The sequence below is a fragment of the Pristis pectinata genome, chromosome 3, assembly GCF_009764475.1.
Source record: "Pristis pectinata isolate sPriPec2 chromosome 3, sPriPec2.1.pri, whole genome shotgun sequence".
Classification (NCBI taxonomy): domain Eukaryota; kingdom Metazoa; phylum Chordata; class Chondrichthyes; order Rhinopristiformes; family Pristidae; genus Pristis; species Pristis pectinata.
The window spans coordinates 106,043,815-106,187,993 of NC_067407.1; the positions used below are offsets into that span (position 1 = coordinate 106,043,815).

General features: G+C 40.8%; 1 protein-coding gene and 1 long non-coding RNA gene across 4 annotated transcripts; one reads left to right on the forward strand and one right to left on the reverse strand.

Moving 5' to 3' along the window:
* Nucleotides 1-37,445: 37,445 nt before the first annotated feature.
* On the reverse strand, nt 37,446-69,103 carry LOC127568870 (uncharacterized). 2 transcript variants are annotated; one of them, XR_007956092.1, is made up of 3 exons: nt 68,970-69,103; nt 39,152-39,442; nt 37,446-38,085 (listed from the first exon to the last, which is right to left on the reverse strand). It is a non-coding gene; the product is annotated as an uncharacterized LOC127568870 (long non-coding RNA). The 2 variants fall into 2 exon arrangements; XR_007956093.1 differs by lacking the exon at nt 68,970-69,103 and adding an exon at nt 68,535-68,695.
* A 202-nt stretch (nt 69,104-69,305) lies between these two features.
* Nucleotides 69,306-104,752, forward strand: dusp10 (dual specificity phosphatase 10). Of its 2 annotated transcripts, XM_052013097.1 has the most exons (4): nt 69,306-69,426; nt 69,833-70,789; nt 99,107-99,475; nt 103,440-104,752. In XM_052013097.1, exons 2-4 carry the CDS (start codon nt 69,880-69,882, stop codon nt 103,703-103,705), a joined length of 1,545 nt encoding a protein of 514 aa, XP_051869057.1. In that variant the 5' UTR covers nt 69,306-69,426; nt 69,833-69,879; the 3' UTR covers nt 103,706-104,752. The 2 variants fall into 2 exon arrangements, with proteins under 2 accessions (XP_051869057.1, XP_051869058.1); XM_052013098.1 differs by lacking the exon at nt 69,306-69,426 and having other exon boundaries at nt 69,804-70,789.
* The last annotated feature ends 39,427 nt before the right edge of the window (nt 104,753-144,179 follow it).

A 144,179-nucleotide genomic window follows, 5' to 3' on the forward strand; every position in this document is an offset into this window, starting at 1 on the left:
GTCTATATTAAGTCAATGTGGACATTTTACTTGTGCCAGCTCAGTGAGCAGATTTCCCAGCCTACATGGAAGGCCACTGGCACAGTGAGGGGTAGCTGGCAGAAAGTGCTGGACTTCAGGGACCCAACATGAAATGAAGCTAAGTCCAGCCAAAGCACTGATCTGCCTAGTATTCCAGGACTACCGTTGAAATAGCTCTGAAAATATGTCATTGATGTGAAATGCTATCTCGCTTTCTTGCTCCACAGGTTCTGCCTGAGTGCTGTACATTTCCATTATTTCTGTCTGTATTTCAATATTTTGCTTCCTTTGCCTAAGTTTCAATCATCTACATAGACAAAGAGGTGGCAGTGCATATGCAGCAACTGAAGAGAGGGTGAGCTGGGGCTAAGTGAGTTTCTGGCGAAGGGCCCACAGGTCACTACCTTAAAGGTGTTCCAAAACATATTCATTACAAGAGCTTTGTGTATGGTCTTGCAAGTCTTAGGAGTTCCCTGCATGAAGTATTGCAAAGCATTTACCATCAGAGCTTCAGCATCTGTGCAACCTGCAGTCTAGCTTGGAGCAATATCAAGATCTTCTGCAGGGGGCTCACAGATAGATCAAACAACCATCTGAGCAGTTTTGCTGGCTAATACTGTGAACATCAATACTGAAACCTGAGAATGCACTTTACAAGAGGCCTTGAGTTCTGACCTCGAAAGCAAGGAAATCAGTTTAAGAGAATGCCAGTGGCAGGCTTCATACAACTTAATGATGAAGAATAATGGTTTGTGCCACACAGACCGTTGATTGTCTATGGTGAACCATCCAGCTGTTAGCACATCTCTCAGAATGATACTATTGAACCTAGCCTAGTTAGGCTATGAACCAAGCCTTATCCTTTTAATGAAGATGTAGTGGCCTAGAGCAACAAACTAACATGGAGGGCAATGTGATGGCAATTCCAATAACATCTCATGAACCAACCAGACAGGAGAGTGAACCCTGCAGTTGAGTAACAGACTCTAGAATACAGCTTCATCAAAGTTCACAGCAACAAGCAGGTCTGTCCCGGCGCTAGGAGTTTGTGTAGATCAGACTTCAGCTTGCATCATGAAATAAAGACAGTGATGGCAAGTCTATTTGAGTAATCCCATATTGGTATTCCTACAGCTCAATATTTTTGGTCTCTTAACTGTTTTTCTTTTCTATGCTGGAATATTTCTTCCATTTTTCACATCCATGACAGTTCCACCATTGACAGAATCAAAACCCCTCACAGCAACAATACCGGATACTAGCTTGTGTGATAGAAGCAATGCAGAAATCCAATCTGCCAAGAACAGAGAAAGGCAATTCAAGATTAATAATAAGGAATCACTTCCACATTTTCAAACAATGCAGTCAAACTTAAACAGATATGGGAAGCCCCAGCTTTAAGAATCCAGGTTCCCAAGTAAGCAAAATGATAGCCAGTAAATGTCTACTTTTTACAGCAAGCAGGTTTATATTGAGACCTGACAGGAAGATTACACAGTAGAGGGGTTGATGTGGCAATGCACACTCACAATATGCATTTATTGTTACTGGCTCTTTACTTTAATTAACAATGTGGGTTAATGGTGCAAGTGATCTCTGGATGAAAAGCAGGTAGAAAGAAATCTATTTTAATGTGCCAACATCCTTTAGTGCTTCAGTGACTCATGTTATGGCAATGCTTAAGATAGGCATTTGGCTCCTTAGAAACGCAAACAAGAAGTCTAACACCTCTGCTGGGAACCAAACTGGAAACACTCAAATGGGCAGGCTTAGGAACACTGCTGCAGAATAAGCATGTAGTCAAACCAATGGAGGCTGCCTCCAACACAAAGAATTTTTAAATAATATGAGTAAGTGAATGCAGAGCCAAAGGAATGAGTCTGCTGTTCCTGCAAGAACAGCAGTACCCATTTATATGGTTCCTTTTAACATAGCAAAACTCTCAAGCCAGTTCTTGGAAGTATCATCAAACAAAAATTGACATCAAGTTGAATTGATGGTAAATAACCAAAATTTGAGCAATTGAGCAAGTTGTAAACAGCATCAAAGAGAGAAGTAAAGGCGGAAAAGTTTAGAGATGGAATTTCTGAACTTAGGACAACTTCGGCAACTTAAAGTATGTCCTCCAAAGAAAGGGTGATTAATTTCAGGGATGATCAAGGGGTTAGAATTACAGAGAGCAATTATCTCCCAAATCTATGGAGCAGAAGGAGATGACAGAGATGGGGAAAAGTGAGACCATTAAGGGATGAAAACAAAGCTAAAAATGTTAAAATCAAGTACTTAACTGGCAATCAACATAGGTCAGCAAGCACAAGATTAATAGATGTACAGGACTTGGTGCAAGCAATGTTTTGGATGATCTGAAGTTTATGGAGATTGGAATGAAGTAAGTCAGCTGAGTGTTATTGGAATTGTATGACAGCAGTGATGACACTTCAAAAGTATTCCATTTGATCTAATATACTTTGGGATATCTGGAAGTCAAAGATGTTATATAAATGTAAAATGAAAACGGAAAATGCTAGAAATACTCAGTTGGTCAGGCAGCAACTGTGAAAAGAAATAAAGTTAATGTTTTAGGTAAAACCTTCATCAGAAGCAGGAAATAGAGAAAACAAGTTAATATTACTTTGCAGAGAGGGTGAGGCAGGAATGGATAAGGCGAATATCTCTGATAGGCTGAGACCAATGTTGTCATGATAAACTGTTGATGAAGGATCTGGTTGATGGGTTAATGAGGAAGTTGGAGAGAGCAAGCACAAACATGTAAAAGCTGTGAAATGCAGAGCTTTAAGAACTGCCCAGCAGGTTAGGCCAAACTAGTGAACAGAAAAAGATGAAGTCAATATAACAGATGGATGGCCTACAGCATAACTGAAAGTTCTGATACAAACAGAGAAAGCTAATTACCTGAAATTGTCAAATTCAATATTAAGTCCTAGAGGCTGTAATGTGCTCAGACAGAAGATGAGTTGTTGTTCCTCAAACTTATGTTGAGCCTCATTATAACAGTGCAGAAAGCATCAGACAGAGAGGTCAGACAGCGATGGAGATTTAACACAACTGGAAGCTCAGGGTCACCACTGCAGACTGAATACAAAAATTCTGCAAAGCAGTTATCTTTTTTTAATTTCAAAAATAAACTTCATTCATAAAAGACATATACAAGAAATACTAAACAGTGTATGGCATTCTTTACATTCATCATGCCATCCAGTACATACATTCATAGTGTTGTCAAGTCAATACATTCGTAATGTCATCAAGTTAATGCAATCTATTGCAAAGGAGCAGAGTTTAAATATAGAAAAGTTTTATAACACTTCTTCAGGGTGCTGATAAGGGCACATCTGGAATACTGATACCCAGTTTTGGACCCTCCTACCTAAAAAACAGATATAGTAGCTTTGGAGGCAGTCTCAAGGAGATTCACCAGGCTAATTCCTGGAATGAGAGGGTTGTCTTATCAAGAAAGGTTAGATCATTTGGGTCCGCATTTCTTGGAGTTCAGAGGAATTAGTGATGACCCTTTTCAAACATATAAGACTGTAAGAGGGCTTGACTGCCTAGATAAGATGCTTCCACCATTCAGAGAGTCACAAACAAAGGGACATAACTACAAAATAAGGGGCCAGTCATTTAAAACTGAAGTACATAGAAATTTCTTCTCACAGAAGGCAGTGAATTCTCTGCCCCTGAAGGTGGTGAAAGCCAGATCATTAGATATACTTAAGGTGGACATAGATAAATACTTGAAAGAGTGAGGAATTAAGGGTTATGGGGAAATGGCACAGAAGAGGCCAGCATAGGTCAGCCATGATGTCAAGACTGAGTACAGGAAGGAGATAGAGAATCCAGTGGCATGGTGCAAAACAACAACCTTTCCCTCAAGGTCAGTAAAATGAAGGAGCTGGTCATTGGCTACAGGAACTGGGGTGGAATACACACCCCTGACTGTATTAATGATGCTGAGGTGGAGATAGTTGAGAGCTTAAAGTTCCTTGGTGTAAATATCACCAACAACTTGTCCTGGTCCAGCCACGTTGACACTATTGCCAAGAATGCACACTAACACCTCCACTTCCTCAACAGGCTAAGGAAATTCAGCATGTCCCCAATGACCCTTACCAATTATTATAGATGCACCATATAAAGCATCCTATCTGGATGCATCATGGCTTGGTATGGCAACTGCTCTGCCCAAGACCGCAAGAAATTGCAGAGAGTTGTGAGTGCAGCCCAGTCCATCACGCAAACTACCCTCCCTCCCATTGAAATGGTCTACATTTTCTCCTGCCTTGGGAAAGCAGCTAATAATAATTAAAGACCCCTCCCACACCAGTCATTTTCTCTTCTCCCCTCTCCTGTCAGGCAGAAGATACAAAAGCTTGAAAGCATGTATCAGCAGCTTCAACCCTGCTGTGATTAGGCTCTTGAATGGACAAATGCTGAAAGATGAACTCTTGAAGTCTTCATCTCCCAATCTACCTCATCATGGCTCTTACATTTTATTTGTTAACATGCACCTTCTCTGTAATTGCAACTCTATATTCTGCATTCTGTTTATTTCTTGTAATATCTTTTTACCCCATTAGCAATATCTTTTTCCCATTATTGAGCAATCCAATACCAGTGGACATGCAGTTAAGGTGAGAGGGGGTAGGTTCAGAAGAGACATGAGGGGTATGTTTTTTTACTGAGAGAGTGGTGGATGCCTGGAATGTGTTGCCTGATAGGGTGGTGGAGGCAAATTCATTGGGGCTTGGATGGACACATGAATGAGAGGAAAATGGAGGGATATGAGCATTCTGTCGGTAGGAAGGATTAACTACGCTACCACAACACTGTGGGCCAAAGGTCCTGTTCTGTGCTGTACTGTTCTATGTTCTATGTTCTAAATAAAGAGTGGTGGTGCCATGGTGAGTGGTAAACTAAGATATAGGGCAAAAATCAACATCAGCCACCTGAATGATCCTGAAGTGAGGACATTGAGAGTTGCCATGACCATAACCATCAAGTTTCGGGCAGAAGAATGTCCATCTTTTGCTGAGTTGATGATATTCCAGTAGCACTGGTATGCATCCCTGGGAACAGCCCATAGATCAGAGAGTTCTCTGTTATGCAGCTGCTTGGGATGAACCTCATCTTCCATCCTTTTCCAGACCTACTTTACAAACGCGCAGGACACAAAGGGGTTCACAATTGTCTTATCTTCATCAGAGCCGTCCAGAGAGCAGTGCGAGTTGGGGTGAGACTTTAACCATGCAGGAAAGATCTGAAGAGGAGGGTCTCCTTACTGCCAACCAACTGAGGTCTTGTGTTGTGGGCAAGTTCTTGTGCTGAGGCATTCTGCCAAATTGTATCTCTGTCAATTGTGGGAACCCCCAAACACTACTGCAACCCAACAGGCCAATTCAGTGCCTGCCCATGATCAATGAACTGCCTCTCAGGCCATACCTGGTGCCTGCAGCTCAGCAGTAATAAACATATAAATCAGTTGGGTGTGGTCCTCCTGCTGGAATTTTTGAGGGTAGGGTTGGAGGGTAATGATGCTGTCTGAGACGTGTGCATGCCTACAACATTTATTGGACCAATCTGATGGCAATCCAATTCTTGACTTTGTAAAGATGTGTAAACTATATCCAAGTGTAATTCAATTTACCAAGGCATATTTTTCAAGGATGTCCCCATGTATTTAGTTGCATTTATTTGTCGACTCATATCAGGAATCTATATCCAGAATTTAGTGGTCCCTTAGGAGTTTCTCTAAATATAAAGCTTTGAGTCATGACTGAGGCAAGTTGTTGCTCTTATTAAAACTTGGAGTTTGGAGAATGAAACATTTGCATGCTGCAATGCCATGGAACTCAGAATTAATCTCTGAGATGGTCCATAATTATCCACTGAGCCCCTATATCAGTAAGTCACTGGATAATATTTTTAGAAAATCCATAATTAAGGTTACTTATCCCAAAATCTGAAGATTACTAAATGAAATATGGGTGGGAAATTAAAAATCAAATAGCCTAACATTTACAGTGGAAAATTTGGTAAAGTGTCAATAATGTGGTTGACTCTTAACTGTCACTCATTTCAAGGGCCATTTAGAGAAAGCAATAAATGTTGGTCTTGCCAGCTTTGCCCATATCTTGTGAATTCATTCACAAAAAGTGCACATGAAAAAATACGATCAATATCCTACGAAGAGTGTAAAGGCTACAAATAGTCAGTATCGTGTTAGAATACACTATTCCATTGATTTTTAAGTGAATAAATAAATTTCAATTTCATTATCTAACCATTTCAGTAATTAAAACAAGGAAACAACAAACACAATTAATTTTTCTATTGATCCTAAATCAGTGATCTTTATTGCCTCTAGAGACTTAACTTTATTAGGTAGTTATTTTCCCCACTATACTGGGCATGTAATTTGTGTTAATACACATCTTTCAGCCTTTTAACTCTGTATGGCTATTATTAAAAGAAACCAAACTAAAAATTGTGGTCATTATCCCCTTCTTTGGTTAATTGCTACAATGATTAATGCTGTGTGAGGTTAAGACTATCACAAATTCTTTACTGGTTTCAACCTAGTCTATTTCTCAGAAAACCAACAACCCACACTGGCCAAGACATTTGAATTGTAAAATTCTCCAACTGACCTGAATCACATTTTCCATTATATTTCAATTACTAAATGGATGTTTTTATCTACAGCTTACATGACAATACATTGGGGAAATTTTTTAGTCAAAAATTAAGCAACTCTATAAACTGATTGAGCAATCCCCTGGCAGTTGTTTCACTGTCCTGTGACAGCAGCTCTGCCATCATGCAGAGATAAACCTCAGAGCCTTTCAGATGGCTCATGTGAGCAATCTATATAGTCCATGGCTGAAACTGCTTTAAAACAAGACTTAATTAATGTAAGATAATAATCCAGCTCCTTGGCATAATGAAATCCACAGCTTTTAATTGCATCAATACACAAGTTTGAAGAAGAGTTATCTACCTTAATATCTTAAAGAAGAAATTTGACAGCATATTCCATGCACACTCAAGGCTGAAAAAAGGGTTGAAGGCAATTCACCTCAATTCGCTCTGCTGCCCAGCAATGACATTGGCAGTGGAAACTACCCCACCTCTCCTTCACATTGCCCTTGCCGATTATTCTTCCCAAGGGTCCGTGATATTCTTGGACTGCAGTCAAAATTTCTACTCCTGCCACCAGCCTTTAACATCACTCCCATTTGTTTTGGGTAGGAGACAATTATTGAGTACTTAATAAGGCTGAGCTGGAGACTTCATATGGGCTTTATGCCTCACTTGCCCTGAGCTAATAACAATTATAATGCGTGTGATGACTCCACCTGAATTCCAACAAGAAAAGGATTGGAATAATAAAACATTACTTTGGAATCAGACTTTTCAGTTGAAACTGTTCCAAACCTCATCCCTGAATATCCTGATGATATCCATTGTAATCTATAGGCACTCTACCATTGTAATAGCAAATACCTATTTTCTATCCTTCTTATATGTTGTACTCAGCACTGGAGTTAAAATCAGGTCAAAACACTGAGCATATCTGACATAAAACAGAAAATGCAGGAAATACTCAATGGGTCAGACAGTGTCGTATGAGGAATTGGGGAAGTAATAGGTTTTAAGCAAGTATGAAGGCAGGGAATAGGGGAAGGGATCAGAGAAGAAAGGTGTATTAGGTGGTCGATTAATTAGCAATAGCTTTGATAGTGCAAGGTGAAACAATGTGGAAATGGATGTAAGGAAAGAAACTAAAGGTGGAATAAGTGTAGATTTAAAGAGAATGTAAAATCATCATCCAAAACCTTTGAACTCAATGTTGAGCTGAAGCGTACTGTCATCCTCAGCCAGTGAGTGCTGTTCTTCAAGATCAATCTTAATTAAATGTGTAGCAGGCTGAAGGTTGCAGCAGGATTGGAAGGAAGAATTAAATGAATAACCACCCAGAAGCTCATGGCTGTGATTATGAAAGGAACTTTGATGGTCACCCAATCACCAAAGTTAAAAAAATGCTCCTTCTGTCCCAAAACATTAATTCTTAAACGTTTCAAAAATGATAAAGTTACTGCATGAATTGATGTGTACTTACCCAGTGCTAGTAGTTAATGCAGTTTCTTCTAATGTAGCCCTGTCAATACTGCCAGCACTTCTGCATGTCTATGTTTTTTCTATTCTCCCCTCCTTCTGCAGTCCTCCTGTGGGATCAGCTGGGAGGGATAAACAGATCATCACCACAAAAAGCCCAATTCTCATCAGTCATCTATTTTTCATAATCATCTATCCAAACACAGAGACCAGATAGGTTGGGGCTTTTATCCTTGGAGCGAGAGACTGGACAGACTGAGACATTTCTCCCTGGGGCATAGGAGGCTGAGGGGTGACCTTATAGATGTATAAAAAATCAGGGGCATAGATAAGATGAATTTTCACAGTCCTTTTCTCAGGGTAGGTAAGTCTAAAACAAGAGGGCATAGGTTTAGAGTGAGCGGGGTAAGATTTAAAGGGGACCAGAGGGGCAACTTTTTCACACAGAAGGTGGTGGGTATGTGGAAGTGGTAGAAGCAGGTACAATTACAATGGTTAAAAGGCATTTAGACTGGTTCATGGATGAGATAGGCTGAAGGGGCGGTTTCCATCCTGTATAACTCCATGACCTATTGAAAGCCCTTTAAGATTTAGCAGGAATCCATATGGAACAGATTTTTGGTAACAACCTTAAAGCATTAAGCCAATGTTCAAAGTCATTTCAATCTGAACATTTGTAAATTGAAGTCCAATCACCAAAAATTTGTCTGTTTACATTTGTGATCTCCCCATAAGGTACCCTAAGGTCCCTTTTCCTGCTTGATGCTCTGCTCTATGTCCAGTGATGTTGGAGGAACAATTGTTTCCCAATCCTACATATTATCTCCCAATCCTTTTGTGAATCACTGAAGATTGTCAGCTTTTCACAGAGCACTTCTATTGATCGGTGCAGCAAACCACATAGCCCCAAGAATCTAAAGAGTCTCATCTGGTCTTGTCCTTTTTCTCTCTCATTGCTGATTTGCTGCCACCTCCACTTGCTACTTCTCTGTGGTACTTTGTACGTCATCAGCTGCTCCTTCCTGATGCCCTGACAGTGGGCCATGGCTTTCCCCACAGCTGGGGGAAAATGATGGAACAAGGCTAGCCAATGCAAGGGATCAGGCAGAATTGGAAACATCAGGCCTTTCTCCTCAATAACAACACAGGTTGATTCACTCCGTGACTAAGAATGGGCCAAGCCTACATTCACATTCATGACAAGATAACAGGGAAAAAAGAACAAAACACTCTTGCTTGTATTTAGGACTTATTAAAACTGAAGAACTTTACTGCCAATGAAGTACTTCTAAGGCATTGTCACTAGTGTAATGTGAGAAACAAGAGAGTCAATCAGAGTCAGATTTATTATCACTGACGTAGATGATGTGAAAATTGTTGTTTCACAGCAGCAGTACAGTGCAGACATAAAATTACTATCAATTACAAAAATAAATAAGTAGTGTGATAAAAAGGAATAATGAGGTAGTGTTCATGGGTTCATGGACTGTTCAGAAATCTGATGGTGGAGGGAAAGAAGCTGTTCCTGAATCTTTGAGTATGGGTCTTCAGGCTCCTATACCTCTGCCCTGATGGTAGTAACAAGAAGAGGGCATATCCCGGATGGTGAGAGTGATGGATGCCTCCTTCTTGAGGCACTGCCTCTTTAAGATGTCCTCGATGGTGGGGAGGGTTGTGCCCGTGATGGAGCTGGCTGAGTCTACAACCCTCTGCAGGCTCTTGCAATCCTCTGTATTGGAGCCTCCATACCAGGCCTACTAAGTATGTCTCACCATACCCCTCCCTACCATAGTCCTGGCTGATGTAGTTTCTGGAAAATAACATTGAAGTCAATATCTGCTTGGCAAGGGCACACACACAACAATGTGGTAATAGCCAGATAATTTTGGCAAGGATCGGGAATACTTTCCCTGTGTTCTTCTGTTTACAGTCATATTGGAGAACTGGTAAACCCCTTTGTTTAACACCTCAACTGAAATACTGCATCTCCAACAATGGAATGTTCTCTCAGGGCTGCACTGGAATGTCACTTTTGATTTTGGTGCTCAAGTCTCTGGAGTGGAATTTGAACCCACTGTGTAAGAGGCAGGGTTGCTACCCACCACACCATGCCTGATAGTCATCGAGGAAAGTTGAAACTGGCAGGAGTGCTCATTGTTCCTGCACTTTCTTTTAAGTAACCTGGATCCTGATTATTGGAACTGCAGAAATGAAGACAACCAATGTTTTCAAGTCTGTCTTTTAAATTTTCTCCACTACAGGCACTTTCTGAGTAATGAAAGAGATACCAATGTCAAAGTGACAAAGATTAAAGTCTTCAAGATCTCATAACTAGTTAATCCTAGCAGATATAAAGCAATTCCAATACTATCAGTTCCTTTCAATATTATCAGTTCTTTGATCAAAGTACTGTACACAATTGCTGATTTTCTCCATACTAGTGTGTATGTGTAACACAAGACATACCTTTTTTTGTATTCCTTGCTACAAGCAAAGCCACTTGCCTGGAAGTAATGAACTTCAGGGGTTTTTCAATAATAGTTCAATAATAGTACTAGACCCCATGTTGCCACTGCCAAGTGCTTACTTCATAGCCACCTCCACTAAAATTAAACAACGGAAACATTCACCAATGTTCATTTCAAAACTGAAAGCAATTTGCATAACATAACATTTAAAGTTAAATGGAGGTGGTAAGGATTACTTATTTTAATCAAAACACAATGTGGCGTAAACAGAAAAGAATGATTTCCGAAAATAGGTCTCTGAGGGTATCCACCTGGTAATTCTTCTTTCTCTTCCTTAGCAGTCCTGTGGTCAAAAGCCTTATTTTAATTTACTTGCCCCTTTCTCAATCAGAATTGTTTATTTTCTAATTAGTGCTTACAAGACAACTGCTATTACTGCATTCATAAAATGTGTATGGAGGCAGTTTCATACCACTTCATTTGGCTTAATTAGGGAGGTAAGATCGTGCTAGGCAATGGTTCTATGAAGTCCAAGTCTCCCACGAACCCTTCAAATGCTAACTGATGGCTCACAGTGCCTCTAGAATGTCCAACTATGAGCTACCAGCTATGCTCTGCACTATCCCACTTAGCATGGTAGTAGTGCCACAATCAAATTCAAATTTAACTTCACAAGGTCGACACTGCAGTCAGTGCATGTTAAGACTAGACTTCATTCTGCAGCGGTCACTCATACTGAAACTGTCATGAGCTGATAAGTCTGTGACAGGTAGATTGGTGAGGATAAGTATATGTTCCACTCACTTTTGTTCTGTCGGCTTGCCTCAGGACGAGTTCTGCTATCTATATCCATCATAACTCAGCCAGTGTGATCTGTGGTGGTATTTTTGCTGATGGACATTGAAGTCCTCACGTGTGCTGCTTTTGAGTTGTACTTAACATGGAGTATTCATTCATTAGCTGGGGAGTGGGAAGGAGAGAGGGGGGTGTTGGGGGTCATTTTGTTAATTAGCAGGAGCTCCCCTTGTCCATGCTTGACCTGGTATCATGAGACTTCATGAATTGCTGTTGAGGACTCCCAGGGGTACTACATCCCAACAGTATACCTCTGATTGGAGTGTGTAGTCAGTAGACCAGGACAAACCATCAGAAGATGTGTTCTTTCTAATTAAAAGACACTTACTTTCAGATACAGGCAGGCACGTCAGGCACCAAGCAGTAGGGCCCCTTTAAGATAGTACTTATTGGGTGGGAAGACTTCTAGCCCAATGTTTCACTCATTAATTCCATCAAAGCCAATCTAAAGCATCCCCACACACTTTTTCCAGCCAAGGTAACCAGAATATAAATCTGTAGCAGATGCGTTGGCTAACATTCACCTCATCCATCTGGGAATACTGAGACTAAGTGTAGCACCAAATCAAAACTTTACCCTTAACTCCTGGTTATGTTACCTTGTAATGTAATTTCTTATAAATGCATTAAGGTACAACTTGTACATCTCCAAATGGTTGAAGTTTATTCACATTCAGCAATGTTAAAATTATTTGCATGCTGAAACTTTAAACTTCTGCTGCAAACTGACTGTTAAACTATAATATTGTTTGAGAAGCAGGCACACCATGTGACCATAAGACAACAACGTAAACACACGCACTGATACAGACAGATCGGCATGTTCCATATATTATGCACACCAAGGGCTTAGAACTTCCTGTTGCTGCATTGAGGAGTCCAGTCATTCATTAGTCCACAGAAATACTAAAACATTTTCATATAATTCATTTGGATCCAGGCCCAGTCCCAACCCAACAATCCCCCCAAGGAGGCTCCAATCTTCACCTTTCAGATCCTTAGATTTCTACCCCATCCTCAGATCCTTACAAGCCCTTTCCCAATCCTCAGGTCCGATCTTTGATCCATCCTCGATGAAGATAACAGCACCCATTCACCTTTACTCAGTTATCTGACATTCCCAAATAATTTTTAAATAATATGTTCAAATTTCTCCATACATTTATCTTTAAATGACAGTTTTAAATGACAATTGCAACTGGACACAGGCTCTGTGTCTACATTCTACTTTCTTCTGGTTTTTTTTCTGCTTATATTTTAAATAAAATAATGAATGTCTAAACAGGTGTTGCAAAAATGAATCCAAATCAGAAATCAATTTGAAAAGCACCATATTAGATAGGGAGGTTCAATTATTAAGTAGCTGAATAAAATAAACAGGTTATTTCTATCATAGCAAATAGTGAAGCTTGGAATCTTGCAGACCTGACAGAATCTGGGATATACTTGGAAAAGCCAGGATATGTGTTAAGTGGTACAATGATTGGGCTTGGGAGCTTTGCTTTATTTGATGGTGAATATGATCAGAAGCGGGATGGCTATATGCCGCCTGCCTTGGGCCTTCTGTTGTTGTATGGCTGCTATGGGTCTGTGAGCTCAGACTTCTGTGAATGAGACAGTTTTAGTGATGCAGGCTTCAAAATAAAAAACCTACCATTCAGCCTATTAGAAACATTTTGTTGAATTGGTGCCTGTCTTTGAAAGGTGTTACCTCTAGTGTTGAGAATCTTAGCCAAGAAATTCTAGCACATCCAAACGGGTGCGTCGATGTGTCCCACAACAGTGCGTTAATGGCCACTTCAGTGTGGGTGTAGTGTTGCAAATTTCAGGACTGACAAAGGTCCCAAGTGGAGTGGTTACTGAATGGTTGCTGAGTAGGGGAGAGTGGGGATGGTATCTTCATGTTGGATGAGCCAAGGATCTGAGAATGAGGACTGTTAGAGTCAGGGACAGGGTTCTGACTGGAGATACTTCGGTCTCCATTGAGGCATTGGCAGATTGTTCAAATGAACTGAGCCTCAGAGAGTAGGGTATCAAAGAGCCCTTGGGGCTTGGGTTCATCAAAAGACTGTATGAGACAGGCGGATGTGAAAATTGTATAGGTGTGTGAGGGTAGGAGGATTGGAAGGATAAGAGGTCCTCAAAGGATTCAGAACATCAGAGGTTCAGTGTGAGGGACTGGGGCCCAGGCCTTAGTAAGAACAGAGATGAGTGCAATGTGGGGCAGAGGGGTGAAAGCCGAAGGATGGAATGTAAGCAGGGTCTTACCTTATCTCAATACATCATTGAGTTACTGAAACTTAATTGTCCCTGGAGTAACCAATGATAGTCAATCACCTGTTCACAACAGGCAAAGGAACAATATCACAGGGACACGTATGACTTAAGTCAAAAGTGCCCTCTTGAATTTTCAAGTGAAGCAAAATAACTTCAAAACAGTTAACTTTTCACTCCAGAAAAAGTTCATTTTCAGTGGCCTAAGCTGAAAAAATTGTATTATGCAATTGAATTACTAAGCAATTGTATCTCGTGCTTCCAAATATGCAAGAATAATGCCAGGAGATATAAAGAAAATTATTTACTACTTTGGGTTTTGTTCATTACCTCCAGTAGTTTATGATAATTTGTGGCACACTTGATAAAATTCCAGTAATCCAAATAAAAGTTGCTTTTAATCACATTTGGTTGAATTTCATAACTAATTCAGATACAGACAGATGAAATCCAGAAATTAAAACAATTAAATTTTTTGATACAAACACACAATCTGGTTAATCTAATAGTGCTAGTCAGTCAAAGTAGCTTTTACCCCCCATGTTATTCTCTTCTTAAAACTATCTGCTTTGCTTTATCTAATCCAACATGCAAAGATCTCCAACTTTCTCTTCAACCATCCCTGCAGTCATCTGCTCTGACTCACCTTCCAATATTTATTTTGTGTTCAATTCCTGCCCTTCTCCCGAAACCATGCAGGGCTTCACCACTTTAAAGGTGATATAAATATATGTTATTTTGATTCAGATAAACTTAACTAAAACCAGTGGTGAACAGTAAGAGATGTAATAGTGGTAGGTGAAAAGTCATTAATAAAACAATGTCAGTATGTTTACTTATTTTGATGAAACTGTGAGATTTTTTTTAAGAAAAACCTTTGAACCAGTAACTTACCAAGATTTCAGGTGTCACAGTGATCTTAAAAAGATCATTTCACAGATTATGACATTATTTTCATGAAGCATTCTGTTTTATTGTTTTCTGTTTATCGGTAAATCAATTACCTCACATTATTTACATTATCAATACATCCTTGAAGATGTTTGTCTTGTAAAATGTTATGCATCATTTTAAGGGCTCTGACAGTACAATTCATGAAATAATTTTGGTGGAATTTATATTTATGTAAAATTAATGTTAACCTGTCTGCTTGTTTTTCACTATGTTATGCTGAGGTTTATTGCTGATAGTCACCTAATGGAAAATTTCAATGCAAGCCAATTACTTCTAAAGGTCTAGATTTTTCTGAGAAAGCCCAACAGTTCCTGATAGGTGGTTTCCAGAATTGTGCTTCTCATGAGGTCTAGTGGCAGAACAGCAAATTTCTACCCAGAGGAAACCCAAGTGGCTACAGGGAGAACGTGCAAACTCCACACAGACAGTGCCAGAAGTCAGGTTTGAACCAGTTCGCTGGAGCAGCGAGGCAGCAGCTTTACTAGCTGTGCCAGTCTGCTGCGCTGCCCACCACCACCACCCCAACACTCACCTCCCCCACACACAAACAAACACACACACACACACACACACACACACACACACACACACACACACACACACACACACACACACACACACACACACACACACTCAGGATTCTGCACACATTTCAGCCTGTCAATGTACAATGGCAGTACAGCCCTGAACTATGGCCTTTACCAGTCTTTGTGGCAGCGGCATCAAGTTTCAGTGCTTCTCTTACTACATGATTGACCTTAGGATGTGCAAGACAAAAGTACATCGTTCACCATGTGTTCACGATTTTCCAGTGGCAGCTCTTGGTTGTCTTATTGTGCCACCATGGGAACAGCCCACAGAGCACGGAGTCCAGTGTTACTTCACTAGACGGGATCAACTTTAATAATGTCCTCTGCATTTCTTTCCAGACCTCTTTGGCAATTTCACACTTCAAAAGGAAATGGATAATAGTCTCATCTCCATTACAGCTGTCTCAAAGGCAGCCTAAGTGCTGAGACTATGGCTGTGCATGGTGGATTGGACAGAGAGGGCTCTTCTCACTACCAAGCAAGCAAGGTCTTCACAACCAACAAGCTTCCACTGCACATTGAACCCTAGGGGTAACACAGTGGTACAGCTAGAAGAGCTACAGCCTCACGATGCCAGAGACCTGTGTTCAATCCTGACCTCTGTCTGTGTGTTGGGGGGGGGGGGGGGGTTGGAATTTCCTTCTCAGAGATATGGGTTGTTAGGTTAATTAGCCCCTGTAACTTGACCCTGGTGAGTAGGTGAATTGGTGAGAATATGGGGAGAAGAAAAAGAAAATTGGTAAATTGTTTAACTATTGTCACATGTACCGAGCTAAAATGAAAAACTTGTCTTGCATACCATTCATACAGATCAATTCATTACAGCAGTGCATTGAGGTATTACAAGCTAAAATAATAACAGAATGCAGAATAAAGTGTTACAGTTACAAAGAAAGTGTAGTGCAGGCAGACAATAAGGTGCAAGGTCACAACAGGGAAGATTGTGAGGGCAAGAGTCCTTCTTGTCATTATTAGGGAATAGTCTTGTGACAGCAGGATAGAAGCTGTTCTTGAGCCTGGTGGTATGTTCTTCAGGCTTTTGTATCTTCTGCCCAATGGGAGCAAGGAAAAGAGAGAATGTCCAGGGTGGGTGGGGTCTTTGATTATGCTGGCTGCTTTACTGAGGCAGTGAGAAGTGTAGACAAAGTCCATGGAGGGGAGGCTGGTTTCCATGATGTGCTGAGCTATGTCCACAACTTTGCAGTTCCTTGCGGTTACAGGCAGAGCAGTTACCATACCGAGTCGTGATGCATCCAGATAGGATGCTTTCTATGGTGCATCGGCAAAAGTTGGTGAGGGTCGAAGGGACGTGCCAAATTTCTTCAGCCTCCTGAGGAAGTAGAGGCGCTGGTGAGGTTTCTTGGCCGTGGCATCAATGTGGTTGGACCAAGACAGGCTATTGGTGATGTTCACTCCTAGGAACTTGAAGCTCTCAACCTTCTTGATCTCAGCACCATTGACGTAGATAGGAGCATGTGCACCACCACCCCTTCCTGAAATCAATTACCAGTTCTTTTGTTTTGCTGACATTTAGGGAAAAGTTGTTTTCATGACACCATGTCACTAGGCTCTCTAATGTAGGATTAGTGTAAATGACTGGTTGATGGTTGGCCTGAACACAAGGGCCTATTTCTGTGCTGTATATCTCTGTGACACTCTGGAGCCACCAGCTTCTTTCAGCTAATTGTGTCTAAACAATCCTTCCTGGGAAGTTGCGGACTTGGCTGTGAGTCTTAGAATCTGAGAAGATGTCATGCCACTTTGTGGTGAGCTCAGGTGGCCCTGCAGTGCCAGGAAATTCCAGACCAACATGCCTTAATTCATTGATTGCTTGGAATTGGCCTTTAATTCCTCACTTTATTTCCTTGCATAACAGTCCAAGTTGAATATTTAAATAGGGCTAAATTTTTATTCCCTTCACATTGTATGGTAAAGCTCTATCACGTTGTTTGAAAAGATGAACGTATTTTGATAAAGTATTCTGCCTGGCATGTCATAGAGTCATACAGCACAGAAACAGACCCTTCAGCCCAACTTTTCCGTGCCAACAAAGATATTTATCCGCACTGGTCCCATTTGCCTGTGTTTGAAACATATCCCTCTAAACCTTTTTGATCCATGTACCTGTCTTTTAAACATTGAAATCATCCCTGCCTCTACAGCTTCCTCTGGCAGCACACTCTAAATACCCATCACCCTCTGTGTGAAAAATTGCCCATCAGGTCCCTTTTAAATCTTTCCCCTCTCACCTTAAACCTATGCCTTCTAGTTTTAGACTCCCATACCCTGGGAAAAAGACCGTGACCATCCACCTTACCTACACCCCTCATGACTTTATATACCTCTAATGTGAGAGGATTTGGTCCAGGTCTAGCCCACAAGCGCAATCAGTTTGGAAAGTCAATTTTCACAGCAACATATGCATGTCAGGTAGAAACAATCATTGCAGATTTCTCCTGGGCTTAATCAGCAGCATGCAGCATTCACTCAAAGAAAATGTCAATCTAAGAAGGAGACAAACAATAAGTTCAGCAGCTTGATCAACTAAACATTTCAGTTTGCAGAGAAGAATGATTTTCATGTACCTTTTTCAATTGTGCTCATGGCCATGTCTAATGCTGTCCTCAAGCTTCTTTACTTTATACCTCAGTATTTATCAAATTTTACAACTTTTAAACTGAATTTGTTTAATTTGAAGTCAAGTGGGTAATATTGTATCACCTCTACTTTCTCAGTTAATTAACAAGTCATTGTCCTTAAGCTAGATCCTGTTCTGATTTTAATGAGAAGAAAATGTTACATAGAACATAGAACAGTACAGCACAATACATGCCCTTTGGCCCACAATGTTGTGCCGAACTTTAAACCTCACCAAAGACTATCTAACCCCTTCCTGCCACATATTTTAAATTCCTCCATATGCTTATCTAGTAATCTCTTGAATTTGACCAATGTACCTGCCTCCACCACTGCCCCAGGCAGCACATTCCATGCGCCAACCACTCTCTGGGCAAAAAACTTTCCCCTGATATCTCTCCTGAACTTCCCACCCCTTACTTTAAAGCCATGCCCTCTTGTATTAAGCGTTGGTGCCCTGGAAAAGAGGCACTGGCTGTCCACTCTATCTATTCCTCTTAATATTTTGTACACCTCTGCAATGTCTCCTCTCATCCTCCTTCTCTCCAAAGAGTAAAGCCCAAGCTCCCTTAGTCTCTCCTCATAATGCATACTCTCTAATCCAGGCAGCATCCTGGTAAATCTCCTCTGCACCCTTTCCAACGCTTCCACATCCTTCCTATAATGAGACAACTAGAACTGGACACAGTACTCTACGTGTGGTCTAACCAGAGTTTTATAGAGCTGCATCATTACCTCACGGCTCTTAAACTCGATCCCTCGACTTATGAAAGCTAAAACCTCATAAGCTTTCTTAACTGCCCTATCCACCTGTGAGGCAACTTTCAGTGATCTGTGGATATGAACCCCCAGATCCCTCTGCTCCTCCACCCTGCCAAGAATCCTGCCATTAACTTTGTACTCCGCCTTGGAGTTTGTCCTTCCAAAGTGTACCACCTCACACTTCTCCGGATTGAACTCCATCTGCCACTTCTCAGCCCAGCTCTGCATCCTATCAATGTCCCTCTCCAACTTTCAACAACCTTCTACACTATCCACAACACCACCAACCTTTGTGTCATCTGCAAACTTGCCAATCCACCCTTCTACCCCCTCATCCAAGTCATTAATAAAAATCACGAAAAGCGGAGGTCCCAGAACTGATCCTTGTGGGACACCGCTAGTCACAGCCCTCCAAACTGAATGCACTCCCTCCACCACAACCCTCTGCTTTCTACAGGCAAGCCAATTATGAATCCACATGGCCAAGCCTCCCTGGATCCCATGCCCTCTGACCTTCTGAAGAAGCCTACTATGTGGAACCTTGTCAAATGCCTTACTAAAATCCATGTAGACCACAGCTACTGCACTACCCTCATCAATCTGTCTGGTGACCTCCTCAAAGAACACTATCAGGCTTGTGAGACATGATCTGCCCTTCACAAGGCCATGCTGGCTGTCCCTGATCAGAACATGATTCTCTAAATGCCCAAAGATCCTATCTCTAAGAATCCTTTCCAATAGCTTGCCCATCACAGACGTAAGGCTCACTGGTCTATAATTCCCTGGACTATCCCTCCTACCTTTTTTGAATAAGGGGACAACATTTGCCACCCTCCAATCCTCCAGTACCATTCCCGTGGACAACAAGGACTCAAAGATCCCAGCCAAAGGCTCAGCAATCTCTTCCCTCACCTCGCAGAGCAGCCTGAGGAATATTCCGTCAGGCCCCAGGGACTTATCTGTCCTAATACTTTATAACAGCTCCAACACATCCTCTCTCTTGATATCAACATGCTCAAGAACATTAACATTACCAACACTGTCCTCAGTGTCATCAAGGCCCCTCTCCTTGGTGAATACTGAAAAGAAGTATTCATTGAGAACCTCACCCACTTCCACAGCCTCCAGGCACATCTTCCCACCTTCATCCCTAATCGGTCCTACCTTTACTCACGTCATCCTTCTGCTCTTCACATAAGTGAAAAATGCCTTGGGGCTTTCCTTAACCCTACTCACCAAGGCCTTTTCATGTCCCCTTCTTGCTCTCCTCAGCCCCTTCTTAAGTTCCTTCCTTGCTACCCTATATTCCTCAAGAGACCTATCTGATCCTTGCTGCCTAAACCTTATGTATGCTGCCTCCTTTCTCCTAACTAGATGTTCCACCTCTCTTATCAACCATGGCTCCTTCACCTTGCCATTCTTTTTCTGCCTCACCGGGACAAATTTATCCCTAACATCCTGCAAGAGATCCCTGAAAAATGACACATCTCTGTAGTACATTTCCCTTCAAAAACGTCATCCCAATTCATACTCGCAAGTTCTAGCCTTATAGCCTCATCATTTGCCCTTCCCCAATTAAATATTTTCCTGTCCTCTTTGCTCCTAACCTTGTCCATCACAATGCTAAATGTTAGAGAGCTGTGGTCACTGTCCCCCAAATGCTCACCCACCGAGAGATCTGTCACCTGACCCGGTTCATTACCTAATACTAGATCTAATATGGCATTCCTCTAGTCGGCCTGTCAACATACTGTGACAGGAATCCGTCCTGGACACACTTAACAAATTCTACCCAATATAAACCTTTGGTACTAAGCAGGTGCCAATCAATATTTGGGAAATTGAAGTCTCCCATGATAACAACCCTGTTATTTTTGCACCTTTCCAAAATCTGCCTCCCGATCTGCTCCTCAGTATCCTTGCTGCTACTGGGGGGCCTATAGAATACTCCCAGTAGAGTAACTGCTCCTTTCTTGTTCCTAACTTCCACCCATACTGACTCTAGCGAGGATCCTGCTACATTATCCACCCTTTCTGCAGCTGTAATAGTATCCCTGACCAGTAATGCCACCCCTCCTCCTCTTCTCCCCCCCTCCCTATCCCTTTTAAAACACTGAAATCCAGGAATACTCAGTATCCATTTCTGCCCTGGTGACAGACAAGTCTCTGCAAGAGCCACAATATCATAGTTCCATGTATTTATCCAAGCTCTCAGTTCATCACACTTATTTCTGATGCTTCTTGCATTTAAGTAAGTGCACTTTAGCCCATCCACCTTACTACTTTTATACCCTATACTCTGCTTCTCCTTCCTCAAAGCCTCTCTATATGTTAGATCTGGTTTTACTCCATGCACTTCTTCCACTGACCTATCCCTCCAGTTCCCACCCCCCTTGAAAACTAGTTTAAACCCTCCCGAACCACTGCCTGCAAGGATATTGGTCCCCCTCGAGTTCAGGTGTAACCTACCCAATCTGTACAGGTCCCACCTTCCCCAGAAGAGATCCCAATGATTCAAAAATCTAAAACCTTGCCCCCTGAACCAACTCCTCAGCCACACATTCATCTGCCATCTCCTCCTATTCTTACCTTCACTATCAAGTGGCACTGGCAGCAATCCTGAAATTGCTACCCTTGAGGTCCTGTTCTTCAGCCTTCTGCCTAGCTCCCTAAACTCACTTTTCAGGACCTCATCCCCCTTTCTACCTATGTCGTTGGTACCAACATGTACCACGACTTCTGGCTGCTTTCCCTCCCACACAAGAATGCTGTGGACCTGATCAGAGATATCTTGGACCCTGGCACTTGGGAGGCAACGTACCATCCGGAATTCTCGCTCTTGACCACAGAACCTCCTGTCTGTTCCCCTGATTATCGAGTCCCCTATCACTATTGCCCTCCTCTTCTCCTCCGTTCCCTTCTGAGCAGCACGACCAGTCCCAGTGCCAGAGACCTGGCTACTGCCGCTTGATCCCTGTAGGTCATCCCCCTCAACAGCATCCAAAGCAGAATACTTGTTTTTGAGGGGAACAGCCTTCGGGGTCCTCTGCTCTGTCTGCCTGTTCCCTTTCTCTTTCCCTCCCCTGACAGTCACCCATCTATCTGCCTCCTGGACCCTAGAAGTACCTGCTCTAAGGGCGGATTGGGGGTGGTGGGGGGTGACTATCTCCTGATGCACAGCATCTACATATCTCTCTCCCTCCCTGATGCTCCGCAGTGTTTGAAGCTGCAACTCCAGCTCATCAATTCTGAGCCGAAGTTCCTCCAGCCTCAAGCACTTACTGTAGATGTGGTCACCGTGCACCACAGCAGGGTCCACTAGCTCCCACATCATGCAGCTGCAGCACATCACCTTGCCCTCCATCTGAACTATCTTTTTTCTTTTTTTTCTTACCTAGCTGTAGTCTACTTAAAAGTTATAACAATAACAGTAAACCTTACCTTTACTTACCAGCTACTCACCAGTGTTCCTACAGATGGCCTCTGCCTCTTGATGCCGAAGCATGTTGTGCCAAAGCCACTCACTCTGACTCTGTCCACTCCAACAATGGCCACTCCTAAATGGCCGCTCCACTTGACATGACCTCCTTTTTATCGGCCCTGCTAAATTAGCCCGGACCTGTGAGGGACCGGCTGCTCCTTGGTCTCTCAGCTCCTGTTCCTCTCCTCAGTAAAAAGTCCACGAAAAAAACAATCTTTTTAAAGGGTTTGAGAACATACCTGTGAAGGGCCCCCTGCTCCTTGGTCTTTCAGCTCCTGTTCCTCTCAGTAAAAAGCCCACGAAAAAATGATCTTTTTAAAGGGTTTGAGACCGTACCTGTGAGGGACCCACTGCTCCTTGGTCTCTCAGCTCCTGTTTCTCTCCTTAGTCTGTTCTGTTGCCTTTTGGCATTTGACTAGTTTGCAGAAAGTTATCTTCGTGTCCTACAAACTTAATTAAATTCTCTATTTCTGTTGAGCCTTCTAAACCTCACTTAACAATGTCTATAGCATATATGTACTTGTATTCTGTAAGTGAGAGTAAAGTATTTGAACTGAGATGTCTGTGTGTGATGCAGAATGCTACTGTGTACCCTGGGAATTGTGGAGAACAGCAAAATTATATTGATACACAATTATGTCATTGCATTAATTGCTCTATTGAAATAACAGAAATAGTTCTGTATTAATTCTTGAAATGGACCACCAAACGTGACATTGTGTTGGATGCAAGAGAGTGGCACCAGGCTAATTTTTGGATATATGATTGTGTAATTCCACTCATAAGCATTAAAAATGGCAGCTAATTTAGACCATAAGACATAGGAGCAGAATTAGGCCATTCGGCCCTTTGAGTCTGCTCCGCCGTTCAATCATAGCTGATTTATTTTCCCTCTCAACCCCATTCTCCTGCCTTCTCCCCGTAACCTTTGACACCCTTACTAATCATGAACCTATCAACCTCCACTTTAAATATACCCAATGACTTGGCCTCCACAGCCATCTGTGGTAATGAATTCCACAGATTCACCACCCTCCAGCTGAAGAAATTCCTCCTAAATAAAGGAACATCCTTCTATTCTGAGGCTCTACCCTCTGGACCTAGACTCTCCACAACAAGAAACATCCTCTCCACGTCCACTTTATCCAGGCCTTTCAATATTTGGTAGGTTTCAATAAGATTCCCCCCTCATCCTTCCGAGTTCCAGCAAGTACAGGCCCAGAGCCATCAAAAGCTCCTCAAACATTAACCATTTCATTCCCAGGATCATTCTTGTAAACCTCCTCTGGACCCAAAGCTGTTCACAATACTCCAAATGTAGTCTGACAAATGCCTATAAAGCCTCAGCATTAAATCCTTGCTTTTATATTTTAGTCCTCTCAAAATGAATGCTAACATTGCATTTGCCTTCCTTACTACTGATTCAACCTGCAAGTTAACCTTTAGAGAATCCTGCACTAGGACTCCCAAGTCCCTTTGCACCTCCAATTTCTGAATTTGTTCCCCATTTTGAAGATAGTCTATGCTTTTATTCCTTCTACGAAAGTGCATAACCATATACTTCCCTATATTGTATTCCATCTGCCACTTTTTTGCCCATTCTCCCAACCTGTCCAAGTCCTTCTGCAGACTCCCTGCTTCCTCAACACTACCTGCCCCTCCACCTATCTTTGTATCATCCACAAACTTGGCCACAAAGCCATCAATTCCATCATCTAGATCATTAACATATAACGTGAAAAGTAACGAACCCAACTCCAACCCCCTGGGGAACACCACTCGTTACCAGTAGCCAACCAGAAAAGGCCCCCTTTATTCCCACTTTTTGCCTTCTGCCAATCAGCCAATCTTCTATCCATGCTAGTACCTTTCCTGTAATACCATGGGCTCCTATCTTGTTTAGAAGCCTCATGTGCGGCACCTTATCAAAGGCCTTCTGAAAATCCAAGTAAACAACATCCACTGATTCTCCTTTGTCTATCCTGCCTGTTACTTCCTCAAAGAATTCCAACAGATTTGTCAGGCAAGATTTTCCCTTAAGGAAACCATACTGACTTCGGCCTATTTTATTGCGTGCTTCCAAGTACCCCAAAACTTCATCCTTAATAATGGATTCTAACATCTTCCCAACCACTGAAGTCTGGCTAACTAGCCTGTTTTTCCCCGTCTTTTGCCTCCCTCCCTTCTTAAAGGGTGGCGTGACAGTTGAGATTTTCCAGTACTCTGGAACCATTCCTGAATCTACTGCTCCTTGAAAGATCACGTCTAATGCCCCCACAATCTCTTCAGCTACCTCCTTCAGAACCCTGGGGTATAGTTCATCTGGTCTATGTGACTTATCCACCTTCAGACCTTTCAGCTTCCCAAGAACCTCCTCCATAGTAATAGCGACTACACTCACTTCTGCCTCCTGACTCACGAATTTCTGGCATGTTGTCGGTGTCTTCCACAGTGAAGACTGACGCAAAATACTTATTCAATTCGTCTGCCATTTCTTTATTCCCCATTTTCCAGTGGTCCAATGTCCACTCTTGTCTCTCTTTTGCTCTTTATATACCTGAAAAAATATCTGGTATCCTCTTTTATATTATTGACTAACTTCTGGCTAATCGATGATTTTTGCTTTAGCATTTTACCCTCGTAATCGTGGTACCTGCAAACCAGTTATTTGCTCGATGATGCCTCACATTCCCTTTTTTTGTCAAAGGATCCTTCCTCAGAAACTGTTGTCCTCCATGTCAAACCCAGCATTATCACCCCCACCCACCCACAAAAAAAACAGCCTCGTCTTCAACTATCTCCCCTACTGAATGTGTCACACAGAATTAAATAACATTTATGGCCATTTCAACCAACCGCTGCATGCTGGCATTTCTGCTCCAGTTGAGCCTGCAATCTTTCTTCCTCAGGTAACTTTATCACCATGTCTTATGTTCTCTTCTGCTTCTTCTATTTATCTCGCTTCTATGGGAGCGAGTTCCACATTCCTGCTACTCTGGAGGTAAAGAAGTTCCTTCTGAATTGTTCATTTGATTTCTTGCTAACTATTTTTATATTAATGGCTTCTGATTCTGCTCTTCCCCATGACAACTCTATCAAAAAACTGTATTAAGGTACTGATGGAGGGACTGGATTTAAGAATGATAAACAGGCCCGAATTGAAGGATCTCAAATATAGCTGAGGGCTGTAGAGTTAGGGACTAACTGCTGCAGGTTTCGAACTGAAATGTCAACAATCCCTTTCCTTCAACAAATGCTTCTTGACCCGCTGAGTTCCTCCAGCAGACTGATAGTCATAGCAGTGATGTGGGTATGATTCTGGGCTGTGTATGGCACCACATCTGCCAGGGAGAGGAGAGTACAGAAAAATGAGTCTGTACAATACTCAAAAATTGTTCATTTTTTAAAGAGGTTTTTTAGATGGTGAACCTCATTTTTTAAAATCCATATTAGTTGCTGATTCTGTGCAATAACATTTGGTGTCTAGACTCTGTGAAGTGAACTGATAATCAATCATTCACTGCCCTATTTTGATGTTATAATACAGTGCAAAATCTGAAATATTTTGAACAATGAGCAGTGTCATGGGAGTGTTTCAGTGCAGGTTTGCTGTTTTGAGTAAAAATGAAAGTGAAAGAAAGCACATTACTAAAGGGCTTGACAAGATCTCATTATTTAATGTCCCTCTAATCATAACAGTTACATTTTCAAAATTATTTAGTTCACATCTTACAATCCTAGCAATCATAAGTATGTCATTCTTCACTGTTTAAATTTGATCACAAATTTCAACAAAACATTTATAACAAAACGGCAAAATACCTGAAGTTCCACAAGGAAATCAGCCAAATTTTGTTAGATTAATTGAATCTGGGAACTTTAAGTTCAACATTGACAGGTTGGTTGAACTTGTTATTTTTTTTGCTAGGATTTGCTGTGAAATAGGTGCCTAATGAATTAACTGATTTTGCTAATGTTTTAGTTAAAATCCACCTGGCCCCTGACGTTTCTATGTAAACCAGACTTGTGAATTATGGGCAATGTTACAGTGAGATAGAGTAAACGAACAATGTCAATAAAGAGTTGAAGACTGGTCTACAATGTAAACTTCTCAGCCGGTTGTTGCAGACAGACCCTTTCAATCCAGTTTAAATTATTGCACAGTTGGAGGTGAAAGAGCAGCCAGGATGAAGGTGAGTTACATTTGACAAATAAAGTTGTTTGAGAAGGAGATAGAGAATGAAGTAAATTATATGGAGTTTCATGAAGCATTTGATAGGATGTCTCATGGAAAGTTTGGAGAAATGTAGGCAGCACAGAATTGAAATACTGAGTCAAATCTTAATGAAGTTGGAAATTGTACATCCCAGAAGAGTCCATTTGTTGTATACACAATTGGTACTTAGGTGTAGGAAGCAGTGATAAAAATAAGGGAATTTGATTGTAAGGTAAGCATTAAAAATGACATTAGAAATTTAACTATGTGGTTTATAAGATGTCATATATAGAAATGTCAGGCTTTGCTGTTCTTCCTCCCAAGATGCAATGGGAATAAAACTGAATTGAAAGATCTGGAAGGACTGTAAAGACCTACAAATGGAAATGCTTACGTGACTGAAAATGCAAAAGTAGCTAGGAAATCAATATTTTATTTGTTTGGAGAATTACTGATTGGGAAAGTCATCCACTTAAAGTTGTCAATTAAAGAGAAATTGAAGGGAGGTCACGGTCCAGTTTCTCTGCACAAAGTATGAGTCATTGAAACAGAGGCTGTTGCACTTTTCTAAGGAAAAAGTGGATGAGTATTTGAAACGTAGGAAATTACAGAGCCACAAAAGGAACACAGGGCCTTGGATTAGGCAAAGTGGAAAGTATTTAACCTCCGGATTTGGCAATGCCGATTATTTAACATTGTACAATGACCATTATAATATAGGAAACATGACAGCCAATTTGTGCACAGCAAACTCCTGCAAACAGTAATGAGAAAATGTCCAGATTTATTTTTGATACTATCGTCTGATGTTGTTAAATATTAAACAGAAAACCAGGAAAAACTTCTTTGAATTTTAACATGGGACCTTTTGCATTGTGAGAGGGAACATGGGGCCTTAGATAACACCTCATTTAAAAGGAAGCACCTTCAGCGTCAGTCTAATATTCCTACTCAGGTTGCGTAAAGTAAGAGTTAAACCCGCAACTTTCTGACTCAGAACTGGGATTGCTACCAACAGCCACCGCTGACACACCATATCCATCATAATAGGAAATAATGTGTGTTAAATGAACCTTGATAACTGTAGGTCCAGAGAGTCTGGAGAGGTGTATTACAAAAACTTTCCTGAAGGTTTATGGAAGGTTCATACTCTCTTTATAACACTCTATTATTTGCTGACAATTTAAAATAGACATGTTTCCTTGTTGCCCTCTCACTGATTTCCCTAGTTGTACCAAATTCTTCCAGAATATCTTGTGACACAAATTTAAATAAATTTGATCCAAGCTTTCTGTCGCTTGGAAAGTTTTAGTAAGAAAGATAGAACTGTGTCAGGATGTACAATTGAAAGGTTTACGCAGAACGTGATGAGTCAATAGGACAAGATCCTAAGCACAGAGAGAAAGCAGACAGCAAAAAATGTTAGAATAACAGAATGTTAGCTAAATGAGTCAGAAAGAAAACTTTTTGAAGAAGGATATTGACGATGTGATGCAAACACATCTCACAAGGGGAGGCACAGTGGCGCAGCTGCTGCCTTGGAATTCCAACAACTAGTCTTCAATCCCCACCTCTAGTGCTGCCTTTGTGGAGTTTGCACATTCTCTCCGTGATCATCCAGATTTCCTGAGGGAACTCCAATTTCCTCCCATATCCAAAATTGATGTAGACAGGAGCATGTGCACCACCCCCCTTCCTGAAGCCAATGACCAGTTTTTTTGATTTGCTAACATTTAGGGAAAGGTTGTTGTCATGACACCATGTCACTAGGCTCTCTACCTCCTTCCTGTACTCTGATTCATCGTTATTTGAGATCCGGTCCACGATGGTGATCATCTGCAAACTTGTAGATGGAGTTAGTGCAGAATCTGGCCACACAGTCATGAGTGTATTGGGAGTAGAGTAGGGGGCTAAGGACCCAGCCTTCTGGGGCACCAGTGTTGAGAATAATCATGCTGGAGATGTTGCTGGCTATCCTCACTGATTGCAGTCTGTTGGTCAGGAAGTCAAGGATCCAGTTGCAAAGGAAGGCATTGTGTCCCAGTCTAGGAGTTTGGAGAAGAGTTTGCTTGGAATTATAGTATTGAAGGCAGAGCTATAGTCAATAATCAATAGTCGAGCATAGGTGCCTTTACTGTCCAGATGCTCCAAAGATGAGTGTAGGGCCAGGGAGATGGCATCCACCATAGACCTGTTTTGCCTGTAGGCAAATTGCAGTGGGTTGAGGTTGTCTGGGAGGCTGGAGTTAATGTGCACCATGACCAGCCTCTCAAAGCACTTCATGTTGGTGGATGTCAGAGCCACTGTTGCGATAGTCATTAAGGCACATTACCTTGTTTTTCTTAGGTACCAGGATGATAGTGGTCTTAGAACAGGTGGGAACCTCAGATTGAAGCAGGGAGAAGTTAAAAATGTCTGCAATACTCCCGCCAGCTGATCTGCATAGGATCCAAGGACACGGCCAGGGACACCAGTCGGGCCAGATGCTTTCTGAGGGTTCACTCTCCAGAAGACTGATCTTACGTCTGCAATGGTGACTGTGGATTCAGATACATTGGAGGCTGTTGGGGTGGGTGGTGACATTCCAATCCCCTTCTGTTCAAAACATGCATTGAATGCGTTAAGCTCATCGGGAAGGGATGTGCTGTTGTTGGCAATGCTGCCTGACTTCGTTTTGTAGCCCGTTATAGCATGTAAGCCCTGTCACAACTGACAGCTGGTCTGGGACTTGATTTTGGACTGGTATTGTCTCTAGGCATCCCTGATAGCTTTATGGAGGTCATATCTCAATTTGTTGTATAGGTCAGGGTCACCTGATTTGAACGCCACAGTCCTGGACTTCAGTAGGGAATAGGTCTCCTGTTTCATCCATGGTCTCCAGTTTGGGAACACCCGAATTGTCCTCTTTGGAACACAGTCCTCAACACACTTGCTGATAAAGTCTGTGATGGTGGTGACATACTCATCTTAGGCTGGCAGATGAGTCTTTGAACATGGACCAGTCCACTGACTCAAAACAGTCGCATAGAAGCTCATTTATTTCCTCAGACCAGCACTGTATGACTTTCTGTACTGGATCCTCCCATTTCAGCTTCTGCTTGTATGCAGAGAGAAGGAGCACAGCCTGGTGGTCTGATTTACCAAAGTGTGGGCAGGGGGTGGCTTGCAAGACATCTTTGATGGTTGTGTAGCAATGGTCAAGGGTGCTCCTGGACTGTCCTTTCCCATATCGATCACTAATCAGAAACCAATCGATGCTACGATATCGGGCTGTGGCCAAACAGTGTGGCCACTGTTTCTAAAGGGAAATGCCAACATTAAACCACTCCCAGGTAGCTATAAGAAGAGGTTGGACAAAGTTGGATTGTTTTCACTGGAGCTTCAGAGGCTGAGGGGCAACCTGATAGAAGTGTATCAAATTATGAGAGGCATAGATAGAGTAGATAGTCAGAGTCTTTTGGCCAGCGTGAAAATGTCAAATACCGGAGGGCATGGCTTTAAGGTGAGGGGGAAGCTTTAAAGGAAATTTGAGATAAGTTTTTCTTACACAGAATGGTAGGTGCCTGGAATGTACTGCCATGGGAGGTGATGGAAGCAAATGTTATAGTCATGTGTAAGAGATATTTAGACAGGCACATGAACAGGCAGGGAACAGAGGGATCGGATCTTGTGCAGGCAGATGGAATTACTTAGATTGGCATGGTTCGCACAGACATCATGGGCCAAAGAGCCTCTTCCTGTTCTATGTTTTATGTCCTCTGTAAGACCTGTGGCCCCACAAAAAGTTTCATCTCAGAACTCTGCATGGGATCCAAAGGCAGAACCCAATTATGCTGAGATTTCCCCAACATTACACCAGGGAATCCACCCCTCAAGTCTACCTCAGCTTAATCTGCTGTAGGACTGGAGTCGCCATTCACTTAAATGGGGATTTCTGACCTAGAGATTAGGAGGAAAAGGATACATTGATATTTATCTTTTACTTTTTTAATATTTGTAAATTTTTTTAGTGTTTTAATTATTTTTTCCTTTTTAAATTTTTAATATTTTATAAGAATTACTTGCACCATTGTCAATAGTTTTGAATGTCTGAACGTCGGAAACATTAAAAACTGTTTAAACAAAGAGTTGAGCCTCCACATCAGCTTTGCCTCTTGTCGAGGTCTGTCAAGGTACGTTGGGGCAGGGCTCAGGACTTCTTACCAATGATGCCTCCCAGGAGTTGTCACTTGATATGGTGGGTCTGCTCAATCAACCATCTGCACTTGAGCACAGATAAGTGTGAGTAGGTTAGGATTCTGGTGGCAGGCTGAATATAATTTGATTTGGCCTAATTCAAAAACTCACATTAAAATTATGTTTTTGTTATAAGATCAGAGATTTCAATATAAAAGACAACCATCTATAAAATAACCACCAAACCTTATTGCCATTACCACTACATATGTACTTAAACAGAATAGTCAATAATGTATCCCTAAGTCCGAGTTGTCAGTTATTGATGCCTCCAGCAAAATACAAAGTAAGTAACTCTTCACATTGTATTGAAATCGTGCTATTGGCTGATTTGATTTGGTCAGTGATCAATGGACCTATGATCCAGCTCCAATCCTTTAACTAGTGAATTGCTGGTGGAATGATAGGATGGAATATTCAGAGTTAGGGTTTCAATAAACCTGGCTATTGGGAATATCATTATTGCGGTGGCGTGGGCACTCAATAGATGAAACATAAAATACAACAGCAGAAAGCCAGAGGTAGTGGAAGATTAAGGAACCATCAACTATCTTCAAGTTTCACATGAATTAGTTGATATGATCCAGAACATATCTGAGCTCAGCTTCCTGCATGCACCCTCCTTTAATCATACTGAAAACTAAGTAAAAGTGCCAAAAACCACCTCCCTTTCAAAAATTGGAATCAAATTATATTAAACAATATCATGGGGAAAATATCTCCCTAATACACATATCAGACCTAACAGATTAGATTGCTTTCTCTCTCCTCAGCGGCTGCCTGACCTGCTGACAGCTTTCTCGTATTATTTACCATTTCCATGTAGATGTCTACCCTTGTGTGAGTAAAAAGGCTGTGAAACGTCTGCCATCAGCTGTGTGAAAGTACCTAAGAATGCTGCCCTTTCTCGAGCTTTGGAAAAGGTAATCTTGTCAGAATGACAATATGTTTGAGTTTGCACATGATGCTCCCATTGAATGGACAATTAACAGTTTAACTCATTACTGATAAAACAAATTTCAGATTGTTGGTTTAAAGCCGAGAAATATTTATGTCATGGTGTTGTACAACACAGAAACAGGCTCTTCGGCCCATCTACGCTAATCCCGTTTGCCCACATTAGGATCATATCCTTCAATGCCTTACCTATTTATGTGCCTGTCTAAATGCCTCTTAAACTTAGTGATTGTATGGATTCCACCACCTCCTCTGGCAATGCATTCCCAGATATGAACCACGCTCTGTGTTATAAAAATACTTACCCTTCAAATCCCCTTTAAAATTCCTTCCTCTCACTTTAAACCCATGCCCTCTTGTTTTTGATCCCCCCTACTATGGGAAATAAGATTCTGACTATCTACCCTATCTATGCCTCTCATAATCTTATACATTCCTATCAGGTCACCCCTCAGCTTCCAGGGAAAACAAGCCCAGGCTGTTCAATGTCTCCCCATAACTAAAGTCTTCCAAACCAGCCAACATCCTGATGAATCTCCTCTGCAGTCTCCCCAGAGCAATCACATTCTTTCTATAGTGTGGTGACTAGAACTGCACACAATGTGGCTTTGAGAGTTCTCTTCTTACAAGATGAAGTAAACATCATTGAAGTATTTTGCTTAGAAAGGTAAAATCGATATTAATGTACCAGATTTGTGCTGGGTTACCAGATTTCTGCATAGGGCCTGTTTCTGTGCTGTACAACTCCATGACATGAATGTTTCTCGACTTCAAACCAACAGTCTGAGATTAGTCTTATCAGTAATGGGTTAAACTGTTAATTAGTTATTCAATGGGAGCATCATGTGCAAACTCAAACATATTGTCATTCCGACAAGATTATCTTTTCCAAAGCTTGAGAAAGGGCAGCACTGTTGCACACTTTTCACAAAGCTGATGGCAATTTTATTCCCATCATAATCAAGTACAAGTATTGGGAGCACACATAGGTATATGCTGGTTGTGGACAAAGCCTAGTTTAGTTGTTACAGTCCTAGTTCAAAAGAAAGAAATCTCTTAGTTGAGCTGCAGAGAGCAGCCACTGCTGTTCAAAAGTAAGTCATGTTAAGGAGAGATCTGGTTAGAAGAGAAAATTGATGGTGGTGAGGTTCATCATGCAGAAACACGATTAAAAATAAATTGATTGAACAATGACAGAAAATGAGAGGGTTGCTTAAAAATCTTGGTAACAATCAACAAGATGGGAAATTGGACATTAATGTGACATTCTGATCAATATAACCGTTGAACAAGAACAAATGGAATACTGGTGTGTCAGCTTTCCCTTAACAATATCTGACATTTTCATCATCATGTATTTAAGAAATAATAAAGAGTGTGTCCTGATTAAAGGTTATTTGAATTATAGAAGCTATTCAGTTAATCTGTATTTTTCATTTCACCTAAAGAAGCCCTTGTTTCTTGCTAGAATGAAAAGGAAATGGCGAGGAGACAGACTGTATCAGATTTTTAGCCCCCCTGAACTGCTAAAGCTTTTTAAGCTTTCTTAAAGGGGCTGAATCAGCCCCTGCCCTTGCAGTGTGTGTTGGCTCAGCAAGGGAATTACAATAAGCCAGAGGGGAGGCCTAACACCTTATTTTCTCATGGGGTGCCCAAATGGAATTGCCTTAAGGTACACGGTGGTGGGCAAACACTGTCACAATCCATAGACAGGAGATTCTGCATGGGGCCAAAGGTTAGAGAGCATTTGCATCTTCAAATACTTCAGAACAATCTTCAGACCACAACCAGTTCAGGCTTCTTCAGCTGAAGCCAGAAGTTTCTGCTGGTGGTGACTAGGCACACCACTGCTGGTCTTATATTTCAATAGCTATTGTCCTGCTTCTGTTCTGCCCCCTCCCCCCCCCCTAGGAACCATCATCTATGAGTAAGCTGTATTATAACCGGAGCAGAATCAAAACCATATTAGACAAAGAAAGAAATAGGTTGACCAAGTGAGCGGACATTGATGTTCGTTTAAACAGAATAGGTTCAATCCCAGGCCAAAAACGTAAAATCAAAACATTCAGCAGGAGGTAATCCTCGAAATAACAGGTGGAAAATTATTTGAGTCAAGGGTTGATCATGTCACAGAGCTAGCTGGGGCAATGATTTGACATGCTTCTGGTATGTTCCAGAAGCTGTTTAATGATTGCCTTGTTCAAAATGCTATTTGCTGGATTTTTCATTTTTATTTTCTTATCACAGGAACAGCAATTGTGTTGGAATGTGAACCCAGTTTAAAGGTTGTATCTTCAACCCCTGCTAAGTCTCTCATCCTAACATAAAGCCTTGATTTTAACAGCGTGTGAGTGCTACTTGGGTGTGGTGCAGTGAGTGACAAGCTCAGGCTTGCCAGAGGTCAAGTACGTTTGGGCTTTATCATGATATTTCAAAATGGTCCCTCACCCAAAATAAAAGTAGGCAACAGAGAATTGGCTGGATATTGGGCATCAGGAAGTTGCCACCAGGGATCTAAGAGAAATGACTGCAGCACTAAATTAAGTCATAGGAGAGCATTGGGAGACATTCACAATTAGTGTTGGAGTGGGCAGCCTAAAGATGCCTATGGTCCTTTTGTTCTCCCTGGGCTCTGAGGAAACCATTACCTCGCCTGACCTTCTGTTGAAGGTTGCTTTTCCCAGAGTAATCGTCACCGTTTTCGGCCCATGTTATTCAAGGTCTCAGGCTTATGCTCTCTACTCAAAGCTGCTGCAAACTTTTCTTCCAGAGCTGGGGGCTCTTATGCATCATTTCCTTCCCATCAGATAGTTTATTAAGGGTTATTTAACTCATGGGAGTTATTCAGGCAGACTGTATTTTTCATTTTTCCCAAAGAAGCCTTTGTTCCTGCCATGGTGAAAAGGAACTGGGGTAGAGACCAATTGCATCAGATTTTACAGTTTGTACAAGTTCAACAAAGGAATTACAAAAATCGGAGGGGAGGCCTATCACTTTATTTCCTCAAGGGGTGCTCAAATCAAGATACCAAACTGGCTTCCAGTTTAAAAAAATACTTGTACTTTGGGAAGTCTGGACCATGGAAATACATCTTATCACCAGAACTCCTTCTCTACCCTACAAGGAAATCCTGAGGCCATGAAGTCTGGAACAAATTAAGGAGTCCTACAATGGATGATTGAAGGACTTGCTATTAACATGTGATGTGGGCCTACTTTGACCTATTTGAGGATGTGATTAGTGGAATAAATAGGGGGGAGCCAGTGATGGATGTGGTTACTTAGATTTTCAGAAGATTTGTAATGAGGTCCCATACCAGAAATTGGCCAACAAGGTTAGGGTATATGGAACTGGGGTTAATACAGTGGCATGGATTGAGAATTGGATCACAGATAGAATGCAAAGAGGAGAATGAACAGATCCTCCTCAGGTTGGTGGGCTGTGACTAGTGGGGTACCCCAGGGATAGAATATGGAACATTACAGGACAGGAACAGGCCCATGAGCCCATCATGCCTGCACTGACCATGACACCAATCTAAACTACTCCCACCTCCTAAACATGGTCCGTATCCCTCTATTCCCCACCTGTTCATTTGCTTGTCTAGGTGCCTCTAAAACTTTGCTACCATATCTACCACCTCCCCTGGCAGTGCATTCCAGGCACCTACAGCTCTCTGTGTAAAAAAAATTGCCTCGCAAATATCCTTTCAGCCTTTCCCCACCCCCCCTCTCTCCTTAAACCTATGCACTCCAGTATTTGACATTTCAAACCTGGGAAAAGATGACTGTATATACTCCATCTATGCCTTCAAGTTTATACAGGTGATTGTACCCCAGGTATTCTCGATGATTTGACTGCTGGGATGAAATGTCCTATTTCCAAGACTGCTGCTGATGAAAATTCTCGTTGGGATTGTGAGTAGGGAGGAGGAAGTAAAGAGGTTTCAAGAGGACATGGACGAGGTAAAGGAGTGGGTGAGAACATGGCAGATGGAATAAAATGTGGAAGAATACGAGGTCATCTGCTTTGGTGTGCAAAAGTAACTGGTGACAATTTGGGAAATGGTGATGCTCAAAGAGATGTACGTGTTCTTGTACAATTGCAATGAGGAAGGCAAACAATATGTTGGCCCTTAATATGAGAGAGTTTGAGTGCAGGAGTAAAATCTTACTGCCGTTATATCGTGCCTTGGTGAGACTGCACCTTAAATATTGTGTACAGTTTTGATCTCTTTACCCGAAAAAATATAGTTGTCATAGACGGAGTGCAACAAAGATTCACCAGACTGGCTCCTGGGATGGTGAGTTTGGTGTATTAAGAAAGATTGAGCAGATCATGCCTATATTCTCTAGAGTTTAGAAGAATGAGAAGCAACTGCATTGAAATTTACCAAATGGATGAAGGGGTCACGATAGACTATGGGGTAGCCACTTAGGGCTGAGATGTGGTTGAATCTCTTCAGTCAGATGGTGGTGAACTTGGTTCCCTTAATATCCAGATGGAATCAAGGTAGCCTACCCATTAGACCCATTCTTACCTTGAGCAGATCCCTTACAAAAACTTTCCACCCGATGGGTGAAGCCCAGCACAGTGCAGAGCCTTTCCACTCAAATTCTTTGATGGCTGGTAAAGCCTTTTCCTCAGGCTGTTTCTGACATTCACAAGGATTCAATAGCTACTAGAAATTAAATGCACTCCAAACAATTTTTAAAACTATTATAAAATTTTAAAAAGTCATCACATGTGGAAACATTTAACTCACGTAATTCAAAAGTATGTAAATTACATGAAAACTGCCTCTCTCCGTGTTGAAAGGACTGGAATCACTGATCCTGCCACAAGTCTGACATGCCACAGGTTCAGTTGGCCTGCTTTTCCAGTGTAACTGATGTGAAATGCAGGAATTTTTCACTTCTGCTGCTATATTTTACAAGATGTCCAATGTCAAAGTGCATTCAGGATGATACAGCTGTCAGTTGTGAGGTTAGTTAAGACTTCCCCCTACTTTTGCACATGCTTGCACACAGAGACCCCAAATTTTTACACGGTTATAGAGGTAAAAACTGACTGTTCCACACAGAACCTTTATTTTGCAGAAACATTGGGGCTATGGGCCTGGGCAGGTAGGCCACAACGTCTCTTCCACTCTGATTATTGAAGATTGATTTAAAGCTGACTCCCCTACCAAGCTGGTGAGCAGAGGTGACAGCAGATGACCTCACTGGAAGGAACAATTAAAGTGATTCTGCTGGTGATTCACTCGTTATGTGAGCACTTTGATACCAAAGTTCACAGAATGTCCACTTGAAAAAAATAAATTCAATAAAGGAGCTTTAGCTAATACAGTGGAGGCCATTTTCACTGTAATTATCTTGTCTGGTTGCTTATCCTTTCTCCTTATCTTCTATCACAACCATTGTCAGCCTGCTGCATAAAACACATCATTCTACAAATGACATCATCCATTGAAACAATTCAATTCAGGACATGCATAGGGGAAAGAAAGATATTTCAAATAAACAATGATGCTGTATAATATATACTAGGCCCTTAATTCCCTTCTAATTCTACTGAGGACAGCAAAATAATTCTTTTATTGTACCTTTCTAACAATCATCATTCTGCGGGAATAACACTGCAGTGTGTCTAATAGCTTTAATCAATGGTATTTCAGCAGTGTTTTCATTAAACTGAACTGTGATACAATTGCCAATGATGGTCAATTCATCTCATGACTCACAGACCGTCAATGAACTAACCCTGCTCTGCTGCACTGACTTACAAGGCTACCTGAACTTCCAAAATTAATATAGCTTCATGTCTTTCTGTCCTCATAAAAACCTGTGATGCCTGAACCCACCCGGAGACCCAGGGACTGGCCTGAGCACTTGGTATTGGTATTGGTTTATTATTGTCACTTGTACTGAGGTACAGTGAAAAACTTATCTTACAAACTGATCTTACAGGTCATTACACAGTGCAGTTACATCAAGTTAGTACAGAGTGCATTAATATAGTACAGGTAAAAGAAATAACAGTACAGAGTAAAGTGTCACAGCTACAGAGGAAGTGCAGTGCAATAAGGTGCAAGGTCACAACAAGGTAGATCGTGAGGTCATAGGTCATAGTCCATCTCATTTTATAAGGGAACTGTTCAATAGTCTTATCACTGTGGGGGTAGAAGCTGTCCTTAAGTCTGGTGGTACGTGCCCTCAGGCTCCTGTATCTTCTACCCGATGGAAGAGTACAGAAGAGAGAATGTCCCGGGTGGGTGGGGTCTTTGATTATGCTGGCTGCTACACCAAGACAATGAGGGGCAAAGACATAGTCCAAGGAGGGGAGACTGGTGTCCGTAATGCGCTGGGCTGAGTCCACAACTCTCTGCAGCTTCTTGCGATCTTGGGCAGAGCAGTTGCCATACCAAGCCGTGGTACATCCTGATAGGATGCTTTCTATGGTGCATCAGTTGTTCTCACTTTGAAGAAGTTTGAGCCGCTGGGTTGGAAAGGAACCATTAGTAACAGTGATGTAGAAGCATCGAACGTAGAACATTACAGCATAGTACAGGCCCTTCAGCCCCCGATGTTGTGCCGACATTTTATCCTGCTATAATATCTATTAAACCCTTCCCTCCAACATAGCCCTCCATTTCTCTATCATTCATGTGGTCTATGAAATATTTGCCTAACACTCAGTCTGCCTTTCAATTGTTGGTGCATCGTACAAAAAATGCTGGAGGAACTCAATAGGTCAGGCAGCATCTATGGAGGGAAATGAACAGTCTACGTTTTGGGCCGAGACCCTTCATCTGGACTGGGAAGAAAGAGGGCAGAAGCCAGAATAAAAGGGTGGGGGGGAGGGGGAGGTGGAGCGGTAGGAGCACAAGCTGGCAGGTGATAGGTGAATCCAGGTGAGGGGAGAAGATAGGTGTGTGGGGGGAGGGAGTGGGAATGACGTGACAAGCTGGGACTTGATAGGTGGAAGAGGGAAAGGGCTGAAGAAGATGGAATCTGATAAGAGAGGACAGTGGACCATGGAATAAAGGGAAGGAGATCTTTATCGAATAACGGGAAGGTCGAGCACCTTCACTCCATTAGCCATAACAGCCAGGATTTCCCGGTGGCCAGTCAGTTTAATTCCACTTCCCATTCCCACACTGACATGTCTGTCCACGGCCTCCTCTACTGCCAAGCTGAGGCTAGATTAGAGGAACAGCACCTCATATTCAGCCTTTATAGTCTCCAACCTGATGGCATCAACATCGATTTCTCTAACTCCCTGTAACCACTCCCCTCTGACCCTGCCTTCCCCCTCCCACCTCCCCCTTTGGTTTTCCCTTATCCCACTAGCCCCATCACCCCTTCTCTTTTCCCTCCCCCACCCCCACGACCTACCCACACTTTCCTCCCTCTGGTTCCCCACCTCCTTCCTTTTATTCCATGGTGCACTGTTCTCTCCCATCAGATTCCATCTTCTTCAGCCCTTTGCCTCTTCCATCTATCATCTCCCAGCTTCTCACACCTTTCCCACTCCCCTCCTCCCCCAGTCTTCCCCCTCTCACCTGGATTCACCTATCAGCCGCCAGTTCGGACTCGTCCCCCTCCCCCCACCTTTTTATTCTGGCTTCTGCCCTCTTTCGTTCCAGTCCTGATGAAGGGTCTCGGCCCAAAACGTCGACTGTCCATTTCCCTCCATAGGTGCTGCCTGACCTGCTGAGTTCCTCAGGCGTTTTTTGTGCGTTGCTCCAGATTTCCGGCACCTGCAGTCTCTCTTGTGTTTCAATTGCTGGTCTTTTATTTTGGTGACATTTGTATCCCTCGGAAATAAATGTGATGTTATCCTTAAATTAACCCTGAAACAAAAATAACCAGAATCTTTTTACTCATCCCAACATTGACAGGCTTGATACCAGTCCAAACATTTTCAAAATAGCTGTCCACAAGCTGCAGGGTTAAGGTTCCAGCACCTTGGATTCAAAAGTACAGATCTAATTGATGTATGGATGACTCCTTCTTGTTCAGTTAACTCGATATTTCCATCTAATCATTGATTTGAATTTATTATTAATAATATGTTGTTACTGTGGACTGCTTTAGAAATTAAGGGGCAGTTGCTAAATTGCAGCATCAACATGTGAAGCTGCAGGAAATTGACCAAGACCATAAAGATTCAATGATAGCTTGCTTTGGTTGACAACAGAGGTGGGTCCCAGGAAGATGTGATTCTTCGGTTTTTGTCCTTTTGGTAAAATGATGTAGCTATCTACAAATTCCTTCACCCCACAACACTCCATCAATCAGTCATAATGTTTATTGCTAATTGTTACATCATGGTGCTTGCTTTGAGCACAGTGTGAAGGCATGCTTCACTCTATACATCACTGGGAATTACAATTCCTAACACATTTCTAAACTCTGTAATTTGAATGGAAAAAAGTTCAGTTTGTTGTGGCAGGGCAAGGAGATGAATTGAGTCAGTGTCATTTGAGTAGGCATGTCTCATGTTAAGAGCTGGACTCACCTCTCATTAGGTATTGCTTCTGTGCAAGGAGCAGCTGTGATAGGTCAACTGCGAATAAACATTGTTCCACACGAAATCCATTTTAAGATTTTTGATTTAGTGATTAAGATTGGTAAGAGCACTGTTTATATACTCACTGCTCTAACCTTCATTCTCTGCTTTAATTACTGCCACTCACTCAAGCCACAACAAGAGAAACACAGCAATTAATAGATGCCCTTGTGCAATCACTCCAATGCCCAGCATACATTTCATTCCTTGGTTCTTGTTGCTTCTAATCCTGGTGATGGTAAGAAAAGTATCACAGCAATGTTTTTATTAGCTATTTTGTTAAATTGTTAATTATATTTTATTTATAAAATAGATTTTCTGATGGGTGTAAGAGATCTCCTGGTGAGGGGAAGAAAAAAGATTGCAGAGCATTCTGAGTGGTTTGTATGCATGTAATTTCTGTGAGTTTACTATGGGTTTTATGACAGGAGAAAGGGAAATTGCATTCCTATTCATTAATGCACTAAGGCAGCCGAGGCATATACATTTCAAAAATCAGTTTTTAACTTTGTGAATCTCAAAATTCTTGATTTTTCTGGGGGGATCCATACTGATCATCAATATTAAACAATGTGGCTGGTCTGCATGAGTGGTTCAATTGACATCTTATTTACAAAAATAATTCTGTCTAAGTTGACCAAATTCTCAAGCCATTCCTAACAACAATAAAACGGCAGCAAACAAGAGTCATCATTGGTGCCGGCTGCAGATAATGTTTTTTTTTCTTTGTTCTTCTTCATTTGTTTCTACCGTGAGGACAATTCTGGAAATATTCCAAAGGTGAGGTGACCATTCTGAACTGCTGCATAGCTTGTGCAACTTTCTGGTGCCAGGAGCATTTGCTTCTACCATCATAGAAATAAACTATTTTGTTAATATTGTTACCAGTAGTGGAGTCAAGAAAACTCCAATTGTACATTATTCTGAATCCTTGGGATTATACCAAATACTAATTCAGGCATCAAATATCTTCTACTTGGTCATTTTTTCTATTACTTTACAAAGATCAAACTTTAAATAGACTTTAACACCAAAACATTTCGGCAACTCTGTCTTTGCCTTATCAGAAATGTTTCCTTTTTCCTATCCACCGCCCCCCCCCCCCCCCCACTCCCTCTCTGCAACTTCAAGCAAACTTGTTTTCTCATTTTCCCAGTTCTGATGAAGGTTTCAATCCAAAATGCTAACTCTGCTCTTTTTCCAGTAATTCTGCCTGACAAGCATTTTCTATTTTATCTCAGACTTTATAATGTTATCTATCAGCTCTTAAGCTTTTAATTACTCTTTTAAAAATTGCATGTTTACTACAGTTGGTTAAAAAGGAGTGACTTTATTGGGTCTTTTAGCAATTGGTCCATGAATTTTGGCCATTTACCTGCCAAAATGTACCCTTCAGACAAGCTGGCACCCGACATTATATAAGCTACATTTCAGAAACAAACATTCAGAGTATCACTAAACCTGACTAGTTTATCCTAATGCTAGAATTGTAGACTATAAAAAACTGAACTGTGACTCTTTTAGTTGAAGGATTCAGATTTAATAATGGTAAATATCAGGAATAGTTTGAAACTAACTATCTCAAACAATCATTCATATTAAAGCAACTTTATCAATTCTGGTGTTCCCAAACCAGAAACCATAGATGAACCAGGAGATCCACTCCCTACTGAAGTCTAGGACTGCGGCGTTCAAATCAGGTGACCTGATCTTTACAAGAAATCGGGATACGACCTCCATAAAGCTATCAGGGAAAAACAAGGTAACGTGCCTTAATGACTACTGCCTGGTGGCTCTGACATCAACCATCATGAAGTGCTTCGAGAGGCTGGTCATGGCACACATTAACTCCAGCGTCCCAGACAACCTCAACCCAAAGCAATTCACCTACAGCCGAAACAGGTCTACGGTGGATGCCATCTCCCTGGCCCTACACTCATCTCTGGAGCATTTGGACAGTAAAGACACCAATGTTAGACTATTGTTTATTGACTATAGCTCTGCCTTCAATACTATAATTCCAAGTAAACTCATCTTCAAGCTCCTAGACCTGGGATTCAACACCTCCCTTTGCAAATGGGTCCTTGACTTCCTGACCAACAGACCGCAATCAGTAAGGATGGGCAGCAACACCTCTGCCATGATTATTCTCAACACTGGTGCCCCACAAGGTTGCATCCTCAACCCCCTACTCTATTCCCTACACACTCACGACTGTGTAACAAGATTCTGCTCTAACTCCATCTACAAATTTGCAGATGATACCACTGTAGTGGGCCATATCTCAAATAATGATAAGTTGGAGTACAGGAAGGAGACAGAGAGCCTATTGACATGGTGCCATGACACCAACCTTTCCCTCAATGTCAGCAAAACAAAAGAGCTGATTATTGACTTCGGGAGGCGGGGTGCACATGCTCCAGTTTACATCAATAGTGCTGAGGTCGTGAGGGTTGAGAGCTTCAAGTTCCTAGGAGTGAGCATCACCTATAGCCTGTCCTGGTCCAACCACATAGATGCCACGGCCAAGAAAGCTCACCAGTACCTCTACTCCTTCAGGAGGCTAATAAAATTTGGCATGTCCCCTTTAACCCTCACCAAATTTTATCAATGCACCATAGAAAGCATCATATCCGGATACATTATGTCTTGGTATGGCAACTGCTCTGCCTGTGACTGCAAGAAACTGCAGAAAGTTGTGATCTCAGCTCATCACATCACAGAAACCAGCCTCCCCTCCATGGACTCTAGTGACACTTCTCGCTGCCTCAGTGAAGCAGCCAGCATAGTCAAAGACTCCACCCACCCCGTACATTTTCTCTTCTCTCCCCTCCCATCAGGAGAAGGTACAAAAGCCTGAAAACAGATAACATCAGGCTCAAGGACAGCTTCTATCCCGCTGTTATAAGACTATTGAATGGTTTCCTAATACAATAAGATGGACTCTTGCCCTCACAATCTACCTTGTTATGACATTGCGCTTTCTCCATAAATGTAACATTTTATTCTGCACTCTATTATTGTTTGACCTTGTACTACTTCAATGCACTGTTGTAATGAACGGTATGCAAGACAAGTTTTTCACTGTACCTCAGTACACATGACAATAATAAACCAATTTACCAGCTTAGATACATTGTGACAAAGAATTTCATCAAATGCCTCTGATAGCTGCCAATGCCAGAATCCAAAATAATGAGCTGTTACCAGCAGCAGCTGGTGGTCAATTGAGCAACTTGTGTGAATTTCATCTGTTGTCAAATCAGCCCCCACAGCAGAGGCTGATAACTCTGCCAGTTTATGTCTGTAGTCTGATGAAAATAAGGATTAATTTCCCATATATGCCATTGGAACCCTGGAGAAAATCAGGGTATTTTTTTTCTGTTGCTTCACTTTGTCCAAACTCTCAATAAAAAGCTGGGCTACAATATACCCAGTGTGCAATTCAAATCTGGATTTCTACATTAAAGGTACTTTATAGATGTACACTGTTGCTGCACATGCACTCCTCAATGGTAAAATAGTACGATCTGAACCATATGATCAATAGGGCCAATTACTAACCAATTAACATAAGGATTGACATATCAGGTGACCAGTGGGAAAGTAGGCACAAGGCAAATGAAGTAAGCAGTCATATGAGGAAACCTCCTGGAATACCATCCGAGTTACTAGAACTGCCATGATATTATTGAATGGTGGCGTAGGCTTGGAAGTCCATACAGCCTACTCCTACTCTATTTGTTATGTTAAGTCTTGCACAACGTACCTTTTACAGGTCTATTTCAAATTGTAATATAGATAAGGCATCAAATTTTACCAGGACTGTAATAGTAAAATCCCTGTATTCCCTTTGTATGACAAACTAACATTTCTATTAGCAAGTCTAAGTGGCTAACTAGAATTTCCTGTCAATTTAAAATAAATTAGAATATTTAAAGTACCAATATTTTAGGAAGATAGACCCACAGCCTCATCTAGTCCTGTGTTCTCTGCATCATTGCAAAAAATAAATTTCTTCATTATGGCTCTGTTGTGTCATATTAATATCACTTCACTCTCTTAATTTCCTTTTGCCATTCACAGTGTTTTACAAGTCATTGTATTATTTTCTTGAGTATGTTTTTTTCCTTTTCCTCACATTCCCTTTTATCTGTACTTCTTAAAATTGTTCCCAAATAATAGCTTCTTCTGCTTCTCAGATGTTGTCTATCTGAGCATTGATTTATCTGTGCTTTCAGGAGGTCTTGTCTGGTCTTCCTGAATTTTCTGCTTTCACTTCAATTCTTCTATTACCATTCCATATCAAGAATTGTGTTTGCCTAGCCACAGTGAGGGCAGTGATGGAAAAATAGATTTTAAATTTCCAACATCTGCTGTATTTTAACTTTTGTGTATAATTCAATGCCACTGATAGCAAATTCTGTTTTTGGTCACTGGAACTAAATGCATGTGAGTATATTGCCCAACAGATATCCTCATGCATGAAGTTCAATTGAAATTAGCAAAGATGATAGACTTTAGCAAGGCCTCTGACAAGGTCCTGCATGGTAAGCTAGTCTTGAAGGTTAGATCACATGGGTTCCAGGGAAAACTGGCCAAGTGGATGCAAAAATAACTTGGTGGAAGGAGATAGAGGGTGGTAATGGAGGGTTGTTATTTAGCTTGGAGGCCTGTAACCAGTGGTGTGCCACAGGGATCAGTACTGGATCCACTGTTCTTTGTCATCTATATTAATGATTTGGATGACAATGTTGTTTACATGGTTAATAAGTTTGTAGTTGACACCAAAATTAGTCTTGCATACCTTTCATACAGATTTATTCATTACACAGTGCATTGAGGTAGTACAAGGTAAAACAATACAGAATGCAGAGTAAAGTGTCACAGCTACAGAAAAAGTGCAATGGAGGTAGACAATAAGGTGCAAGGTCATAACGAGGTAGGTTGTGAGGTCAAGAGTTCATCTTACCATACTAGGGAATCATTCAATAGTCTTATTACGGCAGGATAGAAGGCTTTTGTATCTTCTACCTGATGGGAGAAGGGAGGAGGGAATGTCCTGGGTGGGTGGAGACTTGGATTATGCTGGCTGCTGTCTTGGAGGGGACAGAGTCCATAGAGGGGAGGCTGGGTTCCATGATGTGCTGAGCTGTATCCACAACTCTATGCAGTTTCTCACGGTCCCATGCAGAGCAATTGCCATACCAAGCCATGATGCATCCAGATAGGATGCTTTCTATGGCGTATCGATAAAAATTGGTAAGTGTCAAGGGGGACAGGCCATATTTCTTTAGCCTCCTGAGGAAGTAGAAGTGCTGGTAAGCTTTCTTGGCTGTGGTGTCTATGTGGTTGGACCAGGACAGGCTATTGGTGAAGTTCATTCCAAGGAACTTGAAGCTCTTAACCCTATCGACCTCAGCACCACTGATGTAGACAGGAGAATGTGCACACCTCCCCCTTCCTGAAGTCAATGATGGGCTCTTTTGTTTTGCTGACATTGAGGGAAAGGTTGTTGTCATGACACCATGTCACCAAGCTCTCTATCTCCTTCCTGTACTCTGACTCATTGTTATTTGAGATATGGCCATGACGGTGTTATCATCTGCAAACTTGTAGATGGAGTTAGAGCAGGATCTGGCCACGCAGTCATGAGTGTCTATGGGGTAGAGTAGGGAGCTGAGGATGTAACTTTGTGGGGTACCAGTGTTGAGAATAAACGTGCCAGAGATATTGCTGCCTGTCCTTACTGACTGCAGTCTGTTGGTAGGAAGTCAAGGATCCAGTTACAGAGGGAGGTGTTGAGTCCCAGGTCTTGGAGGAAGTGGTAGAAGCAGGTATAATTACAACGTTCAAAAGACTCTCAAATCGGAACATGGACAGAAAGGATTTAGAAGGATCTAGTTCCTGTTATTTCAATGTAGCTTAGTGTGAAAATTGTGTGATATCTATTTAGTTTACTCATATAAAAACACGATCCTCTCATTCACTTTCCCTTGGTTCTACATATGCAATATTTAATAATAAAATTACTAATCTTCTTTGCATATTTGATTAAAAAGTCATCAACCTGAAACATTAATTCCGTTACAGTCTCTATTGCTTCCCACATATTTTCAGACATTCTTCTTTATTGTTTCAAATTTCCTACATCCACAGCATTTTAGTTCAATTATAATAGTGTTTAGACTGTTCAAGTATTGATTAAAATTACTGTGGGTGAATAAACCAGAGTAAGATGTACAAAAGCTTCTGGTGTTATTTCAGTGTTATTATGGAAATGTCTTCAAATGCCTTATCCTTAAAAACCTGAAGGATTATATTTGTATATAGTAATTACCGATGACTGTGGATAGCTGCAAAGTAAACTCCAGAAGTATTGAAGGGTTTATGCTACAGATGAAAGTCAGCCCGCACCAGAGCCCACTGTTCATTCTCAATGAATATAGTCAAGTACCAGAGAAAAATACAATCAAAACTATTTCTGTTCAGAGATAATAAAGGAATAAATAGCACTAGATACGCAAGAGGTGTTCACAGTCTTGTGCCACATATATTTTTAAAATGGATATCTTCCCAGTGAGCAGAAGCACCTGACAAAGTTCCCTCTCAAGGTTAGGTTCAATGATTTTATCAACACTATTACTGTTAACATAATAATCACATATAAGCATGACCAGGGATTTCCCTACAAATAGTTCTTTAACAAGTTTTATTTCTAATACATACCCTTTAACTAGATTATCATTTTGTTTTGCAAGAACATTTGTAAACCCTTTGACATTAGTTTTATTTAAGGTGTCCAGAGGTTGGTGAATTCCTGCTTTCACTACAGGTATGAAATTGTCAGACTCAGGCAACAATGACATAATATAAACATGATGCGCACAATTTCCAGTGCTGTAACATAATCTTAGAGTTCAGGTAACATTCATAACCTGCTTGTGCCTTTGTGACATCACCATGAACCTCTCTGTTAAAATGCGCACATTGTATTTATGTGCATAGTTACCTGGAATTTTGTTTCATGCCACAATTTTCAATATATAATAGCAATAGCAGCACAAGATTGTGAACACACCTTGAGTATCTGGTGCCACCTATTCCTTTATCATTTCTGAACAGAAATTCAACTATCTTTTAAGTCTTTTTTCATCCAAAAAAATGCTAGCACATATTGTATACAAATAATGTTGACTTTATAACAATTGGGATGCAAATAAGTAAGCTTTGCTACAACTATATAGGGCAAAGGTGAGACCACATCTGGAGCACCATGAAGAGCTTTAAGGAGAGATCTTTTTGAAATATATCAGCTTCTGAAGAGGCTATAGAAAGTTCTTCAATTTTTATGAAATGTTTAAGATACTGAAATCCTAAGATACTGAAAGGAGGTGTGCAAATCCACATTTATTTGTCTTTTATTATTTCAAATGACCCATTTTATGATCAATCCTTTCATGTTTTGTCATCCTCCTACTCCAATACTTTATTCAGACAGGCTGTTAAACAACTGTCTCCTGGGCCTCTGCCAATTCTACATAATCAAGAACCTTTAGAAGGTGCATCGAAATGGCGCAGTGTCCAGATCAGGATGTATCACGGCTTGGTATGGCAACTGCTCTGCCCAAGACCGCAAGAAGCTGCAGAGAGTTGTGGACACAGCCCAGCGCATCACAGACACCAGCCTCCTCTCCTTGGACTCTGTCTTTACCTCTCGTTGTCTTGGTGAAGCAGCTACCATAATTAAAGACCCCACCCACCTGGGACATTCTCTCTTCTTTCCTCTTCCATCGGGTAGAAGATACAGGAGCCTGAGGGCACGTACCACCAGACTTAAGGACAGCTTCTACCCCACTGTGATAAGACTATTCAACAGTTCCCTTATACAATGAGATGGACTATGACTTATGACCTCACGACCTCACAATCTACCTTGTTGCGACCTTGCACCTTATTGCACTGCACTTTCTCTGTAGCTGTGACACTTTACTCTGTACTGTTATTTCTTTTACCTGTACTACATCAATGCACTCTGTACTAACTTGAAGTAACTGCACTGTGTAATGAATTGACCTGTATGATCAGCTTGTAAGACAAGTTTTTCACTGTAACTCGGTACAAGAGACAATAATAAACCAATACCAATACCAATGTTTGACTTTCTTTCCTTAGTCTTGCAAGGTATTTTATCTCCACTCATCTGCCCTACTTTCATGTTACTCTAAAATCGGCTGTGGTTCTGAATTCATACTTCTTAGGAAAAAGTGGCAAGCAATTTTCAGTCCATCCGTGCACCAAAGTAAGAGATATGTTCTCTGCCAAGACAAGAAAATTATCCCTTACCTTTCAAAGGGAATGAGAGAGAGATGGCTTAGGGATTCACAAGGGTTTGAAGCTTACAAATTCCACAGAAGAATCATAAATAATGCATTAACAGGAAAAGCTTCCATTCAATGATTATACAGTTGGTGTGCAACCACAGGAATCACATTTCTGTGCAGATTTGCATCCAGTGTCCAGGGAATAGTCCTGATGCCTTCATCCTGAGCCAATCTTCAATTCTCCACCAGACCACTGGGTATCATGCTTGCAGACTTTGAGAACTAGATACCTGAACATGAAGCTCCTCCTTCCATCTGACTGAGCAAATTATCATCATCCCGAAACAGAGGCCTCACTGTATAGGTAAGTCAAATGCTACTTGCAATGTAGCTCTGAGAGATTCTCCCCCTTGCAGTTTGCTGCAGGCTCCATAAAGTTACCTGTTATATTCTCCTGGATATGAGCATAGGCCACTGACATTTATTTCAATATTTCGAGCAATTGGTGATGCACAGCTGTTGTCTTCTTCTATGGGCTATGTGCTGGAAGTATTAGTTTGTGCCTCTGTAGCAGGGTTTAGAGTGACAGCCTGTCCTCTGGTGAAATGATTCCTTGATCTTCCCACTGCCCATTCCTCACACTGAAACTCTGAAATTCCCATCATGGATGCATCTTGAACTGCACAAGATACTGATATACAAGATAGCTGGTGTGTCTAATGGAAAGGTATCTTTAAGAAGGTTGTCCTCCTGTTCCACTGTTCCATCTTGGTCCCTAGCTTAAGATTGAACTGTAAACAGGACTAACTGGAAAGTTAGTACTCCAGTCTCATTAGCAATGGTTCTCCTCACCAATCCTCCGCTCGCTGCATCAAAAGTAGCCTCTTCCATAGTGATTCTCAATCTGTGTGCATTTTCTCTCTTAGATTGTGTGATAATCTATCCCATACCAATAAATTAAATACATTATTGCGTAGATCATTGAGGAAGTGTGAAGGCATGTCTGTCAGGAAAGAGTATAGTGGCTGTTGTCACAGGCACAGCATTATGAGGAATGCAACTGTGAGAAGAGTAGTGGTTCAGTGAGTGCAAATCGCAGTGGAAGAAAATGCAGTGCACTGTGCTACACTAATTGGGGGTTGATGAAGAGAAGCAGGAAATGAAAGGCCAGTGAATACTGGGGCTAACATGTAGTGTACGACAAAGCTGACAATAAGAGAGTACAAGTATTATGTTAGTAGCTCTGGTCAGATCACTGACCTTTTCTGTCTCCTATCCAAGCCATTTGCTCCCTGTGTTCACGTACTCAACCACTTCTGAAAAATTATCTGCCTTGAGTTCTTTGCCCACCAGCTAGAATCAGGACCTTGTCCCTCCTGCTGATCTTCACAGTGCTATTGAAGTCATCATTCAGACAATATTCTCAGCTTTCATGGCAGGAGGAGATTAATACAGAACAAGTCATTTTTTAAGTTTTATCCGTGCTACCAAAATTCTAAGTTGACTTTAAGGGGTAAGTTATCATTAACCAGTTTGATTAATACTGACAACTCACCCATCATAGACAAGAGGAATAAACATGAAACTGAATTGTCTTTGTGCCTCTTGCCCAAGTCATCACACATATGTCAAATCCATATGGGTGTAAATTTAATTTCTGCCTCACCAAGACTCAGATAAATGACAATTTCCTCCAAATAGTTGTTTTAGTTGTACCTCTTCTTCAAAGGATGACTTCGAATAATGACTAAAATGTGACTTGGAATCATTTTAACTTTGAGCAACAATGTACAATGGCAAATACCATATTAATTACTCACTACACATGACTAATTCTCTGTTCTGTTGAAATCAATTGAAGGGATGAATGGGTGGGAATATAATAGCTAATTTCCTAATGCTCATCACACACTATCATCCTAGGTGAAATTGCCCCCTGAGAATTTTAGGGGTTTTTCTGCTTTTCCTTGTAATTTTGATTCATAACTTTCTGTACTCCTCAAAATGTTAGATAAACTGTGGTTAGCAACCTATTCCGGTGGAAGAGTAGTGCAATTTAAAAGATGGAACAAAATATGTTTGAACAGGCACTGCTACTACCTACTTGATGCAAACACCTTAAATTGTATTGTGCAAAAATAGTAAAATATGTACCCTATAATTTGCAGTTCTGTAATAGAATAGCTTTCAGTGACACACTGTGTTTCAGAACTTCTCTAAAGTTACTTATTGAACTATGTGTTCCTAAGTAGCAGCAAAGCTGAAGGCAAATGATTAAATTGAAAGCAATTGCTTGGTCACCACCCAGCAAGAAAGAATTTTAAATGCACTGATGAAAACCTGTTACAATCAGATAGTAAGGACTAAAATAAACTGGCTTAAACAACAATCACCTGAACAAGTTTCTTTCCCCATTGTTCTAAGTTAAATGGTAGGGATACAATGGAGCTTTTAAATTTGAATGATATCATCTTCCTTAATGAATCAGTGGGGGAATGTATCACCCAGTGTGGTATCGAGCCTTTGAGACCAGGTAAGTCCCAGGTTTAATTTACTGATTGTTTATCTCAGTCAGGACAACACATCGACTGACATAACAGAAGAGGGAAAATAAATAACCTGGGTTCTTGCTCTAGATTGCAGCCAGAAAGTGCATGGGTGCTATATGAGGACAAAATAAGAACCAGACATCTTACAAAAATGCCTCGTGAAACTTCATGCATCCTATATCCACTGCAAAATATTTATCCATCTAGTTTTCCAAGTGCAACCACAGTGGCTGTCTTTGACTGACCCACACATTTCTAACTGTCAAGTATAATCTCAATGAATAGATTCTGAAAAGTAAACTTCAATGGAATTAACTCAGCTAGTCTACATTCACCCATTATCCTTCTCTGCATTTTTAAAGAAGAGCATGACATACATTGACCCCATGCTTGCTTCATAATAAGATTTTGTAAAGTTGTGGGCAGCCTTTTAGGAATCCTCTTGATGTATTTCAACAGTTTAAAGTGCATGCCATTTGGGACCCAGTGACTTATCCAGAGTAAGTTCTGTTTATTTGCCAGAATCAATAGCAAGTGTTTCCCTGCCTAATTGCCATCAAGTGTATTATTCCCATGCAAAGGCGGAAGTCACAAAACTGCTGGCCACTCTTCAAATTTACTGACTGTAATCCAATGTTGAAATTCTCATGGAAAAACAGATTGCAGCAATTCCCCAAAGCTTACACTGGGGAATCTACCCATCAAACCTGTGGCAGATGAGACTTAGCACAAGGACCACACCTCCATTCATTTGAATGAAGATGAGGAGCTGCCTTGCACCAAGGCAAGTGTGAAGAAAGTTACACATTTTCTTTCTTAATTGAGTTTCATCAAGTATTTTAATTTTTTTAAATGTTCTTATGTTTTAGATTCATGTGGCTTTAATTCTAAATGATTTAAGTTTTTGAATGACTTCCAATAAATATTTCCAACAGGTTTGACACAGCTAAGATCAAAGATTATCTGAATTGTTTTAGTGGATGGCATCCCCATCCCTATCCCCATCCCACCACCACACTCCCTCCTCTCACTATGCAGTATTTATGTATGTATTCAGCGCCACCAACCTGGTCTTCACCGATGAAAATAATGTCACTTTTAATAGTCGGATGGCAGCAGGAGATGTGCAAAAGGTAAGACCAGATTTTATTTGAAGGTTAACAACAAGCACAACAGACTTGTTCACAGGAAATTCTGGCCCATTTTTCTTCTGAGTTAATTCCATTGAAGTTTCATATCCTCCTCCATGTTCTCGATGCTACCACCAATATGTGAATTTTTTATGTTTCATATATCATACATTGCTACGATAAGCTTTATTTTAATCTTCAATCTCAATATCTAGTGCGTTGGTTTTACCTTGCAGGAATACATGTTTTGTACTTTCCCACCTTATAGTTGAAGATTTCTCACTCACCTGCTCATGGTGCAGGGGCAATATGAGTAGTCTGCAATAACCAATGAACAATGTGAATCAGTGCAGTATCACAGCTGTTTATTTTTACAAAGAAACAAAGCTTTATTGAATAGTTTGCATCTTAAGGCTGCTTCAGAGACCACACAAATATGAATTAATGCTCTTGTTTGGGATCGAGGTCTAAGGTGACTAATGTGACCAATATGTGAAACTGCAGACTCCGACACAGATGGAGTAGGTGTCCAACATGACGGGCGGGTGGGTCGTTTGTGAGGTAGTGTGCTCCTTCTGCTGTTTACACTGGACTTCTATCAGCATGGTAGTGTAGCGTTTAGCGTGATGCTATTACAGCACCAGCAACCCAGGTTCGATTCCAGCTGCTGTCTGTAAGGAGTTTGTACGTTCTCCCCTTGTCTGTGTGGGTTTCTTCCGGTTGCTCCGGTTTCCTCCCATATTCCAAAGGCGTACAGGTTAGGAAGTTGTGGGCATCTATGTTGGTGCCGGAAGCGTGGCGCCACTTGGGGGCTGCCCCCAGAACACTGTATGCAAAAGATGCATTTCACTGTGTGTTTCGATGTACATGTGACTAATAAAGATATCTTATCTTCTCTGTGCCATCTTGAATGCTCCTTCTCCACGTTAAATGGTAATCAGTTACAGATTCCTCTTGAGTAAATGAATAGGTTGATCTTTTTTAAGGAGGCTTTCAGATCATCCTTGAATCTTTTCCTCTGTCCATCTGGTAACTTATTCGCATGACAGAGCTTGGAATCAAGTTTCTGTTTCTAGAGTCTGAAGTACATGTGCACAATATGGCCTAGTCATTGGAGCTGATTGAGTATAATTAGGCCCTTAATGTTGGGGATATTGGACAGGATATTGATGTCGATTCTCTTAATTCTTCCAGTGGATAGGGAGGATTGTGCAGAGATAGTGTCTGAAGTATCTGTCCGATGCATTGTGGTATCTACTATAGTTAGTCCAAGCCTCAGGAGCATATAAGAGAACAGAGATCCACGGCTATCAGGTAGATTGAGCATTTTGTGCTGGATTTGAGGTCCTCGTATTTCCTGCACAATAAGTTCAAGAGAAATGCAGGTAGCAGCATCAATCACTAAACAAGGCCTTTTACCAACCTCTCTTTTGACTCCATCAATCAGCAGGGATTACTGAGCACCCTTCTTAAATTCAGCTGTTCACAGAAATTCATCAGTCTTCCATTCACTTCATTATCGTTACAAGCTATTATCCTAACCAACAGGTCCAAATCAGAGATGATCTCAATGCAGACCAATGTCATGTAAGGCTGTTTCATCACCCCAACACTTTTCTCAATCTTTCTCACTGTGGTGCTGGACCTCACCTCCAGCAAACTTCCCACTAGAATGGGGGAAATGTACAGGACTGTAACCACTGTTCAATCTGCACCACCTATTTTACAAAACCGAGATCACTCCGATCTCAGTAGTTGAACTGCAGTGCATAGAGGACACTTATGTTTGCACACCTTTGGAGGCCGAGCTCTTGATCACTGAGTTGATCACCAAAGCATACAAGAGGATGGATTTGTATTCAGCATCCACAGGATAAAAGCTCTCTGCCAATACGCTCTGCTATACAACACTGCTCTCCAATAATATAGGTTCACGTTGAGACTCTGAAAAATGTGGACTACTTCTTCTATATTGGGAGCCACCCCTCAGTAAAGATAGGCATTAATGATGAAAATTCACCAATGCCTCCAGTGCACCAGCATATGGATATCCATTTACAAGCAACTACTTGTTGCAAGATCTGATTGGCTTGGAGATTATTTGGGAAGAGTTTTTATGAACATTAGTGAAAATCCATGGATGGCTCTCAGGTAGGCTGAGGATCAGCATAATGCAATGCTTTGGGATTTATCAAGGTGATGACACAAGGTATCACCCCACCCTTTTTTTTTGAGGGGACTAAAGATATGTCAAAATATTAAGCAACACTAAATGGCACTGTCCAAAGAAACTTAAAGCCATGGCCATCCCGAAGAAGCAAAAAGTCTGCTATTGCAGCTGTTCTTTATTTTTGAAGAGGAAGTCATCATGGTCTTAGGCACGAAAGTACAATCAGCACACCTTACAGAAGCACCAAAACATAAGATTGAAAAATAAAACCAAGAATAAATTAATACCATACATGCTATTCAAATTAACTATATCTTTTTCCATTTTTTAGGACAAGGTCAAACCTCAAAAAGGAGTCAGTGCTGGGAGGGAACTGATGGAAAGAGGCCAGTTTGAGTTCAGAGAACTGACACTGCATATTTGGGGATGCAACAAATGGGTTTGCTTGCAGAAAACCAAAGTTGGTCAACAACATAATATGTGCACTGCTTTGAGAGCGGCTGTGAACACTTTCCTTGTCCAGGCACTCCTTCTGTTAATGTTACTCAGATCTTCCATCCTTTCCATTCATTTCAGGTCATAGAGTCATGGGCTACATCCTCATCCTTTACATGATTGCTCTTTTTCACATGACTCTGACTATATGGTCGAGAGCAACTGTCTGAGTGGCCTGAGAATTCCACAGTATCTAAAACGTTGGCAGAGGTTTCATGTCATCCATACACCAGTGCCATGTGATCGTTCCAAATTTCATATTTCCTTACAACATAAAAGGCCATTGAGTTAAAGCTGGTTTTCGGAGCAATCCTATTGCCCCAATTATTTCCCTGTTACCTATTCTCTCTCACATGCCTATTACCTACCTCCTGAGTTTCCTATCACCCATCTATACAAAGCACATGGGGGATGCTGTAAATCTCAAGGGAAACGTGTAGTCACAGGGAGCAAGCAGAAAGCGCCTGAGGTTGGGATTGAACCTGGGTCACTGAAGCTGTGAGGCAACTGTACTACCTGCTACATCACTGGCCACCACTCTAACTGTGATCATTAGCCAATAAAGAACCAACTTAAGGTTTGATCACAGAAACATATGCCAGATATCTGGGATCGAGGGAGTCTCTTGAGCAATATAGAGTTTGTAGAAGTGAATTTATGAAGGAAATTAGTAAGACAAAAAGGGGCCTTGAAACAGCCTTAGCAAGTAAGATTAAGGAGATACCCACAACATTCTCTCAGAAGCAAGAGGGCAGCCAGGGAAAGCGTGGGTCCCTTTAGGTACAAAAGGGGTAATCTATGTGTGGAGCTAGGTGATGTGGACAAGGTCCTAAATGAGTAATTTTTATCTGTGTTCACCAAGGATGAAATGAGATGAGATATCTTTATTAGTCACATGTACATCGAAACACACAGTGAAATGCACCTTTTGTGTAGAACGTTCTGGGGGCAGCCCACAACTTCCTAACCCGTACGTCTTTGGAATGTGGGAGGAAACCGGAGCACCCGGAGGAAACCCACGTAGACACGGGGGAGAATGTACAAACTCCTTACAGACAGTGGCCAGAATTGAACCCGGGTCGCTGGCGCTGTAAAGCGTTATGCTAACCACTACACTACCGTGCTGATAGACATTTCAAGGAGAGGTATGTGGATAATCTGGAACAGGTCAGTATTAAGCAGGAGGTGGTGTGAGATATCATGGGATGCAAAAGGGTTGATGAATCCCCAGGGCTAGATGAGATCTACCTCAGCTTGCTATGGCAAGCAAGGGAGGTGATAGCTGGGGCCGTGACAGAAATCTTTACAGATTTCGTTAGGCATGGATGAGGCGCCAGAAGGCTGGAGGATCTCGGAAGAGCATTATGGAAGAAGAGGTGCTTCCTGTCTTGAGGTGAATTAAGGTGGATAAATCCCCAGGGCCTGACGAGGTGTCCCCTCGGACCTTGTGGGAGGCTAGTGCAGAAATTGCAGGGGCTCGGGCAGAGATATTTAGAATGTCCTTAGCCATGGGTGAGGTCCTGGAGGACTGGAGGATAGCTAATGTTGTTCCGTTGTTTAAGAAAGGCTTAAGGGATAAGCTGGGAAATTATAGGACAGTGAGCCTGACGTTAGTCGAGGGTAAATTATTGGAAGCTATTCTGAGGGATGGGATATACAAGTTTTTGGATATACAGGGACTGACTAGGGATAGTCAATGTGGCTTTGTGCATGGCAGGTCATGTCAAATCAATCTTACAGGAGGTTACCAGGAAGGTTGATCAAGGGAAGGCGGTGGACGTTCTCTACATGGACTTTAGCAAGGCCTTTGACAAAGTCCCGCATGGGAGGTTGCTCCAGAAGGTTAAGTCACTTGGCATTCAGGATGAAGTAGTCAATTGGATTCAATGTTGGCTTAGAGAAGCCAGAGAGTGGTTGTCTCTCTGATGGAAGGCCTGTGACTAGTGGTGTGCCACAGGGATCAGTGCTGGGTCCATTGTTGTTTGTCATCTATATTAGTAATTTAGAGGATAATGTGGTAAACTGGATCAGCAAATTTGCGGATGACACCAAGATTGGGGGTGCAGTGGACAGCAAGAAAGGCTATCAAAGCTTGCAAAGTGATCTGGACCAGCTGGGAAAATGGGCTGGAAAATTGCAGATGGAATTTAATGCAGACAAGTGTGAGGTGATGCACTTTAGGAGGACATACTAGGATAAGACTTACACAGTGAATGGTAGAGCACTGAGGTGTACGTTAGAACAAAGGGACCTGGGAATACAGATCCATAATTCCTTGTAAGTGTCATCACAGATAGATAGGGTCGTAAAGAGAACTTTTAGCACATTGGCCTTTATAAATCAAGGCACTGAGTACAGGAGTTGGGATGTTATGTTGAAGTTGTATAAAATGTTGGTGAGGCCGAATTTAGAGTATTGTGTGGAGTTCTGGTCACCTACCTACAGGAAATATATCAATAAGCTTGTAAGAGTGCAGAGAAAATGTACAAGGACATTGCTGGGACTTGAGGACCTGAATTACAGGTTGAATAGGTTAGGACTTTATTCCCTGGAGTGCAGGAGAATGAGGGGAGATACACAAAATTATGAAGGGTTTAGACAGGGTGAATGCATGCAGGCTTTTCCCCCTAAGGTTGGGAGACTGGAACTAGAAGTCATAGGTTTAGGGTGAAAGGTGAAATATTTGAGGGGAATCTGAGGGGGAACTTCTTCACTCAGAGGGTGGTGTGAATGTGGAATGAGCTGTCAGTGGAAGTGGTAGGTGCGGGTTCAATTGTAACATTTAAGAGAAGTTTGGATAGATGCATGGATGGGAGGGGTTTGGAGGGATATGGTCCGGGTGCAGGTAGATAGGACTAGGCAGAAGATCAGACCAGCATGGACTAGATGGGCCGAAAGGCCTGTTTCTGTGCTGTAGTGCACTATAACTTTATGTCTCTATGATAGTTAATGTTGTCCCTTTATTTATTAAGGGGAGCAGGGTTGAGCAAGATAGCAACAGGCTGGTGAGTCTTACATCAGTTGTAGGGAAATTATTGGAGAAGATCCTGAGGGATATGATAAATGTAGATTTGGAAAGACAGGGGCTGATTGGAGATAGTCAGCATAGCCTTGTGCAGGGGAAATTCTACCTCACTAATTCGATTGAGTTTTTGAGGAAGGTAACTAAGAAGATTGACATAGGCAGGGTGGTAGACCATGTGGGCATTTAAAGCATTTGACAAGGACCTGCATGATAGGCTGGATCAGAAAGGTTAAGGCACATGGGATCCAAGACAAGCTGGCTGATTGAATCCAAAATTAGCCTGGTGATGGGAGGACAGAGAGTAGTTTGGTAGTGTGGGAACTTTGGTGCATGTGATATATATTAATGACTTGGATGAGAATGTAGGAGGTATGAAGATTAAGTATGTGAATGACATGAAAGTTGATGGTGTTGTGGAGAGTGAGGAAGTTTGTCTAAGCAGGATAGAAAGTTGGGTGGACTGTTGGCAGATAGAATCTAATCCCAGCAAGTGTGAGCTGATGCATTTTGGGATGTCCATAGGGGTAGGACATTTAAAGTAAATGGTAGATCCCTAAGTAAATAGCGGGACCTTGGGATTCAAGTACACAGTTCCCTGAAAGTAGTAACACGGGTAAATAGGGTGGTGAAAAAGGCATATGGAATGCTTGCCTTCATAGATCGGGGTGTAGACTATAAAAGTTGAGACATTATGTTGCAACCTTACGAGACACTGGTTAGATCGCCATTCTAGTGGCAACATCATAGAAAGGACATAGTTGTGCTGGAGAGAGTGCCGAGGATATTCACCAGGATGTTGCTTGGATTGGAGGGCTTTTGTTATGGGGAGAGATTGGATAAACTGTGTTTGGAGCATTCCCTGGAGCATAGGAGGTTGTGCGGTGACCTGACACAAAGTATATAAAGGGTAGATAGAATCTTTTTTCCCATATTAGGGGTATCAAAAACAAGAAAGCATTTAAGGTGACAGGAAGGAGTTTTAAAGGGGATTTGAGGAGACTTTTTTTTACACAGAGAGAGGTTGATATCTGGAATTCACTGTCAGAAGAGGTGATGGAATCAGATACAATCACTATGTTTAAGAGACATTTACACATGCAGTTAAACAGGCATTGCATAGAAGGTTAAGGGAAAATGGGATTAGGTTGATGGGCATTAGGGTTGGCATGAGCATTGTGGACCAAAGGACCCCTTTCTGTGCTGTACGACACTGTAAGTCTATGACTAAGACAGCACAGAATTTCCAAAGGCCATCCATTTGTTCCCTACCATTCATCAGATTATTTAGGCATGGTGAACAGCTGCAGACTGAAAGATCATGTTGCATTTTAGAAAAGGGGATTGTTGCAAAATCCCATCTGGTTCAAGATTAACAGGGAGAGAAGGAAAGCTGGCATCCTCACCCAGACTGGCCGATGTGTAGCTCGGCATGTTTACTGGCAACTACCTAGTGAAATGGCCAAAGAAGGCAATTAGGGATGATCAATTAACACTGCCCTCACCAGTGAAGTCCATGTCCTGTGGGAAAATAAATAAAGTAAAACAAAGACCAGCAAAAGATTGAAAATATGGTGAGAAAAATGATATTCAAATGTCTCCATCAGGAAAAGAGATTTCAAAAGTCATTCAAACAACAGAACCGGTTTTTTGAAAAGCACTCTGCAACCGCTCAGGGGTGTTTTGCTGTCATGTGCCCACAAAATCAGAGTCTCACTGACCTCTTAAAATTCAATTTTTATAAATAAACAGGATTACCTGGTGTGTGTTTCTTGCTCCAAGTCTTTTTTATTTTCACCAAAATTGCTGTAAACTTATTCCAATTATCACCCAGGCAGTCCCAGTTTGAATGCTGCGAAATGGCAAGTGAAGCATACAAAGGTGTTCTCAGCAGTTTTATGCTGAATCTCTCAGAGCCCTAGTAATAGGTCGACATAGTAATTTGTATACGTTCCTTTACATAAAGATTCCAAAAGCAGGTGCCATAATTAATTATGTATTTATATACGTTAAACATTGGTAAAATGGTGCATTGTATTAATCTAGCATTAATATTGATTTTTGGTAAACAACAGCTTAACAAAACAAATATGATCCTAAATGTAAACTGACCTAAATTTGCCTTGACACTGTGCACACAATACGCATCACTAAGATAAACAATGCTGCCTCTGTTGGAGCAAAGAAGGACAATGAACTTCAGCGAGTTCCTTCCCTACAGCGAGGGCACACAGATACTCCAACGTTCTGAGTATTTTCATCAAATTAAATTTGAGAAATTACTAAAGCAATACAGCTTAAAAATTTCAAGTCAGTCTTGCAACTCTTAGGGTTCAATACCAAAACAGTAGTTTTTTTTTTCCAGTTTAGTACTTGGAATAAGTTACCTAGTGAGGGAAAATCAATTACTGTACTGGAAGAGCCATGGTTGATTTCAGGATGGTTTCATTACTGGCGATGGGTGAAAGCAAGCCTACCACCCTCCAGACCAACTCTTAAGTCAGTGTATGTTAAAGATGCAGAACTTACTTTAATTACCATTTCCCTCCAAGCCCTCTCCTCACTATTACCCTGCAGTACCTCAAGAACTTTCCGCACCGTAACACACCACTGCTCACCATTGCCCTCTGTGACTTCTGGTCACCACTGCCCACCAAGTCTTCTGCTCACCATTACCCTCCAGGATCTCTGCTCTCCAATGCCCACTGGAAACTTCACTCATCATTATCTGTTGGGGTTCTGCTCACCAATGGTGGCCGGGACCTCTGCTCACCATTGCCCACCAGGACCTCCTGGCCCACTGGAATTGCTGCTCCCCGTTGCCTACTGGGAGATTTACCCAAGGTTGCCCAGAAGAACCTCTACTCATCATTGGACAACTCTGTTCACTATTTGTACTGGAGCCACTGTTCACCATTGCCCACTGAGTCCTCTGCTCTGTGTGACCTCTGCTCAGAATTGCCCTCCACAAACTCTTCTCTCAACTGCCCACCAGGACTCTTCTCACTATTGTAGAGTGGGGCCCCTGCTCACCATTATCCACCAGGACACCTGTTCACTGTTGTCTGCCAGGACATCTGCTCATTGTTGTCCTCCAGCATGTTTCAATTTTGGAGCATTGAGACCTGGGCTGTAGCACCAGGAGGAGAGAATGGTACTGTTTAAAGGGAGCAAGGTGTCAAAAAGATTTTTTCATACATACTAATACCTTTGGTTAAGTACTGAGGAAATTGGGCCATCACAGCACTGTTTCTGGAAAGAAGCAAAAATTATTGTCTTGTTTGGCCAGTTCTGCTGCCACACATTTTGATCTGGATGCAGCAAGTCAATTAATGATTAGTGACTAAAACCTGTTGTGTGTTGACATAGGAAAATTTTCAGTAGCGGGCTCAAGGATGAGTATTCACTTGTGACCTTACTGGTTCATTTTCCCTTCTTCTCTACCATATATGGACATGATAATTGAAGGAAATCAAACCATTAACATGCAGTAGGAATAAGCTTTGAAGGCTACCCTATAGCTTTTTCTTATTTATGTTTCTTTGCATTTGCAAAGTTATAAAGTTAGCTTCAGCATATGACAGAATGTCAGTTGGAGCTTCAAAAGAAAATTAAAATCCCAACGTGGATCACAATCTTATCAGCCTTATCTTTCAATCTGAACCAAATTTGAAAATTCATTAATTGCGTATCTAGATCCAAACTGAATTCAAAAGGCCATTACTCTATTTCAAAATTGCAACCATGATTTCAAAAGCTTGTGGCACAGAATTGTTAATCCCTACCTTCAATTTCAGGATATCAATACTTGAATTTCCTTACTAGCCAGAGATCTAAATTGCTTTCTCAGTTTTCGACGGTAGTGTTCAGGTTTAAACAGCTATATGCCACATTCAATTACATCCTAAAGCTACAATCGTCATGCTTAGATTCTGTCAAATCCAACAGAGATTGCAAAGGGTGAACTTAAAAAATAAAATTAAAACTGAATGAATTTCTTTTATATCAGATTAAATTCAAGATTTTTTTGCCATAAAATATATACTGAGATTGTTCAAATCGAGGCTTAAAAATAATACAATATTTCATCCTTATAGTATAATGAAAAGACAGAAAATATTTGTGGTTTTTTTTTCCAATAACTTCCATAAGTGTTTCTGTTGTACAAGTGTACACATAATTGGAAATTTAAATCATTAAATTGTTAAAGACTGGCTTAGGTTTCAGGTACATTGATTGGGAATGAAAGAGATCGAGAAAATTAGATTAGATTTCCTGCTGTAGTGCCTGTAACTAAGATGAGAGAGGCCTTTTCGTTATACTGATTATTGGATCTGCAATCTGGTTGGTGAATGTAAAAGAATTCCACAACAAAACATTCCATTCTCAAGATATGATTGCTTTCTTTTGTCTTCCTGGGGCTGTCATGGCACAGATGTTTAAACATTAATGGGTTCAAGGGATATGGGGTTAGTACAGGAAAGTCAGCTGTGGTGCCACTAAACAGTATGTAGGGCTGAATCGCCTACTCCTGCTTTAATTCTTATGCTCTGTTATGCTACTTAGGCCAGCATATGGCTTGTCATTGGTAGCAAGTTCAGATCTGTTATACCCTGAATGATAACCTTTATCAGATGATAAAAAAAATTCCTCTAAAGAAAAAGTACAAATTTACTCATAAACTTACCTTTTCTCTTTCATTCCATTATCTTTTTCCAACACACATGACACTTAGATTATTTTTAAGTTTTATTGATGTACAAAATATTGGGGGAAAGGAAGGTTTTTAATGAGTGTGCCAAGGAGTAAAATAAGGTGGGAAGTTTTGAGGAGGGAGTTCCAGATATTAGGTTTTAGACTCCTGATGGTGCAGTAATTCAGGAATGCTCTAAGGTCTGAATTGGAAAAACATCAATTTCTTGATTGGGTTTTATGGCTGGAGGAGACTACAGATATACGGAAGAGTAAAAATGTGGAGGTATTTGAAAACAAGGATGAGAATTAAGGAATCGAATAACCAGAAGCCAGTGAAAGTTAACCAGTATATAGGGTTGAGTTTTAGATGTTCTGAACTGTTGAGAATGATGTACAAGAGAGACCATCCAGGAAGGTATAGCCATGTCTAGAGGTTACAGAGGCATAGATGAGCATTTTAACAGCAGTTAAACTAAGGCAGAAACAGTGTCAAGCAATATTACAGAGATAAAAATAGGTAACCATAGAGATGACACAAATAGAGTGTCGAAAACACAGTGGTCAAATATGACCTCCAAGGTTGCAATCTGGTTCAGTTTTGGATGGTTGCCAGGAAGAGACATGGTGTTGGTTGTCAGGAACAGAGTTTGTTACTGGAACCAATGATGATGGCTGTAGTGGTCCCAATTTTTTGTAGAATATTTTTCCTTATTCAAGACAGAATGTCGGGAAAATAGTCTGACAATATAATAAACCAGGCCATTTCAGTCCCATCCAGCTGGATTTCAGTCCCATCTTTGATCAGACCTATCTTGCAACTTTCATGGGGGCAGAAACCCAATTGGCAGGGTCCAACCAAAGAGTTTTGGGTGAAAAGGGCAGGAATTTGGGAGGCTGGAACCAGAATAATGATCTAATGAACAAAGTGAAAAATCAGGCTAAAGGAATGCATGTAGTGATAATTCTGTCCTTGCTTTCCTCTTACCACTATCTCTAGCCAATCAATGACATACTGCTTACTTCCTTTCAAAGCATTCTTTGGTGCTATATTCTATTTTTGCTTTAGATAATTCTGGAATCAACTCATATCTCTAATTCACTCCCAGGCTCTTCTCAGCTCTCTATTTTTCCAGCCATTCCATTCAACCCATGGATTCCACAATCCTCATTTTCTGAAATTAAGCTGTATAAGAACCAGTTAAAGTATGTTAAAACCCCCCTCCCCAGAAAAAAAGAGTATTAAGAAAAGCACAAAATCCAGAAATAATAATAGCTTATTTTTATGACTTCTTGATAACAAGATTTTATTACTTATTTTGATTCTTGCAGTTAAAGAATTGGCTAAGGAATAGAAAAGTTTGGTCATTCCTACAGTCTTCAAAGGCAAGTTAAAAGCACTGTGACACAGTAATTAAAGGGGGAGACAGAAAAAGAAAGTACAGAATGGGAGACAGAGAACTGTTACACAAGTAGAAACAATTTTAAAAAGTGTGAGCAATTAATTCTTGACTTGAAGCAAAAAAAAACGTTGTTGTTCTATAAGGCTGAACATCAGTGATTAAGGCCTGAGAATGGTTGAGTAAAATTTAGATCAGCCTAAAATAGACCAAGTGAATGCACCAATATTAAGTACAAGTTGGCTGTGGAGGTGTCAATATTTTTATATCTATTTCATCCTGACGAAATGCTAAATGATATAGACTAAACAATAATATTAAATCTAAGTAGGTGATGTCTTTAAAAAAATAATTGGAGTATGACTTCTATTTAAAAGGTTGTGTCTGTTACCGAGTCATAGAATCATAGAGCAATACAGCACAGAAACAGGCCATTCGGCCCAACTGGTCCATGCCAACCAAGATGCCCATCTATGCTAGTCCCATTTGCCCACATCTGACCCGTATTCCTCCAAGCTTTTCCTATCTATGCACCTGTCCAAGAGTCTTTTATATGTTTTAATTATACCTACCTCAACCACTTCCTCTGGCAGCTCATTCCATATACACACCACCCTCTGCGTGAAGAAATTGCCCCTCAGGTCCCTTTTAAATTTTTCCCCTCTCACCTTAAACCTATGCCCTCTAGTTTTCAATTCCCTTTCCCTGGGAAAAAGACTGTGCATTCACCCCAACTATGCCCCTCATGATCTTATACATCTCTATAAGGTTACCCCTCAGTCTCCTACGCTCCAAGGAATAAAGTCCTAGCCTACCCAATCTCTCCCTATAACTCAGGTCCTCGAGTCCTGGCAACATTCCATTCTCATAAATCTTCTTTGCACCCTTTCCCGCTTAATGACTTCTTTCCTATAACTGTACACGTTACTCGAACTGCAGCCTCACCAATATCTTGTACAACAGTAGCAAAACATCACATGTCGTTTGTGGCAGGGATTTCAAACAATCACCAACTACAAGCTCCCCCCACCCCGCGGATATGTCATAATGATCCCTCTTTACCAGATAAACTTAATGTCTTTTATGCACGTTTTGAGGCAAATAACACCGTTCAGGCACAGATGCTTCCACCATCATCATCAAGAGACCAGGTACTTCAGCTGTCTACAGCTGGAGTGAAAAATGCCTTCACCAGCATCAACCCATGTAAAGCTGCGGGGCCGGACAACATTCCTGGACGTGTTTTAAAGGATTGTGCAGAGCAGCTGAAGGATGTCTTTGCAGACATCTTTAATATCTCACTCAGCCAGGCAGTAGTGCCACCTGCCTCAAAAGTGCCATCATTATTCCTGTCCCTAAAAAGTCAAACCCAGCCTGCCTGAATAACTTCTGTCCTGTGGCCCTTACACCAATAATAATGAAATGCTTCGAGCGATTGGTCATGCAGCATATTAAGACCTGTTTTCCTGAAAACTTAGATCCCCTACAGTTTGCATATAGAGTCAATCGATCCACAGATGCAATCTCCACTTTGCTCCACCTCACACTGTCACATCTGGAGGGGAAGAATACATATGCCAGGATCCTCTTCATCGACTTCAGCTCAGCATTTAACACGATCATTCCACAACAGCTGGTGGAAAAGCTGAGGCTGTTAGAGGTGGATACTGGCATTTGCAATTGAGTCCTCAATTTCCTGACGCAGCGGCAGCAGATAGTTAGAGTTGGCAGTCATACATCAGGAACCATCTCAGTGAGCACAGGCTCACCTCAAGGCTGCGTCCTGAGCCCTTTATTGTTTAGCCTGCTCACACACGACTGCATTGCTAGATTCAGCACCAACTACATCATTAAGTTCGCTGATGACACAACAGTGGTGGGTCTCGTCAGTGACAATGATGAGTCTGCATATAGGATGGAGGTGGAGCAGCTAACAGCGTAGTGTAGATTCCACAATCTCGCCCTCAATGTGGACAAAACAAAGGAGATGGTGATTGATTTTAGGAGGGCTGGCAAGCATGATCATACACTGCTGACTATTGATGGTGCTGCTGTGGAGAGGGTCAGCAACATTAAGTTCCTGGGGGTTCACTTAGTGGATGATCTGACCTCCACTATTAACACTGCAGCCATCGTTAAAAAAGCCCAGCAGCAGCTTTACCCCCTCCAGAGACTCAGAAAGGCAGGCCTCCCTATTCCCTATTTTGTGTATGTAAATACTCAGAGAAATGACAATAAAGCAAATCTTAATCTTAATCTCCTATACTCAATGGCCTGACTGATGAAGGTCAGCATGCCAAATGCCTTCTTCACCACCCTGTCTACCTGTGACTCCACTTTCAGGGCAAGCATGTACTTGTACTCTTAGGTCCCTCTGTTCTGCAACACTTGCCAGGGCCATACCATTCACTGTGTAAGTCTTACCCTGCTTTGACTTCCCAAAATGCAACACCTTGCACTTATCTACATTGAACGTCATTTGCCATTCCTCAGCCCACTTACCTAGCTGATCAGAATCCCCTTGTAATTTTTGATAATCTTCTTCATTATCTATGATACCACCTATTTTAGTGTCATCTGTAAACTTACTAACCATGCCTTGTACTTTCTCATCCAAATTGTTTATATAAATGACAAACAATTGTTGACTAAAATCCACAATAATATCATGGGAACCCTGGCTGTGACCGCCCAACACAGAAACAGAACACCTGGGAAACTCTAATTTCTTCTTCCAAAGCACTCGAATGCCTGATAAAAATAACAGATTAAGTGCAGCACCTCCATATTAGTAACCTACCTGGCCCCTCAAGCACCTTCTACCCCAACTACACCTGCATTTTACAGATCCCACATTAGTCTCACCAGCCCCTTCAGAACCCATGGATCTGGAGTAGATGACACAGCAGTTAACACTGCTGCCTCGTATCCACAGGTACCCACGTTTGATCCTGACCTCACTCTTTCTCTGCGGAGTTTGTGCATTCTCCCCATGACTGTGTGGGTGTCCTGCAGGTGTTCCAGTTTCCTCCCACATCTCAAAGATACGCTGGTAGGTAAATTGGATACCATAACTTGCCTCTAGTGGAGTTAAAATAGCAAAAGAATCAGCTAGTCCCATTTGCCTGCACTTAGCTTATATCCCTCTAAATCTTTCCTGTCCATGTACCTGTCCAAGAGTCTTTTAAATGTTGTAATTGTACCTCCCTCTACCACTTCCTCTGGCAGCTCGTTCCACATACCCACCACACTCTGTGTGGAAAAAGTTGCCCCTCAAGTCCCCTTTAAATCTTCCTCCTCTCACCGTAAATCTATGTCCTCTAATTTTAGGCTCTCCTACCCTGGGAAAAAGACTGTGACCATTCAGCTCATCTGTTCCCCTCATGATTTTATAAACCTCTATAAGGTCACCCCTCAGCCTTCTGCACTCCAGGGAGAAAATCCTCATCCTATTCCTATAGCTAGGTGACCAAAGCTACCCACAATATTCCAAGTGTAGTCTCACCAATGTCTTGTTCAGTTGTAACATGATGTCCCAACTCTTCTACTCAATGCCCTGACCAATGAAGGCAAGTGCGCCAAATGCCTTCTTCACCACACTATCTACCACTTTCAGGAAAATATGTTCTTGTACTCTGTTCTACAGCAGCTTCCAGGGCCCTCTATTCAACTGCATTTCCTGTAAAATATGGCAGCAAATTATGAACAACTTTGAGGAGATTTTTGACCATAATTTTCTCCAATTTTAATGTTTATAGTTTTTAATTTTTAAAAAAGAGAACTCCATGATGCAGGAGATTCAAGCTATTATCTGATTGTTTTTAAAGAACAGAAAACTTTCATTTCTATAGCGCTTTTCACAACTTAAAGATGTACAAAATTGTTTTTCGGTTAACACTTTTGAAGTGTTGTAACTGTTGGAATATAGGAAACATGGCAGCCAATTTGCAATTTCCACAGGCACATGTTACCGGCTAGATAATCGGATTCTGTAATATTGGTTAAAGCAAAAATAATGTCCAGAGTATCAGGGAGAATTACCATGCAGGGAATTTAAACAGTGCCTTGTAATATACAAGACCTCCGTTTAAAATCCCTTCTGAAAAAATACTACAGAAATTAATACCTGAATTTAAATTGTGCTTTAACATGTGCACCAAAGGACTTGGCATTACAGGGAATACAAGTGACGGTAATCTATGCCATTAGCAGCCTTGGGGGATATTTTCCTCTTCATTACATCCAGGCACTTGCATGATATAGAGGACAGTATGTCGGTTTTCCTGGGATAAAAGGCGATGCTCATGTCCGCAAGCGATACACCCACCCTTATTTTCCGCCAGGTACTGCCCCTCTCTGATCCTATACACTCAAGCGTAGTCACAGGATAATCTGCCCCCTAGTGAATCCACAGTTGGTGAATAAACAAATGCTCTTATGTGGAAGAAATGTTAACGATGTCAAAATAATCGCGCAAAGAAGTGATTTCGGAGATACAATTAACCTAGCTTTAGTACTGCTTGAGTTCTTCGTGCTAACTGGTCATTCATTACAAAAAAATCCTTTCAAAAGAAGTCGCCTGACCAATTACCTGGCCAGGAACACTGACATCAGCGCTCGACATCCGGAGATTATCCTTTTACCATGCTCCTCAAGTTAAATTCGTGCATTCGTGTCAGGTCCGGGTTACGTCCCAGCGCAACGTTAGCGGCCCTTTTTTTAATGCAGCACTGTATGCTCGGCTGTAACACTGCGGATCTCTGGTGAACCTTGTGATGTTACTACCGGATACACAAAAAAGTATCCATCCCGCCTCGGCACACGGGTCCCAGGAAATGCCAACATAATACTTCCATGTTCACTTTCACTTGTAGGTCTATCTCCCCCAAATAATGTGAAACACTGGGGTCTGCACTGAATGATTTAAACTTGTTTTTTTTATTTAAAAAAGCAGATCATGGACAAGCAATGATGTGAAGAAGAAAAGGAAAAATGAAATCCAAAACAATGCGTATGAAATGCATACCTCTGCCGTGCCTGCCTCGCAGCGGTCACTTTAATTGCCCCGTTGCTGCATGCGCTGTAAACACTGAGCACCTACTTCATTCCGGGTCTGGGCTCCGTTCTCCGCCCGCCCATTGGCTGCCAATGATGTCATGCTTTCGTCACCGCGTTCCCCCTCCCTCCGTCCGTCAGCTTAGCGCCCGCCTTCCACGGCCGCCGATTGGTGAACACGTCAGCAGGCGGGTCCATGCCCCCAAAGTTTGATCTGCCGTGGGCTAGCTGCGACGTCAATCATTAGAGAGGCCCCGCCTTCCCTACAGGTTAAATTAACGCGCTGTAGAAGTGCTGCCAAATTAAAGTGGCAATGTTCGTGCTTGTACGTCGAATGAGTAAAAGTCTTGAAATCGTAATAAACAACAGAAAGTAAATAATTAGAGTGAGACGCATGTCGACGAGGTTCAGCAGAAAAACTCTGTGATGTAAGTAGATTTTACCAATGTGCCCTGGAGCCTGGAGGGGACTGCTGCAGACTGGACGTGCCGCTCTCTCTCAGGCTGGGGACAAGAGTGCGCGCTGTGTGAGAGTGAGTGCGAATGTGAGTGAATGGGGGGGGGGGGGGGGGGGGGGGAGCTGATTCTGTCTGGATCTGCCATTAAACCAATCCATCTTGAAGCTTTATTAGGATAATAAATAGCGAGTTTATTTAAAGTCAAGACTACTGGTTGCCGACTGCATGCGTTCTTCATTCCAGTTTATTTTTAGTTGAGTTCCCCGTCTATTTGCAGCAGCGTGCCTTTTAATTTATAACCCCCCCCCCCCCAACATACACACATACACACCCTCCCCTCTGCTCTGATGCTGACAGTACATTTGATCCCGTTTCAGTCCATTTAGTCCTCGGATCGACAGCAGCGCCCAGCACCATTATCCTGATGCCTCCATCCCCTCTAGACGAACGGATTGTTGGTGTGGTGGCATTACCGAGGCCGGTCAGACCGCAGGAACTCCATCTCCGCTTGGATAACACCTACGTGGCTTCTACTCCAGCGACCACTGCCCCGACTTCTAGCAAGCCGAAAATCCAGAGCACGACCCTCAGCCCAGCGGCTAGGGTTTCGTTCCGAAGCGTCAACTTTACGTATATGCCATCATCCAACGGCTCGGTGCGCTCCCTGTCCTGCGGATGCAGCAGCGCTAGTTGCTGCACTGTGACCACCTACGAGAATAAGGGCAACGGGGGCGATCAGACCCAAGGATCAGTGGGCAGCGGCAACCTCGTCCCAGCCTCCGCTTCTAAACTCGGGACTTCTGCAAACTGTGTCTCCTGTGCGAGTAACCAGATGGTGAGCAACAGCAGCAGCAATGAGAACGGTGGCACTCTGACCCCCCCAGCTTCTGCTTCTGCCGGGGGACTTGGAGGACTCCTGTCTCCTCCATCAAGTGGAGCCGCCAAGCACATCGCCGGCGTCCGCACGATTTACCCCACCGAATTAGCCAAGAAATTGACCAAATGCAGCAAGGGCCCCCAGTCACAGAGCCAAGGTCCTGTGATCATAGACTGCCGCCCCTTCATGGAGTATAACAAAAGCCATATCCAGGGAGCCGTCCACATTAACTGTTCGGACAAGATAAGCAGACGGAGGCTGCAGCAGGGCAAAATCACGGTATTGGATCTCATCTCTTGCAGGGAAGGCAAGGACTCCTATAAAAGGATTTTCTCCAAGGAGATAATAGTTTACGATGAGAACACTAATGAACCCAACCGGGTAATGCCCTCCCAGCCACTGCATATAGTGCTGGAATCGTTGAAACGAGAAGGCAAGGATCCAATGGTTTTAAAAGGTATTTTAATATTTTTATTCAATATCTAGAGATAAGAGATGTTAACGACTGGAGGTTTCGGAAGTTAATAGATGTGTCGTTGCGATAGGATGCTGCATATTATAGAAATACAATTACTTCAAGGAAGTTACAGGAGTTGAGAGTAATTTGTAAACAAAACACTTATGAAACTAAATCAGTTCCTTCTAACATTTCACAGTGCTATGGCTTTTACTCACTTCAGTTAGAACATATTCATCCTATACATGAAGTTTTAATGTATAAAGCAATTACGTTTGAATTTAGGAATTTGGCTTGCATTGTTTTTGAATCTGGATTTTGAATGAAAACTATTGTTACAAAAAAAAGCCACTTCCAGGAAATAGAGGAAAGCCTGAAAATGGAATACAGTATGTGTGGCAGGTCCCCCTAACTATTGTACATTAGTGCATTTCCAGCAGTGAAAGTGAGAAAAATGTTCATTAAGGATGATTCATGCAGATATTAACAAGTTATGAAAGGTCCCAATTGTAAGGCAAACAAAATTTTTGATGCAGCATCATTAAGGACATTTGACTTAATGATATTGACTGTTTGGTTTTGAATGCAGTACCGTAAATGCAGTTTCTCAATCTCAATGCATTAATTATCATGGATGAAGTGAGCAGTAACAATATGAAATGCAGAGCAGGTTAGCTACTGCAGCATTGACCTTCCAAATAGATTGATGTAGGTTTGAGTCCTCTGGCATCTTGTCATTCAATCTTCTGGCAACATTTGGGATTGAATCTGCCAGATTTAGCCAGGCTGCCACTTTTGCAAACTGGGTTTCCTTCAAGGGAAATACAATGATTTTGCCCATCTAACCTCACAACAGTATGCTTTCTTTTGGTGATTAACTGCAGAGCAATCTGTGACCTTCACTGTCATTAGGCCTGCTTGGAAGAGAGTGGGCCTCCGATGGAAAATGTGTAAATATGGAAGGATGGAAGAGGATATATTAGAAAACACATGATGGATGAGTAGCTCAGTATTAAAGCAATTGCACCAAGACGTGCATGGTGAAGTATTAAGGACATACACAGAAATAAATTTTACTCAAAATGTCAAACCTGTACTAGTTATTGGTTTAGTCATAGACTAGATAGTTGTGTCAGTTTAAAATGCCCTTTGGGAACACTGAAGATCCAGAAAAGACGCTAGACTGGTGATTTGCAGCTTAAGTAATGAGAATGAAGAAAATGGGGCTTTTTAATTTTAGAGTTAACAAATGAGGGAGTATTAAGTTAAAAGAAGAGAATTGAGAAACGAGAAAATTAAGCGGACACTGTAATGCAAGATCTAAACCATGCAAATAAATCTGGCAAGAGATATCAGACATAATAGTAAAGATGTTTATAACTTTTTTTAGGTAAAATGAGTCATTAAAATTAATGCTTACCCATTGAAGATAAATGCACTCAAGACTGTGATAGATAATGAAATGGTAGACGTACTAAATTAGCACTTTGTATCCCTTTATATAATGCAGGAAGGGGAGAAATATGGTACAAAGGAACTAAGAAGTAAGAAAAGAGGATGAGTTAAGTACATCGAATATGTTTAAAAGTGTTAATTGAGAATATAATTGAACCTCTGATAAACAAGATTTCAGGGCCTTATAAGTGCCATTTAAGGATGTTAAAGAAATACGTGAAGAAATTGCAGCCACGTTAGCCATATTTTTCCAAAGCATTCTACACTCTGGGATTTTACTTTTGGATTGGAAAATTGCAAATGTAGTTGCTCCATTATTTAAGGAAGGAAGTGGAAAATGGGTGACTACAGATCTGTATATTTAACATCAGTCTTGGGGAAGTGACTGGAATATATTGTCAGACACCATAACTGAACACTTGGGCAGATAGTAGCAGACTAGAATTGGTTGGATTTGTGATGGGTAGGCAATGTATGATTAATTACATTCCTTGAGTATATCACATATATGGCATCTATGGGAAGAAGCTATTAGCTAAACAAATGCTAATGTAATTTGGAAGCAGAATACAAACATGGATAATACTTTCTCTAGTTAGAAGGATGACAAATGATGTTTCCTAGAAATCTGGGGCTTCACTTTTCACCTTGTATATGGATGACTTGGATAAAGGAAATGGACTTTGTATATTAAGCTAGATGCCACTAATTCAGGGGGCATGGTAAATTGTGTAGTTTGGGGCAGGAAGTTAGAATAGTTAGTTAAACGTTGACTGTGTAGGTGGGCGATATTTGGAAGATGAATTGTGAAATTTTGGACCAAAAAAATTAAATCAGAACATATTTTCAGAAGCTATGAAATGTAAAGAAACAGATTTGTGACTCTGTTAAAGGGAAGTACACTTTTTTTTGAAAAAAGAACCTTGGTCAAATCTTGTGTGGTTTACCATGATCAGCACTAACAATTGACTACTCAGGAAGAATATATTGGACTTGGTAGAAGTGCAGCATAGACTAACTAGAATGATACTAAAACTTAGAATGTTAGATTATGAGGAAGGATTGCAAAGGTTTGGCTTGTATTCCCTTTTTTATTGAGTAGTCATCTGATCATGGTCTTTAAAATATTAAAAAAATTCAGTAGAATAAGTATAGAAAAACTATTGCATCTGATTGGGAACAATGGGACATAATCTTAAAATTAGACTTCAGTTGCTTAGGAGAGAAATCGAGAGTTTTTTCAACCAGACATAGAAATCGGGTGCTCTCTCCCAGAAGGGTTTTTTGGATGCTTGTACAATTGGAACTTTCAAGAAAGATTTTTCTTTATTATTAGATAATAGTATTAGGGGATGGAGTGGTTCATTGGACTTGAGTGAATGCAAGCATGCTTGACAGTCTGGATGGCCAACAGCTGTTCTTGTGGATCTTTGGGCAGCAACTTGGATCATAATGGTTTTTAATCTCCTTCCTGCAATCTCATCTAGGTGAATTTACTCAGCATAGATTAAAATTACTGGTATATATAGCACAGAAAAAGGCAAACTTCTTCCAACTTGTCTGTGCTGGGTGTTCGTGCTCACACGTTTCACTGCATTATTTCTATCTGGGGTACAATTGTATAGTTGTTGAATTAGCAGAGGCTACAGATCTGGAGAGACTTAGGTTGAAATCCCCACTGAGGCTGCTGGGGAATTCTCATTCAAATCATTAGATAAATCTGGAATAAAAATCTGGTTTCAGTGAATTATTAGATTGCCCTAAAACCCCACCTGGTTCACTAATGTCCATCATTTACCACCCTCGCCTGGTGTGGCCTATATATAACTTTATTTAGTTGACTTCTAACTGTCCTCTGAAATAGCCTAGAGGGTATTCAGAATAAATGCCAGTCTTGTCAGGGTCATCTGTATCCTGTCAACAAATTAAAAACCTTACTATTTCAAAATATCTTTTATCTCTTCTCTCCCATACTACTTTGTTTCATTTTGAAAATATCCAAATTATTTGCCTCCACATCTCCTGTGGCGGCAAGTTCTACCTCCTATCCACACTCTTTCCATGTGGTATTTCTTCAATATTCTCCACTGTATTTATTAGTAACTTTTTTATACACATCGTCATTAATTTTGAATTCTCCCACAAGCTGAAATATTCTCCTGACATCTACCCTTACAACTTGCTCATTATTTTGAAAACTTTTATTGTCCACTTTAACTCCTTCCTTTTTCAAACAAAAGTTTCAACCTGGTCAGTCTTTCCTGATAACTGTAATCTCTTAGTTCTGATATCAGAGTTATATATCATCTTTGCACTTTCTCTAGTTATATAAAACTGACAATGCAGAAATGGGCATACGGGCCTGTAGCTAGAGTTGGAATTCTGGCTCCACAAAAGCCCCTCCCACTCGCCTCCCTTTAACCTAATATCATATTGTTCTATTTCCTTATATTTTGTTCTGATCAAAGTTACCTTGAAAAAGAGCTATTCACCTCACTCACTTCAAATGGTAGCAAGATTAACAATCTAACCCACTCCGAGTAAAGATGCTTCTTGTCAATTTTTTATTACTGACCAAGTTATATTTAGATTTTTTTAATTTAATCTGAAATATTTGGGCCACTGGTTTTGACAAAATGAAACATCTCTAGTTTTACTCAATCAAACCCATTCATAATTTTAAAGATTCTTGTGCACACACACATTTCATCATTGCTGGGTCAAAATCATGGAACTTTGTCCCCTAAGGAAATAAGGGAGTATATTCACCAGAAAGACTGCAATCATTAAAGGGGCACCCCCCCCCCCCCATTTTCATGGCAATTGCAAATGGGTGATAAATACTGGCTTTGCCTGTGAATGAAAACCCAACGTACACACACATCCCATCCTACACTCACAAGCTAAGGAAAACACTAGGGTGTTAAACACCTAGCTGGAGTAGTTAGAGGTTAATGTGTTGGGAATGATCGTGTATTGGTGGCAGACCTCACTCAATTTTCCCAAGCTCTGATAGTGCCATGAGATGTTTACTGCCAGATTCTTCTTTCTGTTGTCCACCCAACAGGTGCTTAGCATCCTAGCAGTAAAGACATATCAACACTTGAGAACATACCCATTGCCTATTGGTGTCTGACATTTAAGCAGGTCAGCATGGCTTTTAAATTGATAGTTTTATAGAGCAAAACAATGTGGCTGTTGGTGAACAAATCTGAAGGAAACAGCTTGCAAGTACCATAAGAAAGATTTTGTATGGCTCAAGTTACATAACATTTAAGAGGCTATAAGGGGAAAGAGCAGGAAACCGGAACTAAGTAGAAAATACTTACAGATCCTGTGCAGGGATGGCAGAGCAAAATGCCTTCTGACTACTGTAAAATATGATTTTTAATGTAAATATATAATTTCAAAATAAAATTATGTGGTATAAACATTGTACGATAATGGTTCTGTGCGTGATACAACACAGCATTGGTTTCAGCTTTATTCTTCAAACTCTTAGAATATTTTATGTACTCTAAATGGCTGGCCAAGCATTCAGTCTCCATTTATGTTTGCAAATACTGTTGCTTAGAGATGGCGTGTGTAAGTCCAGACTCTGGGACTGAATGTCCACTCCAAGTTTGGTATTGGCAGCTAGGCCTAATACTGTTTCAGTGGTGCGAAGGTTTCTGAATATAAATTGAACTGGAGGCCACAGCGTTGTTTTCAGGATTGAATTACTGTTTAAACTGAGGATGGTTTAGCAAGGGAGTATAGTTGGAAAGGCGCTGATAGATGTTCAGGATTGCATAAAGCTCTTATTTTATGAACTGGAAATAGAGAACTTAGATCGATCGCATAAGATGAACAGGAAAAGGGCTGTTTAAGACAGATTTGCATTTAACCTTCTGAGTCAGGAAGGACTTCTGATAATTTGCTTATCTCAGGGCTTTACAAAAAATTTGCTTGTATCTGATTTGTGTATGCATTGACTTTGTCTAGGTCAATCCAAATGATCTCAAACAATTTAAAAGTTGCAGAATTTAACAAGATTGCAACAATATCAGGTTCTTTTGGATTCAGTTCATCTTCTGTGCGTGTTATTGAATTCAGCTAAGTACAAGAAGCACCTTAACTCAATTCTTTTTGGTGTTGTCACCCCAATGCCCTAAGCTCATAAAATTATATTTTACATGGTCTTGCATCAAGTAAAATAATAAAACATTTTTTCATTCAAATCTTCTGCAGTGCATAGGTCAGTATTTCATATGGTTCCCTTAAGTTGTCCAGTATGTACTGCATAACACATTTGCAGGAATCGAAAGTGTCCTTTAACAGACCCCAGTTGAGATTTTGAGCACACGATACTGGTTTACTGCTGAAATGACCTTGATGCTACTGAACAATAGGAGGTAATGGGAAATTAACTGGGTACCTTAGGGAGTTTTTGTACTCAAAAGTAATTGATACATCACATTTTAATCACCAAATCCTAGGTTCTGGCATCTGTAGATATTTCATGCATTGTTGTGTTAGTTAATTATTCCCTTGAACTATCAAAATGCTCTTGTTACTCTAGATTTGGTTCTTCATACAAGAGAAATGAACAAAATGAAAATATTTTCCATCAGAGACATTGTAAATAACATCAATATTTTCTGTGGATGCTGTCTTATGAATGCGCATTGAATAGTTGAAGCTGGAATTTCAGATGGTTAGTCATGAGATTAAGCCTTCACAGAATTTACAGCAAAATTATTTTGGCCATTCTTGCGAAAGAAATTAAGAATGAAAATCCATCATCTCTAGGACATATTTTTAAAATAATAGTTATTTATCTACCTCCTCTGATTAAAGAGACCACTATTGTCCTGAAACGTACTTGCCTCTTGCTGGTGGTTCTGAGAGAGCCATCAACGAGATGTTCTGTGTGGGTCAGCTCATCTCCGACTTACTTCCCTATGCGCTGATTGTTTCAACTGTATTAAGCTGAGGGGTCTAATGTGAAGTGAATTCAGCTCCTCAGCTTTATCGTCCTCTATGGTCAGCGCATGTAATTTTTGAAAGGGGTTGTTGATTTTGATTGAAAAGGTATGTACAGGTAAGAGGTTGTTTTCCTTCTTTATTTTACTTAAACATAATACTTTCAATTAATTGGAATGCTATAAATTTATGAGTAAATGTATTTTTGAGGGGGTTTAAATTATTCATCTTTTTCAATTTTATTTATTTAAACCCCATTTGAACTGCTTTGAAAAAGAATTTAAAAAGGTCTTTGACAACAGTGACTTGTCAAAAGGCTATCCAGGCTGTCCGTGGATACCATATTAGCCTCTGCCATTCGAGGCCTACTTGCCACTTACGGACCACTTCACTTCATGGGATGGCCACTAGAGTGAACCCTTCAGGGTGTAAGCACAGGAGAGTGTAAGCACAGGAATACTGTGGGGTGGGGAAGGAGAACTGCATGAGGAGCAGGCTGAAATTAATATTGCTGTCTGGAGAAAGATCCTTTTCATACCAATATATTTTTACACCAGTCTTCTGCTTTCACACTGACGATGCTTTTTTGAATCTATGTATGGGCTGGCAAACCAAGAGCAATATCAGTGGAGTGTACACCAGATATGCTGCAAAATATAAACATGTTTGACGCATGCTATTATGAATGCACAAATGAACCAGCAACTTATGCCGTGAATTGTAGACTGTCATAAATTACTGGCCAATTTGCTCTGTTGTGCCATTAGCTTCATGAATATGGTATATTGCAATTAGCTTAGCCATGTTTTTTCATGAAGTTGCAGCATTTGCACCTTAATTGCCATTAAATCTACCATTGAAAGCCAAGCCTAGTAACTAATGGTGTGGTATGTGTTAATGACTGCAACTTAACCTCTCTTGCTCATAAGGTAATTGCTTAGAAGAGTGGAATCGCAGTCCTTCATGTTGAGTTATTGTAGAAGATTCTAAACATACTATTTTTTCTTCTTTTCATTCTGTTTTTCATTTCCTTTTTTCATCCATTCTACTTTTCATCTCTTTATTTCTTTTTCTATTTCTCATCTGACATTGAATTTACCAATTCTAATAACATCCTTCTCTCAATTATTCTGTTTATTTCTCAATCCTTGTATCTAATTGGTTAAGATACACCATCCATCCAACTGCTTATCACTTGCTGATATCACTGTGCCATTCTCAGTGTGCACTTCCAGCAACCTCATGAGCAATTTTTTTTTGAAAAGCTAAAGGTGCAAAAATGACAGTCTTCACAATTAGATGCTTCCCCAATTTAAAGTCTGACTCATGTTGAGGAGCACTCATTCTGGACATCATTTCAACCCTCATGCCTGCATTAGATATAACAGGGTTGCCCAGTGGTGCTGCAGGTGGTACTACTGCATCACAATTCCAATGGCCTGGATTCTGATCTCTGGTACTCTGTGGAGTTTGCATGTTCTCCCCGTGACCATGTCAGTTCCCCCCTACCCCATCTGACCCCTTCCCCTTCCCACACCCCTTGTGCTCTAGTTTCCTCCCAAAGATGTGCTGGTTGGTAGATTAACTTGGGGTGGGAGGGGGGGTAGTTAATAGACATGTGAGAGAGAATAGGTTGCAGGAATGGGGAATGGGATTGATGGGATTGCTCTGAAAGTGGGCATAGACTTGAACAGCAGAATAGCCTCCTACATAAGGAAATCCCAGAAATAATTTGTATTGTGCCTTTTTTAAAACCTACTAATATTTTGGCATACTTAAAAATTGACCATATTTTGAGGGAAACTGCCAATGGTTTGGTACGGAATTGTTGACAATTGCAACAATTTGTGTATGTGCATGGTGGATGCAGAAGCTCCAAAGCTCACACAACTGCTTGCCAGCATTTTCCCACCACGCTCCAACTTCAGACATCTCCTGGAAGTCCAGCAGCAGAGAACAAAGTGATTGTTATTAATCCGCCAGCATTTTGTGTTGGGAAATCAGCTCAGTCAACCTGTGCCAGTTTTGACATGTATTACGACCAGGATCACTGTTTATTGGTTCAGTATGTTTAAATGCTCGTTTAAACCCTCATAAGGCATCAGGCCCCAGCAGTGTACCTGGCCGGATACTGAAAATCTGTGCCAACCAACTGGCTGGAGTGTTAAAGGACATCTTCAACCTCTCACTGCTGCAGTCAGAGGCTCCCACCTGCAATCATAATAGTGCCCAAGAAGAGCAGGGTGAGCTGCCTCAATGACTATCGCCCACTAGTACTCACATCTACCGTAACAAAGTGTTTCGAAAGGTTAGTTATGGTTAGAGTTAACTCCTGCCTGAGCAAGGACCTGGACCCACTACAATAGGTTTATGGCAGGCGCAATCTCACTGGCTTAACGTATAAATCGGTAATAACATCTCCTCCTCACTGACAGTCAACACAGGCGCATCTCAAGGATGAGTGCTTAGCCCACTGCTCTACTCTCTTTCTACGCTCATGACTGTGGGGCTAAGCACAACTCAAATGCCATCTATAAATTCGCAGATGACACTACTTTTGTTGGTAAAATCTCAGATGGCAATGAGGAGGCGTACAGGAGTTAGATCAGCTGGTTGAGTGGTGTCGCGACAACTTCGCACTCAACGTCAGCAAGACCAAGGAATTGACTGTGGACTTCAGGAAGGGAAATTCAGGAGAACACACACCAGGACTCATTGAGGGGTCAGCGGTGGAAAGGATGATCGGCTTTAAATTCCTGGATGTCAACATCTTGGAAGATCTATCCTGGGCCCAGCTCATTCATACAATCATGAAGAAGGCATGCCAGTGGCTCTACTTCATTAGGAGTTTGAGGAGATTTGGTATGCCACCAAAGATTCTTGCAAATTTTATAGATGCATGATGGAGAGCATTCTGACTGGTTGCATCACAGCCTGATATGGAGGCTCCAATGCAAGGGACCGCAAGAGGCTGCAGAGGGTTGTAAACTCAGCCAGCTCCATCACGGGCACAACCCGCCCCACCATCGAGGACATCTTCAAGAGGTGGTGCCTCAAGAAGGTGACATCCATCACTAAGGACCCTCAACCATCCAAGATATGCCCTCTTCTCATTACTACCTTCAGGGAAGACCCACACTCAACAATTCAAAAACAGCTTCTTCCCCTCCACCATCAGATTTCTGAACAGTCCATGAACCCAAGAACACTACTTCATTGCTCCTTTTTTTTTGCACTATTTATTTATTTTGTAATTTATAGCAATTTTATGTCTTTGCACTGTACTGCTGCTGCAAAAAAACTAATTCCATGTCATATAAGACAATGATAATAAACCTACTTCTGATAAACCTGATTCTGAAATGCCTCAAATTATTTTTTGTGTTTTTTTAAAACAGTTTGAATATTTCTAATACTTTTGGAATTAAGGCAAATAGATCTTGCCTCCTTCATGTGAGCCCACACTTTCAATTTATTCATCCGAGCATTATATTGTGTGTTGTTTATGGCACATACCCTATTTTAAAATGTCAAAGTACGGTATGCCAATTTGCTTAATAAACAATGACTGTATTTAAACATTACTATATCAGTTGGAAATTATTTGGAAAGTTGCAAGATTGTATGAAAATTGGTTTGTGGTGTATTTTGAAATCTGGTTAAACTTTACTTTATAAATAGATCTCGTATATCTTGGTGAGTCCTGAATCTAATCATTGTTGTTTGAGTATACTGGATTCCAAGTTTAACCAGGTTGTCCTTGTTCTATTAAGATTGTCAGTTTAAAACAGCACTGCCTTGTGAGAGAGTATTTGATAAATATTTCACATAGTTTTCAAGCTTTATTTTCTAAACAAGTATACAGATTTGTCAATTTATGTGCAACTATCAATGAGGCTTTAAATGTAATTTGCCACTTATACCCTTCAAAAACAGGCAAATTACATAAAATATATTTTATCTGAATTGCAAACTCAACAGAAATCCTCAAACTTCACCAGAAAATTTTCAGGTGTTTAGTGTCCATCAGAAAATTCATCTCCTCATTTTCTTGGTGGATTGTCATTCTCCATCACACTTCTGGCATCCCGCTCCCTTAAATGATATCAACAATAGCACAACATGCAAATATCATCTGTAGTGAGATTTTCAAAATAACTCAAATGAAAAATGACGATTTTTACTTACACACAAAGCATATAGGTTTTGCTACCCTTGTTTCCCAGAAACTGTTATGTCAACACACAAAAACAGTTTGCCTGCACCAAAACTTCTAACCTCATTTAGCCACAAATATAGCCTTGATTGCATGTCTCAACTTATTTGTTCCTGGAGGTCAGGGTTACAGACACTCACAATTTCCAAGTTTGAGAATCATTCCTTCCTTCCTAAACGGTCCTTAAGGAATACAAGAAAATAGGAGCAGGAGTAGGCCACCAGACCCATCAAGCCTTACCTGCCATTCAATATGATCCTGGCTGATCTATGCTAGCCTCAAATCTTCTTCTGTGCCAGTTCCCCATGACCCTCAGTCCCTTGATCTTTCAGATACCTATCTATCTCCACAAATATATCGAATGATCTGGCTCCACTACTCTTGGAGGCAGAGAATTCCAAAGATTCACCACCCTCTGAGAGAAGAAATTTCTACCCACATCAGTTTTAAATGACGGGTTTCTTATCTTGTAGCTATGTCCCCATGTTTGTAACTCTCCCACTAGTGAAAACATCTTAACATCTACCCTGTCAAGCTCCTTTGGGATCTTGTATGAATGAATAATATTATCTTAATTCTTCTAAGCTCTAAGGAATACAGACCCAAACTGTCTAGCGTCTTTTGATAGGATGATCCACTCTGCTCATCATAGGCACCCCATTTACAGTTTGCTGCCCACTGTTGCATCACAGAGCTCAGTACAGCTCACGTAGAGAAGACTCCATCTATCTTTTCTTCAGCCCACATGAGGGTTTTCCAGTATTGCCAGTTTTCCAAAGAGAAGACATTCAAAGGTTGCACTCATATACTTACAGAAACCTTGCTGGAAACTGGAGCCAGGAATGCCTCAATCTAAGCCTAGTAGGTCTCCTTGGATTTCTTGAGCACATATGCTTCCTGTGGGCCTTGTTATTCATCGGTTTGTTCAGGGTACTCTGACCCCCAAAAGCCATCTCCCACCCATCCTTGCAGTGCTCATTCATACATTGGCATAGCTGGAAAGGAGATGTTTGTATGGTATAATGTCCCTTTAGGAGTTACCTGCAAAGATTGTACCTGCTGTTGGTTTTTAATCGTAGGACTTACAACACAGCAATAGGGAATTTCAGACTGAAACTGATGATGTCAGTTTCAATACAGCATTACACTGAAACCCAACACGCTGTTCTGTGAATCTCACATTTGAAGTTCTCTATTTGTAACTCTCACAAACAGCATTAGGTAACCCACAGGGTTATTTTAAAAATGGAGTGAAGTATGTGATAGTCAATGGTATCTCAATATTTTTCACTCACCTCTTGAATCGAAAGTCCCTGGGTTCACGTTCCGCTCCAGAGCCTTGTGTGAGTTAAAAGAAAACAAACAAACAAAAAAAATTGGGCTAACACGTAGGCACATAGGAAATGCCAGACTCTTGCAGATGCTGGGCTAGAAATTCATTCATCAAATTCCAAAAAAAATCAGATTAATCCCAAGTAAAGCGTCCTTTTTCGTATTTCAACTGCAAAATTCTTCTCATGTCTCTGCAGATTTTTGTTCCTCCCAGCATTTTTATTTTCTGGTGTTAAACTTCCCTGAATAATGTCAAAATGCATCTTCAATGAGATTTAATCCTCAATGGTTAGAAAAAAATCTGCCCAAAAATTAAATCATGTGGCAGCTTTATTTTTTAGACACTAATATTACAGAAATCAATCTTACCCAATGTAGATGGTGCAAGGAATCATTTCTGGATCAAATTGCATCAGCTGTGAAATTGGACAGTACACGATCCACGTTACCGTTCCTGACATCAAGCATACATCTAACAATATCAAGAATCCCGCACCATATCTTATTGCCTGTACCGACATAAATTGGAGTTTTGAGCTCCACACAACAAATCATCATGGAACAATCTCAATAGGAGGAGGAGCACATCATACTCCTAGTTGTTGCTTTTTTTGAAAGAACACTCTGCTTACTTTGGGAGACCTGACTAAGCAGTTTCAGAATTAATGCTGGCTGCTCGGATATCTTCTAAAACCCCCTCAAATGTACTCACACTAACAGGAATCAGTAATTAGCTGCCGAGATACTCATTCAATGAGTGCTTCAATGGTAAACATTGCTGGACAAATCTGTACTCTGTTACTGGAAGTGTCATGACACCAATGACTGGTCACTCAGGGTAAATTGGAGATATCTGGGCAGGAGGCAAAGTCTTGCCCATAAGCAAAGACCCTACCACCTACCCCCATTTACCGCCCCCCCCCACCCCAGACTGTCTGAAGAGACAGCACATCTTACCTAGACACCTTGAAAAAATCATGTATTTGCAGACTCTGATTTACTAAGGCTGACAGCACTGAGATATGGGACCTTCTACGGGAAGACCTTCAACCATGCTCCTGTGTCTGGACTGCTCTCCATAGTCAAGGTCATATTGACTCACCTCCTTGTCTTAAGGTATCTTTAAGCCATTGCAGTAGATCTTTGCCATGTTTCCCACTTTGTTCTTCACTGCTGGGCATTGTATTAACAAAGAAATAATTTCATCTACCTTGATTTCAGTGACAATGGCATATCAGGCCCTGGTGTTTGCCGAGATTGCTTGCTTCCGATGAGCACAGACAGCAATTGACTGGACTCATATGTCCAAAAGGCCTCTCATCAACAAATGTTCCAACTCCCTGAATGTGGAACTTATTATGGGTCATGAAGGATTACCAAAAGGTGAATGCCATCTTTCTGGGAAGCATACATTTTTCTGGGGAGCAGCTTCATTCTCAGGGAATCCACAAGTACTGGGTTATTTCAACTGTCAGTACCGCCCAGAGGTAGAGATCTTGGGGGAGAAGAGCTACTCTCCACTTCAGTAGCTATTAACACCATTGTGGTCTTCAGATACAGCAGCTGACTGCAGATACAATGACAGCTATGAACATACAAGAACACAAGAAATAGGAGCAGGAGTAGATCATCAGACCCTTCAAGCTTGTCCCACCATTTAATATGATCATAGCTGATCTATGCTGGCCTCAACTCCTCTTCCATGCCATTTCTCAATACCCTTCTAATTCCTTGATCTAAAATATTTATCCACTTCCACTTTAAATACTTCTAAAGATCCAGTTTCCACTACCTGCCATGCATGGCAGAGAATTCCATGTGAAAACATTCGAATATCTACCCTGTCAAACCCCCCTAAGATCTTAAATGTTTGAATAAGGTCATCCCTCATTCTTCTAAACTCCCAGGAATACAGGCCCATATTATTTATTCCTTCTTGGTAGGACAAGCCTCTTAGCCTCAGAATTAACCTGCTGAGTCTCCTTTGTTCTGCCTTCAATGTTACCATATTTTGTTTAGGTAAGGGGACCAAGACTGTGTGCAGTATTCGAGGTGAGGCCTCACCAACACCCTGTACAATTGCAATAAAACCTCCCTATTTTTAAACTCAACCCCTTTGCAAGGTAGGCCAATCTGCCATTTGCCTAGTAGTTGACCTGCCTGCTAGCTTTTTGTAATTCATGCACTAGAACACATCGATTCCTCTGTATTTTACTCATTTTCAGTCTCTACCCATTCAGATAATAATCTGCCTATTTATTCCTCTTACCAAAGTGCATGACTTCATCACCACATTAAACTCCATTTGCCAGTGTTTTGCCCACTCAGTCAACCTATCTATATCCCATTGCAGAATCACAGTATCCTTATCACAACATGCCCTTCCACCTATTTATGTATCATAGGCAAATTTGGAAACCGTGCATACTATTCCATTCTGCAAAGTCATTAATGTAAATAATGAACACTTGTGGGCCAAAAACTGATCCCTGTGGTACTTCACTAGTTATCTCCTTCCAATATGAAAAGAATCCATTTATTCCAACTGTCTGCTTTCTATGAGACAGCCAATTTTCAATCCATTTTCACACACTCTTCCAATACCTGGGGCTTTTAATTTATGCTGATGAAAAATGCCATCAGTCTTGTGAAGATAAGGTCTTGTTGTCTGCAGTACATGCAAGGCATCATGACTGATGATGCGTACTGCACAATCCTACAAATCGAGGCAACAACCAGTGCCAGAGGAAAAGCAGCATGGAGACCTGGAACCTGAGCTATGAGGCGGAGCCTGAAGGGCAGCAGGCACAAGAGGAAGAAGAAATGTTCCTGTTCAACATACATTGTATCTCCTGAATGAGCAGAGGAGGGAAGCAGTGCCAGCAGAAGCTTTAACAAACTCGGAACGGAAAGGGAGCTTTAACAAATCTGGAGAGGGAGGGAGGTGGCGGGGAGGGTGGGGTGGGGGAAGGGCGGGGGGGGTGAGCGGAGAGAGAGAGAGAGAGAGAGAGAGAGAGAGAGAGAGAGAGTTCCGAAGATATAAATTCATAGTTCCTAAAAGAAAAACAAGTGACCTGCTCCATACTCCAATCATTGCCTCTAACATAGTACACAAATGATCAGGTAAGGTAGCCCAAATGATGCATAAAGATCCTTCACATCCTACTTTGCAGTTTCAGCTGCACTGATGATAACGTAAAATGAATGAATTATTGCTTCATTTACTTTACTTCAAAGGGCTTGCTGTGATATCTTGATATTTCTTGCTTAAATAATTCAGACCTGTGCAGTAAATAACACTTTCCTGTGACCATCTCCAATCTGCAGGTATATATAGTGGTGTACAGACCACCCTGATATATCTTGTGAGGATATGACATTCATTTTCACATTGCTTCTAGAAGATAAAGACAACCCTTTTAGGGGCCTTTTGAGTCTCTTGAGCGTTCTCTTTCTCTCTCTCTCTCTCTCTCTCTCTCTCTCTCTGAGACAGACATGTGCATTGCTGTTGTATAGCTGGAATGTGGAGCTATCAGAGCTGATGCAAAGTGTTGGGGGATGCAGTAACTGAGTGAGGCGCTGTCAGGAATCACATTCAACAGTTTGGTGCATGTTTTGGGGTATAAACCACCCTGACATTCTTCAGTGCAGGATTTTGACTTTTGGAGTTCCTGATCGAGTGCACCATTGTAGGTGAAATCCAATTTGTAGGCAGATAGTTATTATTAACCTACAAATTCATTGAATCATTAAATAGTTACAGCACAGAAGGAGGCTCATTGCGTCCACACCAGCTCAATACCAGAACAACTCCTTTGTTCCATACCATAGCCCTTTCTCTGCGGTCTTGCAAAGTTTTCTCCATCATATATTTATTCTATAGTAGGCCACAACTGAACCTGCCTCCACCAGATCTGCAGGCAGTACATTTCCAGATTCCAGTCACCCACTGTTTTATTTTAATGTTTTCTTATTCCACTCTTGATTGTCTTCCCCTAATTTATTCTTGGTTATTTAATAACCAACTTTTTCAAACCCTTTTTCCCCTGAAAGTATGCTATTTAAAACAAAAACTCAAACTGAATTTTTTTGTCCTTACTGAGATCTATGAACTTCTGTGACCTGAAACATAACTTCATGTGTGCCTTGACTGCTTTGCCCATGGCAGCCAGGGCAGGGCCATGACCAGTGTTGGTTTTCTAGCCTCGGGATGATTCCAGGCAGCTGTTACATCTCACAATTTACATCAGCGAGCTTGTCCAGACTACAGACTTCAGGAGAGCAGACTGCATCAACTTTTCCTTCAATAACAGGCAGAGCATGCATTGATATTTGCATTGCAAGCTTCCCAATATGCAGACATTCAGGGATTGCACTCATGTCCTTGAAGAGACCTCCCTGGTTATTCTTCCTTGGTGCCTTATACAATGAAAATTCACCCCATGAGCATTATTCCACCATCTTCTCCAGGTTCCTCTAAATCCCCAGGAGACTTCCCCCAGTGCCATTCATCATTGCAGCGTCAATTCATTCTGCAGCAACTGCTTGTTGCTTATTTTGAGATCCGTCCATTTAAGAGTCAACTGCAAAGATCACATCTGCTGGTCTTCATACTGAGAAATGAAGAACTTGCAATGCACAATGTCAGTTTCAGCAAGGAATTCCACAGGGAAACCTGACAACACTTCTGTTCTCTTTGTATGTGAAGTTTTCATTTTGTGTCCAACTTGCAGAAAACAATGTAAGGGTGACCTGGAAATAATATGTAGAGCAATTTCTAGGCTGTTCTCTTTTGGGTGAGATATTTTAGCATGGCACCTTTTGCCTTCACTGATGGATGTGAAAGATCTATGGCACTATTATCTACAATAACAAGAGGAGTTATACCCAGTGCCCTAGCTAATATTTAATCATTGCTCAACATCACTAAAACAAAAGCAGATTATTTTCTTATTATCAGATTTTGTGGAAATTGGTTGTGTACTTCCTGCTTTACTTCATTAGCTGTATGATACTTTGTGAGACCTGAAATGGATGTGAAATTTTTCCTTTTCTCTAATTATCAAAACACAAAGCTCTTTTGGTTTTGGTTGCAGTCTCAGCTACTTGCTTTTCAATTGAATTCTATATTTGAACCTCAAGGTCTCTCTTTATCCATTGAGTTTCTAGTCCTAGTCCATTGTTGCTTACCTCATTAAATTGGATCAGAGGATTCCAGATTTATAGTGTGGATATAAAAAGAGGAGTCATTGATCAAGGTGCTCCACCTGCGGCCAGTTAGGTCACATGGAACCAAGCAAAGGCAACAGAGTGAACTTGTCAATGAAAGAAATGCAATGGGGGAGTTTTTGCTGTTGTCCTAACAAACATTTAAGTTACTAACTTACCTAACTTACCTTGGTACTTTTCCTGCTATACTCTCTACTTGAAGAAGTGAATTGTTGCCGTATGTTATCACAAAATGAACACTTGAATATTGACAAATCGACTTTAAAAATGCATCTAACATCAAGTTGGGGCAGTTTATAAAATGTTTTGATTAATGATTGATTGATTTGTTTTTAAATAAAAATTAAATCCTGAAGATGTCTTTTAGTGCTGCTGGGAAGCATAAGATAATAAAGCAGATACATGTGAAAGGAAGAACCTTAATGCTCACACAGAACATTATGAAAGGCATATTAGACAGTGTGTCCAGTGTAGCGTGTGCATACTAACAAAAGACTGGATGACTGGACATCACTTCACTTCATGGCTTCACTTTCTTTGTAGGTTATTAGGAAGTGTTTGCAAAGGCGGATAATTTGCTGAACAGATGGGCTTTACCTTTTTCAGAAATTTACACCTGCTTAAACTCTGACTCTAACTTGAAGCTCTCCACCTGCCTTGTCACCATGGAAATGTGGTGGGGCCGGATAATAACAATGACATCAGCTGGCATGACATCAACTTTTGAATACTAATTGCACAAGGAATAATACTTTGTTTAAGCTGTGCTTCAAGTGGGGGTAGATGATATAATACTAATAGGTGGTGCTAGGCATAACTGTATAACTGAAAGAAAGTGCAGAGAAGTTTCATAATATATGTTCTGTGTATATTTTGAAAAAGATCATGTGCATTGTTTGGCAATAACTATTAGCATATCAATCCATTTAGCGTGCACAAAAGTTCAGAACAGAGAACTTGTAACTCAGGGTGTCTGAATTTATTAACTGTAATACATACTAAGAAAAGCATTGGCTCACAATGTGTTTTAATATTTATTTCTGTTTCATCAAAGATAGCTTCAGGAAACAAACATTGTAATTCTGATGAGATGTAGTGATAGTGGGTTTATCAATCAATAATTCATTACTTCCCTATGCATTTTCTGGATTTATGTTCATGATTGCTTGCCAAGATAGATTAATGAACCATAAGTCAACAGTAACTGTAATTTACAGTGGATCATCAAAATTAGGCTGGATTTAAGAAAAAACTTAAAGTTTTACTTACACAAGACGATGTCCTTTATAAGATTACCAATTGGCATTCATACAGGCACTGCCATAAGTGCAGTCAAATGATTTGAATATCTTTTAAGCGCAGCCTGCAATTTCCCAGGTTTGTTAATCAAATCAGGCAGGAGGAAGGCTGGGAACTCTATTCAGAAGCTGGAGTCATGCCCTGAATAGATCCTTGATGGCTAATAATTGCAGTAGGGGTGGGAGAGAAAGTACTTAATGCATACAACTAAAAATAAAAAAAAGCTAGACTTCTTAAAGAGATAATGAAAATATTAGAGGGAAGAGACAAAGATGGTGGCTATAAAAAGTTGAAATGTGTAGCAAGTATCAAAGAAGTAGAGCTGCATGTCCTCTTAAAAGGAATGCAGGGCAACATGAGATGGATTGTTTGGTTCAAAATCCAAGTTGCACCTTTATCATGATCCTGCATGTTGTATAAGGGGGTAGGGAGGTTTCAGTCACTCCACCTTGACTCCTTTACAACATAGGAAGAAATGTAATGACCTTAGCAGAGTAGCCTGCTTAATTGGTATGTTTTAATATTTCATGCAATTATTACAGTGACTGTGCTTCAAATGTTCTTCATTGCCTATTAGGCATTTGGGGGATTTCGAAAAAGGCATATGAAAAGGTACAGTATAAAAGCCAAGTCGACAAGTCTTTCTTCTCCCCTCTCCCCTGACCCCCATATTTTCATTCGTAGCCCAGTGGAATCCAAGGTGAAAGCAGAATTTGCCAATGTAGGATAAAGGCTATACAGGCTATGCAGATTTGTCAAGCCTATGGGCTCAGATTTCCGTGGTCCTGCCCCAGAGAAACGTTAGATGTGTGCCACATTTGTGTTGATATTGAGGAGCATCTTGAAGTACAAGAAAAGAATAGTAATAGCATATCAGAGAAATATTGAACCATAATTACCAGTACCTCATAAAAAATAGGAGCAATGCCAATTTCTCCTTCCATTCTCTTTGATAGTGAGACCTTCAGACAGGTTCATCATTCAAAAGTAGATGTTTTGACAAATTGTTGTTTAGGCCCTGAGCATGCCATCTTCCATTGACTTCATACAAGTTTTAATTAAAAAACAAATTAATTTGTTGGAATGCCTCCTGTAGACTCTTAAAGCACTCTGTGTCTGGAACAAATGGGGTCTGGAAACACCTTCTATTGTTCATCTGGCTTTCACTGAGAACTGTAAATGTGGATCCCGGAACAAGATTTGTATATTTAAACAGCCTCTATTTTTCTATGATAAATGGGTTAATTTAATGGAGAAATTAATATACAAGATACTCACCCATTACTTGCCCATTTTCAGGAAAGGAAAAAGTGGGTGGTAATTGAAAATCTTCCTTTATATGTTGGGCTATGGATTACATACAAAACCTATGAACTCAATCACTTCCTATTGTGACTTGTCACAATGGAATAAATAGTGGATTATCTAGAATAACTTTTGTCCTCACAGTCCTCTCACTTGCATCTTCTCTCTGGTGTTTAGCTAGTATTTTAGAATGCGAGTAACTAACTTGCACCCCAAAATCCATCTCTCACATGTTTATTAGCTTGCAGGCAGCAACACTAATATTGAATAATGCATCAAAATCTCCCCTCAGAATTGTAGAAGTTGAATTGTACTTCAGCTTCTTGCAGGCAGAAATTATGACCAAGTAGCCAACAAAGGACTGCTGTGACTCAGAAATTATACAAAGGAAGTTATAGAAAATGCTGAAAAAAACAGATATTAAAAAAAGATCTGCTACCTTTTTGAATGAACAAGCATGCAGTATAAATGGATTATGTGTTTAAATAACCATCGAATGTTCTCTTTTAAAAGATCTTCATTGGGAGCTTTTCATACATTGTTTATGCATCAGTCCAGTGTCACAATATCAGTGTTGCTGCCTGATACTTGATAGAAGATCTGAATGCAAATTATGGTGAATGTGTAAACAGTGTGATTCTTGACATGCTGGTAGCAAATTGGTGTAGGCTGGCATGAACCTGGAGTCATTATAAAATTTATGAAATATTCAACATTATCTTCTGAAAGATTAGTAATGTTTTAAATTCAAGAATTGGAAAATATCAGCTGAAGGAGTTCAACAAAATGTAACTGGATAGAATAAAATAATTTTTAATACAGACAAATGTAAATTCTGCACATTTTAGTGACCTTCTTTTGCATTGCAGTCCATGTTGTGAGAGCAATTCTGAATGTGATTTTAAAATGTCAGCTGTGACTTGATTAGTAGAACTCCTGACATTCTTGAGCTTAGAAAAATCTAGCCTGATGCTCCAGTGTGCAATCTTTTGGATGAAGTATTAAACCACGCCACATAGTGAAAAGGTGGAAGAGGATACTATTTTGAAGAAGATCAGGGGGATTACCTTTGATGCCCTGGGCAATATTTATCCGTCAAATAAAGAGATAATCTGCTCACTTTAGATTGGTGTTTGTGGGGACTTGCTGTGTGCAAATTACATTCCATATTTCCTGTTACAGGAGTGACTACACTGGCTGCAAGGCACCTAGAAAAGTTCTGAAAGTGATGTGAAACACTTTATTTCAGGAAGGGAAAATAGATGTCACTTGTACTCCATTGATTAGTAGCTAAGTATGAAACAGAAAGAGAGCAAGAAGTCTTATTCATGTTGAGAAGAGGAAGAGGACATCATTTAGGAGGATCACTCAGTATCTACAATGTATTTGACTCAGAGTATACTTACAGTCAATAAGAATTTGACCAAAACAATACTGATGATGGGCCTTTTTGGTACATAGAATTTAGCCTTTATTTTGGGATGTAATTTAGTTTAGTCTCCAATCCAGCCTCTTAAATCCTAGAGTGTATGGATGTAAGTTGCTGGTTGTGTGAGCCTGAATTAACAGTCTTTGTGCCACAGATTAAAGCAGTTTTAAATCGACAGGCTTTAGCTCAAAGGATTTCATTTAAGTTTCCCAGATCAAAGCAAGCTTATCCATTTTGTTTATGATTCTCGAAGAATTTAAAATATAGCTCTTCAAAGAAAGTATTTCAGAGCCATCAAGTGGATTATTTTGGCAGGATCATATTTTTATGACCTTAGTGTACATCATTTACACAGTTTCCAAATAGCTGTAGTTTTTGTACTTCTGTATGTTTAACTTTAGTAATTGAACGAAACATTCTCTAAAGAAATTAACTCACTGCTTCAAATCTAATGCTCCTCATGTGCAATAAGAACTTGTTCTCCCTTCTCAAGGGGAATTAAGGATGGCCCTTAAGTGCTGGCCTTGCCAGTGATGTCCATATGAATAAAGTGCTCAGGAGCATTAGAAAACATGCTATTATAATTCATATAGAAGTTCTATAACCACTTGGATTGTAGGGTGAAGGTGTGGGTCATCTTCTGTGGCTGGGAACTTTGGCAGTTAGATCAGAAAAGGATAATATTTGTTTCAAAACTGTGCTCTGGTGTTAGGGGTTGCACAGAAAGGTGAGGGTCATGTTCTCAACCTGAGCCACATCAGGGAAGAACTCTTTTAACAGAAGCAGTTTCATTCCCAGCTGGAAGTATGGGGAAAGATGAACCTGAAGGGGAAAAGTGCACATAGCTTCCTCCCAGTGTTGACTCGTGTCCAATCCAAGGGGTTGTCATAGACATATCAGGCAGTAGTTGCCAGAGAAGTGGGAAAAAAAACAATCTTGTCCAAATATTCATTTTAAAAATAACATTACCCTGGAAATTATATGAACCTTGTAGCAATCATTTGCCATCTGTAATCACTTCATTCAAATTAAGTCCAGCTCTAGCCTGAAGTAATGAGCAAAATTTAGTCAAAATGCATTTATTTTTAAAACAACATAATACAACTTTTTATTTAGCTAAGCAGATTTCAAATACATTTCAGATGCATTTATCTGTGTACATTGTGTCACTGATTTTATAAGATCATCATCTGATGATGAATTGATTTGTTTTCTTCTCATTGTTTCTTGTTCATTCCTCAATAAGATCAAATGCATTTCAAGTTGTGCTCTTTGTTAGTATTTTTGCATCCTAAAAAGACTGGTGCAAATGGTCCCCAGAGACATTTGCAGAGTGAAGCAGCTTCAGAATAGATGCACACACGCATGCACTTCCAGGGCAGCTGATGGTAGGGAAGAGATGAGGATATATAAATTCAGCTTTCAAATTAGCCTGATTCCAAACAGAACTTTGTTTTAATTTAAAAACAAAATAAGGCATTTGGTATTTGATAAATTTTGACCCCATATTTCAGAAGTAAAGCATAACATTTTAGCAGTGACTGGACTGACTGTTGAACTCAGAAGGCCCATTTATTGCTGCATCTCAGCCCAGCAATTTGGGTCTCTGAAATGAAAACAGAAAAAGCTGGAAGCACTCAGCAGGTCAGGCAGGTGCGGAAAGAATAACAGTTTCAGGTCAAAGATCTCGTAAGAACAGAGGTTGAGCTTCTGCAATGAATGAATTAGGGCCTGTTCTATTCTTAACAAAAAGCCTTTGCCCCATTTAGGATTCTTGATTGTTGCCCAAGACACTGCCACTGGGTAACGGCTAATGATTAGTTACTCAGTAACCCGGCAAACCCCTCCATGGGACTTAACTGAGGAAAGATGCTGGTGAGACACATAGCCCTCAGGTGAGCTGAGGATGGCCTAATTATCCCAATTATTCAGATGAAGCCAGAAAACCTGTTTCCATTAATTTGGCAGCATGTAGTTTGGGCTACAAATGGAACTGAACTACTTTCTACCCCTCTGTATTTTTCAAAAACAAAATATCAGTGTTAGGGTCATAATGTCCTAGTATCGATTTTATGTGGACCATTGAATTTAGCTAACCAGAGCAGATGGTAGTGTAAAGGTGACAATGACTCTGAAGATTAGTAACTGAAATTGGAGCTGGTTCTCATCTGCCTGCTCAACTATGTGTTTAAAGGGAGTAGAAGGTGTTAAAAGACCAGAAAATTAAATTGAGATTAAAATATCAGATGCTTGGGCTAATAAACATAAATGAAGGAAGCTTAAAGGGCAAATGGTTAATAGTTTTTGGCATAAATCAGTGCTGTCCAGTAGATATCACTGTCTCCCATACTTAGTGTAATATAGTAACACTATATATATAGTGCCTTTAAAATCTTAGGATGATTTACCGTCAATGAGGAACTTCTTTTTCCAATTTTAGTCACTATTGTGATAGGGGAAAGCAAAGGCCACACATTGCCTTTCGTGGGTTCTCTTTATGTACATGACCAGATCATCATAAGTGTTAATAAAACTGCAGATGCTGGAAATCTGAAATAAAAACAGGAACTGCTAGAAGCACTCAGCAGGCCAGGTAGCATCCCTGAGAAGAGAAACAGAGTTAATGTTTCAAATCTGTGATCCTTAGTCAGAACTGAGAAAAATTTTTTTTAAAAATAGTTTTCAATAGTGGGGGGCAGCAGGGGAATGAAATATCTCTGGGGTGAGAACAAATGAGGTAATGTGGCAGAGTGCGTTAATGTTGCCAGCATTTTCTGTTTCTAAGTGGTGTTGATTAAGGGATAAACATTGGTCCGAACAGCAGGTTTAACCCCCCTGCTTTCCTTCAGAGCAGCATGTGCGACATTCCCTCAGCCTTACACTGAACTGTCAAGCTAATTTTTGAGCTCATGTGTCTGAATTAAGATTTGAAGCCATAATCTGCTAACACCTGAACTATGCCTGTCATTGAAGGAGGGGACAGAAAATTAGAGATCTCAATAGATTAAGTGAGTAGGTATAACTGTCGGAGGTGGGTGTAACTGTGGGAGATGGATTTTAATTCACATAACTGAGGAGATCCATTTTGGATACAGGCCTGAATGTTAATTCCACAGTAAAAAAGCTGGAAACTGGTGATAGGGTCCATGTGAACAGAACACTGAAATGTAGAAGTCAGATTAATCCTGGCATCTGACATTTTAAACTGAATGTTGATATTTGTACCTAGAAGTTTAGAATATAGGTTGTGCTCTAGCTGAGTACAGTGTACAGTTGCAATTACTACACAGATACATTCATCTTGGAAGAAGTACAACACAAATTCACCAGATCATTATCAGGGGTCCAAGAGTTGAGGAAAGATTACATAAACCAGGCTCTGAGAAAGCACCCCTGCCCCACAAATTTAACTGTGGGATCTGACAAATTCCATCTCCCTTTTGCAAATGATTAGTTAAATTGATTTAATCCTTTTGAACACACAGCTGTAAAATAAAAACAACCAAAATAAATATTCCTGAAACTAATTCTGAATAGGGTATAGCCATTACATGAATGTCAATAAGAAGTGTTAAAAGCTATCAATAAACTTTTGAATAGGGTATATTTAGAGATTTTGCATGCCTCAAGTTCACACCAGAGGAACCTTTATAAGCAAATGCAAGTTTAATGGGTAGGCTGTTGGGGAGCTTCTCAGTAGAAGGTTCTGTCCAAAGTAAATTGACCAGCTGTGAAGAACAATCATTGTAAAGAGTGACATGAAACCTTGAGGCTGCTTTCACATGAGTAGATAAAGCCAAAAGGAGATTCGAGTTTTTGTTTAATTTAGAAGAGCTTGGAAACATAGAAACATAGAAAAACTACAGCACAGTTCAAGCCCTTCAGCCCACAAAGCTGTGCCGAACATGCCCCTACCCTAGAAATTACTAGGCTTACCCATAGCCCTCTATTTTTCTCAGCTCCATGTACCTATCCAACAGTCTCTTAAAAGATCCTATCGTATCCGCCTCCACCACTGTTTTCAGCAGCCCATTCCACACACTCACCACTCTCTGAGTAAAAAACTTACCCCTGACATCTCCTCTATATCTACTCCCCAGCACCTTAAACCTATGTCCTCTTGTGGCCACCATTTCAGCCCTGGGGAAAAGCCTCTGACTATCTACCCTATCAATACCTCTCATCATCTTATATACCTCTATCAGGTCCTCCCTCATCCTCCGTCGCTCCAAGGAGAAAAGGCCGAGTTCCCTCAACCTGCTTTCATAAGGCATGCTCCGCATTCCAGGCAGCATCCTTGTAAATCTTCTCTGCACTCTTTCTATGGCTTCCACATCCTATTTTCTCTGGCATGGAATAAATGACAAAGGTCCATTGTTTAAAATGTGCTGAAAATAGAAAGAAGAGAGTTAAGAGCAAAAAAAACATAAAAATGTACTGAAGTGCATCACAGAACCATAACAACAATGGAGTTAAGGAAAAACAAATATGGTCAAGAAGTTTAAAAATCTGTTAATGCAATTCACTGGGATACTATCTTGTGTGTGGAAAAATTAGGGCTGTTTTCTTAAAAAACAGGTTTTGCACAGTTGCTGAAAATGCAGACGGAGAAATCTGCATCTGGAATCAGGGCAAGCAGGGAAGGCACTTGTCTAACCAAAGGCATTGAACTGTTATAAAGTTTTGTCTAATCAGTTGCAGAAAGAGAAATGAGAGAAAGGGCTTATAACACCTTGAGTGCAAATGCAATACAGTTGTACCCTTTGTGTAGGGATGGGAGCAGGGGCACGAGTGGGGCTAAGAGTACAAGCTGGAGTGTTGCAGTGTTCTTGGCACCATATTCACGTGGGCTGCCCTGTTGCTGAGGGAACTGCTTTCTTCTCCACTCCATAACCAAGAAGTCAATAATTTGTGGTATTCAGCAATGTGTGAAAACTGCTGGAAGCCTGTTGGAAAATTCATACAGCAACTTGCCCCGGTTGAATTATAAGTTTGCACCACAGGAGTAATAAATATTAAAAATCAAACCACAGGAAAAGTTGCATATTTGCTGTTTAGCTTTAATATTGATAATATCAGGAAACCTAAAACTACAGAACTGGCTTGCCCTTTGATCTTCTGCAAGCAATACCCATGTTATAAGCAATGCCCATGTTGTACAATACACTAGGGAGCTGTATTTGGATGTTGTTTGCCTGACCTGGAGAATTCTTTCAGTTGAGGCCTGTTTCCAAGGACATTCCTGTACCACTGTGGGGATTTGACAGCTGTAGGATTGATAGTAGTATTTGGGTTCATTTACCGTAAATGCATCCTGTGTAAGTTTTATTCAGTTTAATAGTAAGGAGTGCAGATGCAAGAACCTCATTCCTGCTGTTGTTTAACATACTTAATCTTTGGTTCTGGGCTCCAATTCTGTGTAATGTCTTCAATGTTGAACCAGCTTAGGGCACAATTCAGGTCTCGACTATAATTAAGTAGTTAGGAGCTTTTAGAAGTTCTGGAAATTAAGATCCTATTATCAGAACGTACAATTGCTCTCAACTATTTATTTTGTCTGAAAAATGAAATATAACGATACGAATCATAATAATACAACAGGAAAATTAACTTGCTGATTCTTCCAAAGGTGCAGTCAGCCAATTTTAACAATTTCCACAAAAAGGAGAACAGGAAATCAGCCAGCTTTCACAGAGAGTTGGCTGGCAGTCTAAATCTGACAGGACAGCTGGAGGTGATACTAAAGGGAAGTCACACAAATGCTGGCAGTAAGCTGGAGTAGTTTAATGGGGTCAGCAGAAGCAAGTAGAACTCAAGAATGGTTTGGGATTGTTTTTTGTTGATCAGCCTCCCTTTAAGAGCTGTAGTTATGTTGTTTAATACTGACAAAAATTGGACAGAACGGGCTGTGTGCCCAGTTGCACCTCACAAATGAGGAAAAGAGTATTATATACATCATTGGACCATGCTCTGCAATTCAAAATTGACAACTCAGCTAAGGCAGGAAGATTGTCCAGTTACCTATCTAAAAAATCCTTCTCAAGAAGGCATTGGCCAGACCTCAGGTGCAAACAGTGGTGGTGAGGGAGGGGTGGCTGGGGGCAGGGGATTTAAGTTTCCTGTTTTCAAAACAGTGCTGCTCCATTTTCACTGGAGTTGCCATCTTTTTTTTAGTCTAATTGAAGTACCACAGCCAACAGGGATTAATTGCGGAACAGTAAAACGAAAACAAAAGTCAATTACTAGCTCAATTTGTTTTAAGAGAGAAGTCCATTTGAAAACATTGGTGAAATAATTGAGGAATAATAAGTAAACATCTCTCTGTAGTTGGATAAATGTTTGTGCAGTGAAGATTAAGCATCAGCACCCAACCGGGAGAGAGCAATTTGCGGACAATATATGGAAAGGTCTCCTTCAATGCCATATGCCCTGTGATCCAGACATGGCATTGCAACAGAAGAAATAGTCAGCTTGTTTGACATTTACCTTACAGTTAAAAAAAAATGCCTGATACACCTTGCTTGGGGGTAATGTGAATTATTAGGCCAAGACTTGTTGGGAGATGCCAACAGCATTCTGCTAGCATTTAAACAGCAGCACAGTGACACAGCAGATAGCTCCAGGAATCCATGTTTGATTCTGACCTTGGGTACTGTCTGTGTGGATTTTCATGTTCTCCATGTGACCACATAGGTTTCCCTTGGGTGCTCCAGTTTCCTCCCAGATCCTAAAGACATCTTGGTAGCTTAATTGTCTATTGTGAACAATTCCATAGTGTGATAGGTGGCAGGAAAATCCAGGAGGAATTGATGCTCATGAGAGAGAAAATAGGTTACAGGGAAATAAGTCAGACGATGGGATTGATAGGAATGCTTTCTGAGCTGCCATACAATTGATGGGCCATTAGCCTCCTTCTAGCTTGTAAGAAATATAAAAAAAATGAAACCCTGCAAATGTCAGCAAGACGTGTTGACCTTTATGGCAATTGCTGCTTAGACAGGAGCTTCCAACAAGTTCAGTACCATTTGGTAGCTGGTACAGGCCTTCTACTTGTGGCTAACTGTGTTCTTTTTTTTTCTTTTTCAAGGTGGACACAGCAGTTTCAAACAACACCATGAGAACCTCTGTGATCACTCCCTGCAGCTTCAGGAGTGCCCGGATGCAGGGGGAGCCTCAGCAGTTCCAACACAGCTACCTCAGTCCATCCCCACCACCCCTGACATTGAAAATGCTGAGCTGACCCCCATCCTACCCTTCCTGTTCCTAGGAAACGAGCAGGATGCTCAGGATATAGAGAAAATGCAGCGGATGAATATCGGCTACATCATTAACGTAACTACCCACCTGCCTCTTTATCATTATGAGAAAGGTATCTTCCATTATAAACGGCTACCTGCCACTGATAGCAACAAGCAGAATCTCAGGCAATACTTTGAAGAGGCCTTTGAATTTATTGGTAATTACTTCTTAATAATCTTTTTTAACCAATTAAAGAATATTGTCTGTACATGTTGACAAAAAAACTTTATTAAAATGCATAATTCAATAAAGAGAACAGTTTGGAAGACTGAGCAAACAAGTAGTAAGATATTAACTGATTTAAATATAAAACATGCTTTCCCTTGCAGGAAATTCAGAATCAGACTAGCCTTCTTCAGTCAGTACAACTTCTCTTTGCAAATAATTATCAAATATAAAAAACAAAATGTGCTTCTCAAATGTCAGATCATTTTGATTTTAAGAAGATATCTTCCAATATTCCACTCTCCCATGGTTGACCAAATTAGCCAGTAATCAAATCTGTCACCTCATCATTTTTTTTTCACCTTCATTGCTAAACACAATGGGGAATTAAATCCTTTCACTCAATGGAGTAAGTGTTTCCTGAACCTCCCTATTATTCTTGATCCTACCAGATAATATTATCCATAACCAGAAATAAAAAAACAGAGAATGCTGGAAATAGGTGGCATATATTTAGAGAGAAACTGGTGTTAATGTTTCAGATCAAAGACTCTTCATCAGATTAAATGCTGCCTGACCTGTTGAGTATTTCCAGGACTTTCTGATACTATTTTGCTTATTCATCACCAGAAATTCAACTGTCTGTCAAAGGATTTGGATAATTTTTTTTAATATAAACTTTCATTACCATATTGCATTAGCATTGATATATTTAGAACCATTAATTGCAAAGAAAAGAAAATATCTACTGCAGAAATTATTAATTTTACAGTAAGACCTTGGTGTTGCGCATCACATTTTCTACTCCAGATAATTCACAAATGTCTTGACCTTCCATAAAGGATTTCAGCATAAATACACTTACCATTTTGGGCTTGATTTCATATTTTGGTATGTTAATAATTTTAATGTTTCACACCTCTTAATTACACCTCAATTATCGATAATTTAAATGAGACTTTTTGTAAAGACACAAGAAATTCTGCAGATGCTGGAATCTGGAGCAATACACAAAAAGTGCTGGAAGAACTCAGCAGGTCAGGCAGCATCCATGGAGGGAAATAAACAGTCGACGTTTCAGGCCGAGACCCTTCATCAGGACTGGAAAGGAAGAGGGCAGAAGCCAGAATAATAAGGGGGGAGGGGGGAGGGGGAGAAGCACACGCAGGCAGGTGATAGGTGAGCCCAGGTGATAGGTGAGTCCAGGTAAGAGGGGGAAGGTAGGTGGGTGCAGGAGAGTGGGGGAAGATGTAATAAGCTGAGAGGTGATAGGTAGAAGAGGCTAAGGGCTGAAGAAGAAGGAATCCAGTAGGAGAGGGCAGTGGACTGTTTATGAGTCACATATTTGGTGAGAGCCTGAGGTCCATTTGGAAAAATCACAGCAGTATCAGTTAAAGTACTGACTAATATTCAGCCAGATTTTGCAACTATGACCCCATAAAGCTTCATTTTGTATCCCACCTTCTTTGTGGATGGAATAATGCTCATCCTTCATCCATCTCTGCAGAATGACAGAAACCAAATAACCCTTACATCAAAATTAACATGCATAGCCCCTCAAGGATAATCATTAAATTCTTCCGTTTGATCCTGCAATATTCAGGGATATTTAAAGTGAGGTATTGTAGGTTAGTGTGGTTGCTTTGCAATTTGCTTCAGTCATGCTGTTGATTAAATATTATCCTTTATTGGTCTCGTTTATTTAACTGATCTTTTTCTATTCTCGTGACATGAAAAAAATCATGCTTTCAAAGTCATAAAGCATTCCAGGATATGGGAAATTTGTTGAAAGTCTTACAATTTAATTTACTTTTAATTGAAGGCATTAAGAGTATAAATCCTAAAGCTGTGGGTGGCTATAAGATTACCCAAGCTACTCAGAAATGCTCACAATCAACATCACAGGCAAATGTAAAATAATTGTGAGCTCATTTGAAGTTTCTGCAGGTTCACAGCATATCAATGATAAGTTCCTTTGATACTTCTCATATACCACTGCTTTAAGCATCATGAAGCACTGATTTGGAAGATTGCAGCTTTAAAGAATGATTTTGCTCTTTTATTGATTTTTATCAGCTAACATCTGTCGTCATTGCTGTCAGCAATTGGATAGGACTGATTATGTTTATAATGCTCCAGAGGTCTGTTTGTTCAGTTACTTGCTCAGCCTAGCAAACAACCAATGCCTTCAATTATTTAGCACTCTCCATAGGACTCCCTTTTTATTACCAAAAACAGTGTTTTACAGTGAAGATTGGAAACCTGAAGATGCAGTTGCATTTTTGGTGAAAGGGGAGAGTCACTTGGATATGCATTGATACCTTTGTTCAGCCATTAGGGGACATCAGGAAACTGGACATGTCTAAGGAAACAATAGTTTGGAACAACTGAGGATGCAAGTTGACTGGACCACCAGAAAATACATCGTAACTAGGGCAGTGCTGAATACTTATGCACATAGATGTGGGCAGTTTCTTATCCATGCTATTAAGAAATTGCCCTGTACATCTCTCAATATAAAGTTTGGGATTTCCGGCAGTTTTAGGTTAATAGTCACTTGTGCTTGGATGAATCATTGAATTTTTGACAGTTTTGAGCTTCAGTTGGATACATTTGTAAAAATACATTTCGGTAGCTGTTAAAGATTATTGTGAATTTTAAGTAACCTGTATGTAGATGCAGCCTGATGAACAACTTTAGGTTTTATAGGGACTAACTAAATTCAAGTCTGTAAAGTTCCCATGCTCCATTGCATTCCATAGGACAATGTGATTACAAAATTCAGAAAGAACTCTTTACACAATGAGAAACAGAATTATTTAACTGAACAATATTAAAATTTGAACTAGAGAATGCTAATAGAAAAAAATGTTATATAATGTAATGATAATATCTATAAAAATAAATGATTTGAAGCACAGGAGTCATAATTTGGATTCAGAGAAATTGGTAAAAAGAAAAAAATAGCTTATTTCTTGTTAAATACTTAAGAAGCCAACCATATTATTTGTACTGAACATGTTACTGAATTCAAATGGAACTCTCTGTCCTATATTTTGAAAGTGGAAGTTTAGTTGAATGCAGTAATGTGTTTATTACAGATATTGTTGCTATTTCACTCCTTTTTTGTGTGTTACTTGTTCGAAAAGTTGCTGCTTCCAAATTTCTGCTTGACCTATTTTAACTTCCAGGTGCTTTGACAAATTCCTGTGTTATAAACGCTCAGTTAAACAAAAAGCTGCGATTATTAAAACTTTAGTAGGGATAGAACATTGTTAATGAACAGGAAACTGACAGATTTATCAAGTAATGTCTGCCTGGTGAAAAGCTATATAGAGTCCCACAGAAACCTGTGCTTGGACACCTAACATCTAAATCTTTTATGCGCCCTTTCCAGTTTAATAACATCCTTCCTACAGCATGGTGATCAGAACTGTAGGCAGTACTCCAAGCGTAGCTTTAACAAAAGTCTTGTGCAATTATAACATGACGTCCCAACTCCTGTACTCAATATCCTGACCAATGAAGGTAAATGTGCCAAACACTCTTCTTCACCACCCTGTCTACCTGTGTCACCACTTTCAATAAACTGTGTATCTGCACCCCTAGGTCTCTCTGTTCTACAACACTCCCCAGGGCCTTACCATTTACTGTGTAAGTCCTGCCCTGGTTTGTCCTACCAAAACATAACACCTCGCATTTATTCGAATTAAACTCCATCTGCCGTTCCTCGGCCCACTTTCCCAGTAGATCAAGATCCCATTGTAATCTTATACAAACCTTCTCCACTGTCCACCATACTGCCAATTTTAATGTTATTCCTGTTAACTCGTCTTCAGATGCTGGAATTGAATTCTGATTATTTTTGGTCTCATTGGAAAATGATGGAAGAGTAATTGTATTCTCTGCCCTGCCAGCCAACAAAGTGTAATGTATTTTGTTTCCTTTGCTTTCAGAGGAAGCACACCAGTGCAGTAAGGGGCTACTCATTCACTGTCAAGCAGGTGTCTCACGTTCTGCTACGATTGTTATAGCCTATCTGATGAAGCACACACGGATGACCATGACTGATGCCTACAAATTTGTTAAAGGAAAGAGACCAATTATTTCTCCAAACCTCAATTTCATGGGACAATTGCTAGAGTTTGAAGAAGACTTAAACAATGGAGTCACTCCACGAATTCTGACACCAAAGCTGATTGGGGTGGAGACAGTTGTCTAATGTGGCTTGGCCAACTTTTAGGAGTTTTTTTTTGACAGGAGATATTTTTCTCCCCTTGATGCTTTGAAGCATCCAGTATGCTGGAACTGAGAACCTAAAAAAAGACTGCACCATCATTGATGGGGGAATTATGGAGTTGGTGGTCTGTGCAGGTTCATAGACAGCAACAAAGAACTGGAAATGAAGTGAAGAAAATGATAATGAAGCTATGATCTGGAGATTTCCTGAGGAATATCCTTTCAACTCATCTAAAGGATGCCAAAGCAAATTGGTCACTGGTCACTGTGAGGGAACCCAACACACCACATAGCTGTGATTAATCTCCACCTAGCTAATGAAGAAGGACAGAAACCTGATTATTTTGTGTGTTCAGGGCCTGTTGATGCCAGTTATATTTTTCTATAAGGGATAAAAACAATTACGGGAATTAAATTAAAATGGTGTCCTCGATAACATGCCATTTGAGGCTCATTGTGCAATAATTGATTTGGGAGTGAAAAACCAAATGGATTGAGATGGGTGCATTTTCCTTATGTAAATATGCAGTAATAAAACAGTAACATGCACCTAGTCAGAGCTGGGGAAGAAATCAATAAAAAGCAATTTTAGTTTTGATTTAAATTCTGGTCACAGTGCCATATGTACTGGTGCAATTTCTTAGAAACATATTGGATCAGAATGTTAAGGAAAAACATTATTTAATATTTTTCACACAATCTCAGTGTGTTACTGTTGTCAGTGTATAATTTTCTTTATAAAAAAGTTATGAATAACCACATCTTGTTAATTTTTATGTTTCCATGTGTCATGTTTTCTTATTGTGCAAAACACCTCCACAGGAGTGATGGGGACGCAGATAATTGAGCTGTTTCCTGTAACATAAGGCAGAGGAGAATGTAGTGCAAAACACAACGGCCCAGAAAATGTTTTCCATTGGGAAAGATGAATTGGGCTGCTGTGTGTTTTGTGTATGGACCTCCCCATCCATTTAATAATCTATTGTGCTCAATGTCTTTCTTGAGCATGCTCTTTTATTAGGAGTGGCCCAGTCCCAGATAAAGAGGGTGGCAAATGGGTTCAGTACTTCAGTCACTGGGAGTACAGAATCTCCCAGATGAGGCTTTGGAATTGGAAGTGGGCTTTGTTAGATGATCGGGGGGGGGGGGGGGGGGGGGGGGTGGTGTCAAGGTCATGATGATGTTAGGGAAGGGGAAATCAATGATGAGGAATGCTATGAGGGTGGGAGCAAGAGACCTGTATAAAATTTAAAAGGGGAGAGAAAAGGGTGGCCAGGCAGGTCCCCTTTAATTTATGCTGAAGGAGGCCTTGTGTTTCATGAAAGTTGTGAGCATGAGCAGCTGGTGCTGCACCAATGAATATGATGGAAGTGAACATCAAATTATGTATTGTACATAATTTGATGGTGTTGCTTGTGCATGGATTGTACCAGATATAAACACATCATATGCATGGAGAATCCAGAATGCATATGACATTGCATAAGTAACCACTCAATTTCATTGTGATCAGGTTTTCACTAAATTCTTTCATGTGACAGACATAAACATGAAATAATTCCAAGAATGATTACGCTAGGCAGCCCATTATTGGCAGCATGCATTTCATATATGTCACGTAATATTACTGAGAGACATTCCCTCTAACGTTGAAAGATCCAAAATTCCATTCTTGTTTGTTCCAAATATTCTCACCAGATCCAGCTGCCTACATTCATCTTTTAGCCCCATTCTTTCTCTTTCCAGCTGTGAATTCACTTATGTTTAAATGTGCTTCAAAACAAAGTCATTTCCCCATCTCTTCTGCAAACAGAAAAAGTGATTATAATATTTAGTTCTTTTTCAAATAGCTAATTAATTTTTAACATCTTTATGATCTCTCCTTTCACAACATTTTGAAGCAAAATTATCTTCACCATCTGCTTTAGAGCCTAACTTTACCAGGCATTTAATTATTTCTGTTGCTTTCTGAGGAGTATTCCCTCTGAGAGCTACCGAGTTATACAATATGGAGCCATATGATGCATTATTTACTGCTCTGACCTTTTCTCAAAGCAGTTCTTTACCCAGAGAGTGCTTAGATTGTAAAACTTGCATCCTCAGGGAGTAGTTGATTGAATGGTGGAGATGCATTAAAGTAGAAGCTTGTTTGCACGTGAGTAAAAAGGAAATACAAGGATATTTGGTGGGAATAGAAGAGACACTGGAGGAGGTTGGATGGAACACAAGCATCAATTTGGTCCTGTTGAGCTGCCCGCTGCTCCTCTATGCTGAAAATACTTTCTAATCTAAAACTTGACCTGATAGGTTTCTCTGGCTCTTTAACCCTCTTATTACCTTGTCAACCAGCAATTGTCCTATCAAAACCACTAAAAATTTTGAAGTTCTCACTTAGTTTGCCACTTAAAATTTTCATCTATGAACTAAAAAACTCTCATTTTTTTCCTTTGTGGTTCAAAGTGTTTTGACTGATACCTCCTTCATGATATAATGTGTACCTATTGTTTAACTTTGGTCCCTGTCTCTCTCTGTGTTTAATAGGATTATGATATATCTCTTTTTAATGTGCTTTCGATCTGTCTTTGTTTCAGTGTTAGTGATCTTTCTCATGGGAATATGCTGTGAATTTGTTTAATGGGTTTGTGATCAGTTTCCTTAATGTAACTGTGATCCAGCATACTTTATTAATTAGCCTTTGATCTGTTTCACTCTTTGTTTAATGAGGACATCATCATCTTATTGATGGTGAAAATTGGCTTGAGGGAAGTGCAAAATGGTTGCTGGTGAATCAATAAGTGGTTTTACATCCCAAGAGGGAGTTGTGGGGGGGGGGCGGGGGGAACAGTCAGGAGCCAGTATTCCCACCAACAGATCCTCCTCCAATAATCACAACATTTAATTAATTAGTCCAGTTGGGTTTGTAGTTAGTGGAATCTCCCAGGATGCTGGTAACAGAGGATTTAATGATGCCAATACCACTTGATTGTCACGGGGACCTGGTTAAGCTCTCTTGCTGGAGATGGTCACTGACAAGTTCTTGCACAGCTCAAGTGTTACCATGTTTCAGTTCAAGCCTCAACATTACTCAGTCCTTGATGCACACAAATGCATAGACTGCCTCAGTACCTGAGAAATTGTGAATGGAACTGCACACTGCAATCATCAGCAAATAACATCATGACTGAACTTAAGATATTGGGAAGCTGTTAGCCTAGAACGCTACTCTAAAGAAATCCTGTCGGATGGTTGGAGTTGAAACTATTCACCACCGTTAGCCGCAGCCATTTCATAATGCATCAGAAATGACTGGGAAAAGCACTGCAAAGCCAATAATTTATCTCTGATTTAAATCTGATACTCTTGTTATTACATCTGCTAAGCAACAATGATTGCATTTTAAAATATTCAGTGTGTGAAGTGATTTAATATATCCAAGAGGTGTGGCACTTCAAAATCCTTTATTCTTGCTTTGCTGCATTCCAAGTCAAACTTCACTGCAGTCTTCTACTCTTAACTCAGTTCTTTCCAATGACAGAAAAACATGCATGGAAAGTGTAGTACGGTGCACCCCCACATTACAGAGGGGCAGCAAGCCTAGAAAACTGCCTGGACTGCAATTTTCCACAACACAAACCCTTTTTTCCCTATTGAATCCCATGTTACAGGTGGAGTTGTGTTCCTACAGGAAGTTTTTCTCTCAACAGTAATGTCCCACAGGTGCACTGTCTATAAGCAAGGAAATTCAGATTGCACTGAAGGCAGAAGAGTTATAGTGTCATTCAGCATGAAAACAGACCCTTCAGCCCAACTCATCCATGCCTATCAAGATGCCCCTCTAACCAATCCCATTTGCCCGTGTTTGACCCATATCCCTCTCAAGAGAAGGGGCTGTTGTTTTAATTAACTAGAAATAAATGTTACATTGTTTGATAAAGAATTGTTGTACAAGTATCAATAGAAGAGATTGCCTTGTCAGTTTCCAAAGCAAATCTCTTAAATGGCCACCCACTGTGAACCGGCAGCCTGCAATTGGTATCCTTTGTAAACTAGTTCAGTTCTCTGTATTCACTCCGAGTTTATTTTTTGCACATAAATTCCCTAAAACCGAATTTTTATTCTGTATCTCAAATTTTTTTGTTAGTGATTTATGAATTCTATTATGGTGAACTTCTGTTACCCAAACTGCAATAACCCAGGGGTACACTGCATAATGATAAAACTGCTACAGGAAGCATTGCATTTTATGGTTGTGCATTGAACCTTTGTATCACATTCAGCACTATCTTAAAGTTACCTTCATAAATGAAGTTCTTGTCATGTTTAGCTGAAGATGGCAAACCAGAGAGAGTGTCTCTGAATATAGGCAAGAGGGCTCACATGGAAAGGAGACAGGGGAAGGGGACCTGAAAATAAGATAAAAATTATAGCAAAAGAAAACATAGTCGGTTCAGAGGCAAAAAGAAGCGAGGACAGGAGACTATCTCAATGACAAACCCAGAATGGGGCTTGGTGGACAAATGCTATAAACAGCATGGACAAACTGAGGGTGGGGTTGGCAGAACAAGTGATGTGGCTGGAACACGAAAAGAAGCCAGAGGAATAGGGTTGGTGAGCAAGGTATGAACTGGTAATAAGGTGTAACACTGCCAGCAAGCAGTCTGAGCAGGGAAGCTGGTGTAAATTATAGCAAGGTAGGAAGACTTTAAACCTGAGTGAGATATTGTCACCTTTAAACCATGTTTCAGTTAAGGTACACTCAGGTTTCCACTGTAGCTGTTCTTGAGCTAACTGCTGAAAATGTACAGGAGTTCCAATTAGCATCCAAGCTCTTGTACCTATCATAACATAGCAGAAATACTAAAGGAAGATATGTCTAAAAAAATCATAAAGAGGAAGAAGGTAAAGTATGAGAGTAAAAAAATATATATAATAGTATAGCACAGTGACCTGGGTTTGATTCTAACCTCAGGCATTGTCTGTGTCGAGTTTGACAATCTCCCAGTGACTGCTTGGGTTTCCCCAGGGGCTGCTCTGTTTTTTTCCCATATTCAAAAGAAATGCTGGTAGGTTAATTAACTCCTGTAAGTTATCCCCAGTGTAGGTGGGTGACAGAAAAATGGGGAATGTTGATGGACATATGAAAAAATGATTAAAACAAATAAGTTGATGAATGGGACTAGTGAGAATGCTGTATGGGCTGGCATTAACTAAATGGACCAAAAGGGTCCTTTCAATACTATAAGAAAATATGAAATATAAAATATGAATAAAAGCAGAAAGCAATGACTTCTGGAGTCATATAAAAGGAAGGGAGTAACTGGCCCTGTAAAGGATCAGACCAGTGAATTAATAAAGAAAAATAGAGAAATGGCAGAGATTCTAAATAATTACTTGGATCAGTCTTCACAGTAGAAGATACTATCCCAATAATTATAAGAATCAAGGGCTTATAGGGAGGGAAAAACTTCATACAATTTTTTCTATTACTAAAAAAAATTACTCAGCAAACCAACAGGGCTAAAGGCTACCAAATCTGGACCTGATGACTTACATCTTGAGGTCCTTGAGGTAGTGGCTGCAGACATTATGGATGCATTTCTTTGTAATCTGCCAAAGGGATCACAAAACTATAAACATGTCACTATTCAAGAAAGTTGGGCAAGAGAAAGCACAAGAGTAAGCTTAACATCCATCATTGGGAAAGTACTGGAATCCATTACTGAGGTGGCAGCAGGACATTTATAAAATCATAAGGTAATCAAGCAGAATCAACATTGTTCTATGAAAGGGATATTATGTTTGCTAGGGCTCTTTGGGAATGTAATAAGTAGGGTGATTAAAGGGGAACCAATAGACAGAGTTTATTTGGACTTACAGATAAGGTGTCACATGAAAGGCTACTGCATAGGATGGGGTTGAAGGTACTGTATTGACACGGATAGGGAATTAGTCAAATAACAGAAAAGAGAGAATTGTGATAAATGTGTCATTTTCAGAATGGCAATCAATAACAAGTGGGATGCCACAGGAATCATTCCTGGACCTCAACTATGTGTTATCTACATTAAAGACTTTGATGAAGGGGACCAAGTACACTATAGCTAGACTTTCTGATGGTACAACAAGTTGTGAGGAGGGACAGCAAAGAGAAAGAGATAGGTTAAGTGAGTAGGCTAATGGTTGACAGAGTAAATCGTGGGAAAACGTGAGGCTATTATTTTAGAAGTAAGAATGGAAAAAAAGTTATTACTTAAATGGAGTACAACAGGGATCGTTGAATATATTCAAAGCAATGATTGACAAACACTTGATCTATAAGTCAGTCAAGAGGTATGAGGAGAGGGCGGGAAACTGGCATGGAATCTAAAATTGGATCAGCTGTGATCTTATTGAATGGCAGAGCTGGCTCAAGGAGCTCTCTGGCCTACTCCTGCTCCTGGTTTTCACATTTGCATGTTCTAAAATACTGCAGGTGTTGGAAATCTGAAAGAAAAACAACAGAAAATTATGGAAGTAAGCTGGGGTACGAAACAGAGTTCACAATCAGCTGGGAAAGTTAGCTCTAACACAAGGTCTTAAAATGCCAGTGAGGAGAGATTGGAGGAAATAATATTTTGAAATGTTTGTGATAGAGATTAAATAACAAAATGGATGCTGATGCAAGACAAAGGGGAATGGGTCAGTAAGGAAGTCAAAGCAGCAACATTGCATCAAACCAAACTACTGGTTATAAACCTCTTTAAAGCAAATGAGCCAGTTTCTACTCATGTATGATGTTTCCTGGATTCTGCAGTTGTGAGAGATTTTGTATTGAAATTTATTTGTGGCATTAATGTAACATCGTATTTAAACTTAAGTTCGAAAATTTCATATTAGATTGTTTTTTGTCTCAATAAAAATGCCCTGGATACTGTGTTGATTCTGTGCCAACAAACTATATAAAGCCAGCAAATGCCTCCTTCCTGTCCTTAGAGGCTCAGGCAAAGAAGCTGCATTTCCAAATACGTCGAAAAACAAATCCAAGGCTGGATGCAAAGCTGTTGAGATCAGGGCTATTCTTGCACAGATGGGTATGCACTGCTGATAGCAGAGGATTAATATGATGGACTGCTCATCAGTTGCAATTAGAAACTCCCCTAAAACTATTCTGGTGCTCTTTACAAGCAAAGAACTTGACCTGTTTATCGGACAAGCCATGAACTAGTCAATGCTAATCGTTAATAAATGCCATTACTGAAATAGAAAGCTACTAAGTATTTGGGGTCTACTGCACTCCGAAAAGAACAACAGCCGAGAAATTGGATGCATTAACACCTTTTTTTATGTACAAACAGTGCATGAAAGCAATCTAACTTGGGTTGGATTGCACGAACAAACATTTCCGCACGAGATCATGTCCATCAGGAAACTGGCCTGGATATTTATGCCCACAATTCACGTCACTGTATTCAAAGTTTTTCCAAGAACCAGCTGCACACCTAATGATATTAAAGATCATGCACAGTTCGCTTCCTCCCGCATTGCATTAATTGGGGCTTTGGAGTAATACCCATGACCTTTATTGAACAGCCACAGTACCACAGGAGCACATCGCACTGCTTGGTTCCATGTGTGTCTATTTAAAGGGACACTTTGCTGACATTAGGTGACCTGACCAAGCAGCTGCAGAACTGACCGCAGGCTGCTCAGACACCTTAAAAACTCCATACTGTGGGCTTAAACTGACAGTATTTCGTTGCTGTGACAGTCATTGTGAGGCCCCAGTAGCACTCCTTGATTCAAGGCTGAAGCAAGGCTTTACTGGCCACACAGAGTAGACCAGGGACCTTGAGACAGGAGGGAAAGACGGAGTTTTTGTCACCACCACCTTCTACCTGGACTTTATCTATGAACAATGCATTTGCAGGCCTAATTCTGCAGGAAGACCTTCAGCCATGCTTTCATGCTCAGATTGCCCTCTCCATACAGATTAGGAATACCTTGACTCTGAAGTTCTGACAACAGGATCTTTATAAGTGCCTGAGAGGAGTTCATCTACTTTGATTTCATTAATAGCCAGGTAGTTTCTTGGGCACTGGGAATTGTCAACATTGTTATCTTCCCAGGAGACCAAGCAACAATTCACTCCACTTGTATGACCAAAAGTGCTCTCATTAATAACCAGTCCTCAACAGGAAAGGTTTCTCAATCTGTAGGTGGTTGTGAATCATCAGATACTCTCACAACATTTAAGAAGTATCTAGGGGAGCACTTGAATTGCAAAAGGCACAGAAGGCTATGGACCAAGTGCTGGTGAATGGAATTAGTACTGATAGGTACTTGATGGTTAGCATGGACACATAGGTCGAAGCACCTCTGTGCTATGGGACCCCTTGACTCTAATTTCCTCAGAGTTAATCCCGCGTCTCTTACAAACAGCCATCAAACTTTCAAGATAAGAGAAATTAAACTACCAGATGTTTTTCAGGGGCCAGTACTGCCTGGAGAGATGGATCCTACTTCCATGGCTACTCAGAGCTCTTCGCAATGCTACCATAGTTGCTACACTGAGAGCCGTGGGAAGATCAGAATAGTATGGAATATGTCATATACTTCCTGAAAATAAAATTCCAGTTTCTGCACTGGACTGGGACCCCTGCCGTATGTGCCCAGCAGGCATGGAGACTGTTGTGTGCTGCATACTGCACAATCCAACAAACTGCAGACAGCAGCTGGTGCCAGAGGAAGAGAAATGGGCTGAGGGACATGAAGCACAGGCTAAAGGGCAGGGGGAGGAAGAGCAAGGCAGCCCGGAGAAAGCCTCGTCTTCTAGCAGAGTGGAGTAGAAAACCATCGAACCATCAAATGTCTTCCAGCAGAATGGAGGAGAAAACCATCAAACCATCGAAGGGCAGGCACGGTAGTGTAGTGGTTAGCATAACGCTATTACAACGCCAGCGATCAGGTTCAATTCCCACTGCTGCCTGTGAGGAGTTTGTACGTTCTCCCCGTCTCTGCGTTGGTTTCCTCCGGGTGCTCGGGTTTCCTCCCACATTGCAAAGACGTACGGGTTAGGAAGTTGTGGGCATGCTATGTTGGCGCCAGAAGCGTGGCGAGACTTGTGGGCTGCCCCCAGAACACTCTACGCAAAAAAAGATGCATTTCACTGTGTGTTTCGATGTACATGTGACTAATAAAGAAATCTTATCAAACCATCAGCAATAAGGGAATCAACAACAGTAAAATGTTTTTATAAGGTGCATGCTAAATCATAGTCCCCAGCCCAAACAACTTGTCCTACTCTACAGACCAACCCTTAATCCAGTAATCAGCCATAGGCACCCAATGGGCATTGAGGAGTGTTGTAGAACAGTGAAACCTCGGGGTACAGGTACATAACTCTCTGAAAGTGGAGACACAGGTAGACAGGGTGGTGAAGAAGGTGTTTGGCATTGTTACTTTCTTCAGTCAGGACATTGAATGCAAGAGTTGGGACAACAAGTTACAACTGTACAAGATGCTGATGAGACCACTTGGAGTATTGTGTCCAATTCTGGTTGCCAAGCTATTGGAAGGATGTCATTAAGCTGGAAAGGGTGCAGAAAATATTCACAGGGATGTTACCAGGACTGCAGGGCTTTAGTTATAAGAAGAGACTAGATAGGCTGGGTCCTTTCTCCCTGGAGTGTAGGAGGCTGCGCAGTGACCTTACGGAGGTATGTCAAATCATAAGGGGCACAGTCTTTTTCGTAGGGTTGGGGAGTCTAGAGGGCATAGATTTAAAATGAGAGGGGAAAGATTAAAAGGGGCAATTGTTTCACAGGGAGGGTGGTGGGTATCTGGAACGAGCTGCCAGAGGAAGTGGTAGAGACAGGTTTAAAAGACATTTGGACAGGTACATGGAGAGCCATAGAGCACAGATATAGGCCCTTTGGCCCAACCAGTCCATGCCAACCATGGTGCCCACTCAGCTAGTCCCAATTTCCTGCATTCAGCCCATATCCCTCTAAGCTCTACCCTTCCATGTACTTACTAAGTGCTCGATTCCATGGGACCTGACCTTCCAGACAAGCTTACCAAACAGGACCTTGTTGAAGGCCTCACTAAAGTCCAAATAGATAACATCCACTGCCCTACCCTCATCTACCTTTTTGGTTGCCTCTTCAAAGAACTCTAAAATGTTTGTCCAGCATGACTTTCCATGAGAGGAAAGGTTTAAGGGGATAAGGGCCAGACACAGGCAAATGGGACTAGCTCAGGTAGGCAACTAGGTTGGCATGGACATGTTGGGTTAAAGGGCCTGATTCTGTGCTGTATACTCTGTGATAATCCCTCTTATCCACCTTTGCAGGAGCTCTCTGCACTGATCATAACATACCAGTGAATGAATCCATGAACTGAAATAATTTGGTACAACAGTTTTCAATAATGTGCAGCTTACCCCGACATATCTTGTGAGAACATGATTTTATTTTGGCTTTTCTCAAATGAATGGACATTCTCACACCTGCAGGAGGCTGATAGGACCACCTTAGGCCAGACTTTTCCTACAATGGCCCCAGCAAGTCTCCCAACCCTGTAATACCAAGGATCTCCTCCTGGCATGTTGTGAATGCCAGATTTCTCTCACTAGATCCAGAGGCTCTTCCCCCTCTCCATCTCCTTCTCCCTTGCACCCTCTCTCTGTCTATGGCAGCCAGAGTGTGTGTTGTTGATGACATGAGGTGTATGTCTTTAACGGTTGACATTGGTTTTGGATAAGTATACAGCAAACTGTCAGAAGCTGTATTTAATTAAAGCTGGTCCTATTGTGAACCACACAGATCCCGTCATGAATTTGGGTGTTAACCATTATGCCACTTTCTCTGAAATATTTTTGGCCAATTTCCATTCTGAGTGGGATCAACTTGACATTAACAGACTCAAAAAAGGGTCTAGAAATCTAATTTCTAGACAACGTTTTTTAAAATAATTTCAAAGATTTTTTAGTAGAATTTCAATAGACTGGATTTCTTCTCATTTACATTTTATGATATTACTTTTGCACCGCTGATACTGTTATATATTTCATAAGTTGCAAGAATATCAGGAAAACTAACCATGGAAATAAAGGAAGAGACCAAACATCTATATGATGAATGAACCACTTTATTATAAACCATTTACTGTTCATAATACTGAAGTACATCTTTATCCAAATTAAATCGTACAAAGGTTGGAGAGCTATGGTGAAATAAAGTAAGCTTTTAGTCATACAATGTGCAGTCAATAACCTCAGAAGGTTATTGACTGCACACTGTATCATGTTTTTAAGAAAACAAATGAATGCATTAGGATCCAAAACCCCTTCTGGCATTTTTGAGCAGACCTTTCCTTTGGCTTCATGGATCCTCTCAATGCAGTCCTTGAACTCATTATACACATTCCACTCACACACTCAACATTACCCAGTGTGTTAACGTGCTGCAAGAGACTGTCTCCAGCGGTATGCTTGAGTGTCATGACTGTGGAAAAGCAGAAACTATCCACTTTATGTGCACACACACGCACACACAGTCCCTGAGCAATAATATACTCCTCTAGTTATCTCTCATGGTCACAAAGGAGAGAAGTAAATATTTTTTAGTAAGGTAAGGAAAGAGAAATTGAGAGAAGCATACATCAAACATCACAGACGTCAAAGATTGCAAACTTCAACAGCTCTTGAATTCTAATACTCTGGATTTTTCTCCCCCTTAATTTCCCTCTGACCTCATTTCTTCCCATAGGCCTGCCCTTTGCCATGCTTTTACTATTCCTTTTAAGATCTTCTTCTCTCTGATCTCAATGACTAGTCCTCAGCAGAGGCCTCAGCCTCATCCCCTACGGCCCCATATTAAATTCCCCGTCACAGACATTCCCTTTGCTCTCTTTGCAACTTAAAATACATTGGTCTTTTTACTTTTCCAGTTTAAGTAAAAGGTCATGGAGTCTGTCACAAACCAGCAACAAAAGAAACACACTGAGCATGATTCAGTGTTAAAAACTATTTTATTAATCACTACTTATGATAATACGTAAAATAAAAGTAAAAATGTTAGTATGTTAGAATTCAAAAATGTTAAACCTTGAACGTTAACCCCAAAACTAAACTCGTCGTGTGTGTGTATGACAAAGTCCAAAACTCCCAGTTCCGGAATGGTTCTTAAAGTTCAGTTCCGCAAGCCATAAGGTGAAACATGAGCAAGGGCTTCTTCAACAACCACCGTTGTCTGAAGATAAGACGTAGACGTAGAGAGACATAGAGAGAGTAAATACGAAATCCAAATGTTCCACGATGGAACCCAAACGACACTCCAGTGTTTACTCGGTAGTGACTTCCTCACCCCGAAAAGCATCCGAACCGTGGTCGTCCACACACAAATACCTGTTTCCTTCTACAGGTCAGCAACAAAGTGAACTCCACCGGATTACTTCCAACTTCCATACATGGATTTCAGTGGCAAACACAGTTATTGTTTCTCATCCATCGATAGAGAAAACAAGCAGGCTGGTGTCTCTCTCCCTTCTCTCTCTCTCTCCTTCTTCTTCTTCTAACCTCTTCAACAACGTCATTACGTCCTTTATCTTCTATTGACGTTAGCACGCCCCACACACAAATACACACACACTCTCTATCTTAAAGGGACATTCACTGAGTCCGTAACAAGTCAGAGAATCATACAGCTCAGAAATAGGTCTTTCAGCCCTCTCATGTCCATGCCAACCATAAAGTACCCATCTATACTAATCCTATTCACCAGCATTTGGCCAGTATCCTTCTCTACCTTGATTCAAATGCTCATCTAGATATTTCTTAAATGGTGTGAGAGTCTCAGCCTCCATTGCCATGTGAAACATTGTTTCTCTCTCCATAAATGGTGCTTAATCTGCTGAATATTTCTAGTGTTTTCTGTTTTCATAACAAACAACTAATTTGATTTTGCTCCATTTACACTGTTGTTTGTAAAAATTAAAATGATCCTCATGTTTCCCTATTTAAAGTTCTTGGCCTTGCAAACTTAAACTTCGTCTAAATCTGCATCAGTTCTAAACTTTCCTTATTTCATAGAAATGTAATTTTTTCTCTTAAAAATGAGCTGATGTTATAACATTATACACCTTCCAAGAATTTCCTTCTGCATCATACTGGTGGCACCTAAGGGGATAAAGAAATGGCCTTCTCTCAACAAGTCAGCTAAGGATCAGGGTGAGTGATTGAACAGTTTTTAAATGCCATTGTAAGTCATAGCTTTTCTATTCAATCCTAAAAATGTATCCCATCACCTGGAACTGCAACTTTTAAAGTACGGCCTTTTGGGTGATTTAGATACCAATAGAAGAGATCAAATGACAATAATGTGTGCAGAACTGGGTGACACTGGTCTAAGTTGAAAGTATATTGTCCCCAGAGTGAGGCTGCAAGATAGCACCAAGCACCCATGATCTTCAACATGTTTCTTATAGGGAGTCCTTACGTTCTGCTCCTTCACAGAGTCATAGAGTTATACAACACGAAACAAGCCCTACAGCCCAAATTGCCCATGCTGACCAAGGTGCCTGCCTGAGCTAGTTCCATTTGCCTATGTTTGGCTCATATCCCTCTAAACCTTTCCTATCCATGTACCTGTCTAAATGTCTGTTTTAAATATTGTAACTATACCTGCGTCTGCCACTTCCTTTGGCAGCTCATTCCATATGCCCACCACCCTCTGTATGAAAAAGTTGCCACTCAAGTCTCCATTAAATCTTTCCCCTCTCACCTTAAACTTATGCTCTGTAGTATTAGACTCCCCTATCCTGGGAAAAAGACTGTGATCATTCACCTTATCGATACCCCTCATAATTTTATATACTTCACTCAGATGACCCCTCAGCTTCCTATGATCCAGAGAAAAAAGCCTAAGCCTGTTCAGTCTTTCCTTAAAACTCACGCCCTCCAGTCCCAGTAACATCCTTGTGAATCTTTTCTGCAACTTTCTAGCTTAATAACATCCTTCATTTAACTAGGTGACCAGAACTGCACACAATCCTCCAAGTGCGATCTCACTAATGTCATGTACACCTGTAACATGATGTCCCAATTCTTGTACTCAGTGCCCTGCCTGATGAAGGCAGGTGTGCCAGATGCCTTCTTCACCAACCTGTCTACCTGTGTCACCATTTTCAGGAAACTGTATGCCTGTACCCCTCGATCTCTCTGTTCTACAACACTCCCCAGGGCCCTATCATTTGCTGTGTAAGCCTGGACCTGGTTTAACTTCCCAAAATGCAACACTTTGCACCTGTCTCAGTTAAATTCCAACTGTCATTTCTTAGCCCACTTTCTGAGTTGATTTAGGTCCTGCTGTGATCTTAAATAACTGTAATGGATGAGGGCACTCCAACATTTTACCCACAATTATCTGACCAAAATACATAAACAATCTTAAATTCTCAAACTAAACTGAGCAGCAGTTTCAATGGGCTGGATTTTAAAGTGTGGGCAAGTCAGGCAACAGCAGGTTGAGGGCATTGAAGCTAATAACATTGTGAACTCTGAATGTATTTGCAGCACATCTGTCAGTGGCTTTTAAAGCAGCTCTTTCACTAAAACCTAATTCCCAGAATCCACTTGCATTTAGCATCTGAAGGATATGATAATGACTGAAATGGCGCAATCAATACACACCAGCTTTAAGATTTTATCCCTTCTTGTAGAAGAGAATGCAGAATGTTAAGGAGAGACAAAGAGGTGGTCCTCCAGCGATTGTACAACTCGACGTGCTTGGCTGGCAAAGATGGGGAGAAAGGGGTCATCACTGTTACTTGGTAACAGAATAAAATATAGATATCCACTTGGCTTATTATACTTGGTCATGTCGACTTTGTCTTTTAAGTAAGTGACAAAAAATCAGGTACATAATGACAGCATCAAACATTTTTGACGTAACAGTTCTCATTCATGTTTGTTAGCTCCCACACAGCTTTCACAAGTCAAGCACGAGATGGCTGAGATCACAAACAATGATGGCAGCTCTTCTAGGAGAGTTCACTTATTCTGAGAGTGTGACATAACCAGATTTGTGGAGACCATGCATACACTTTGGTGGGATTAGAGAGAGACCATTTCAGTTTTTACAAGCTCCTTACACTTCATGAATGATGAAGAATAGACGGCGGAGCCAGGGTTATGGAAGTTGGCAGGGGCTCTCCAAATTCAGTTCAGCAGTACTCAGACACCTTAGCCCAGGGGGTGTTGACAGGGAAGATACTAACTGAGCATTTGCAGAAGAATGTGCAGTGTGCTGGCAGGGGCACATTGAAGAAGCCCATCTTGGGACATGAGTGACATCCTGTCAGAGGCCCTCCTCTCTGAATAAGAGGGCAATTGTAGGATCAATGGTGATGGTTACACGTTCGTAGATTCTTTAAACAGGAGCTTGTAGGTTGTGGATGCAGCATGGTTCATAACCTAAACTTCACTGCTCTATGGCAAAGTGAACTCCAGCACACTTTCAGCGGGCCAAGAGAAGGCTGATGGAAAAAGAGTGCATGGATATGGACCTTCCATTCAAAGCACCTCCACTGCTCCCCACTTCACACCTCACCCAGGCTCCCTCTGATACTGCCTTATTCCCAAAGGCTAATTCTGGCCTAGTGTAAATATAGGTGGGATAATTTATGGCTGGGCCCACATGGGTCTCAAAACTCAGTGGATGTCAGACAAGAGTTGCTTGTCCATCAAGGCAGTAATATCAGGAGCGTGGATCTGCTTCTGCAGAAGACAAAGGGATTGGAAGTAATAGGAAAAGTTGCTGAACATTGGGGGGAGGTGTTACGTGGAAAGAAACACAGAGAGGGTAGGCAGGGCAAACCTGGAGTCAAAGGGAGTGGGTTGTCAAGACAGGAAATCAGAGGACATGATGTCAAAGATTGGGACACTCAGGAGTTATTCTCACAATAAGTTGGTTGGAGTGGTCAAGGCAAAGGACAAAGATTCATTGGGGATCCCAAAAGGCATTGAGGATGGGAAGAGGGCAGGAGTGATGCGTTGCTGAAGAGAATGAGGAGCTTATAAAACTAGGTCGACCTGACTGAAGAGTGACAAATTCCCAGCCACAGCTGGTCCCCTTTAGCAAATGCTGGCTTCAGCTCATGGGAATTGGATGCAGAAACGAATTGTGCAGGGGTTACATCACAACCCATGTGACATGCAGTTTGAGGTCACTGCGCACACCTGCCAGCTAATATGAAAATGCTTGGAGGGCTTAGAATGACTTTGGAAACCATAACACCTGAACAGGGGGACTGATTAAGTTCAGTGACTATGTTTTTGATTAAGTTCCTTTGTATGACATTCTGCTGGGCAAAATAATTTCTGAGCCCTTGTTTGTAATGTTGCGAGGTTCCTTATTTCATGTTAGCTGTTGCTGCAGTGACACATTTGGGAATACAATATTTTATGGCCCCAAAATTTATTTTGCTACTGAATTAATTAATCAACACTATGTCCATTTACTTAGCAGAATGCTTCCATGTTGAAAGTGTCCATTGTGAAATGGCCCAAATGAACATTAGGGCAAAGCTGTTTTCATTTCCCTTCATAGTCAGTTGTCCATTAAGAGCATGAACCCAGTCTGCTCTCACACATATCCCAGTACAAAGTTATGCATCAGCATTTGCCAAGGGGGGGTTCTATAGGTGATGCAGACAGCATTGCTCTTGCTTGCTTCTTGGGTATGCTGCATTTGAAAGTGACTTTCAGGAATGAGATAAGAGTCCACTTAGCTTAAAGTGACCATTCTTGCTTTTGGTCTTTAGGAATCTGTAGTAGGAAATCCAGTCTGGGAGTTCACTGTGTGATACTGTAAAAGGGCATAGTTGACTTTCAGTTCCTACTGATTAGTGTTAAAAGGGGTTGGCATGACACTGTCCTAAACAGGTTGAACAATTCTCCTTTATACTAATCCAGAGCTCTGATAAACTTGAATCAAATGCAAATTCAGCAAATGTTCTCACAAGTTGATGCATTGGCATACACTCATCCATTCTGTTCCAGTGGATCAATTCCACTGAAAAGAACATCTATTCCAGTGTCTTTGCAGACCTCAAACACATCTGCAGTATCATGCAGCAAATAACTGCCAGTGAACAAACATAAACAGTGCAGGGAGTTAATAATTATATTTACTATGATACTGTAGTTATTTTTGTATGACTGTTTAAACAAGCTCATATACTAGGGAAAAACAGGCATGGCAACACTTCCACACTTTTAATTAGACATTGAGCTCATAGGGTGTAAACATGGCACAAAAATAAAGATATCAGATCTACAATCCATTTCACTTCTTTCCCTTTTCACCTTGCACTGTCTCTGTTGAGATCTGTTTTGATTTAACCATTCACCTCAGTCTTTACAGATTATTGACTTATTTTTCTCTGAGCTATTTACCTTTCATTGGCATTAATCCAGACAAAGCTTTTGGGCAACATTTATTTTAAGAAACCTTCATTAAAATTCCCACAGAATTGCAGTGCAAGCTTAAAACCAGCCAGAGTTCAAGCCTGCTATATGTGCTGGTGTGTTTAGAATCATTACCAACAGGCTAATCAAGTTATCAACAAGTCTAATCATGCAGTAGGTTTTATCTCAAGGACATTTTATTAAAAGTACAAACAAGTTATTTTAACCATGGGGCCACGTTTAAATGTTAGCTATAATTCCATCATCCTGCACTCTCAGTGTGATAAAGCTGCAAAGTTGTAGCCTTATTCTCTAATCCACGAACATGTGCAGTTTTCGGCACCCTACTAAGAAGAGGACACTGATGTATTATGAGCAATCAGAGAAGAAAGACCTCAGAATCCTGGAGCTTAGCAACTATGGAAAGTTGGTGTTTAAGCCACTGATGAGTTTCATTAAAATTTAGAGGGGGACAATTCTTTTCTTGTCGTCCATAGCAAATGCTGGCTGAAATAGGGCATAATGGGCATAATGTTTGTGTTACCGGACTAGAAGTTCAGAAGGCTCAATTGATAATCCAGAGACATGTTCAAGTATCTCCACAACATTTAAATTCAGATAAATAAATAAATTCTGGAATAAAATCCATACTTTAATATTAATAACCTTGAAACTACTGAACTGCCTTAAAAGTCCAATTGGTTCAGTGACGTCCTTCAGGAAGGAAAATATATTCATTTTACCATAAAATGTGGTATTCCTGTATGACTCCAGACTCAGTCAAGAGCTGAAAATGCCCAGCAAACCAACCAGCTCAGAGCAATTTGAACTGCCCATGAATCAAATGAATGGATAAATTTTGAAAACTTGAATAAAATGGCATATACTACAGGAATTTTCTGGTAACTTATGCCTGGGAAATAGTCTCACTGCATTGGCAGTTGGCATTTAGCCACAAAGATTCAAGTAAGTGATTTAATCCTGATCTTGTGCTATATCTGAATTTTTCATTATATTGGGCCTCCACCTGCATTTCTCCAATTAAAAAGAATTTAACCTAGAAATTTTCTGCAGATGCACAAGAGCTGAATGAGTGCAACTTCCAACTCTTAATTTTAGATGTAAAAAACCCCTTTGAATATGTGTTCTTTTCAGAGAGATTGGTAAATACTGTCCTGGAATTCATGCAGTCCCATTTCCACAAGCCACTTCCAAGTTTTATTTCAATTATTCATACACTGGTTATGAATGCCTTTGCTAACAATCCATTGCAGGCAGCCCTGGAATTAAGCAACTTGGAAGACCAACTTAGAGGACAGTTAAGAATCAATCATATATCTGTCCCATATGTTGGCCAGACCAGGAAGGGATGGCAGATTTCTATTCCTAAGGACAGTAATGAACAACAGTCCAGTAATTCCTTACTGTCATCAGCTAATCCTAGAATAAGATATTGAAACTTCCATGTTTTAGGGTCATAGAATTGTACAGCATAGAAACCGACCCTTTCGGCCAACGGTGTCTATGGCAACCATCATACCTATCTGTACTAATCCCACATCCTTCTGTACCCTGCTAATTTGAGTACAAGTCCAGATACCTCTTAAATGTTGTTACTGTTCCTGCCTCCACCACCTCCTCTCACAGCTCATTCCAACTACTTCTTGTGTGAAAAATGCACCCCTCAGATCTCCTCTAAACCTTCTCTGTCTCACCTTACACTTACGTCTTCTATATTTAGATACCCCTACCATAGGAAACAGACTCTGGCTTCCTACCTATCTATGCTTCTCATGATTTTATATACCAGTACTATGTCACTCCTCAGCCCTCTTTGCTCCAGGTAAAACAGACCCAATCTCTCCTTATAACTCAAGCCCTCCAATCCAGGCAACATCCTTGTGAATCTTGTCTACATCCTCTCCAGCTTAATCATATCTTTCCTGTGGAGTGGCAACCAGAACTGCACACAATATTCTTAGTTTGGCCTAACCAACATTTTGTACAGCTGTAACAGCTTTATAATTTAATTTAGATTGTAATTAATATTCTGCTTAGAACTATTGACTGACACTTCATTTGCTTTAAACTAGTTAGCCGTCCTTTCTCAATGAAAACATAATCAAATATGTCAACTTCATGTTGTCAGAGTGCCTGTCTGTGCATCTCAGAGCAAAAAGTGATAATTACAGTCTTCATGGATTAAACATGATTAAATTAGATACAGCTGTCAAATCCTGACAAATAAGGATGCATCTAATCAAGTAAATAATTCATTTCAACAAAGAAACTGTTAACCATATTTTTTTGTGATTTGTACCCAGGTGCTCATTCCATTAAAAAAGCATACCACTTATTGAACCTTAAAATACATCTACCATTCATTCAACTCAAGCACAGCACTAATAAATTAGATTGCACGACGAAAACTAAACCAAAAGTGAAAGTGTCACTGTAAACAATGTCTGAAGGTAGCACTTTTCAACTAAGTCATTGTGAGCTTCATTTGTCCCACTTGCAGACATCAGTTGGAATAATATTTGTAAGAAGGACAATTAACAGAAGACAATCCAGGAAGGAGGAAAGTAGAATGACAAATTGAAGCATGCAATTCTGTGCCTTTTTAAAAGAAAACTTTTATTTGCTCAGTGATCAACCTCTATCGCTTTTTTATTTTTTAGATTGGCATCTCATTCAATAATGACTTGGCTTAACAGTTAAGTGCAAATTCAATTTTTGGGTGTTACCACCAGAGTCTAGCTTCCTGAAAACCATTTACTAAGAAACACAATTTTTTCCTCTCCATAGCACCATTTTTCAAGCATAAATCTTCCCCCTCCCACAAGTGATGTCAATGATAGCGCAACATACAAAATTTGCCTGCAGTGAAATTGGCCATTCTTCTAAACTGAGAAAGGACCATTTTTATTTACCCACAGAACAAACAGCTTTTATTAACTCCATGTCCCGTGAAACTGTGCTATTATAAAAGGGTCAACACCTAACTTGCACACCCCTCTGAGATTTATGACCTCCTTGGCATCAAATTCAACCTCAAGTGTTCCTTTATCCATAGACGCCGAGGTTACAGTCATTCTCAGCATCCTAGCCTCAGGATCATTTTGATCTCTGCTCTTAACATATGAACACAACTCACAGTTTACTGCTCATTGCTGCAGTAGAGAGCTCACCCTAACACCGCAATGAAGGAAGGAAGAGTTAATCTGCTTTCCGTTGGCTCCACAGGAACAGACGGAGAGGACATAGGTATCTGCCTACATAGTAGGTTTCCCAGAGATCGGAGATTCCTAGACTGTACCAATGTCCTTACAGAGACTTCCCTGGAACCCTACTAGGAGAACCCAGCTGCAACCCTAGACAGCCCGCATGATGCTCTTTTCCAGATATGGACATGTCATTGTCACTTCCTGCACCGTATCCACGAATTAGGATGATTCTGGTGCTCACCTTCACAGCCACTAACAATCACAGCCTAGTGAAATAGATTTCTTCCTCCCATCACTCAGGAAGATGGTCACGTATTGGTATTTGTTTATTATTGTCACTTGTACCGAGGTACAGTGAAAAACCTGTCTTGCATATCGATCCTACAGGTCAATTCATTACACAGTGCAGTTACATTGAGTTAGTACAAAGTGCATTGATGTAGTACAGTTAAAAACAATAACAGCACAGAGTAAATTGTCACAGCTACAGAGAAAGTGCAGTGCAATAAGGTGCAAGGTCACAACAAGGTAGATTGTGAGATCGTGAAGTCATAGTCCATCTCATCGTATAAGGGAACTGTTCAATAGTCTTATCACAGTGGGGTAGAAGCTGATCTTAAGTCTGGTGGTACATGCCCTCAGGCTCCTGTATCTTCTACCCGATGGAAGAGGAGAGAAGAGAGAACCTGCTTGCTGCTCCTAGTTGTAAATGACGAGTGCATTGTTAAAATGGTGTGATTTTTTTCACTGTTCTGACTCCACCTTTAGACTTCATCACTCTGTGCTCAAAATTCTAACTTGTTTAAATGGTATCTTTGTATCGGTCCTGTAAATAATGGGGTTGTTGAGATTACTCCTTGGAGTCTGCACCAAGACCATCATCACACACCCGAGATTCGAAAACTGAAAGTAAAATCAGAATTAGGTAACTGTATCGAAAGAGGGATTCCTATACAGCAAAATGTCTTCTAATTCCTTCTCTCACTCCACCTAAAAATCAGCCTTCGGATTATTGGTCCCACAAAAAATCATCTCACAAGATCAGTTTAAAAAAAGGGATTTACTATTATTAGAACAAAGATTGAGTTGTGTAGCTACTGAAGAGGAACTTTAAATTTAGCACCAAAAATTCCTTAATTACCAAAAGGGCAACTCTTCCTGACTTACATCATGAGAAAATTATTAATACTGATTTTCTATTGAACAGATTACACATAATATTAACTGTTTTAGGTCGGTTCTTACTGTCTTCTTGTGAAATTAGCATCATCCCAATTTAACCAGAGCTTAACACAAGCCAACAATTTTAAGCGGCAGCATCATATGAATAAATTCCTTTTTGTGTAAAACATAGGATTTATGATATAAATCACAATAAATCTCAGCATTAATTAAAGTACACTCATCAAAGGAGTGTAGCTGCAGAGAGCTATTGTGAGAGAGATGGGGATGGAGCAAGATTTTGGGGGAGATAAAATGCCATAGTGAAAGAGGAGATCAGGACTGGAAATGAGAGATCTCTGTTATCGTTGCAAGGGAAGAGTGAGGCCATGAATGGCAGAGGTAGGCTGGACGCCCTTTGGATGAAGTGAAGAGGAGCACCCCTGCTTCTCACACCTGCAAGCATTGCTGTAAAAAACATTCACCCCTCTTTGGCTGCTCAAGCACTGTGTGCTGAATGGCCACAACCTGGGTTGTAGCACTCTACAAACATCTTTCACTACCTTTTGTTTTACAATTTTTAGACTATTTTGTGGTTACACTTTTTCTTGTTTCCAAAATGCTTAGGTAATATCAAAAGCGCTTGATTATTAATAGAAATACCTAACTTCATGATGAGCAGTAAACATTAAAATCACAGGAGACACAACCGAAGCTATGTAAAAATAAAACATCACAGAACTCAAAGGAGGCACCTGCAAACACATGGTGTGGTAGCACTCATAAGGCAGTCCAGAGCAGTACTGAATGTGGACTGGAACATCCTGCTTTGGACCACTTTAACCCAGTCCATTTTATTGTTTGAATGTTGGGACACAGCAGGTCCGTGTGGGCAACTGGCAGGGCAAATCAACAACATGGAAAATGTTAAGATATCTTACTTCATGCCCAGGTGAGGAGAACCTCCCGCAATGCCTTTGTAGAGGCAAGAGATAAGTGAACAATCAAAGAACCGATGATTCAGAGCTGCAGTTGGCCGTCCCCTTGGCTCTTGTTACACTGAGGTGAACTTGGAGAATAATCTTTGCGAGGTCCTACACTTGTTTAGACAATTGCCTTCCCAACACCACTGGTGCAGACATTATGTGTTGGTCTTCCTTGGAGTCAAGGAGTGGGGCTGGGGCCAGCACCAGCAGCAATGCAGATGCATGAAGCTGTCCGTGGAGGGTATTGGATGGAAAGGCAGAGGATGCTTTGCGGCATGAGTATCAACAAGAAATGAATTTCCTGCCTCAGCTTTATAGAGAGAAAATCTTCAGACCTCTCCAATTCTCCTTCAAGGAAGGTCCTGATCTCTGCTGCAGCTCAGCCAACAGAGGCACCACAGCAATATGATCTGGACAAGTATTACCTTTTTTCATTACTGCTGAATCAAAATCCAAGTCCCTAATATTATCACCACAAAAGACTGCAACGATTCATTGCCATCTCAGCTGGGCCACTCAGTTCAGTGAACAAATATCAATGGACTATAAATGCCAGCCTGATTCTTTGAATGAATAATTGCCTCCTACTCTATAGTGCTTTAGTCAGCGTTATGGCCGTCCTCTTTAACCTCTTCCCTCTTCTCCCAGGTGGGATGCACAACCAGCTTGTTGAACAAGAGCAGGCTCTGTAGTTTCTCCTCCCCCACAAGGATCCACCTACTCTGCTGACTGTTAGTCACACACTGCATTATCTGTACAGGCACCTTTCTACGTCCTTCCTGGATTAAACTGTTCATCCTAACTCTTGTGTTGCATTGTCTCTAACTCACACTCTGGCCTAAGGATTCTGAACCAGTGGGAACCTTGACTCAGGCATTTCCCACATGTGACCACCCAGGATAGGCACACTTTGCGCAAATTTCTATATGCAATCCTAAAACACCACCTGTGCTGACATTATCCATTTATATATGCCACATTTTAGTAAACCATTTATTTATTTATAGTGCTAACTCATCTACCTTTGGAGTGGATATTTGATTAACAGATGGATTTAACACTTTCTTTAAATTACCACATGCTTAATTCAGGTTTAGTCCAGCGCTAATAATAATTCTAAAAATGCTAATAATAATAATTCCTACATAATGAAAAGTTATATAAAAACACTAACATTACTGTAACTCCTTTAGCACACTGTCAAAGATAATGGTGCTGCAGCCTCACAGCTTGAGTGACCTGGGTTTAATCCTGATCTTGGATATGGTATATCTGGGGTTATACGTTCTCCCTGTGACTGCATGGATTTTGGGAAATTGGAATGGGCAGCCAGAGGAGGTAGTGGAGGTAGATAATATTACAATGTTTGAAAGGCATTTAGACAGGTACTCGGATGGGAAAGGTGTAGAGGGTTAAGGACGTAATGCAGGCAAATGGGATTAGTATAGATTGGCATCATAGTCAGCATGTATGAGGTGGGCCATAAGGACCTGCTTCCGCGCTGTACATTTCTATGGTTCTATGATTCTATGTCTGACATGTTTGCCGAGTTAAATTCATTTCCCTGTTTTCCCATCTGATAGGGTGTTAACATTTTTTCACCCCAGAAGTTCTGTAGCCCATTTTTTTAAACATTCAACCTTTTACAGATAGAATACTCAAGAATATTAATGTATTACTAAATCCAACTTTTCATTCTGTTACTTTTCCAACTTTTCTTCAATTTTTGTGCCACACAAGTTTGTACATTAAGTAAGTGTATGCACTTACAATAATGCTCGCTGTGCCAGAATTAAACCATTTTCCACTCAATAAATTACTTTCCCAGATCTAATATAACATGGGTCAAGTACAATTCAGAGTTCTTTCTTTATCATCCTAAGAACAGGTTGAAATGCTCAGAACAACTGGAATTTTCATTTCCTGAATTGTCCATATTTGTACAGTTGCTCCTGGGTTTTCATGAAACTTCAACCAAATATTCAAAAGGCAATTGGGAAAGCACTCCTTGGAATTCAACCATGCTTTAAAATAACCAAAGCACCATAAAAAAAATGAAACTTCTATCTCCTCTTATTCCTTGCCTTCAATATTGTTCTGTAAGCACTGAAAGCTGAGTGGAAAAGCTTCAGTTTAGTTCTTTCTTCCACTTTAGTCCAATGTTGATGCAGATTGACTGGGCGCTGTGCATAGTAAGCTGGCCATCTATTACTTGAGAAATCCACCAAATTTTCACCTCACAATATTTTCAACTATCTTATCTAAAAGGTTGAGGGAACATTCATATAAGCTGGAAGTTGGTTACTGGCATATTTTTGGATGAAAATCATTGGTGCATTTCCATTCCAAATTGGGGCCCAGCTGTCATTAACCTTCTCTTCGTGAGATGTTGGTGACAGTCCACTGGATGCCGTCGCTCATGTTGGGACCCTTAATCATCCCTGTGGCTTATGACTGCTCAATATTCCAGCCTGTGAGAGCATGACAAAAACCATTGTATCTCTTCTGTGCCCCAGGCAGCCTGGCTCAGCTGACTTCTTGGCAGCATGGTAATTTTTAGTTGAGGGCATGGCAAAGAAGTAGAAATATCAGCCTTTCAAGATAGGACAACAAAATGCTTCCATGCTACCACTTTCTCATCCACTTGCCTCCTTATAACCCCTAATCAATTCACACCATCAGCCGGTTCATGGTGAGTGCCTGTGGAGCCCAGGGCTCATGAGATTCTGTCGGAATATGAAGTCTGGTGCCTGACTCTGTTTTGTGAGGTCCAACTTCAGTTTCTCAGATGAGGACTGATGGACCTCACTATAATGTTGGGCACATAGAAAGAAAAACTTGATCCATCAGTTATGCAGGGATCAGGAGCAAATAGCACAGGATTCACACAGATCTTACATCCTGCCCTTTCTGGTGTTGAAATTGCAGCCAACTCCATTAACACTCCTGTGAAATAAAACGTAATTTTTCATGTGACACTTGACATCTTAGCTTCTGAAGTTGCACGGGCAAAGGCCGTTAGTGTAACGCTTCACAACGCCAGCGACCCAGATTCAATTCCAGCCACTGTCTGTAAGGAGTTTGTACGTTCTCCCCATGTCTGCGTGGGTTTCCTCTGGGTGCTCTGGTTTCCTCCCACATTCCAAAGACGTACAGGTTAGGAAGTTGTGGGCATGCTATGTTGGCGCCGGAAGCATGGTGACACTTGCGGGCTATGTCGCCACTCTACGCAAAAGATGCATTTTACTGTGTGTTTCGATGTACATGTGACTAATAAAGATATCTTATCTTGTCTTCTCTGTGCCATCTTGAATGTTGGCTCGTTGCAATGGAAGCTCAGAATAATAGTTGGCTTGCTGTCAAATAAGCTTGGACCCATGGCAACAGTGGACATGGGGACTTGTAAATGTTCAACAGTTTGTTAGGATTGCTAGTAACTGCTCTGGAAGTACAACAGTGGCTCCATAGAGCACAAAATGATGGTCTCTGTGAGGGAGACAGATCACATGATCTTGCTCTTATTCCGCATACACTTGCTACCACACTTTCCAATTTGCAGAGCAGCATGAGTTGAGCACAAAATGTGAGCCTGCACTTGCTGAAATGAATTGGAACAACAGTGAGCCTACAACATCAAATTTCACGGCCAATGTGTTTCTCATTGGGTATATCCTTCCAGTTTTGTTGATTTAGGAGAAGAGGAGCAACAAGAAATGTCTCTGTCCCAGAGGTACACTTTACCCAACCCCCAATATCCCATGCCAGGCGATACAGAGAGTTGTGCTCCTACCAACATTGACCTACAAGTACTGTTGAAGCTTTGTTTCTCTAAGGCAGCTGTCAGAAAGTTATGCCTCATCCTGTAAGCAGAACTGCAGGCTGTCTCTACCACATTAGTCAGCTTGTCAGAAACAGTTACGGTCATTACTGCCCTTAAGCCTTATGCCATGGGGTTATTCCAGGCTGCCACTTGGGAGATTTGTAACACAAGACAAACAGCAGATGCATCAAGCAATCTTGAATAGATTGAATCAAGAAATTCCATACAAGTCCCCTTCAAATCGCCTTGGCATTTTATTTAGAAGTAGCATTCTCCAAAGTCTAAAGAGCCCTAGATAGAACCACATGTCCTTTCTGATTACAGGAAAAGGTAACACATTATCCGCATACAGCTCCTTTTAGGCAACTGATTGCTGAAGAGAAAAGGAGGTTGAGATAAGCCATTTTCATTGCACTTTATAATGGACTATGAGATAATTTGGGGTAGACGTTATCTTGTATCTTCCAAAAGCCCCCAAGCTTTGTATCTTCTGCCCGAGGTGAGGGGGTAGGAGAGAGAATGACTGGGGATGGAGTGCTCTTTGACTATGTTGGCTGCTTTCCCAAGGCAATGGGAAGTGTAGATGGAATCAATGGAGGGGAGGCAAGTTTCCATGATAGATTGGGCTGCGTTCACAACTATCTACAATTTCTTGCGATCTTGGGCAGAGCAGTTGCCATATCAAACTGTGATGCATCCAGATAGGATGTTTTCTATGGTGGATCTGTAAAGATTGGTGAGGGTCATCGGGGAAACGCTGAATTTCCTTAGCCTTCTGAGAAAGTAGAGACACTAGTGTGCTTTCTTGGCCATAGCATCTATATGGCTGGACCAGGGCAAGTTGTTGGTAATATTTACACCGAGGAACTTGAAGCTCTCAACCATCTCCACCTCAGTACCATTAATACAGACAGTAGCATGTTGTAAGACAGACAGTAGACTGTTATAAGACTCTTGAATAGACCTCTTATCCAATAAAGGTGAAACCTTGATCTCTCAATCTACCTCGTCATGGCCCTTGCAGTTTTGCCTACATGCGCTGCACTTTCTCTGTAACTATAACGCTTATATTCTGCATACTGTTTGTTTTCCTTATGTACTTATGTATGGAATGATCTGTCTGGATGGCAGGCAAAAGCTTTTCACTGTATCTCAGTACATGTGACAATAATAAACCAATTAAATTTCTTTCTTAAAGGCACAATAGAAGTATATGTTATTGTTGTCAATTCAGTGAATATAATGACGTGGCAATGCAAGATATGGTTTGCTAACAGGTAATGCAGATGGAGGATGAGAAGAGTGAGGAGGAAACAAATCTCATGGTGAAGACAGAGTTGGCACCTGACCTCTGACTTCCCTATCCCTGATAACTGCTGTGGTTCCATGTTCAGACGTTGAAGAGGTTCTGCTTATTGGAGTTAGGTGATTTGTCACTTATCAGCATTCTGTCTCTGAAATGAACAGCTGTCCTGTCTTTGAAAAAATGTATAAAAAAGTGAATCTTACTTTGATTACCATGTTGAATTTTAAATTTTGTATTTCCTTACAAGATGGAAGGAGACCAACTCTCAGAGCAACCGAGCACACAGAGGGTGGTGAGTATATGGAATGAGTTGCCAGAGGAAGTGGTTGAGGCAGGTACAATAGTATCATTTAAGAAGTACATGGAGAGGCAGGGCTTAGAGGAATTTGGGCCAAACGCAGGAAATTGGGACTAGATGGGTGGGCACTGTGGTCGGCACGGACTGGTTGGGCTGAAGGGCTGTTATCTGTGCTGTATTACACTATGACTCTACAACCCCATCGATCCCATTCCCCACTTATTTCCTTATAACCTATTCTCTCTACCATGCCTATTAACACCCTCGGATTCTTCTACCGTCCACTTACACAAAGGTTCATTTAAAACAGCCAATTAACCTAAACGCCAGCCATTCTTTGCAAAGTGATCAAGGCAGGCATTGACTTTATTGGACCAAAGCATAGAATATAGGGGCAAAGTGAATATTGCGAAGTCTATAGAACATCAGCTATACCACAGCTGCAACACTCCTGGCGATCACATTACAGAAATAGCACTGGAGAAAGTGCAAAGATTTACAGATGAAAATGCTGCATGGCAAAACCAGAGCACTTGGAGAAAACCAAAGTGATCACCGGTAAAACATGCAAACTCCACATGACAGCACCAGAGATTGCCAAACCCAGGTCGCCATTGATTATGTCCACTTACACTGCCATTCTCTCAAGATAATTTGCAATGTTGACAGTCTGGTCATCCTGTTAAACCCTCAGCTGAAGCTTAAACTGCACATCTTATCCATTGTAAAGATTGCTTTATTCCACAATCATAAACATTGTCCTTTTACCTTGCTGCAATCTCTACTGAAATCCTTATATTTGCTGTTGTTGCATCCAGATTCAACTACAGCCATCATTCCTGGCCTCCCAACCTTCATTCCTTTCAGTATGGTTGGTGTACGTATCAAAAAGTGCAGTACTGCAGTGAAAAGTAAGTTCATCTTTATCATCTGGTACAATTAAAATAAGCCCCAGATAATCATTTGGCTGCACAGTACTATATCGATTAATGCCAATGCTGCAACAGTGACCTCAAACTCATGTAGAAGCAAGCTGCATGGATCTATAGTTTATTTGTGTGCTTACAATCATGCATGGTGAAGGTTCAGCTTCATTGAGCAACACAGTCAGTTTAATAACTCTCTTACAATGACCAAATGGTAGCCTTTGGTTACTTACAAGGCAAATTTCAGGAAGTTCTCATTGAGTAGAATGCTCGCAGCTACCATCAGGCAGGAGGTATAGAAGCTTCAAGTCCCACATCACCAGGGTCAGGAACAGCTACTTTCCTTCAACCATTCAGTTCTTGAACCAACCGGCACAACCCCAATCACTGCAGTTTAGCAATACTATGATCACTTTGATTACTTTGCACTAAGATGGACAATTTTTTGTTCTAATCGTGTTCTTTTTTGTAAAAATTGTGTATAATTTATGTTTAATTTATACTTTTCTTGTGAATGCTGCTTATCTGATGCTATGCGCCTATGATGCTGCTGCAAGTAAGTTTTTCATTGCACTTGTGCATACATGTATCTGTGCATGTGACAAAAAACTCGACTTTGACTTTTAACTTTGAGTTTGGAGAATTGCTGTTGCTGTATTACAGTCCTCAGTCTCTGCTTTCCATGAGCATTGAGAACTCAGAACTGATGCATTTATTCCATCATTTAAATATATGAATGCATGATCTCTCAGTTGTGAACATAACCAACAGCAGCTTCCAAACCTGTGTTTCTGCAGAAGAGCAGCAAGCTGACCTGTTTCCATACCTGATTTCCCCTTGCCACAAAAGTTTCTTAAATTAACTTCTCTCCCCAAATGGCTCAACTGATGTTGTCGGTCTCTTGATATTAAATATTTACCAGGTGAAACACTCTCCAAAGTAGCCCAAACACCCAAACTATGACTTTCTGCATGTTGATAAATGAACATAGAAGCACACAGTACAGTGAGACCATTCAACCCTTCCCATATATTGCATTTCTTTTCAAAAGTTAACCAATTAATCCCACTCCTCTGTTCTTACCCCATAGTGGTGCTTTTTTTCTTCTTCCAGCTGCCTTTGAAAGTAGGTATTGAATTTGTTTCCAACACCCTTTTAGGTTGTGCATTTCAGGACATAACTCACTGTATAACAGAATGTTTTTCTCATGTCACTTGGTTATTTTTTTTGCTAATTTTCTTAAATTAGTCTTCTGGCTACCAACTTTCCTACCAATGGAAACAATTTCTCAGTATTTATTCTATGAAAACTCTTCATATATTTTTCTCATAATCTGAACATGAATGTCTTGCTTTTTTAGGGGTTTGAAGAGGAATCTTCCACCATACTATATGAACAATGGTAGATGTTTCTCTTTGAGTTCAGTCAGCACTTTGGGCACAAATTCCACCCAAAATTGTCTTTATTTTGAGAAGTTCCCCCTGCCCCATACCCCCTCATGTTCGTGAAAACCTATTTACATTTTCTCAAATGTAAGTTTGCCATTATCCCATACAATTAGCCAGGCATTTGGAACACTTACTTCAGCAGAAACAGGTTCATTGAAATAAAATCATTTTAATCAGTCATTAGCATCTATGAGTAATCCAATTTTAAGTTTTTGATAATTGCTTAATAGTTACTTAATGGAATTCAGTTTCTTAGTATATTAAACTTCTACATATTTGAAAGTTTTTAAACCAAGCTTTTTAAATATCCTTGCACCCAGTATGAGTATTAAACTTCAGAGATTCTGTGAAGGCCTTGAAGTTAGTGCAGTTGGTGAAAACCTACCATGTTGATTTCTTTGGTCTGTAGGTTTGGCCAGTTTTGAAGGCAGAGTCTGCTTCCAGCTTGATTCTTTTCAAAATAGTGCAAAAGATTGCAGAATATGCTTGCATTTGTACAATATGTGGTTGCAATTTTACAATTTTTTTCACTAGTTTTCTGGGTGAATTGGGCAGAAAGAACAAAGCAGACTACCTGAAACTCCAAACTATGTCATTTTTGAGAGGAGAGTTTGTCCTTTTAGTGCATTGCTAAGGGATGAAGGGAGCATGGAAATTTTTTTGTCATACAGGAGTGAGGTCATCTGAAGTCCTGATGCAGAATAAGAAAAGGTGCTTTGGAAACTTTCCATAAATAACTTCCTTGCTTATTGATGGATTTTCAATGTCTTACACCAATCAGATTGTTAAAAAAGTCATTACACATATAGTGGACATTCAGTGACAGATTGTTGTGATCTGTGAACTGCAACAGTGTAAATAAACACAAAGTTATCTTTAACTTATTCCTTGCGATTGATATATTTTATATATTATAACAGTAATATGCTGTTTCAGTATTTTAGACACTAAATATAACATAAATGTTTTAATATTTCGAGCTTGTCTCATTTTGCTGTAGAGCAGAATGTAAGGACATATGCTTTACATCACTATGTGTTACTTGCTTTGTTTAAGAAGAACTGAAGGAATCAATGCAGGAATAGGCAATGCGATGAGCCTTTTAATGCTGGCATTGCAAAACAAAATGTCAGGGCTAATATGCACAAAATGCAGCAGCAGTTAGCTTTGATGTACATAAGTGATCCCAGAAGGGCAAAATGCTTGCATCTTGAATTAAAATCCACAATATGGAGCTGAAAAAATAAAATATAAACTGGTAAGATGTGACATTTTATTTTGGTAAATGTGTCCTTAACTATAGAGATGATATGACATTGAAATCCTACCCAAGGGGCTTTCTCCCAGAATGTCATTTGAAGTGGAAAATACATAATACCAAGCACTTTTCCTTCCTGTTCCACATACCCACCATGCCCTGAAAACTATTTTGGCTAGAATTTAGATTGCACCCTATTTAGTGTATAGAACGTTGTCATTTTTGGCACTATGCCTTAAAGAGGACCCCAAAATGATGGCAAAATTGGCTAAAAGCATGCACTAGTCTGGTTTTCACCATTAAAGCACGTACTGCATCATGACCTGCAGGTCACAATGGGGATCAACAGCTTCTGCCACCTTACTGTGCATCACTCAGAAAAGATCTTCATCTCTCAAGGGCAAACCCCCATGGTATCTGGACACCAGTGGCACGTGGGCTGCAGGTTGAGAGGGTTTTCACAATCATGCATTTCTGTGTTTCTTCCCCTGGGGTCACTACCCTCCCATTATCACCTGACACATATAGCCCCTTGCACTACCACTGGGATGATGATTGAATTAAACACGGCATTATTTTTCATCAGACACAGATGGGCATTGATATTACTTAATTTTCCCTTGCCAGAGATCACAGGGGAATTGACATGTGGTTAGTCCCAGAGGCAAGGTAAAACTTGGGACTGTTGTTGAATGGCAAATGGGAGTTGCAATCATTGGCATTGGACTCAAGTCAGTTTTTCACAATCAGCCCAGACAGAAAGGGATTGCCTGGGTCATTCGCTGCCTTCTTCTTCTCTCTTTTCCTACACTGGCTCCCTCTCAGCTCCTGCAACTGCTCTTCAGCTGATCCACACATATCCAGTGGATAGATATACCTGGATAGATCTACCCCCTCATGATGATGAGGTCATGCAGCTAACAACAAACTACCATGGATCATATTATCCTCTATGCTAACTCACAAAAGGGCTCTCCACATTGATTCAGGACGCAGATACATTGTTTCAACAAACCCGCCATCTGCTCTATTCCATTTCACACGGTAATATAGGTACTTCTCTTTGAACAAAGAGGCTCACTGCTCTTCCTTAGGCAACATTGTTTTCAGTTTGCCCATGGTTCCACCTACCACCTGCCAGCTCTTGCTCCTCCCCCTCCCTCCACCTCTTTATACTGGCTATCTCCCCTCTGTCTTTCAGTCCAGATGAAGGGTCTCGACCCAAAACATCGACTGTCCATTTCCCTCCAAAGATGCTACCTGACCTGCTGAGTTCCTCCAGCATCTCGTGTGTTGCTCCAGATTTCAGCATCTGCAGAATCTCTTGTGCCTCCATTGTTTTCATGTTGTCCATGGTTGTGTGGTTTGCACATTAAAGTGAAATTCATTTCATCAGTGGCTGGGACTTATTGTACAGTGCTTACCCTTCAACTAACCACGACATTTCAAATGAAGGTGATGTAATAGACTGTGCAGAATAGAAGACTTATTACAGCAGCCGGAACACTAGCCATTTGCTGGAAGCCGAAGGACAAGAATCTATTTTGGTATGCTAACTGTTAACAAAGATTGCTAGTTTCTGACATGTGAGAATGGAATGCAATCAGCCTCAATGACCTCTCTCATGCCACAGCTGATGGTAAACTGTAAGGGGTTATAAGTATCTCCAAATTCATCCTGGAATGAGCCATATGCATAACAGTTAATTGTCACTGTCTCCTGTCACCAAACTAGCAATGAACTCCTTGACCTGAACTCAGTTTGCAGTTATGGCTGGTTCAGGAGGTAGATTTCAATGAGAATGTCTGAAGTGAACCACAATCATTGGTTCCCTTAAATGATGAGATGAACTCTGACCTCACAATCTTCCTCATTGTGACCTTGCACCTTATTACACTGCACTTTCTCTGTAGCTGTGACACTTTAGTCTGTACTAGAAACATAGAAACATAGAAAAACTACAGCACAATTCAGGCCCTTTGGCCCACAAAGCTGTGCCGAACATGTCCCTACCCTAGAAATTACTATTTTATTCAGCTCTGTATACCTATTCAACAGTCTCTTGAAAGACCCTATCGTATCCGCCTCCACCACTGTTTCCGGCAGCCCATTCCACGCACTCACCACTCTCTGAGTAAAAAACTTACTCCTGACATCTCCTCTATATCTACTCCCCAGCACCTTAAACCTATATCCTCTTGTGGCCACCATTTCAGCCCTGGGGAAAATCCTCTGACTATCTACCCTATCAATGCCTCTCATCATCTTATATACATCAGGTCCCCCCTCACCTTCTGGGTCTCCAAGGAGAAAAGGCCAAGTTCCCTCAGCCTGCTTTCATAAGGCATGCTCCACAATCCAGGCAGCATCCTTGTAAATCTCCTCTGTACCTTCTCCATGGCTCCCACATCTTTCCTGTAGTGAGGCGACCGGAACTGAGCACAATACTCCAAGTGGGGTCTGACCAGGGACCTATATAGCTGCAACAATACCTCTCGGCTCCTAAATTCAATTCCCCAATTGATGAAGGGCAATACACCATATGCCTTCTTAACCACAGAGTCAACCTGCGCAGCCGCTTTGAGCGTCCTGTGGACTCAGACCCCAAGATCCCTCTGATCCTCCACACTGCCAGGAGTCCTACCATTAATACTATATTCCGCCAACATATTTGACCTACCAAAATGAACCACTTCACACTTATCTGGGTTGAATTGCATCTGCCACTTCTCAGCCCAACTTTGCATCCTATCTATGTCCCTCTGTAACCTCTGACAGCCCTTCAAACTATCCACAACACCCCCAACCTTCGTGTCATCCACAAACTTACTAACCCACCCCTCCACTTCCTCACCCAGGTCATTTATAAAAATCACAAAGAACAAGGGTCCCAGTACAGACCCCTGGGGTACACCATTGGTCAGCGACCTCAACTCAGAATACGACCCTTCAACAACCACTCTTTGCCTTCTTTGGGCCAGCCAGTTCTGGATCCACACTGCAATGTCCCCTTGGATCCCATGTCTCCTCACCTTCTCCATAAGCCTTGCATGGGGTACCTTATCAAACGCCTTGTTGAAATCCATGTACACTACAACTACTGCTCTCCCTTCATCGGTATGTTCAGTCACATCCTCAAAAAATTCAATCAGGCTCATAAGGCAGGACCTGCCCTTGAGAAAGCCATGCTGACTATTCCTAATCATATTATACCTCTCCAAATGTTCATAAATCCTGCCTCTCAGGATCTTCTCCATCAGCTTACCAACCACTGAGTTAAGACTCATCCGGTCCCGGCGACTTATCTAACTTGATACTTTCAGCATCACCTCTTTTCTAATATCTACATGCTCAAGCTTTTCAGGCCGCTGCATGTCCCTACTACAATCCCCTAGATCCTCTTCCGTAGTGAATACTGACGTAAAGTATTCATTAAGTACCGCCGCTATTTCTTCCGGATCCATACACACTTTCCCACTGCTGCACTTGATAGGCCCTATCCTTTCGCATCTCATCTTCTTACTCTTCACATACTTGTAGAATGCCTTGGGGTTTTCCTTAATCCTGCCCGCCAAGGCCTTCTCATGTCCCCTTCTGGCTCTCCTAATCTCTTTCTTAAATTCCTTCCTTTTAGCCTTGTACTCTTCCAGATCTCTAACATTACCTAGTTCTCTGTACCTTTTGTATGCTTTTCTTTTCCTTTTGACTAGATTTATTATAGCCTTCGTACACCACGGTTCCTGTATCCCCTCATGACTCCCCTGTCTCATCGGAACATGTCTATGCAGAACTCCACACAAATACCCCCTGAATATTTGCCACATATCTTCCATACTTTTCCCAGAGAACATCTGTTCCCAATTTAATCTTCCAATATCCTGCCTGAGAGCCTCATAATTCCCTTTACTCCAACTAAACGCCTTTCTAGACTGTCTGTTCCTATCTCTCTCCAGTTCTAACGTAAAGGAGATAGAATTATGATCACTATCACCAAAATGTTCACCCACTGAGAGATCTGACACCTGACCAGGTTCATTACCCAATATCAAATCAAGCACAGCCTCTCCTCTTGTAGGTCTATCTACATACTGCGTCAAGAACCCTTCCTGAACACACCTAACAAACTCCACCCATCTAAACCCCTCACTGTCTGGAGATGCCAGTCAATGTTTGGGAAATTAAAATCCCCCACCACAACAATTCTGTTATTCTCACACCTTTCTAGGATCTGCTTCCCTATCTGCTCCTCAATAACCCTGTCACTATTGGGCGGCCTATAAAAAACGCCCAGTAAAGTTATCGACCACTTCCTGTTCCTAACCTCCACCCACAGCAACTCCATAGACAATCCCTCCACAATGTCCACCTTTTCCGCAGCCGTGACACTATCTCTGATCAATAGTGCCGCTCCCCCACCTCTTTTGCCTCCCTCCCTGTCCTTCCTGAAGCATCTAAAACCCGGCACTTGAATCAACCATTCCAGCCCCGGAGCCACCCAAGTCTCCGTAATGGCCACCACATCATAGCTCCAAGTATCGATCCAAGCTCTAAGCTCATCTGCCTTGTTCACAATACTCCTTGCGTTAAAATAGACACATCTCAAGCCTGTCTGAACACTTCCCTTCTCTATCACCTGCCTATGGTACTTACTCCTAGTTTCCTCTATTTGAGAGCCAAACACCTCTTCCCCAGTCTCTCCAGTATGGATCCCACTCCCCAACAATTCTAGTTTAAACTCTCCCCAGTAGCCTTAGCAAACATCCCCGCCAGTATGTTGGTCCCCCTGGGATTCAAGTGCAACCTCTCCTCTTTGAACAGGTCATACCTGCCCCAAAAGAGGCCCCAATGATCCAGAAGACTGAATCCCTGCTCCTATTATTGTGTTTACCTGGACGATCTCAATGCACTCTGTACTAACTCAATGTAACTGCACTGTGTAATGAATTGATCTGTACAAACGGTATGCAAGACAAGTTTTTCACTGTACCTCAGTACAAGTGACAATAATAAACTAATACCAATATTCTGTTCTTCACTGAAGTCCAGGTAGGAAAATTAACTCCGGAATACACAGAGAGAAATTGATCTCCTGCTGAGAGCCTTCCTTCCTCTTTTTGTAGCTCATCCTGTTCTGCCCTTTCTTCATTCTCTGACTTGTGCTCCAAACCAAGCAGAATGCTTAACATTTCACACATGCCTGGCACTAACCGGTTTGTAAAGGAGCTTAGAAGTCAGCAAAAAGTCAAGCACCACTCCCTATGAATCTTTGCAACTTGAAACAAGTATGGAAAGCACCAAACATTTCTGAACCTTAGCAACAGCAAATAAAGGGAAAAACAGCAACTAAACCACAACTAGTTTATCTTATCAATTTAACATGAAGTCAATTGAGTGAAGTTAAGATAAGATGTAAGATGGTAGATTGAGCTCAAAAAGCAGCAATGGGATCAGATCAGGTTTGCTTGCTTCCTGACCAGGACCTGCCTTCTCTGCATAATTCTGGCCAACATTAACTACATGTCTTCATCAATATGCTGCCTGTTAACATTCATGGAAGAAGTGTGTGCACCTGGGCATCATGTTCTCCAGTCTGCACTGCATCACACCCAAATGACTGTCTTTTCTGAACCCATTTAAAGACATAGAACTCATCAAAATGGGATTCAAACCTAGAACAGAAAGACTATATGTAGCTATACAAGGTCAATAATTCTTGAAAACCATTTGGCCCCAGGCTGTTTAGTGTTAATAAGGATGAGTGTTCTGTTTTTAAACATTTATGTCTCTGATACCAGATAATGTCTCAGGGATGTAAATTATGCCTAAGAACTTTATAAATAGTATTCATGCACTATTGGCAGTGATGTAATTCAGCTTCCCATCCCTTCTTTTCCCAATTTGTTTTCAAGCTACTCATTTAATGGTTCTAATTTAATGAACCGCTTTCAGTGCATTGGTTGCTTTAAAACATGTAGGAATACTGATGGTACAAAGCTTGTAAATTAGAAGTATTAAGAGTGAGGACAACCAACATAAGACAATACAGTTAGTACAAAGTAAGGATTTGTTGTTGAGTTTTCATGTGTTCATTGACAGTCATGACCAGATTACTGTAGCCAAAATCCTACACAGGCCAACCTTCCATTACTGATATCTCCAGTCCACATGGAGCAGCTGTCATGCCAATGATGTCCCTGTTGAATTACATCCACCAGATATAGTAAATGTTAACTCAGCATTTGTCAACACTGAATCTTCTGAAATAGCAGCTCAATGCAGGTGATAATTTTTGAATATTGAAATCCACAAGCTGCAAATAACAAACAGTATGGAGAAGATATGCAAGTTTTCAAATTCAGAATCAGGCTGGGAGAAAGTGCCCAGAGTCATTAAGAAACTCTGACTAACTACAAAACTTGTAAAATAAAGATAATCAGTCATTTGGAGTTACTTGCCCTTGACATTCAATGACATTTCCATCACTGAGTCTCCCATTGTCAATAGGTTGGAGGGTTACCATTGACCAGAAACTCAACTGGACCAGCCATATAAATACAGTGGCTCCCAGAGGTGATCAAAGACTTGGAAGCCTGAGGTGGATAACGCACCTCTCGACACCCCAAGGCCTTTCCACTATCAACAAAACAAAAATCAGGAGCTTGATAGTCCTTTAACCAATTTGAAGAAGACCACAGGAGCCTGAGGGCACATACCACCAGACTTAAGGACAGCTTCTACCCCACTGTGATAAGACTATTGAACGGTTCCCTTATACAATGAGATGGACTATGACCTCACGATCTACCTTGTTGTGACCTTGCACCTTATTGCACTGCACTTTCTCTGTAGCTGTGACACTTTACTCTGTACCGTTTTTACCTGTACTACATCAATGCACTCTGTACTAACTCAATGTAACTGCACTGTGTGATGAATTGACCCGTACGATCAGTATGCAAGACAAATTTATCACTGTACCTTGGTGCAAGTGACAATAATAAACCAATACCAATACCATGAATACCGCTGCTGCATGTGTATTCCATGCATCCATGGGCAAACAATGGAAATGGCACCCAGACATGTATCATTTGCACACATACCCAATATGATACTGCTTCAAATACATTCATGGAATGCGGTCATTGCTGACAAGGCTGACATTTAGTGTCCATTGTGAATTGTCTTTGCAGCAGTTAATCACTTTGATGGGTCTGGGGACACATGTAAGCCAATCTGGAGAAAACATAGCAAATTTCCATCCTAAAAGAACATTAATGAATCAAATCAGTTTAAGTTAACAATCTGGTAATTTCACAGTCACTTCTGATGATAACTTTTGTTGTAGATTTCATTAATGCCCTGGTGGGATCCAAACTCATTTCTATACAGACCCAAATAAAGTCATGTTCTTAATACAATGAGGTTAGGCATCTCATTATATAAACAAATACACTGATAAATATAAAATAATTAGCGATCACAGAGTCGTAGGATAATGGCTAATAATTATGAATACTGGTTTTAACATCCGAGAGAATAGAGAACGATGGTCTGAGTCAGGAAATGCTGAACGGCTGCTCACATGTAAACCAGACAAAAGTGGATTGGAGAATATGTCTAGAATATGTAGACTATAGGTGTGTGAAGATCACATATACACACACAACCAACATTAGTGGTGTAACCTTTCTTTCTGTAATCAAAAGACACTGACCGTCTCCATGTATTTTTGTTCTGTGAACTTTTGATCATGTCTTAGGATATAAAATTTATTTTCAACATCTGTGATGAACAAGGTGACTGGAATAGCTAAATGTTCATTTATTGCAAATGTTAAAACTGTAGAATTGGGGAGAAAAAGAATATCTAGTAGGTTTTCTCTTGTGAATTTATATTTCCTAGATAGTGAAAGGAGCAATTAAAGAACCTGAGGATTTACACTTTTCAAATCATGCAAGATGATGAGTGACAGTAGGAGACTGCTGTGAGTCTTAAGTCCTGCACATTTGGAATGTTTAGAGGAAGAAGGAATAAGCTGGCATATTTGGAGCTTAAGATGGAAATTCAGAGTTACAGTGACCAATTTTGCAATGCAAAGATATGTAAAAGAAATTAACTTTGGCAAAGAATACATAATTGAACTAGAGTTATCAAAAAGCAGATACATCCCTTGATTTGCGAGATAGCAGCTTGTGTCTCAGATGAACTTATACACTACATATAGCCACCAAACACAGATATGGTTTAGGAGCAGTGAAATATAAATCATGCAGCATCTTCTGATAAAATGTCTTCGGTCTGAAATGTTAACTATTTCTCTTTCCATAGATGCTGAATATCTCCAGCATTTTCTCTTTTAATTAGATTCATGTTATACCATAATGTTCTGTCACAGTTAGTTTTCAGAAGGTATGATTCTGTATGAGCCTGTATCAAGACCACTCACAGATAACCAAGATCCGTAAATGACAGGAGGATCTGTCTACCAAACACTGATAGATTAAGCAACATATGAGATGCTGGAGGAACTCATCAGGTTACGCAGCCTCGGTGGAGGAAAATGGACAGCCAATGTTTC

Bases quoted from the DNA above. Each gene is read 5' to 3' on its own strand.
- dusp10 (XM_052013097.1), top strand. From the start codon at position 69,880: ATGCCTCCATCCCCTCTAGACGAACGGATTGTTGGTGTGGTGGCATTA. The intron at 70,790-99,106 runs GTATTTTAATAT...TTCTTTTTCAAG, and splicing joins GGATCCAATGGTTTTAAAAG to GTGGACACAGCAGTTTCAAA. The intron at 99,476-103,439 runs GTAATTACTTCT...CTTTGCTTTCAG, and splicing joins AGAGGCCTTTGAATTTATTG to AGGAAGCACACCAGTGCAGT.